We start from the raw sequence: 128118 nt of genomic DNA, 5'->3' as shown, positions 1-128118 counted from the left end.
GTTCAGATCCCACCTTTCCGGGGCTGTGTAAGCAGGCGCGTCTGGTGCCTGCAGAGGTGAAACACACCACATTTCGGAGGGGGGCTGTGCCGTACACCCAGCAGCAACGCCGACTGCCACCCCTACCACGTGGGGGGCTCGCCCCTCATGGAAACCTTTCCTCTGGGCAGATCTCAGCCTCCGTTGAGCCCCGACGTACTTGCACCCCAGCGCCCTCGAGGCAGAGACCGTGCAGTTTGGCTCTTGGTACCGCGCCTGCCGGGAAAGCTGAGCCGCCCGGGCGTTGGTGGGAGTGACTGAGGTCCACCCCGCGCCTCTGCCCCCTGGAGTCCCTACGGCCGTGAGGCATCACCTTCCCCCCTCGAGAAATAGGGATACAGGAAGTCCCCTACATACGAACCTTCAAGTTGCAGGCTTTCAAAGATGCGAACGTGCGTTCCATCAACTTCAGGCGTGAGTGAAATTGCAGCTTGCCCTCCGTCTCCTATTGGTAACGATCCTTCAGCTCTACCGTCTCCCACCTCCTCCCCCCCCACTCCAGTCAGTACCTCTTCTTGCCTGTTCACTCGATGCCAGCCCCTGGACGCCAGCTGTTGTCCTGGACTACTGCACTTTTCCAGGGACTGCACTGTAAGATTAAAAATGTTTTCTTTATTTTTTGTTTATTTTTTAGGTATGTATTATTTGTGTGAAAAGTACTATAAACCTATGACAGTACAGCACTATATAGCCGGCTGTGTTAGTTGGGTACCTAGGCTAACTCTGTTGGACTTATGAATACATTGGACTTACGAACACGCTCTCAGCATGGAACTCGTTCGTATGTAAGGGACTTACTGTACTGATGGTCCCGGCTCACAGGCAGTCCTGAGGATTAAATGAAACCACCAGGCCAAGCCAACAACCAGGTCTGGGCCAGGAATGGACACTCCATACTCACTTTTGATTATAGTTCGGCTTTGATAGAGACCTGTCCAAGGGATGCGTAAGAGAATGAATGAAAGATTAAAGAGAGAGATCCTAAAGGGGGGTGCTCTACCCAGGTGGTCTCCTGGCGGGGAGAAGCGGCGTCTCAGATGTGCTGGGCCACAGGATGCCCCTGCCCGAAGGACACCTGGGCTCTCACACCTGAACGGGAGCCAAGCACCCCCCCCCCCATCGCCTCCTGCCCCCTTGCAGGTCTCCGCAGACGCCAGGGGCCCTCTCCTCCTCTTCAGCCTTCATCTCCAAATATGGACACAAAAGGTCATGCTTCCAAGTAGCTTAGGAAAAGAAGCCCTTCATCTGTTTGCACAGTAGCTGATGAAGAAGAGAAGGCCCAGCCAAGCGTCATACGGGCACCTCTCCTTTAAGGAGACCCAGTCACGGCTGTGCACTGGCGCAGGAATGTACTTCACCCCCGGGCAGAGCCTGCACCCGCACGGGAAGCTGCCAGGGCGTCTCCAACAGAGGTCATGGCCGGGAGGGTCTGGACGGTGGAGAAAAGGGGCGTGGACCGGGCACGGGGTGGGCGGTGCGGGGACACAGGCCCAGCACACGTGACACCGCCTCACTTCCTGCTCACATGTTGGAGCAACGGCTCCAAGTGCCAGTGTGGTACCGGTACCCTCTTTCATCTCTTAATGGAAGAGAATGACACACTCAGAAAGGAGGTTTAGAAATACTATCAAAGATGAGACACACAGGGAAGCCACATGGAGTAAAAGCTTAAACAATGGAGTGCAAAGTGGGAGGTCTCAGCACTCTTCCTAATCACGACAGAAGGTGTTACATCTTCTTTATCCATTCATCTGTTGATGGACATTTAGGTGTCATGTTCTGGCTATTGTAAACAGTGCGACCTAGAGTCTGTCATACAGAGTGAAGTAAGTCAGAAAGAGAAAAACAAATACTGTATGCTAACACATATATATGGAATCTAGAAAAAAAGGTTCTGAAGAACCTAGGGGCAGGACAGGAATAAAGATGCAGACGTAGAGAATGGACTTGAGGACAAGGGGAGGGGGAAGGGTAAGCTGGGACGAAGTGAGAGAGTGGCATGGACATATATACACTACCAAATGTAAAATAGATAGCTAGTGGGAAGCAGCCGCATAGCACAGGGAGATCAGCTCTGTGCTTTGTGACCACCTAGAGGGGTGGGATAAGGAGGGTGGGAGGGAGGCTCAAGAGGGAGGGGATGTGGGGATATACGTATGCATATAGCTGATTCACTTTGTTATACAGCAGAAACTAACACAACATTGTAAAGCAACTATACTCCAATAAAGACCTATCCAAAAAAAAAAAAAGATAGAAGGTGTCTGGGTGTGACAGTGGAGGCTACAGAAATACAGGGGCTATTCGACATTGCTGTTTTCCAGAGGGGGCTGTGGAGTCCCTGGGGCAGGGCTGGGGTCACTTCCTGGGAACCGTGCTGTGATCTTTTGGGGGCTCCCTTTCCTTTGGTACCCTTGGCTTTCTATACCCAAGACTGTTGACGAGCCTCTACCCACCATGGGGACAACACCAGACACAGGCTGGCCAGTGGGCGGCACCTGAGGAGGAGGGATCGAGACCATTCTGGAGACGCACCCCCTGCCCCAGCCCACGACCCACAGGACGGCAGGCACCTGGGCACCTGGGGAGAGGTTCCAGGCCGGCCCTCCCCCCGCCTCCCCTCGTGCTGCCTGGTGAGGAGAGGCCGGCTGGCCCAGCCCAGGGCCGGCTGCAGCCTAGGGCCTTTCTCTGGCCGAACGCCCCCCAGACCACAGCTCACCACCAGGTCAAGTTGGGCTGCATCAAGCCTTCAGCCAAAAACACCCACCTGGTCCAGGGCAAGAAAGGAACACAAGTGAGTGAGAATGATGCAGGAAGGGTGTGCACCTTGACTGTCTGCAGTATTTGAGATCAGAAGAAAGGTTTGATCTCTCCTTTCTGTAAAGCCCCAGACAGGAGAGGACACCCTATAAAGGCATTACGTAAATCAGGGCTAAAGCTGCCGACCCTCATGGTGGATCTGGGCAGCCAGTGTGTGCAGTGGCTAGAACGTGGCCTCGGTGCCAGGTCCGTTGGCTCACCTGGGAAAGCTGTCCAACACCCCCTGCAAGCTGGGGACGGTGACGGGAGGAGGGAGCAGGGAGCCCGGAAGGAGAAGAGCTGGGGCACAGGGAGCTCTCTGTGCTGCACGGACGTGGCCCTGACTGTCTGCCCGTGGTCGCCCATGGTCGCCTCGTGGTGGACGGCACGCCCTTTCCCTCTCCCATCAGCCTGTCGCTGAGTTGCTCTCCTGGACCTCCAGGACCTGCTAAGGGTGGGGGATGCTTTCTCCCTTAACCGCAGGCTGGAGGGGGCATCACTCAGCAGTGATGGCGAGCATGCCTCACCCCCCCTCGCTGCGGATGCCGGGGCGGGGTTCCGGAGGGTGACAGCGGTGCCCGGCCACACACTGTGACCCAGGACCTCCCCGCCCCGGTCGGGCTCTGTGACCTTCTCGCGTCGGCCACAGCTGCAGAGTTACTTCGATTTTGGTGGCCAGGCCTTGTCTAATTTAGTCAATAAACTGGATACCTTTGCCCAGAATGATCCAGACACCAAGATTTTCCTATGTCACTCACCTGAGTTTTGAAATACTCATGTAATGTTCCCGTGACCAAAGTGAGATATTGTTCAAATCTGAGACTTTTGGGGAAGCAGAGTGCGGGGGGAAAAAGACAATGCGTCTGAAATATAGACCCTGAGAAAGAAGGCACCAGATACAATCAGCAATTCATTCAAGTTATATTCTCCTAAGAATTACCTTACCTACTTCCAGAGACAGCTGAGGTCATGTGACTACATCACAAACGGTGGAACCAAACAGGTTAACCTGCGTTCGGTCTAACAGATGTTCTCTGGAGAAGCTTAGAAGCTCCAGGGGTGCTTTGTTTTGGACCGGGTTGGGAGCTCATTGTCTGTCCTTCCTTCCTAGACCCCGTAGCAAAGACCTCCCACCGGGAATGGTATGCCACAGTGGCAGGACCTGTGCAGACAGGGGAGGCCACCTGCCTCCCAGCCTCTGCCAGGGCTGTGCTGGCCGCCCCCTCCCCCCCGAGAACCTCGCACTGGGCCCCTTCCTGGTCACCAGTGATGGCCAGCTTCTCAATGAGCCCGTCCAGTGGGGACCCGCCGGCCCTCAGACCCAGGGAGGTATGGAGTCTGGTGAATGCTAGCGAGTCACGCCACATCCCATCCGAGGGTGAGGTCCGGGTCCCTGCAGGTTCTCCTAATCAGCGCTGCCTGTCACTCTGCCCTCCTCCCGGAAAGGGAAGAGAAACTGCTCTCAACCTGAGAGCTGGTGCGGTCGCCGCAGCCTCCGCTAGAACCCAGCTGAACTGCTGTCCCCTCAGTCATTTCTCAGAAACCAGGTGGCCACCGTCTTGAGTTCAGAGCACTAAGATGGTGTCATTACTCTGTAATCACTTGGTGATGTGAAGTCACCCACTACTGGTCACGGCAGCGCCTCTTGTGTTGAATCAGAATGACGCACAGCCTGGGAGAGGACGGACCGCCAGGCTGGGAGACAGGCGCGACGTGTCTGACGGCAGAGGCGCTTGCAATACAACTAAACACTCATGGGGGGGGACTAGGCATCCATATACGTGTCTCCAGTCAACACTTTTAGCTGAATTCCTCTTCTAAACTGCTCACTGGTTCATGGTGCTACAACAGTCAAGATCGTGTACATGGGATTATACAGGAAATCAAGACTTGAAAAAGGAGCCCGGATTTTTGTCCCTGACCTTTTAAACAAACTCACTTATTAACAAAGAGTCAACATCTAAATAGACTTTTATTTTTTTCTTTTACTTATTTGGACAGAAAAGAAAATTCATCAGCTTTCATTAGAGTCTCCCTAAGTGTTGGAAACGCATTAAACTCAGAAATAGTGGACCTTGTAGAAAAGCATCACAAATTAAAAATAGATTTCTCCATGTGGTAAAAGTGCTTCCAATCTAATTAAAGGACACGGCAAAGGTGTGTTGAGACGCGATTTAAAATTTGGCCTACGATCCGTGGCATTGGATTAAAACCACAGGCGAGGTGACCGTCATGAACCCGGGGACAGAAATGATGTGAGTTGGGAGCATGCCGCCAGCAACACTTTTAATTAACTGAGTGACAACAGGGAAGAACGTCCCAAAGCCTGAGTAGAGTAGGTTTGCATCTGTAAAAATAAGGGGGCGACATAAACTGGGTCGAAGGGGGATCATGTAACTCTAGAAATTACTTGTTTCTTATCTGCGGGGACAGCCAGACCAGCCGACCACCCTGGCCGAGGTCTCCCAGGGAGACCGGTGGACCTTGGTTCAGAAAAGGCCCAAGTGTTCTGGGCAGTAAGCAAAGCCCTTGCTGCCACTGCTCGTCACGTAGGCCTTTCGGGCTGGCGGTGAGCAGGCCCCCGGCCCGCGGGAATCACGCCCAGCCAAGCTGGTACAGGTGGGTTTGCCAATGCCCACCACACCGTTCGGAGGGGTGCTGTGAGGCCGGCAGACACTGCCCGGTGACCACGCGAGGGAGAGAGTTCGCGAGTGGTCATCTGTAGAGACATTCTGTTGTCTCAGCCATGCTATGTATTTTCCAAAACAAGTGGTTCTGCTAATGATGACCGAGCTCAAGGCCCGCAGGCCCCCGTGGTCTGATGGACGCGAGGTGCCCTCTCTGGCCCAGGTCCAGGCCTGTGATCATGCAAAGAGCCACGACAGGGCGGGGTGAGAGGGGGAGAGCAGAAAAGAAGAGGGACATTTCCTTTTACAGAAGATCTGAAGCAACAGTAAGAAAATAACCTGAAGATATATTTAAAAATAAAAACCGGCCTCACACTTCACTGCCATTCTCCCTTTCTCCCCGTCCACCAGCCACGCAGGGATGGGCAGGAAGGCCGCGTGGACGTATCAGAGGGCCCCGCTCCCCGTGCCGTCGCTGCCTTTTCGTGGCGCTGGGTTGTGTTTCTTCTTCTACGAGCCCCGTTCTAAGCTGCCTGCACAGGGCAAACGCTGGGAAACCCTCCGGGCTCCCGCACACACCTGAGCAGTCCCAGCTGCGCAGAGCCCACCCGGCTCGCCTCCCGCCACCCGCAGTCACGGCGAGGCGCGAACCACGTCAAGACGTCTCTCCATCTTCACCAAGCAGGACGCGCTCCGGCTCGTCTCATCCCATCCCTGGCGCCCCTGGTGGCTGCAGCCCTCCCAGGTCCCCTGTGCTGAGCGGGCTCTCCCGCGGCCTCCGGGGCGTCGTGAGGGTGCCCTCCATGCCCCGCGCTGGCTGCACGGAGGGTCTGGCTCGGGGCCACATCTGCAGGATGCCCCGCTCTCCGGAGGGAGGCCGTGCTCTTCTTTGCGTGGAAAGCGGGGTGGCGCCATCCTCTGACCAGGTCCGTCCTGGTCCCTCCAGAGGCCCTGAGCACCCCTCCCGGGCCGCAGCCCCACGCAGGGCGTCTCCGGGTCTCTGGCCGGCGGGTCGGACGTCAGGCTCCCCCGCCCCTCCCTGGACCCGGTCCTTACCTAACCTGGGCCGCGCCCGCGGCATCAGAGGCTCGGAGAGGTGTCCTCCAGGCCCAGCAGCTCTCGCACGAGTGTCTCCCCGAACTGGGCCCGGCTGTACCTCTTCACGTGGTAGGCCTCTGACATCTTGTACAGGATGTAGGCGTTGTTGACGGCGACGCTGACGGCAAACCAGAACACCTGTTGCCACGTCTTGTTTGCTTTATGAGAAACGAAATACCTAGGAGGACAGAACGGCAAGGAGGCTGACTCAGACGGTGTCCGGGGACCCCGTGCAGGAGAGACATCCCCGAAAGGCCTCATCGGGGTCAGCGAGATGCCGCAGGGGGCGCGGCGGCGGGAACCCGGCTGTGGGGAGGGGCGGGAGGGCGGGGCAGCCTCTCTCTGAGGCTCGGCCCCGTGAACCGAACTTGAACGTGCCAACAACCCCTATCAAAGGTCAGGTGGGAGGAGGCGGGTCACCACAGGGGACACCGAGACCAGGGGCCAGGCCTCTGCGGTGCAGCCCGGAGCTCTGGAGGGAACCGGGCCGAGGGGCTCCCCGGGTCGCCGAGGGGCTCCGCGGGTCGCCGAGGGGCTCCCCGGGTCGCCGAGGGCCCTGCTCAAGTGCGGCACATCCCGAGCCATCTGGCGCCTCGTCCGCCCGCAGCTCTGTGCGTGTCTCTTCACCACCCCCGCCTCCCCTCGGAGGGAGGCCTCCTCTGCCCCGAGACGGAGGACGGCGCTCCCCCCAGACGGCCAACTCAGGACCCGTCCCTGCGCCGCGTCCTCCGTCTGCACGTGTGTCTCTGCACCCCGGGGGCCAGTAGCCTCGGCACCACCGAGACGCCCAGCCAGGGCGGCCGCGGATGTCCATTCGCGCAATCGTGCCGATTCCCCTGGAGCCACCGCGCAGGCCCGCGAGGCGCCAGGCACGCCGCAGGCTCCGCGGAGACCGTCCAGTGACTCCCTGCGCAGCGGGGCTCCCTCTCACGCCCGGGCTTTTCCAGGAGACCCAGGACCACGTGCTGCCTCCCCGCCCGCAAGCAGCCTGGGGGGACGTCCGTGCCCCTCAAGGAGGGCTGAGAAAACGCCCACCGCCTTTGGGGTTAGTCCAACCCTGTTCCAGGCTGTGAGGCTCAGGCCCAGTAATTTCATAGGCAGACCGAGGTTCAAGGGCAATCATTTCTTCCCTCCTGTTGTGGACCAGTGCCGGAAAACACGCGGCCCGGCCCGACGGCGCCCGGGGCCCAGAGGGTGTGGGGTGCAGGCCAGCGGCTGAGATGGAGGGGAGGGGACAGAGAGGGCAGCGGTGCAGGAGGTGGGGGGCTGGGGGGGCAGGGCGGGCGGGGGTGCAGGCTCGGGATTTTATCTCTCGGGCTCTCCCGTTGTCAACTCTGAACCTGGGGACACTGACCGCCCAGCGGCCCCTCTGTTCTCGGTGGCGAGGCCTCCCGTGCCGGGGCGCCGGCTCACTTACTTGCTGTACTTGTCATCGTACTTGCAGATGTAGCTGAGGTGGGCAGCGAAGGCCTCCACGGCCAGCGGGCAGGGGATCTCCCCACTCCTCCTCTTGATGATCACGCCTGCGGGGAACAGACGGGACGTCCCCTCTGAGCTGCCCCCCGCAAACCCCCGTTCAAAATGTGCCCCCCTCCCCCCTGCCTGCTTGTCAAACAGACGGCAGGGGAGGAGATCGAGGGAAACCACCACCAACACCACCACTGCAGCTTCAGGGGAGCGCAGGACACCGGGCCACGGCACGGGCCACGGCACAGCCCATGGCAGGGCCACGGCACAGGCCACGGCACAGGCCACGGCTGGGCCCGCGGGTGGTGAGGCACAAAGGCAGCCGTAAGTGGAGCGGGGCTGCTGCACCCGATGGGGCCTTGAGAGCAGAGGGGGAGCTCAGGACCCACTTTCCCCCTCCCTCCCTCCCTCCCCCGGGCTTCAACCCCTCCCGCCAGGGTCTGAGCGGGGGTGGGAGGGAGGTGGCCACCGAGGTCAGGGAGCGGGGGTCCCTTCCACCTGCTCTGCCGCCTCCATCAAGGCAGAGGGTGAGACTAGAGGCCAGAAGGCGCAGCAGCTGCCCCGACCCCAGGCTCTTCCACGCCTCGCCCCGCGGACAGAACCCTGTACACCCAGCTGCTCCCGGGACGCCCTCTCTCACACGCCTTCAAACGCCTTTTCCTCCCAAATACACATGGAACTGCGTCCCAGGGCCACTCGCCGAGGTCACGGCAAGATTCAAACGTCCCACTGACCGGGCATAAGAAGCAAAGAGATCATCAGTCCTCTTCAGCCTGCTGCCCAACAACCTGCTTTCCAAGACCTGCCCCGCCCGCCCGGGTGGACGTCCACTGCGCCCACGGAGGGGACGCGGGGGCGGGAAGGACACTCGTGCGAGCGAGGTCGGGATTACAGAGCGCTTCCTCTGCGCAGCCCGCCCCCATCCCCGCCGCCCGCAGAACGATGTGATTAGGAGAACAGCGCCATTCAAAGGGCTGTGGGTTTTCAGCACTACTTAAATGGGTGTAACTGAAGTAAGAATGGTCACACAGGTCCATCTGCTGAGACTGAGCCCTGAGCCGGGATCTTTTTTGTCTCCCACCCCGCTCCCCAGATACTGATTTTTTGCACTGAAGAAGCACCTGGACATCTTGTGAGAGACTGAGAAGCCAGGCCCCGCCCCTAGAGTTGTGGTCTGGGGAAGCCCGGGGCAGGACCCGGGCAACACACTTCCTAAAGCCTCCAAAGCTCAGAGGACCTCTGTGCCCAGCCAGAGGGTCCAGGGTCCTGGATGCTTAGGGATCCTTTCCCCACTCAGAGAGACGTTCTATGGTCGGGTGATGCAGACGCACGTGCATCCTTCACGGCTGGGCTCCTGCCTCCAAGGAGGGCTGTGTCTCTGCAGCACCCTTCCTGAGGGGACCTGTGCTGGTGTCTTTGCTCACCACCCCGCCCGACCTCAAGTCCAAGTGGGCAAACACCCCAGTTCCACACCCCGGCCCAGGCACATGGCCTTGGGAGGTTTCCCACCTCCAGCTCCATTTTAATTTGCCCGACTTTCGCCTACAGCCTCCTCTGGGACTAAGGAGGCCCCTTTAGGGCTCCCCGGAGTCCACGTGGGTATGAGCAGATCAGACCATCCCATAAAGAAATAAAATCCCCTCCGTTCTTTTCCCAGAAGTGGAGGACAACTCACTCCGAGTCACCAGGGCTCCCAGTGGGTCAGGCCCGCTGTCCGAGGGCCTCGGCCAGCACCATGCCCCTGGGGCTCCCCGCCTGCAGCTCCAGCTGCTGCCTTCCACACAGCCAGGGCACTAGCTCCAGGGCCGCCGCTGTCCCAGCACACCCAGCCGTGCCAGGCCTGCTTTCCTTCTCCGTTTCCTTCCCATCCCTTCGAACGTTTTAACTCAACATGAGGATTGCAGCTGGAAATCTCAGGAGAGTGGTTTCAAAATCCAGGTGTGCGTCAGTCTCTAGCATTTCCCCAAGTTCATAAACAAGTCCACGCTCCTCTCTCCTGAAATTTTGGAATTTAGATACTATTCAAGCTGGAAAGGGTAAGTCTGCTGTCCTATAATATCCTTTTCTGAGGACTGAAAAGCTTTAGACATTGGAAATATTGACAAGAGGTGATGTGCTATTTATTGTGTCCGCTGGCCTCATAACCAGGAATGCCGTGCTCTCCTGGGTGCACCCTGTACATTTACAGCCGTGTGGGGGACCCTCTGCGCACAGCTTTATTCCACGTGTCTACCTCTGTGACACCGTAGGTCCACGTGGGCCTATGAGAGGACCACGTGTCTTCATGTTCCAGGGAGTTCTGTCTTCTGCCTTCCCCGGGCTTTTTCTGGCTGGGCTGACCTTCTTTCCGTCCTTCTGTAAGTCTGAATGAATGAGTCAAGACCTGACTCACAGACCCATGCAGACATTCCACACTCACATTAGCCTCATGGAATCTGAACCCTAAGTGGGCAAAGAGGGAGATGGCAACGAGACGGTAGACTCAAAATGGATTCTAGAAGAAACGCAAAAAGATGCGGTTCTCGCTGGGGATATGTCCCTGGATGAATGGCAGCATGTAACTTAAAAAGCCTGCATATGCTCACAGTCTCTGAAAGAGGGCTCATTTTCCCTTAGAATCTGGAGTAAAGAATAATCAATCAATCCCTAAAATGTCCATAACTAGTTACATGTTTTCTAAAATTTGAAATTCTGCTCATCTTTTACAAGAACAAATATGGTCACAGTAGACGACAGTATAAAGCTGAGAAGCAGTCTTTAGAATATAGGAGACTTTGTCAGCTGGGTGACATTTAAAATAAGTAGGGAAAAAAAGAATTATTTGATAAATGGTTCAGGTACAGAGGTGGGGCTGCTTGGTCAACCAACCTTTGCCACTTAACGAAAAAAAAAATAGTAGCAGCCCAACTGGTGCCACGACCAAAATAAATTCCAAGTGGATGACTGCAAAGTGCACAAAATCACCCTATAAAACAACCAAGTGAACTATACTCACCTGGCCTTGGGACAGAGCAGGGGCTTTAAAGCATGAGAGCAAATAACATGATCGACAGCTGTGTCGATGCGGAAATGAAAAACCCTTTGTATGTTAAAATTACTGGCCATAAATAAAAGCAAAGGGAAAACAAACGAAGAAAAATATCTGCTATAGGCATAAAATCTGCTTTCAATATCGTAAGACAAATACTTCAAATGAAAAATTGACAAGAACATGAAGAAATCATTGAAAATTAGCTAAAAACACAGGAAAAGATGTTCAACCCCACCAACAGTCACGGCGATTCATATATAAAATTTTGTAGCATTTTTCAGCCATCATATTGACAAATTTAGAAAAGAAAAAAAAATAGTGTTGATAAAGCAGGAGGAATCTCGGTCCCCTGGTAACCTACTGCAACGGCAATAATGCAGCCTTTTGGCAACACAGCATCAACAGCCTTAAAAACGTTCAGACCCTTTGGCCCAGCCGTTCAACTTTTAGATTTATCTTGGAAGTGATCAAAGGATCAAAATGATCAAAGGAAGTGATCAAAGATGTACCTGAAGATTTATATATGAAGATCTTCACTACATCATTATTCATATTATGAAAAAAGGATCATTCATAGGGGCCAAGATAAAGAAATTATGATACATCTAAGGATGGAATACGAGGTGGTCTTTAAAAATCATGTCTTTGAAGTACACCGAAAGGAAAACTACCTCCCTTCATTAAGAAACGAGGCCCTAGGATGTGGACCAGGAGAAGGATTCTCAGTGGGGAGCGTGCCGGCCACACGGCCTCCGCTCTGCGAGCCCCCTTGGCCGCACCCAGGGTCTCCTCTCACCTGCCGGGCTCCCAGTGTCCACAGGCCCTGGGGGGGCCCAGGGGCCTGGCGGTGGGGGTCGGTCTGTGGCCAGGCTGTGGACACACTCCATGGGATTTTCAAGGGCGACTAGGGTCGGGGGCTGCGTGATGTATAATAGAGTACGTACTTCAGAAAACTATCACGGAATTGAACACAAATACTAGTTTCGGCGTATTTAAAAATCACCCCTCCCAATTTTCTCATCTTCCCTCAACAGCCTCCTGCCTCCTTCCCTTGGTGCCCGATTTAAGGGTCCCAGTCCTTGATATCGGGGTTTTCAGGTGTGTCATCTTCAATCCTATTGCAGGCTTCTCCCTAACCTCCCCAGATGCGGTCTGTTCTCTGCTACCTCATTTCACCCAGCTCAGACAAGTGAGAAGTCCTTGCTTCGGGACATCGTTTCAGAGGCTATCACTTAACGTAACTTGGTGGGAAGCAGCTCCCATGCCCTACACCCACACCTGTTCCTAGAGACACTCTGGCCCCGAGGCCCCAACCGCAAGAGAGCAGAAGTCCAATTCAAACTGGCCTTCAGCTGACAAGGTCAATTCCAAACCTCTCCTCTAAGTGCCCTTGACATAGCACTCGAGGGGGGGGGGCAGCTTTCTCCACCCCCTACACATAAGTGGGGTAACGACACCCACGTGCTTGAGTCCCTCGATTGCAATCTCCACTGAAATGTAACACAACTTAGGTGTGTGCGTGGGGTGAAGGATGGGAATAAATGAACAAGAGGCACTAAATACACACCCACATACCACGTACATACACACATACCACGCACACACAGACACACACACACATCGCACACCCCTGAGCTCCTTGGCAGTGTTCCTTTAATAGAGAAGAGGAAAGATGTCTTAAAGTAAAGGAACACAAGGGACTTTTCAAATACACTACGGAACGATAAATATTTTTGTAAAGGGTCCCTTTGTCACTGCAATTTCCTTTTCTGTTGTTTAATCGTGTTTGAGCTGTAGTTTCCCTTAAATATAAGGCTCCTTGCTAAATGAATCCCCTTGTTAGCAATGGATTTTAAATCCCAAGGAAAATCAATGATGATACAAACTGAACCCCCCAAAAACCCAACGCAAGCGATTAACTTCTAAGGAAGACATTTTAAAGATAAGAATGGTGGACTTTCTTTTCCCCCCTCCCATCAGAACAGATTTTTCACAGAATCCTAGATGACGATCATGTAAATACCGTTCAAACGGAGCCTATTAATCACACCGCGTACGACCTGGGGGACCTGCAAATGCCAGCCTCACGGCTTCTGTTGACGGCTGGCAGGTCCCAGGCAGCGGACAGCCTGCGGGCCCAGGAAGCGCTTGCCGCCCCGCAAAAGGCAGCAGCCGTCACCCTGCGGCCCAGAGCCGAAGAGGGGCGGGGGTCACCCGACGCCAGAGCTCACCCACACCCCTGCCCCGGGGCCCACCGCGTGCCCACCTTGCTGCACGGGCGAGTAGGCGTTGGTCAGGAAGCGGAAGTGCCCCTTGTTGTACCAGCAGATCAGGGACATGCTCCCCTTCATCCGGATGCTGTGCTGGCCCCGGGCGGGCGGCAAGGCCGGGCTGCTCAGCATGGAGGGCGGCAGGCCGGTGCAGTCACTCTTCCTGGAGCTGAGCAGCCCGCAGCAGTAGATCCCTGCGGGGACACGGACCGCACGGCCTCAGGGCGGCTCCCCCCGACACCCCCGGGCTCGGCCCTCAGGGGGCCCCTCTAGAAGAGATGGTGAAGTCTGGGGGCTTTCATCCCAGATGTGCTGCCGCCCCCAACTTCCGTACGTACTAAGATCACAGGGAAGAGCTAACGCAAGCAGGGCGTCGGCAGTAACAACGGCCGCTCTCGCGGCCAGAGGGCTGGCTACCTGCCAGCACAGGGCTGAGCCCGAGGACCCAACCTCCCACCTGCTTCTAGAAACTTCTGAGCACATGCGATGCACCGGCACTGCAGGCTCCCAGCTGGGCGGGCAGAGACGGGCATCGTTAGCACAGGTCTGTCTGCCGTCTAAGCCTGACCCAGCCAGTCACACCCCCCCTCACCAAGACTCGCCGGGCACCCGGGCAGCCCTGGCCGCGTGCAGCCAAGTGAAAGACAGAGGAGGCAGGGCGTCATCACAGGACACGCGCTACACGGGGTCCTGCCTGTGCTGTACGCGCGGGGCCCCTGGGTGGCGGAGCTTCCTGAGGGGCCTCGACGCCCAGCACGTTCCACGGGGCAGGAGGCCCCGCAGGCAGAGACCAGCAGGAACAAGGAGCCTTCTCTAGATTCCGCCGGGACTCGAGGTCTTTCCCAGCCCTCCCCGTTCGTGGTCCCCGGCTCCCCCCCTCCCCGCCCAGGAAGCCGCGGGGAAGCCCGCCCCTCCCCACACCCGGGGGGGGGGGGGGACACGTGATGGGGCACTTTGACTGAAGACCCGGGAGCAGTCCGCCCCTCCGGGCAGACACTATGGGCACATGTTCCAGGCCCATGCTCTCCTCACCACTGCTTCCCACCCCCATGCTGGAAGGACGGCTGATGACTTCCTGTCCTCCTCGCCGCCCCAGAAGCAGCAGTGGGTGAGGAATAACACCCGCGGGCGGCGGGGGGCAGGCCCGGTCTTGCTGCCAGAAAGAAGAGGGCTCCCTGCGGCTCCCACCTCTACAGATCCAACCACCCAGACTCCGCTGGCCTTGAGATTTAAGAAGAACCTGTCTTCAAAACAGGGCAGAGGATTAGACGAATGAGGATAGTGTTTTAAATCGCCCATCGGGCTCGGTGAACCCAACCACCCAAAGAGCAGCTGCCTTCTCCTAACAGGGGAAGAAGAGAATCCGGCAGCACGCAAGTTTATTTATGAAAACGGCCATTCTTGCGTGAATATCGTTCCTGGCTATTATTTTACAGAGCAGTCTCTGTGCGCCCAGGAGGGACAGCCAGACTCAGCGGGGACTCCTGTCTTCAACCCCGGCTGCCCTGCCCGTTAGACGCCCCTGGGGGCACCAGGCCAGACGAGGCGGTCCGAGTCCCTGCGGGTGGGGGCAGCCATCCGTGAGCGACGTGGAGACAACCTCCCCGCGTGTCGGTCACCACAGGGGAAGCCCAGGAGGTCGTGTGGGAGGGCTCACAGCCTCAGATGTTTCTAACAAACAGCCGAAGAAATCTTTGTCTGCTCTCGGAAAACTTCAAATTCCACGTCTAATTATTTTCTTCCCACTGGAAGATTCTCCTCCACCCTCCGCTAATTCCCCGTGCGGGGGGGGCCCAGGCCAGCAGCCCAGCTCTCAGGGAAGCCTCTGGCGTCCTCACTCAGCACCCCACCAGCCCACGTGCTACAAGCGGGTCCTGACTACGTCATGCGACTCTTGGTCCAGGAGACAGGGACACCCGCGGTGTGGGGCAGGGAGCGGGCCTGCAGGGCACACAGACGCTGTGGGGCGCAGTTCTGGGAACCCCGGGGGCCATGCACGTGACACTCACCCTGGGACCCGCACGAGCGGGCCAGCGGGCACGGCAGCCCTGGCTCTCACCCCACGCTCTGACACGGGCACCCACTGTGCTGGGTTAACGTGCGTCAGGGCCAGTTTTCTCCAACTTGACTCCATGGCCCCTCTTCACATAGTCTGACCTCTCCACACGGAATTCTCTCAACAATTAAACCCTGAGCCCTGCTGGGACCAGACTTACAGATGAGTAAGACGCAGCCGAGGCCAGCAAGAGCACAGGGTCCAGGCTGAGGCCACAGGTTGGAAGCTGTGGGCTCCCCGTTACTTGAGAGGGTTTGCTTTTCTTTTTTTTTTTGGCTGCATCGGGTCTTAGTTGTAGCATGCAGGCTTCTCTCTAGTTGCAGCACGCAGGCTCTCTAGTTGAGGCGTGTGGGCTCAGTACTTGTGCACGGGCTTAGTTGCCCTGCAGCACGTGGGATCTTAGTTCCCTGACCAGGGACTGAACCCACATCCCCTGCAGTGGAAGGCGGATTCTTTACCACTGGACCAGCAGGGAAGTCCAGAGAAGGTTTGGTTTTAAGGCCAGACATCAGATCTGTTGCTAAGCAACAGGTCTGCAATTCCAGTGTCTGGAGTAGCTGAGTGGGGGCTTTCTGTGTTTCTCCCGAGTGGACTGGATATAAATCCCAGATGTAGGACGAAGTGAAGGCAGATACAACCTGCCATGGGGCTTCCTGACTCGGCCCAGGTCTGTCTCTATAGCCCCATTTCTGCCAGAGCCCTGGAAGGCTTGCCCTATCTTTGCAACAAACGAACCAGGCATCTTAGCACTGAGGGGAACTAACACCTTTCTGAGGCCCATTGTACTGCTGCCTGTATTAATGCACACAATTCTCTGGCCAGCTGGAAGGGGCCACATTACAGACCGGGGTGGGGAGTTCAGACTTCCTAAGAGTCTTAGTAGGAGCTGTGCCTTGGTGCTGCGGATTTAACATTTGTGTCCCCCGCACCCCAAATTCCTATGTTGAAAACCTAATGCCTGAAGTGATGCTATTTGGAGGTGGGCCTTTGGGAGGTGCTTAGGTCATGAGGGTGGAGCCCTCATGAATGGGATTAGTGCCCTTATAAAAGAGTCCCTACAGAGCTCCCTAGTCCCTTCCACCATGTGAAGACACAGGGAGAAGTCTGCAACCTGGAGGAGGGCCCTCACCCGACCACACTGGCACCCCGACCTTGGACATCCAGCCTCCAGAGCTGTGAGCAATGAATTCCTATTTATAGGAACTAAAAAGGATTTATAGGGTGGTCTATAAACCACCCACTCTGTGGTACTTTGTTATAGCAGCCTGAATGGACTAAAACACTAGGAAGACTCCTCAGATGGCCATGGCCTTACCACAAAGGACACAAAGAGATGTGCCCAGAAGACCTGAACTGACCTGTCCCCCAGACCACGAGTCTGGTCTCCCTCCAGACCTCCGGTGCCCAGGAGGGTGCAGGCAGCCGGCAGGCTGGCATACCTGTCGCCCTGGGGGAGGGCCTCCCCACCCGGCAACCTGTGCTCTGTGCTGCCCGCCACTCGCCTGCATCCCCAGCCTTGCCCACCACTTCTCGGGGGCGGGGGACCACGCCCAGACCCGCTCCCCACTTGCCAAACCTTGCTTTTCAAACTCCTCAAACAGGGTCAGGCTGGTGATGCTGGGCCCGGTGAAGATGATGTAGTTCTTCCCGGCCGCGGTCCGGCACAGGCTCCTGGCCACCATGCTGTGCAGCTGCGGCTTGTTCTTCAGCGCGTCCAGCCCGTCAGGGCCCCCGCCTTCCTTCAGGTGGACGTAAATCTGCATCAGAAACACACAAGGGTCAGTGAGCTCACAGCAGGGTCGGGCAGGGGCCCAACCATTCTGGAAGCACAGGCTTCCGTCTCCGGGCCGGGTGTGTGGGAAAGCCACCCCTCCTCGGGCTTCCGGTTCCACAGTCCCCACCGATCCCAGCATCTCCGTGGCCCACAGAGGCCACCAGTCACTCCCAAGGCTGCCCATCAGCCTGGTGCCTCAGCCCCAGACTCTGCAGTTTAGAAATGTCAGGGTAAAGAAGGAAAAGGTCAAACTGTTACAAGTAATGAATCTGGCAGCTGAGATCAAAAGCAAACACATCCCCCCCATTCTGAAGCACAGGAGTCATGTTCACAGTAAACAGAAGTAAAGGCTACTTCAACTGTAAGGGATAAACATATCCGTGCACTTTCCGTTTGAATACAGCTTTTTAATTCACAAAGCACATCCACAATTACCACCTTACTCTTTACTGTAATCACCATGTGGGCAGAAGGGGTAATATTGACTTCATACTGCAGAGGAGGGGACAGGATCGGGGATTTAAAACTCACCTGCCGTCCCAGGACCAGCAAGGGTGTGCTGGAATTAGTACTCAATAATTTTAAAATCTGCCCGTGAACATCCTCCAGGATCATCATATCATCTAAGAGGTGGGTGCGGGAAGCGGGAACGGAGTCAAGGAGTGTGTGGTCCTCCCTATGGCTGACTGAGCCACGCAGAATTACCATACGGGTATTAACCACTGTCCTCCTTTAGGGAGAACAGTTCTTCTCATGGAATGTTCCGGGTGCCTTTGCTGGCAGCGGTCCACAGACAGTGCTCAGTGTGCCCGTCACACTGCTCAGGGACCACGCCCGGCAGCTGATGGGCGACAGGGCTCACCCTGACTGTCCTCTGAGGCACAGAACTGCTGAGGGCAGGCCCGTCCGTGCAGACTGAGCACAACCGAGGGCGGGTACAGAGAGGACCGGCAGGTCCACGGTACCGCCCTCAGACAAACGGCTGCGGATGATTACTCGCAAAACACAGTGTCTGAGGTTCCTGAGGCAGACGAACAGCAGGCGGTGTAGGTCTTTCTCTAAAAGCAGCTCATCCTCGAAGGCTAATTCTGTCCCGAATACTCACCTGAGACGTCCCCGGGGAGGACCGACTTGCCCGCAGCCTGGCAGGCAACAGTGGGATCACGCAGCAGGACCCCAACACTTTATTTGGGGGTCTTTATGCCTTCACCACCTCATTCCCAGGAGGAACCTCTCTGATAGAGAGTAAAGCACTGCTATAGAGAAGCCAATCGTCTTGGCCACGTGTCACGTGAGGTTGCGACCGAGCAAGGATGTCTCCTCAGAACCCGCCTGCTCTCCTTCAGCAAAGTCCGGTCCTGCGGCGCCCACCGTGGGTTCTGCACCAGTGCCAGCTCTGACTCACAGCCCCTCCCAGGTATCCTGCCTGAACTGCTGGCACAGCCACACTGGGCACTGTGTCCCCAAACCTACCTGGGGACAGTTAGTTTTGTCCCATGTGTCCCTCGAAAGGCAATCGTCCGGCTACACACACCGAGGATTCTCACCAGGGAATAGAAGGTGTGTTGCTGGAAACTCTCAGGCCAACCCTGATGACACCCCAGGTGGCTTCCAAAGTCCCCTGAGAGACGGGCAGACCGTGGCATACTCTGCCCAAGGCAGGCAACATTTCATAGGATTAAATGCAAAATCCTGCAACCAAGTTCAAAAACCTAACTGCATCTAGTACAGGATGCAAGAAACGTGACTTAACAAGAATACTTCTGGAAAACAAACAAACACTAAACCCTTGGAGATGGCCAACTGCAAGCCTCAGATACCATGACCGGCCTAAGTGATCTTGACCCGCATTAAAAACCAGGGTGGTGAGTATCTCATCCTTCCCTGGTCACATCATGACACTGCATCTCCAGGACACCACACTTTCCAAGGTGTAAAGAGAAGGGTGGTGGTCGGCATATTAGTTGGCTAGGGCTGCCGTGACAAAGAACCACAGAGGAGCACAGAGGACTCCAAGAACTTTTCTTTGGCTAGAGAGCTGTGTCATGGAATGATGATTAAGATCTCTCTAAGGCAGAACCAAGATGAATGCATACAAACAGAAAACAGATCTGCAAGCATCAGAGCCCTTACTAACACTCAGAGCCGTCCAAACACTGAATGCGTGGCCTCAGAGAGGCTCCAGGACAAGCTGGTGGCCCCTTGGGAGGTCTGAGCTTCAACTTCAGGGGGTGTATGCCAGTGTCAGAGGACGGTTCAGAACCACACAGATGCCAAGTTCAGATGCCCCAACAAAGCGGCACATAAGACCACGCCCCGCCCCCTATGAGCGTGTAGCCCTTGACTCATGAGACGATGAGCTGGAGCCAGCAAGACTAAGCGTGGCCATCGCAGGGCGACCGACACCAGAAGCACAGCCTTCCCCTGCTTCAGTCCTAAGAGCAAAGGGTGTCGGAGTCTAAATTCAGAGAGCACCGCTTCTCTCCTGGATCTAATAATAACCTGGAGAGAATCACGTCTTTCTCACCAACCGCTTTCCCAGCTGAGGCATCGCGTGAGCCAGAGTCTTATAAACTCCTTTCCAGCAATAAAGTCAGTGGTTTGGAAGGTGGGTTCTCCAGGCTTCTGGATATGAGATGCCTTCAAAACATCACCCCCCTGATTTCCAGACCAGACTCAGCTGCACAGACTGGTGTCATCCCCCGTCCCGCCCCCACCCTCTTTGGAAGCGTGGATGTCCTCGGGGTCGGCGGGTGGGGAAGGGGTGGCACGCAGGGGCGGTGAGGACCTGCCACAGTCCCTGTTGGGACAATGCTGGGAAGGGAACCGGAGCGCCCGGCCAGGGGGCAGTGGATCCCTCACACGGCTCCGAGGGACTGGTCACTTCTGCTCATCACAAGACATGCACCAAGGTATGTCAGCCAGGAGCTGAAGGCAAGGGAGGGCCGTCCTGTCTCAGACTCACCCGTCAGGGCAGAAGAGGGCCGAGGCGCCAGCTCCCAGTTAGCAGTGATGTACAGCCCTTCCCAGGCCCCAGAGCTGCGAGACATCCCCTGAGGTCGTGTCTCAAAGTACCTCCCCTACCTGCCAGGCCGCGGGCAAGGGGACGCGTGCCCCCTTCAGGGCAAACGTCGTCACTCCGCAAAACGGCGTGGCGTCAGGACTGCCTTGTGACTTTCGTGGGCCCTTTTGCTCCCACGGGCCTCTTCCTCGGTGAAAAAGTATTTGAAATTATATTTTCCAACTGCATCGGCATAAAGAGAAGTATTAACACGTCGAAGCACTTCCTGCAACTTACAAGGTCGTTATTTTGTCCCTTCTGATTTTAAGAGAAACAGAAACAGCGTCGCAGGCCCCTAAAGTGCTGTGGCGCCTCGGCACCGATCCCCTGATGCTGCGGAGCCGTAGGCCCTGGGCGGGTGGGCGAGGGAGGAGCACACGGAGGCCGCGAAGCCATGGCCCAGGCGGGAGGTGGTGCAGGCGGGAGGCGTGGGCCCCGGCGGGAGGTGGGCCCAGGCGGGAGGTGGTGCAGGCGGGACGCGTGGGCCCAGGCGGGGGTGGTGCAGGCGGGACGCGTGGGCCCAGGCGGGAGGTGGTGCAGGCGGGACGCGTGGGCCCAGGCGGGATGCGTGGGCCCAGGCGGGAGGTGGGCCCAGGCGGGAGGTGGTGCAGGCGGGACGCGTGGGCCCAGGCGGGATGCGTGGGCCCAGGCGGGAGGTGGGCCCAGGCGGGAGGTGGTGCAGGCGGGACGCGTGGGCCCAGGCGGGAGGTGGTGCAGGCGGGACGCGTGGGCCCAGGCGGGAGGTGGTGCAGGCGGGACGCGTGGGCCCAGGCGGGAGGTGGTGCAGGCGGGACGCGTGGGCCCAGGCGGGAGGTGGTGCAGGCGGGACGCGTGGGCCCAGGCGGGAGGTGGTGCAGGCGGGACGTGTGGGCCCAGGTGTGATCGCGCTGCGTCTCAGGCGCTGAGGGCCGTCGGGCAGCAGCCACGCACAGAAGAAGGTGGAAAGAGGAGACGGTCAGGCGGGCGGATACAGGGGAAGAGTCGGCGCCTGTGGGTGACAGAGGCTGAGCCAGGCCCCTGGGTCGCCAGCATTCGGGGGCGGGCCGCGGAGGAGGGGCTCACAGGGAGGCGTGGAGGGGAAGGGGGGGAGGGCACCTGGAAGAGGAGGGAGGGCTCAAGAAGGCCCACCAGCCCAGCTGGAAAGCAGTGACCGGGGGGACACCCGAGGACGCTGGTGACTCCTCCAAGGCCACAGCGGGGCTCGAGGCAGAACTGAAACAGAAATTCTGTTTCTAACTACACGTTATTTAAAATCCAGTCTAAAGGACGATTTCTACCTTCACACACACAACTGTCCTCTCCTCATGCAACTTATTCAATATTTCTGGACAGATATCCATACTCAAATGTCGACACATCGTGCACTTGCTGCTTCTGTTTTGCTGGGTCACGAGTCACCACAAGCCTAGTGGCTTATGCAACACCCGCTGGCACTCCGGCTCTGCAGGGCACGGGCAAGGTTCTGCTCAGGTTACCTCGGGGCTGCAATCAATCAGCATCGCTGGCTGTGGGTGCCCCGTCCCCTGCTGGCACGAGCCGGGGGGGCTCTCAGGTCCTAGAGGCCCCTGCCCTCTCCCCCCAGGGGCCCCTCCATCCTCAGAGCCGGCAGTGGAGACTCTCCCTTGGGTTGAAACCCTCCTGTGCTTCCAGCCCCTTTGCCAAGGAGAGCCCTGTTCCTTTTAAAGGCTCACCTCGTTAGGTCAGGTCCACCTGGCATCATTTCCTTTTTAAAATCAGCGGTTTTACGACCATAATTATACCCGCAAAATCAAACTCCCTCCACAGCAACACCTAGATCAGCGTTTGAGTGAAGAGCTGGGGTCATTACACGGGGGCAGGAACCTGTGGGCGTCTTCGATTCCGCCTGCCACCCACGGGGGCACAGCGTTTCAACAGCCGCGTGCCTATGCACCTGACGGACCCAAACACCATGGCTGATGAAGGGAATGCTCCCCCATCTCAGTAATAAAACCAGTAGGGTGGTGATGATGTCATAAAGTTGTTGATGTAAAAGTCAAGTTGATGATGTCAGCTTTATTCCCTGAAAATAGACTGATTCCATGTACAACGTGCGGAGACCAGCAGTGAAACCCACCTACCCAAACACCCCACACTGGTGAGGGTTTGGGAGTGTTCATCACTGCTGGGAACGCTGCCTTGGTACAATCTTTGTGTGCGCGCGCGCGCGTGTGTGTGTGTGTGTAGATATGTTGACTATATCCTTAAATGGCTATTTTTATGTGTTGCAATTATAGATATTTGGAGATTTTTGTTTTGGCTGCTAAACACACAATCCAATTTAATAAAAAACACAAACTAAATATAATTATAGAAGGACCCCCACCCCCCATCAGGGTTACCCAAGCATAGGCCCACGCGGAACTCGTATCTATTCCTGAGACAGCCCCGCATCAGTTAGCGTTTGTTAATATGCACTGCATTAAGCCCACACCTGGAGGTGATGACAGCCTCTTCCCTGGGATAACACATCTCTCCAAAAGCCATGACGTGTGGTGGTGTTACAGGACCATCTCAGATGACCTAGCTTCATACGGCCACATAGGCAAGTCTGCACACTGGCGTTTCCGCAGATTCCAGCCAGTTCCTTCCCAAGGAGTAGACACTTAGCTGCTCCATCAGGAGAAGGGGAGAGGTATGGGGTCAGACGTCTCCCTGTTCCTATCAGGAAATCTGGAAGAAGCCTGAGGCCAAAACGTGGCATCAATAGGCGTCCAAGGAGGGTCTTGAATTATGGCGCTCAGTACTAGAAGGTAAGGTGAGTTTATCTTTAAAGCGAATATAAAATAGGATCTAAATAGGGACTTCCCTGGCGGTCCAGTGGTTAAGACTTCGCCTTCCAATGCAGGGGGTGCGGGTTCGATCCCTGGTCAGGGAGCTAAGATCCCACAAGCCTCGGGGCCAAAAATACCACAACATAAAACAGAAGCAGTATTGTAACAAATTCAATAAAGACTTTAAAAATGGTCCACGTCAAAAAGTCCTTAAAAAAAAAAAAATATGATCTACAAAAATAGTAACCTCAGAAGTCCCAGCTGAGGGGCACGGTTTCCAATGAACTGTTAAACTGGGCAGTCAAAAGGCCACACAAGGACTCAACCTGCCTGACCAGTGCCGCTGGGTCAGCCTGGTCCAGCTCTCACTGGTCTGGGTTTGCTTTGACTGAATAACTTTAGCTGGTCTAAGACGTGAACCTGTACCCCTGAGTTGGATGAATGAATCTATGACTCTATGAAAAAAGTCATAAGCTCCCATGGAACCGTACCCCAACTACACGCCATTGCTCCAACTGCTGAAGACAGGCAGCCGATCGTGCGCGGATTTGAAAGCCCGCCTCAGACAATCCCATCAGCACCCCGACAGAGGCAGCCCCACTGAGCGCCCCCACACACCCATACACTGCGCCGGCGGCCAAGGAAACGCCACTCACTTAAATGTGTAATTGCTGCCTCGCTGGCTTTTCAAACGTTCTCCCTCTCCGTCCACGCACGCAGATAGCACCATCACTCTACAATAGCTCCTCCTCCAGCAGGTAGGGGCAAGGGGGAGCTTCCATCACTGCGTAAAATGGAATTTGCGGTTGAGACCGTTCCCCTCTGAGCTACAAGCTCGTTTGACAAGTGTCGTTAGGGCAGAAAAATGCATCTTTCAATCAAAAGGTTGCCAAGCTTTTCACTCTTCCTACAAAAAAGTTCTTCTTCCTCCTAGGATTTATTAACTTTTTCATATACAGATTTAGAAAGAGAAGGAAGAAAATTGATAGATATATGATATCATATGGTATTACATTTTGCCCCAGGATGTTATTACTAATGTTGTGTATTTTTTATTGACAGCGTAACAGAAAGAATCTTAGGAAACATGGAGTACAGTGGTAATGCCTTGGGAGATGCCTGCACCACGTGACTGTCTATCTTAGCCCTACTTCTGAAATGCCCCAAGACCTCGAGAGGTGGGACCTAGTTCATCACCGCCTCCCCCAAAAGAACACTGGTGACAGCTGCCATCACGGATGGACCCAAGGGTCATGAAGATGCACTAGCCGACGCTTCCACTAAGCTGTCCCTGGGCTTTGCTGGTCTTGACCACTGGCCCTACTTCTCTTGCACAACAGAAGAGAATCGGGCTTTTCCACGGCTGGTGGAGGGCATACCTGGGGACGGGGAAGTCACTCATCAGGGACTACGGCGCACAGAGCAGGTGTAGGCTGTAATCCCAGCAGTGGGGCAACAGCACAAGAGTGCAGGGGCCGCACTCATGGAGACCACGCGGAACAGGCACATGGAGATGGGTGGGGCTGTCACCCGTGCGGGGGGACGGCCATGCGTGAGAGCCATCAAGTTTAAAGGATGTTCACTCACCTCGAGAGGAACGGAGTCTGCCACCAGGAGACGATGAGGGCGGAAGCCCTGGATTCGATGGGCAAGGGCTCTGCCGTTTACCGGCTTGTGTGATTTGGGGCAAGTTACTTAATTGCTCTGAGCCTTGATTTCCTCATTTGTAAGGATAGTACTACTCTCTGTACCTCTCAAGGCCACTGTCTTTACGTGCAAGTCGTGTACACAGAAGTGATTTTTTTTTTTTATGGCAAAGCTCCCTATCTGTGCTGTAGCCTCTAGATACATGGGGCTGTTTTAATTTAAATTAGCTGAAATTAAGTACAATGAAAAATTCAATTCCTCAGTCACACTGGTCAGGTACTCAGCAGTCCCATGTGGCTAGTGGCTGCCGTGATGGAGCCCATGGATACAGGACGTTCCATCCTCACGGAAAGTTCCACTGGACGTGCTGCCTTATGCCATCCTTGGCTCAGCAGCCTGGTTTTCCAGCAAAGTCTCCATGCCATCACCTTGTGGATGGTTTTCACTACCAGTGTTTTCTCAGGTCACCTCTCACCAGGACCACGGCCAGGAAGGGCTTGTGCACTGAGACTGTTTTCTACCCCGTCTTCTCCAGCACCTTACAAGAACCTTGCTTTGTCTTATCCCAAAGCTCAAATAATCGGTGAGTCTGTCTTTCAAAATGACGGATTGCGGAGGAAACTCTAATTCGAAAAGATACATGCACCCCAATGTTCAGAGCAGCTCTATTTACAACAGCCAAGCCATGGAAACAACCTAAATGTCCATCGACAGATGAATGGATAAAGAAGATGTTGTACATATATACAGTGGAATACTACTCAGGGACTTCCCTGGTGGCGCAGTGGTTAAGAATCCGCCTGCCAATGCAGGGGACACGGGTTCGAGCCCTGGTCCAGGAAGATCCCATATGTCGCAGAACAACTAAGCCCATGCACCACAACTACTGAGCCTGTGCTCTAGAGCCCACGAGCCACAACTACTGAGTCTGCGAACCACAACTACTGAAGCCTACGTGCCTAGAGCCCGTGCTCCGCAACAAGAGAAGCCACAGCAATGAGAAGCCCATGCACCGCAACGAAGAGCAGCCCCCATTCGCTGCAACTAGAGAAAGCCTGTGCGCAGCAACGAAGACCCAACGCAGCCAAAAATAAATAAATTAATTAATTAATTTAAAAAAAATAGAATGCTTTCTTAAAGAAGAAAGAAAAGAAATACTACTCAGCCATAAAGAAGAATGAAATAATGCCATTTGCAGCAACATGGATGGACATAGAGATTATCATACTAAGTGAAGTAAGTCAGACAGAGAAAGACAAATATCATATGATGTTGCTTATATATGGAATCTAAAAAAGTGATACAAATGAACTTATTTACAAAATAGAAACAGACTCACAGACATAGAAAACAAACTTATGGTTACCAAAGGGGAAAGAGGGGGAGGGATAAATTAGGAGTTTAGGATTAATATATACACACTACTCTATATAAAATAGATAAACAACAGGGACCAACTGTATAGCACTGTATGTAACTGTTCCCTGTATAGCACAGGGAACTATATTCAATATCTTGTAATAAACCATAATAGAAAAGAATATGAAAAAGAATAGATATATAACGGAATCACTTTGCTGTGCTAACACAACGTTGTAAATCAACTGTACGTCAATAAAACAACAACAACAACAATGGATTGGAGGAGAAGGTGGGCTCTGCACCCCTCACGTGAGTGTAGTTCCTTGGGGAGAGGGCCAGGGTTTAATCTGATCCAGTTAGCGCCTGATGCACCTACATGGCACTTACATTCTTTATTGTCTCTCCTTCCCTGTGCGGTAAGGAGGGCTGGGCAAACTAAACCATTCCACAGAATGAGGAAGGGATTAGTGCTCAGCCGGTTGTTCAAGGACACTCAGGTCTGTGACAGATGTCCTGTGCCCCAGCCAATTCCATCCTGGGACATAGCCACATTCAACCTGGACAGGATTGAAGCTAGCATCCCGGCCACTGCACAATTAAACAGATGGGTATATGCACTGCCCAGTTTTTGATTCCACAAGCAAAATTCACTCTTGTTAATTAATTCCATTCTGAGCCCCATTTTTCAAGCTAATCCAGTTAGTTTTAGGTCAGGAGCAATTCACTAGTACACACAAAAATTAAAAGTCAAATAAGAAAAAAAAAAAAAACTTCAGTGCAAATTCCTCAAGTTCTTTCAACATAAAAAGCATGTCTCAAAATAAGGGAGATGAGTGACAATTTGAGGCTAGAACATCAATCACCAACAATCAAGTTGGGTAAGAAACAGAGACTTGGTTTTGGTCTAAAGGGAGAAAAGTTATCTCCCTGGGGAGAGATCATACCCTAGGGGTCCAGGGGGTGGGCTCTGGGGTCGGGAAGGCTGGGTTTAATCCCAGGTGTGTCCCTTTAGGCTGAGACTTTGAACGAGGCAGCGAATCTCTCTGGGCTTTGGCTTCCTCACCGTGAAACAGGGGCAGGAGCACCCCTACCTCCGAAGATGGTCGTGAACAGAAAATGAGCGATGCACGCAGAGTGCTTAGTTGTGGAGCCTGGCCCGCGGCAAGCGCTCCATGGATGCAAATTGTCCTTTTCTGAACCGCAGAAGCAGCTCGTAATCCACGGATTAGACTGAAGGGAGGAAAAGGCTCCCAGAGCAGCTCGGCCAGCCACACCAAGTGTGCGGCCCCTCACAGATGCTCCCAGGGTCCCCTGGACACACCCGGTGATGTGCACGGGGTCAGGTGGCAGGGTCCCCTGCCCTGGGGGCTCCATTTGACTTCCGGCTTCTGAAGCCCAGTGTCTCTGGTGTAGATGCACTCACTGAGCGAGAGGACCACGCTCGCCATTGAGAACCGCTCTGCCCCTGCTCGGCACCCAGCGCTCAACCCTCTAGAGACTGTCCAGTTGTCCTCTGCAGGCGGAGCACCGGCCCTCCATTAAAGCCCCGCACGGGTCTCCCAGGCCTCTGCTCTGTGCGCCCCTCTGCCCGGTGCCCTCCCAGCCGCCACCTCCCGCTCGGGGACCCTGGGTCTCACACTGCAGAGGCAGGCGGCCTAGTTCAACACATTCAAGCGGGAGAATTCAGCGCTTTAGACCATACCAGCTTTTTTTTTTTTTTTTTAATTAGTAGACTCTTTTCTTTCTTCCCCAAAGAGTCTCAGGGCTTCACATAATCACCGTAGGTCAACACAGCATTAACTAAACTGTGCGCCAGTTTTCCCCACTTTATTCTCAATCTTTCTGACATTGTAGAGACAGAACAACAGTCTCTACAGAGACGGTTTCCTTCTGTGCCCATGGAAGGGTCACAAGGCTTCCAAGATGAGTGACCTCAGTGTCGCAGACTAAGAACCCCCAGCCGCCCGGTGACACGGCTTCCCCTGAAACTGGACAGGCCCTCTTCTGTACAAACCCCTCCTTGCACCCCTCAGGTCACTGGGAGCCACGGACGAGGGCACAGGCGGGGACCTCAGCTCGCAGGCGGCACGGGCCGGAGGACCTGCTGGGGTCGGGGCAGCTCTCGGCAGGCCTGTGACACACCAGGAACATTCTCTCCAGTGCACCACACGCCTCTGATCTGGAAACGGCAGTGGTTTTGCAAAAAGAAGGCATCAGCCGTGGTCTCAAGCACAGAGCTTTGTACCCAAAGGAGGAAGTGCGTCTCGGGATGGTCAGAGCCTCACGTCACCAGTGATTCCCCCACCTGCTTGTTCCACGGCTGTCAAAACCCGGGGTCACAAAGCCTAAAGATCCTCCAGGGGACCCGTGACAAGTACTCCAGGCTGTGGGCGCCTACGTCAGCCCTGAGGATTCTCCACTGTGGACGGAAACGCCGCGGATCACCTGATTCTCCTGAAACGGACACTTCAAAGGCGAGTCACAGGAACACTCTGATGGGTGTCAAAGACGCCCGCCCGTGTTTGGAAGAAGATACTGCATGGGCATGCACTGGCCCCGAGCCGGGTCACTGGGCCTCTCCTCCTCCCTCCCTGAAGGGGTCCTGGGAGCCGAGACCGCGGAGTAGGGGGCCGGCCAGCCCTGCGGCTCACATTCCTGCCTCCACCTATCATGGCCTTGAGATCTGGGGTAAGTGTCTCAATCTCTTCGGTTTTCCCGGGTGTAAAGTAAGGACAGCAGGACACTCGGCAAGGTTGCATCCTGCTCGGTGGCCATGCTCAGGGCTGGCCTGTGGGGAGTGACACTGCCTCCCGCCTGTCAACTTCAATCTCTGCACTCAGGGTCCACCTTCCCCGCTGGGGCACCCGGGAGCCTTTCTTAGCCCCAAAGGCGCCATCCTACAGCCTCACAACATTCCACACACCCCTCACACACAGGTCACACTGTACTTAGGAATATTTTTTTATTGAAGTGTAGTTGATTTACAATGTTGTGTTAATTTCTGCTGGACAGCACAGTGACTCAGTTATACACATATAGACATTCTTTTTCATATTCTTTTCCATTATGGTTTATCACAGGATACTGAATATAGTTCCCTGTGCTCTACACTAGGACCTTGTTGTTTACCCATTCTATATGTAATAGTTTGCACCTGCTAACCCCAAACTCCCACTCCATCCCTCCCCCATCCTCCTCCCCCTTGGCAACCACAAGTCTGTTCCCTATGTCTGTGAGTCTGTTTCTGTTTCGTAGATAAGGTCAGTTGTGTCATACTTTAGATCCCACATAGAAGTGATGTCATAGGGTATTTGTCTTTCTCTGTCTGACTTGCTTTGCTTAGTATGATCATCTCTAGGTCCATCCATGTTGCTGCAAAGGGCATTATTTCACTCTTTTTTATGGCTGAGTAGTATTCCATTGTATCTATTACTCATGAATATTTTTCATACTTCCATCTCTCCTATGAGAGAGGCCATGAGGGCTCCATTCACTTCTGGGTCTTCAGTGCTGCGCACAACGCTAATCCCATAAAGTGTGGTTAGAAAACAACCTGCACTTAGGTTTTCCTTTGTAGACGTCTTGTTTTCCCATCTATTTTGTAAACTCCTTGATAATAGGGATGTCTCTGACTTCAGAAGAAAAAAAAAAAAAAAAGCTGGCAAGCCCCTTAGGCTCTAGAGAGGGAAGGCTGAAGAAGCCCTGGTCCCTGCCCTCTAGGAACCCAGGGAGCCTCAGACACAAACAGGCTGTGTGAGTTAGGTGGTAGCGGAAATCCGTCTGCAGTGGAACCAACAGGCTGGAGACAGAGATACAGAGAGAGTTCTATCCATCTATCCATCGAGCAAGAGATAGAGATATTTATTTCAAGAAATTGATTGCATGATTACAGAGGTTCGTTAAGTCCAAAATCTGCAGGACAGCCTGGCAGGCTGGAGACGCAGGGTAGAGCTGCAGTTCATATCCAAAGGCCGCCTGCTGGCAGAACTGCCTCTCCTTTCAGTGAGGTCAGGCTTTTTCTATTTAGGCCTTCAACTGATTGGATGAGGCCCACCCACACGAGGGAGGGCAATCTGCTTTACTCCGAGTCCACTGATCTAAATGTTAATGTCATCTAAAAATACCTCCACTGGGACATCCAGAATAGTGTTTGACCAAATATCTGGGTACCGTGGCCCAGCCAAATTGACATGAAATTACCCATCGCACCCTCTGAGCCCTGCTAACGTCAGAGGGTAAAGCCAGAAAGGCTGGGTCAGAAAAGAGGTGAAGCAGAGTGGGCACTCATGGGCACCCTGCAACTGCCCCCTTCCCCACTGCCCCCACCAGAGCCATCTGACAACAGACTGCCCGAGAACACTATACGTGACTGCAAGCACCCCTCCTGCACGGAACGCAGATGGCCCGCGCTGGGACCAAGAGCCTAGCACATACACCATCCCGGCCACTCACCTGCCCGTAACTAGGAGTCCCAAAGGCACAGCAGGTAGAGCAGCCTGACCAGGGGGAGTGTGACCGGAGCTGAACATTCAACTGGACCAGGGTGCCAGGTGACCCCGCCTCCAAGCTCCAGAAGCATCCATGGTGTATCCGGAGGATGCGTTTGCTTGAGGGGAATTCACTCTTTCTGTGTGATCGTGTATCACCCCGCAGCTAAGAGAGATGCTCTCAGCTGTTTGGGATGATGAAAAAGTTCTGGAAATGGATAGTGATGATGGTTGCACAACACTGTGATGTATTTAATGCCACTTAAAGGTAAATGTCACGTTACGTATATTTCACCACGCACACAAAAAATATACTGCTCCTTCAGGACAGGCCCACAAGACACAATACAAATTTCATCCCTCACCGCTCCTCGTGTGACAGTTGGCCAGATCACCTCAGACTCGTGGCCCCAGTCCTACAGGCAGCAGTCTCCTTCCCAGGGCAGCGTGGGTGGCCTCATTTGGTTGCTCCCCGGCCCTGAGCACTGCAGGCTGGCATCGTCACATGCTGACTCGGTGTTCAGCGTTCGGTGCAGGGGGAGACCCCAAGGTAGACACCTTGGATCCGAGGGCTTTTGTGGTGAGTAGGCCTGCAGGGCAGCTCTACAAACGCCAAGTGGGGGACCGGCCCCACCACGATCCAGGCCTCTCATACGAGATTCTGGAAGGAGGGCTGGAGGAGAGAGCCGAGGACAGACGAGGCAGTGCCACGTCATCACGTGGGACAGGGTCTCCACGCGGGTGTGACTCTCTCTGCAGTGACGGCACCTCCTCCGATGGCTTCTCCCTCCTGGAAACATTTTACTCCCTCCCTCTTGCACTCCCAGAAGTGAAATACATCAACTCCTTAATTTTCAGGGTGATACAGTTCACCTCTTCTCCCACACACCTACCTCCCTACCGTCCCCTCACGGGTTAGATCACCCAGGACTCTTAATCACTTTCATCTGATTCTGAGATTCCCCTTCAGATGCATTCAAGAGTAGTGAACCTATAAAAGTACTGAAAATACCAGGGTTCCTCTGGACTCCCTCCCCGTTAGCAGCATTGTCTGTCAAACTGGGGGCTTTCCCTCCTCGCTCAGGTGCCCTGAGAGGAAGCACTCACCGCTTCTGAGGCTTAGCGCTCCTGGTCAGCTCTCACAATGACCTTTACTGGGACCACTTGAGAAACCACTACCCGATCTGGAATGTTTTTTTCCTCACTTAAGCCTTGATCTAGAATCTTCCGAGCGGAGCTAATCCCCCATGCGGCCCTGCCTCAGAAGCATGCAGTCCAGTCAGCAAACCTTACAGTCTTGGCCAAATGACACTATAAAGCCGAAGCCAGGCCTTGGGTCTCTCCTGGAATCCCCTGTCCCTTCCGGGTATCAGCCGTGTCCATGACAGGGTAACGGGAAGAAGGTTACCTGGTCAGCTTTGCAGACCCTCACTGGCAGGCCCCGGGGCAATTCTGTTACCGTGTCACACACGAAAGCAAAGCCTCCGTGGCCCGCGATCACTTTTATGAGTTCATGGTTTCAGGACTCAGCGATCCAGCCGGGACATCTGCCCATGGTCAGGGCGGAGAGGCCAGAGGGGAACCGTGCACACGCCCTTTCCGACCCCTTCACGCGCCACGTCTGCCGGCCTCCCATCGGCCAGCCTCAGACCTGCTGCCAGCGGGAGGACAGCAGGGGGCGAAGGGCCACCTGGGCAGCAGGATGGCCACAGCCTCTTTAGGCTCAGCAACCGGGATTCTCCAGTGGAAAGTTATTTAGAAGAAGAATTTATTCAACAAACTAAAATGAAGAAAATGGGCTTGTGTACACCATCCCACAGGTGACGTTAAAAAAGAGAAGAATCACAGAACCTTGCAGTAGAAGGGGCCTCACTGATTAAGGCCCCCCCCCCCCATCCTTTCACTCTACAGGTAAGGACACTAAGATCCAGGACAGTTTGGGAGCCGGCTTCGTTCACACAGGAAGTAGCAGAGCTGGGCTTGTAGCTGGTCCTCAGGACTGAGGAGGGGGTCCCGGAACATTAGCAGCACTGACCCACCTCATCTGGGAAGCGGGTGTGCGTACCACTGCCCCTTGTACCTTGCGGCTGGTGTGAGAGCAGAGGAGATGCAGGTGTGAAACCTCGGGGGTGGGAGGCTCCCCCTGCCCCTCGCCCCACGGCTGCATCTGCCTGGGCCGCTGCCTAACCAGGATTAGGGTCTGGGGGACCAAGACAAGGGCCAGGATGCTAAAGAGACAACCGTCCCCAGGCCGCGTGGGTCCTTCTCAGACGGAGGTGTCCCTCCCTGCTCTGCTGCCACCACAAACACCTCCATCTCGACCAACGAACTGGGGAGGCCACGAAAGTCCTCGCTCCACCTGCCACGGGACAGCCTGCAGCCAAGGGTAGGTACCCCTTCAGCACCTGCGTGCACGGGGCTTCCAGTCGCCCCGGCCTCGACGGAGGCCAGACTGCTTGGGACCGGGAGCTGCCAGCTTCGATCCTGACTTCTCAATTCAAACCCTCAAGCTGCACAAAGCTTCCTAGGAGCAGAGAGTTTTAGAAATAAAAGGAAACTTCAAGGTACCAATCCGAACCTTTTATCTGACAGATGGGGATTTTATAGGTCTCACAGAAACTAGTAGGAACCTGCACAGAGAGACAGAGACAGAGAGAGAGAGAGAAAGAGAGAGGGGCTTTGCAGGTAATGGTCGTGACTCCTCGCTACTCGTCAAGTTTACAGTAAAAAGGAAGGGGTGCCAGATGCACACAGAACCCACATGCGAACATTCCTTCAAAAGCCGCACAGGCAGACCCCTGGGAAGGCAGCGCCATGACTGCATACGCTGGTGCCTGGCCCGATGCACTCAGCAGCAAGTATTTATTAAAAGAATGACTGAATGTCATCTATATACAGTGAAACGGACTCCCCTGTCCCCAGGGCAGTGTCACTGCAAAAGGTACTACAGCGATGGCAGGGGTTGTGTGGGGAGGGAGGGCCCAGGCTGTACGTCCGGAGTGTTTCCCGCTCTGGGGTGGGTCTGTCTAGCAACAGCCTGAAGCCTGTGCGTGAGCCCAGCTGGAGAGCCCGGGCCCAGCCCAAGCTGAAGCCCCCCGGCCCGCGGGGGCAGGGCGGGCTGCTGCTTGGGGCACACGCACCTTCCTTGCCGGGGCTCGAGCACACGCGGCGCAGAGATGCTCAGCTGAACCTTCCTACGAATCCTTCCCTGGCTCGGGGGCGGGAGGAGGTGTGCAAACCCCCTGCGCCTTGGGCCTGGGGCTGCAGCTGGGCAGGGCAGCGGGGGCCGCCGAGTGGCCTGAGCGGCAGGAACCAGCCCAGCTGGGGTCCGCCTTGCCAGCCCCCCCTCTTCCTTCCGCGCACTCCGCACCCTGCCGCTCCGGCAGCTCCGCGTCTGACACTGTTCCCGCAGCACAGCCCGGCCACCTCTTCAGGGCACAGCCAGGGAGCGGGCAGCAAGCCTGGCTCAGAGGGCCGAGCTCCTGATGCCGTTGCAGGCCTCTGAAGAAGGTGTCCTTAGGACAGAGACCTGGCGGGGTCTGGGGGGTCTTTCTGGGGTGTCACGACGCACTCTCGAGAGCCATGGCAGCGACCTCTGTGCCCACCATTCTGGTGAACCCTCTGGCTGACACTGTAAGGGCCTGAGCCCTGATCGGTGTTTACGGCTGTTGTTTAACCCCGGGGGCCGGAGCGGGCAGGAAGAACGTGCAGCGGACAGCGCCAGCTAGCCCCGTGCCCCAGCGAGGAAGAGAGCGGCGCACCCCAGCCTAAGCTGCAGCATCTAGTGAGGCGCAGGGAAAAGGGTAAGTGGGCAAGTTCACCGGTTACCAAATCCTCCCTCGGCCTCCAGGGCCGGCCCAGGGCTCACCTGGATGATGAAGCCGGTGGAAGAGCACTGCCGGACCCAGAGGCTGAATTTCCGCTTTTTCCTCTTCCGCAGCTCCCGCTCCGTGCACGTGGCAATGAACACAGGGTCCTCATCAATCAGGGGTTCATGTAGCACCTGCCGGGAAAGAAAAAGCAGAGGTTCTCTTGGAAGGCAGCGTGAGCTCAGGGGGGGGGGTCTTCAGGTCTGGGCTCAAATCTAGTCTCTGCCTTTGACCAGCTGTGTGACCTTGGCTAAGTTACTTTACCTCTCTGATCCTGAGTCCCCTTCAGTCTCCTTGAGTCTCCTCATTTGTCTATACCAGTGTTTGGGGGAGGATTAAATGAGAAACTGGCACTTAGCAGGTATTTAGTAAATGGAAATCATCATGACAGTTATTATTATTGGCCTAAGGTCCTCAGTCCAAACTGTCACTTGGGAGAGGGACCTCCAGCAGGGGTCCTGACTTCCAGCTGGACATGCCCGGTGGGGACACCCACTTCCTTTCAAGGAAGACCTTTCCACGGATGGACGCTCCAACCGTTCACTGACGCAAAGGTGACCTACATCTAACCTAAACCTACTGACCCAACTTCACACGATCCTTTAGGTTCTTCAGGTTTTCCGGACAGCTCTCGTGCTGGCCCATGACCTTCTTTCTCTCAGGCTAAAAATTCTCTTTTTAACAACTCTTCCTGAAACGACCCAGTTCCCTCGTTGCCACGACCCAGCCTCTGGCTCTCCTCTGCGTCATCACTCCTTCCTGACGTGGGACTCCCCAGGCAGTTTTTAAACTTACTTCACCTATTTCCACTTCTCGATGGCACGGTGACAGGACTTTTTCAATGACAAGACAATAGAGTAAAAAGAAATGGCATGAAAACAGGTTCCAGGGGTGCCCCCAGTTTTGTTCCTTCAAGCTAAAGGTTTTGGGGGGACTCCTGGGTAAATTTTAGGAACCTGCTACACTTCCCTTCCAATCCAATTTCAAGCTTCCTTACGGATTGGTACGTAAGTGTGTGCTTCACTGAAATGAAGACTGCTGGAAATACTATGATCCCAAGAACTCTTCACAAAACTCCAGATCAGGGGCTGGCCCCCCGCCCGCTGTAAATCAAGTTTTCCCAGAACCCGCGGTGCCCCTCACTGATGTGCTGTCAGTGGCTGCTTTTGGGCTACAAGGTCCCAACACAGACCACACGGCCCCCGAAGTCTAATACCTGGCCACTGACAGAAACAGTGTGCCAATGCCCGCTCTCCATCAGGGCCTTTCAACTTGAATGAACAAACTAGTCACCTGGGAATCTTATGAAATGTGGGTTCTGTTTTGGAAAGCTTGGGGCAGGGCCTGAGTTTCTGCATTCCCAGCGAGCTCCCAGGTGATGTCAGAATGTGGCCTGACGAGGGCAGAACAGGGGATAACACTGACCAAGTGTGAGATGGACAGTGGCCTTCCGCTCTCCTATTACTGTTACCTCGAATTCCACTTAAGAAATAACTGCCCTGCAGTGTTGGGTCTTAGGTGTGCATACCAGCCCCTTCAGTGTTCTGTTGTTGGAAGTGGGGGGTATTAAGCCCGGCCTCCCCTGCCTTGAGCTCACGAAGGGGAGGCTGGAGAAGCTGACCTCGCGCCCGGCTCCGTGCGGCTCTTCAAACCTTCAAAGGCCATCTGGAACCACTGCAGCAGGATGGCCACGTCCCACACATGGAGGGGCGGGCAGGTGGAGTGGGGAGTGAAGAAGATGCGGCCCTCTCTCTGCTCTCCAGAAGGCCAACGTCCTCTACTCCACCTGCACCTATCACAGACTCCCGTTCAAGTTTCTACTTAATCACATGCTTCACCAGCGCAAAAGAGCCAGCAGGAACGCCTGGCCTTCCATGGCTTCTCCTCTTTTCCACCCTCATTACAGGCATGTGGAACGGGTCACAGCGGAGCGCAGCATGGGGTAGGGCGCTCTCCAGAGCTCCAAAAACTGCCCCCTCCTCTGCCAGGCTGTCGTCGGCCAGCACTGCTGTCGCCCAGCTGTGTGTTCTGAGCCCCTCCCGGGTGTGACGAGCTCAGGCTGGGGGGGCAGTGGTTATGTAGGGGAGGCACGGCGGCCATGTATTGACTTCCGCAATCCCTCCCCCAATCCTCCTTTAACTAATCTGCCCCCGGGCTTCAGGAGATGCAGCGTCTCCCCATTTAGTAGCTGTGTACAGACACTCGTGCGTGGGCGCACCCCGCTGCTGGGGTTACTGGTGGAGTCTGGAGACTCTGTAAACTCATCCCAAAGGGTCACATTTGCTGCAATAGAAAGGCTCCAGAGACTGCAGGGCAGAGGGTGCCGCGTGCCGTGTGCCGAGGTGCGGCGTGTGCATGGCGGCGGTGCAGAGCCGTTCCCCGGAGCCTGGAGCCGAGTCTGCTGGGGGATGGAACGGGGACTGTTGCCACTGGTCTCAACAAGCGGAGTGAAGACCGGTCAATGGAGCCCTGAGGCCTCGGGGTGGAGGACTGCACCTTGAGAACACACCTTCTCCTTGAATGGAATGTTCCAGAGCCAACAGGGATTTCAGAGAAGGAGAAGCTGGAAAGCCGGGAAACCTTGAGGGTTTCCTTTATTTTACTTAACAAAGATGCATATGACCCTGATGTTTCTACGTGTAAGAACGAGGCAGCCTCTGCGGCGGCGAGGCAGAGAGGCTGAGGGTGTGCGCGTGTGTGCCCAGGGCCGCCCCTCGACGGCCCGTGTTGGCGGGACCGCCAGCCCACAGGAAGGCCCAAGCCTGCTCCAATCCACGCTGCACTTTCTGGTCTCACCTCCTTTGGCTGGCCCGCCTCACGCAGAGCTGGCTCAGTGGGGCCCAGAGTCGGGAGGAAGCGGAAATTCCAGGTGATCACCAGCCCGCTGGAAAGCCAATCCCAGGGACTCTTCCCCTCTGCCTCGTGTTCCTGTCTGGTGGGTGGGCTCTACCGGGTACTGTTTGCCCCCCAGACCCCCTTTCCACCCTCCTGCCCTGCGCTGTGTCCTGGTGGCCAACCTCTTACAAACCGCACGCCCCAGGGCCCTGCCCCCGGCGCCTGGCCACGAGGGAGGGGCGAACAAGAGATGGGAGCCCTGCCTGCCTGCCCGCGCCGTCGGGCTGCAGCCGTCGCTGCCCCCGCTCCGCTCCTCGGCGCAGGCTCACGGCGGCTTCCCGCTGTTGCCAGCCCAGGTGTTCGCCACCCTGGTGATGCCCCTAAACCCTGACTGTCCACAGTCCCAGCTTCCAGTTCTCTGCAACTGCCCTTCCGGAACATAGCATTTGTTTCCCGCTGGGATCCTGACCAACATATAGAGCACGGGATGGAAAATGGTAGCAACGAGAGCACATAAGTTTGCAAATACAAAGGTAAAAATAAAAATTAAATACAAAGTAAAATTTAAAAAAGAAAAAGCAGAGGGGGGGTGGGGAAAACCCCCAGTGTGAGCAGAGAGCCGAGAGCCCTTCCCCAGACTAAATCTCACGTCAGCCCCTCTCTTCTCAGTCTCACTAACTGGACGCAAAGAAAAGATGTGGGTGGCAAGAATAGAGTGACCGTCTCTCCAGGGTCTCCCCTCGTACCCATCTGAGCCGTACGACGCAGGAGGGCAGAGCTGCCACCCCAGACACCTGCCCCCCTCACGGCACCCATGTCTGGGGCTGGGAAGGGGTGAGCCCACACAGCTCAGAATTCGCTAGTGGGTGCTGCAGTGTGCCCACCGGCTAAACGGACCCTGGGGACACACACACAGGCATGGCCATCGCCCGGGACGCAGGTCTCAGGTGTCTGATGCTGCCGTTCCAGAAGGATCAGGCCGCCCGGGGCCGGCACACGGCAGGCACACAACAAACATGGGTGTCATCATGGGTACAGCTCGTCTAGGGGCTGGAAGGACCCTGGGCAGCCTTATCTTCAGGCTGTTAAATATCAATCATCCATGGAGCTGCTTGGTTGGCTCTGGGAAGATGCTTGGTCTTAGTGAGCTCACAGTCCTCTCCAGCAGCTCTTCAAATGTCTGATGCCAAGGATGGCCAGAATATTGTTTTTTCCCCTTGTATCCCAGACAGTGTGTCTCTGGTCTGGCTCATTTTCAACCAAGCAAATATTCAGTGACACACACAAAAAAACCCAGCCCAGCCCTGTACTTGGTCCTGCAGGGCCTGTTATAAGGCAGGGCGTGTGTCCCCAAAGACCCCACCTCCTGGTAAGAAGGAAGGTGAGTGACAAGACAAAACGGCATTCGTTGCCCTGTAAATAGTCGGGGGATTCGGGAAGCCTGGAGTCACACGGGGTCCTGGAGATGGGAAACCTGCAAAGGCAGAGAGGAGGGAACACCTCCCAGGAGTCAGAAGGCATATCACAGACACCTGGAGACCCCCATGAGCCGGCACATTCACAGGACAGCAGAGCAGAGACAGGAGAACCGTGCAGGGACCGCGGACCCGACACAGGACATTACCTTCCCCACGGAAACCCTGTGCTTTCCAGCTGTGCGGAGCAGGTGAGATAAGGAATTAGGAGAGGATCTCAAAGAGAACAGCGAAAAGAACTTGAGGCCCGTGACGAAGGCCTTTAAGGAAAAGCACAAGGAAAAGTAGGTGGGTGGGTGGGTCTTTAAATGTACAAATAAAAGAGAAGTAAGATTTTGTCTCCGTATGGAACAGATCAAAGGGAACTGGGCTCATGTGGGCCGTGAACCTCCTGATGTTTTCCTTAGAGAAATTTCTAGAAGGAGCCACCTCCTCAGTTTCCAGACCAGCAGGGCAACTTTGAGGACGATTCTGAAACTGTCTCACCACAGCCAAATGCGATTGCCCCAGCCAACCAGAAGGCCGGGGCTTGGGAGCTGAGAGCAAACACAGCCTCCATTTAGGAAGCGAGGAAGGTGAGGGGCCGTAATAGTCAGGGCCGGGGCTCTGTCACCTCCAGTCCAAAGGCGGCCGGCTCTCCATGCGGGCCCGGGGACCCCAGCACCTGAGCCACTCCGACGGCCTGAGGATGGCTGCAACCCCAGGCCCGTTCCCTTCACCCTCTAGAAGGCCTCTCGCCTCCTTTCACCACCAGCAGATGAGCACATACTCGGAGGATACGAGAAAATTAACATTACCCTGAGCAAACCATAGTTCAGAAAGAAAGTGTATAATCAAAGGAGAGGGAGGGGCTTCTCTGGTGGCGCAGTGGTTGAGAGTCTGCCTGCCAATGCAGGGGACACGGGTTCGAGCCCTGGTCTGGGAAGATCCCACATGCCACGGAGCAACTGGGCCCGTGAGCCACAACTACTGAGCCTGCGCGTCTGGAGCCTGCGCTCCGCAACAAGAGAGGCCGCGATAGTGAGAGGCCCGCGCACCGCGATGAAGAGTGGCCCCCGCTCGCCGCAACTAGAGAAAGCCCTCGCACAGAAACGAAGACCCAACACAGCCAAAAAAAAATAAAAAAATAAATAAATTTATAAAAAAAAAAAAAAAGGAGAGGGAGGATGAGGGAAAAAGAGGAGGGAAACTGCATCTCGAAGCAAAACGCCGAATGGGGTTTGGAGCTGTTCCTCCATCACCTCCCTCTGGTCGGATGGGGATGGACGGGCTGGTGGCCTGCGGGACGAGCAGGGACACCCCGGAAGTTACCTCGGGGTCAAGGCAGGATGGGAGGATGCCAAGGTCACCACCCACCGTTTCCCCGACCCACTGCCACCCCTGAAGGCCCGGCCCTGGCCGGCGGCCTCACCTGGGTTTGGGAAGGCCTGAAGGCGGAGTCGAAGCCATTCTGCAGGGAGTCCAGGAAGGGCTGGACCTTGTAGAGGCCGTGCGTGGTCTGGCTGGAGCGGAAGGCCACGACGTGGAAGTACTTGAGGATCTTCTCGAAGCGGGCCTGGCTCATGACCAGGGCGAGGCTGCGGTTGCTGTAGAAGCCACCGCTCCAGATGCTGAGCACCGACTCGCAGTGGGAGGTGCTGGTGGAGATCACGTAGCCCAGGAACGCCTTCATCTCCGGCAGCGTCACGTCCACCCAGGCCCCGTCGCTCCCGAACCGCTCCTGGAACTTCTTGGCGTACAGGTTGGTCTGCACCACCATGTTCTTGAGGACGTTGTCAGGGACGAAGAGCTGGAAGAAGTCCACGGCACTGGCGCTGGGCGGCATCTTCCGGGTGGGACCTGGGCAGGCAGGCCAAGCGCCACTGCTACAGCCGCTGGGTCCCCTCGAGGCCTCCGCCCGAGCGCCACCTCCCCTCCCGACTCCCTCCAGGGAGGGGCCCGAACGCGCCCCCCGAAGCCATCCTCCCCCGACAGGACACGCCGCCCCGCGTTCCCCGTGCCCCGCTTCCCCACTGCGCCCTGCACACGGCCCCGCCTCACAGATCTGGCAGACCAGAAACACCATCGGAAGAGAAAGGCACACGGGGGAGGAGGGGGGAGGGCACCCGCCAGAGACACACCGAGTTCTGAACAGAGGAGCTCGGCATGGCGCTCTGGGTCTCGCCTCCTTGTAAGTTAAGGTGACTTTGGGAATAAGAATGCTTTCACCACTAGGGGCCCGAAAGATTCCGTTCAAGTGAGACGGCAATCTATTAGGTACTGTCTAGGTGGTGACTCTACATTTATTAGTAAATAAATCTGAAGGGGCTTGTTTAGATAATTTCACCAATGCAATGAAAACCTCACAGTTTTTTTACAAATGCAAGGACAGCCTTTTGAAACACACACACACACACACACACACACACACACACACACGCATCCTTAAAGAGACATGGCTTTCAACTCCATGTAAGCCAGGCTAACAGTACGTAGAGACCTGAAGGAGACAAGCTTTGCTTCTACTGCATCCTTGTAGTGACTTCTAATAAAAGCTGTGCACATTCTTTGGAACCTTAAACTCACCCACAGCCCACCCCCAACTTTCCTCTACGACTGATGTAGGCAGTCTCTGAAAAACAACTTTTCTACAGCAAAATGAAGACTGACAGTGTACATGAGGCATCCCAGGTCTTAAATGCAGATGGACAGATCTGGGGGGCGCAACCCTAAATTTACTGCTCGCTAACTGCACGGCCTTGGATAGATGTCTTCATCTCTCCCGTTCATAAAATGGGCACAGTAACAGCTGCTTTGCCAGGCTGTCGCGTGCGGCAGGATGAACAGGGGACGCAGGGGATGCAGCAAGCACAGTGCCTGGCCCTACGGAGGTACCTACAACTGGGTAACCTTTACTGAGACATTATCCAGAGAAATCCATTGATGGCGGGCTGAGGGCTTTAGAATGCTCCAACTGCCCTCATTTTACAGAAGAAGAAACCAAGGCCCAGAGAGCAAAGTGGCCACCATATTCTCTTTCACCCATCGTTTCTTGGAAGGTCTCCAGGCGGTCCTGGTGCCATGGGCACCGGCCCTGGCTGACCAGACAATGAGGCCGGCAGGACGGCTCCACGGCCGCCCTGACTGAAATCATTTTATTTCCGCAAACCTTGCAGCCTCTGGTGGGTGAAGCCATAAATTATTCAGGGGTAGCTTTCAAAAAGGAGGAAAACCAGCATTTTAATGGCTACATCATGCTGAGTAAGCAGAATGAAATTTTCTCTTCCAAAAGTTGTTTAAAGTCATTTTGACTCTCAGACCATTTCAAAATGAATTGACACAGCAAACTCGTCGGGCCTGGCCAACCGCTTAATGAAGAAACCGGGAAGTAGCTGATACCCTCTTATCTGTTTAATAATTAGGCCCCGGAGGTGGACAGATCCCCAGCCGAGATAAGACTCCCTCCCTTCTGATGCATGTATCAAGAGCTTTGCAGGGTATTAACCCGTGTGATCCTCACGACCTGTGAAGCAACGTCCCGTCCTGCAGGTGAGGAAACAGGAGCTCAGAAGCGTGAGGACACAGCCCAAGGTCGCCCACCTCTAAGTGCCTTAGAGCGGGGTGACCTTCGTCCCACCGGGCCTAGGTCCAGTCACCCTGCTGCAGCTGTGAACGGCGCCCCTGCCGCCCTCCCGAGTGTCCCATCCGACCACAAGGGACGTGGCTGTCTGCAACGGCGAGCACACAACTCAAGCCAGGTGTGTGGTCCTCACGACCACACAGCAACCCTCCGCCTCTGAGGTGGGCAAAGGAGGGTCACAGAGCACAGCCAGGAGCAGCTCTGGAGGGAGAGGAGACCCCACGCTGCCAAAAACGTAAAGGCAGCATGGAACTGGGGCTGGCGCAGGCCACGGAGAGTGACCCGGTGACGTCAGGCTGAGGAAGGCTGTGCCCACGAGGGGACCCTGAGTCCAGGTCCTGGGGACAGGGTCCGGGAGGCTCCCTGAAGGGGCCAGGCGAGCTGGGCTGTATGGGTGGAAAGTCATCAGCCCCGTGGGGCGGGGGGTGCAGACGTTGCAGAGTATTTCGGGCAGAGAGGACATCTCATGCAAAGGCCCCGGGAGGAAGGTGAGTGGCTCGAGGCGTCGAGGGGCACGGGACCTGGGCTGGCACTGGGGCCGGGCCAGTGAAGCACCGTGAGCACGACGGACCACACTTCAGGGGGTCCTCGCTGCCCGCAGAGTGGCGGAGGTCTGGGCTGCTCCTGAAGTCACTGAGACCCGGCGGGGACCCAACGGAGCGGGAGGGGTGGCCACGGCCCGTCCCTGTGCTTCTCTGGCTCCTCCCCTGGTCCCCCTGCAGGTGTGCTGGGCACGGGCACAGACTACAGGTAAGGGGGCAGCGGGGACGGCCTGAGCCCGGGAGCCTCCATCCGAAAGCGGCCACATTCACTGATCACTTCCACTGGTACCAGGACTGGCACACACGCTGATACCTTAAGCTAACGGTGTCTGGACCGAAACCCAGGTTCCCCACTGCGCCCCCCGCCCTCCGCTCCTCCCCACCAGCCCCCCGGTTACCTGGGCCAGACACCTGGACCACCGTGGGTCCCGCACCTCCTGCAGCCCACGCCCACCCCTGCGGCACGTCCTGCCACCCTCACCGCCACACCGTGCCCACCAACCAGCGCGTGCAGCCCTCCCTCCAACGGCCGCCGCCTCTGGCCTGGACAATTAAAGCAGCCTCCCACAAGGGCATCCCCCCTCCCCAAATAACTGACAGCAACAGGGAAATTATTTTAAAGACACAAGCCGGATCACAGTACCCCCCTGCGTAAGGAAAACGCCCCCATGAGTGCCCACTGCACTTAAAGCAGAGCTACGTTCCTCACCAGGCGCTCAGGGTTCAGGGCCCTGCATGCCCCACCCCCAGGCTCGTCCTGGGCCACGCTCCATGCCGGGCCGGTGCTCGGCTCATAGGTGGAGCTGGTGTCAGGCCTGGGCCCCGGCATCTCTTCCCACCACAGGGCCTGCGTCCACGCAGGCGTGTCTGCGGGGACGAAGCCCTCCCGGCCTCTAGATTCATTGAGCATCCCCACCTGTAGGCTTTTCTGCCCACCCAACTGCAAGCTGACCAGTGCCGGGCTTCTCAGTCTCGGCCCCCACTGGGTCTCCCTCCTTGTGTTCATCAGCCTACAGTGGTTTTCTTAGGGACTTACACTTGCTGCGGTCTGCCTCTGCTGCCCCACCCTCAGAGGTCAAGGCCGTCGTATCACCCTGCATCCTCGGAGCCCAGTACACGGTATGTTCAAAACATTCCCGCTGAGGGTGGATGGACGGTGAGTGGCAAGGAGGAAGGAGCCACGCCCACCGAGGAGGAGGAGCATTGGTGCTGAGCCCCCCAGGCAGGGTCTGGTGTCTGGACAGCAGCCCCCCCCGCCCCGTGCTAATGCCCGGTGGAGAGGTCAGGTCAGCCAGCAGCTTCTGTGTGTAACAGGAGGCCTGAGTGGGCGGGCAGGGCGGGGCAGAGCTGGCACACCCCTGGCTGCACCTCCCTGAGGACACCAAGCTGGGGTGGCCAGGTGAGCCCTGGGTGGGAGACACTTGGTCACGGACAGGATGTGGGAAGGGGTGCGTCACAGACACCGTCCAGGTGCCCAGCTTGGGTAAGCTGGCTCGGGATCTTGTTGGGTTTAATTTCCTCCCTCCCTCCCTTCCTGAATTGAGGGAAACCACTGCAGAACTCCCCCTGGCCCTTCTGCATCTTCTGATGCCTTTTCCCCCTTCCCTGTCCACAGCTACTGGCTGTGTGACCTTAGGCAGGCCACATAACCTCTCTGTGCCTCAGTTTCCTTATCAGTCAAACTGGAGTAATAACCACCCTAGAGTGAGTGGAAGTCAGACAATGGCCAGTCCTGGCCAGTCCGCCCTGAGGCCCACTGGGGCGTGGGTCCTGGTCCCGAAGGAGCTGCTCCAGCTGCCCCTTTCCCTCCACCCACTGCATCACCCAGACCCAAGGCAGCCGGGCACCCCGCATGTGGCACTGACCCCCACCTTTGCCCTGTCTGGAAGAAAAGGCTGGCGTTGTGTGCTTTCGAAAGCGTAACCTTTTAGAGACTGAAGCTTTCATTTTGAGATGAGATTGGCATTTTGCATACACTGGCACTTTGGGGTACAAATAGTCAGCAGTTTTCCGACATATATGAGGAACACAGTATTTTGAATTAACGGTTTAAAAATAACAAAATAACTTATCTCCAGGCCAAATCAAACGGTATAAAAATATAACAGGAGGACTTCCCTGGTGGCGCAGGGGTTAAGAATCTGCCTGCCAATGCAGGGGACATGTGGTTCGATCCACATGCCGCGGAGCAACTAAGCCCACGTGCCACAACTACTGAGCCTGTGCTCTAGAGCCCGCGAGCCACAACTACTGAGCCCACGTGCCACAACTACTGAGCCTGCGCTCTAGAGCCCGCAAGCTACAACTACTGAGCCCACATGCCACAACTACTGAAGCCCGCATGCCTAGAGCCCGTGCTCCGCAACAAAGAGAAGCCAACGCAATGAGAAGCGCGCGCACCGCAATGAAGAGTAGCCCCCGCTCGCCGCAACTGGAGAAAGCCCGCGTGCAGCAACGAAGACCCAATGCAGCCAAAAAAAAAAAAATTAATTAATTAATTAATAAAAAAATATAACGGGAACATCCTGTATCATCACAAAAATATTCCTCTCACTGGAGACACTGAAAAATCTTAAGGCACAACAGTCCATAAATGGGTAACGCAGAAGACAGACGGACCCGTTGTTCTCATTGCCAGCTGCAGCTGGTCTTCACCTTCGGTGGACGTAATCGTCCTGTCTCTCGCATCCTTCTATCCTTCCCCCGGTGGCTGATAGGCAGGACAAGCCAGCTATCTGACAAACACTTGAGGTCTAAGTCTCCACTGCAGAATGCAGCCAGGCGGCCACACGAGAGCTCTAAATCCTCTTCCCTTGCATAACTTTTGCTCACAGCTAAGTGACAGGTAACAAATGCAAGTTGATGCTGTTCATAGTGAACAGATCATAGAACAGCAGCGTGTGGTCCCTACAGAAAGAGGCTAATCTGTGGGCTAATGGAGACACTAAATCCAGAACCTTGACTAGACGTCATGTGGCAAAGCGCTGGTACACAAAGAAGGGGTGACATGCACCTGAGCTCGACATGTCACCTTCAGCAGCACTCACTGCACATACACGCACGTAAGAAAGCCTGTTTAACACGAAACATAAGATTCCTGTGTGACAGCCAACTCGAGTTCCTCCACCTGCAGTCAACCTGCTCCGAAGGGTCCCCTGGGAGCGCTCTGCAGGGCAGAGGTGGCCGTGACCATCTCCACGTGCACTGAGCTAAGAGAGCCCTGGGAGAGAAAGGATGGCAGTGCCCGCTCCCCTGGGCCCAGGGAACCTCCCACCCTGACCGTGTCCTCTCTGTCTGGAGCAGCGGTGTTTCTACAGTCGAGCTCATGTGCACAAACTATTCTTTGGACTCCGTTTGTGAAAAGAGATCAGGTCAGACATGTTTGTACAGACAGAACAAGGAACTCCTACTCCTCCGACCAGATCTGGTTCTCAGCGTGAGTAGCAAGGTGATGACGCCACAGAGCAGACTCAGAGGTCAGACGAACGACAGATGTCACTGTAACTGTGACCCCTTTGCTGGCAGTAGCCCAAAGGCCAGGAGGCAACAAGGCTATTCTGTGACAATCTGTGAGTCTGTGAGTCCTGCCATGCCCAGTGTGCTGTGGCCTTCACCAGCCCATGCTACTGAGAAAGCCTGGACCAGGCTCCCCTCCCCGCCCTGGACCAGGCTCCACCTGCACCCACCCTCCCCCCAGGCTCATTCCCAACGCTCTCCCCCATCCCCCCCCACCCCTGCCCTGGACCAGGCTCCCCCTGCACCCACCCTCCCCCCAGGCTCATTCCCGACGCTCTCCCCCATCCCCCTGCCCTGGACCAGGCTCTCCCTGCACCCACCCTCCCCCCAGGCTCATTCCCGAGGCTCTCCCCCATCCCCCTGCCCTGGACCAGTCTCCCCCTGCACCCACCCTCCCCCCAGGCTCATTCCCGAGGCTCTCCCCCATCCCCCTGCCCTGGACCAGGCTCCCCCTGCACCCACCCTCCCCCCAGGCTCATTCCCGAGCTCTCCCGCATCCCCCTGCCCTGGACCAGACTCTCCCTGCACCCACCCTCCCCCCAGGCTCATTCCCGATGCTCTCCCCCATCCCCCCCCACCCCCGCCCTGGACCAGGCTCCCCCTGCACCCACCCTCCCCCCAGGCTCATTCCCAACGCTCTCCCCCATCCCCCTGCCCTGGACCAGGCTCCCCCTGCGCCCACCCTCCTCCCAGGCTCATTCCCGATGCTCTCCCCCATCCCCCTGCCCTGGACCAGGCTCTCCCTGCACCCACCCTCCCTCCAGGCTCATTCCCAACGCTCTCCCCCATCCCCCTGCCCTGGACCAGGCTCATCCCAGTAAGACACTTGGGCACCAAGACACGGCTTTCCCTCTTCCTTAGTGCTGAGGAGGCAGGCGTGTGTAAGGACGCGGAGGAGCTGCACACAGCTGGGGCTGGGTCGGGAGCTGCCCTGCTCCAGGGTCTCGTCTGCCTGAACCTCCGGGAAGCTGCTGTATCTCTGGGTCTCAGCTTCTCATTGGTCACTTGCATCATCTCCCGTCCAAGACTAACGAAACAACAAGACGATGATGTAAGTTATTTTGAGGAACGTCAATAATCGTATAAAAGTCTCACATCGTCATTCTGAAATGGCTGCTGTCCAGCCAAGTTGAGGCCCTGGATTGGGCCCAGCTCCCCATGACTCACTGCCAGCCGTGGGACCTCGGGCACATTCCTTAACCTCTTTGTCTTGGTCTGTTTGGGCTGCTACAACAGAATACCACAGGCAGGTATGTACTCACCATCCGGCGAGGTGACGGCCGCCTTCTGGTTCACAGGGGGCTGTTTCCTCGCTGTGTTCCCATTGGGGAGGGGACCAGGGAGCTCTCTGGGTCTCTTTTATAATGCACACATCCCATCGCGAGGGCTCCACCCTCATGCCCTGAGCACCTCCCAACGCCGTCACACTGGGCGTTAGGTTTCAGCATATGAATTTGGGGGGCATCACACTGGGCATTAGGTTTCAGCATATGAATTTGGGGGGCACAAACGTTCAGTCTACAGCACGGTGATCTGCAGTCTCCATGCCGGTAAACGGAAGATAACAACAGTCTGAAATTCAGGGTTTGGGTGAGGATGAAGTGGGATGACGTACGTCAGGAGCCTAAGGTGCGTCGCACACGCCCGACACCCAGTAATACTGCCTCACCACCTGCGGACAGCATCTGTGAACCCCGCATCCCCGGCTCCTGTCCCTCTTCCAGGAGCTCGCTTACCAGATGGCTGTGACAGAACAGCAGCCTTGGCGACCACACTTTGTGTTTCATTTAGGCACCGTGTCTATTTTTCACATGAGGCTGTATTTTGAAAGCTCTGCTTGGGTACAGAAAGGACAGAAGTGTTTTTCCCACTTGGGTAGCACCTGATGGGGGAGGGACGTGGTGGTGAGGAACCGTCCAAGGCCTGCCCACCTTCAGCCCCAGTTCGTGCAGAGTGGCCAGGGAGGATGGGCCACCCGGATGCTGAGTTAACGTCCCCCATCCCTTCCCAGATCTTCCCTGATGCCACCACACCCACTGCAGCTCTTCAGCCCCAATCACATCAGGTCCAGGTCCATGCCCGATTTCCATCCACCCGGGACACTGTTTCTTCCTCAAGCTCCTTCCCCAGACCTACCTCCTCCCGTTCATGAGGCCTCAGCTGAGACCACTGAGGTCCCCAACTTGCTGCCAGCCCTGGCCAGTTCCAGGTAGCATGGCAACCTCACCCGCACCCCCCGGACCCCCCTGGTCCCTCCTCCATGAGAGGTGACAGAAGCGGACCATGCCGTCAGGCGCTGGGGGAGAAGCAGTGAAAAGGATGCCACCATCCTAGGCTTCAAGAAGTGTGCCCTTGACAGGACAGAAAAGCCTGACGCGCTGGCGGAGGGTCTTCTTGGCATCGAGCCCCACAGCGAGCGTGTGACTGGCAGGGTCTTCCTCTTGCAACAGCCCACCGAGGAGGCACTGGGACGCCCGCTTCGCAGCTGCGGAGGCTCAGGCTCACGGGGACAACTCGTGCGAGGCCATCGGGCCCGGGGAAAGACGCGCCAGAGAGCCTCGCCCCGGCGGCCCTGCGCACGGGGGCACAGACGCCCCACACGGTGGGTCCCTCTCGCTTTGCGGTTGCTTGCGACCCTCCACGTACGCCATGAAGCTCTGACCACGAGGATGGCTGTGAGGCAGCGGCTGATCAGGAGAAAGGGGGGAAAGCTGGAAGCTGACCATTGACGCACACGTGGGCTTGCGAGGTCTTCTCGTGGCTGAAGTAGATTCTTAGAAAGAACTGTGTGCTGCTGAAGTGAAACGGCCCCTCCCGGAAAGCCGGCGGGGCCGGGAGGAGCACGGGCAGGGTCTGGCTGCTGATGTACCAGCAGGAAGTCGTGGATATTGTTAGGGTGCTGTCGGGGAAGTCAGGGTGATGTTGTCACTTACGGTGACTCCCGGGAGAGAGGGTAACAGAAGCGGTGCGCGTAGCGTCCACGGGCGGGGGTCTTTGTCTGTTCTGTTCCCTGTTGCACCTTCACCGCCTAGAACACTGTCCGGCCCACGGGAGGTGCTCAGCAGATACCTTGTCGGGTGAGTGATGAATGAATGAGCGAACGAGGGAATGAAAAGGGAAATGACTCTTTAGGATGTGAGGGCAGTAAACAGAGAAGGTCAAAAGCATCGAGGGTTAGGGTTATGGAACCCGATGAGGGAGGGAGAAGACAATGGGGCAGGTCCTGGAGCAGGGGACCCTCTCCAGGTACCTGTGTGTGCGTGCATGAGTGTGTGTGTATGTATCCGAAGAGGTGAGGGACCCGGGCCTCACATTCCTCAGGACCCTAGATGTTCACATTCCTCAGGACCCTAGATGTGGATCTTTGTGCTTACCTACACAAGATTAAACACATGGCTAAAGAGACACACACGCTGGGCCGCGCATAGAAAATGCACCGTTTTGGGAATCCTGTCTTGGCACTGAAAAAATACTGGGAGCCTGAAGAAGCAAACAAACCAGAAGCAAGTGGCACAGGCTGGTCCCGAGCCCTGGAACACCTCAGCCACAGGCCAGAGAGGATGAGTCTGGAGAATCCAGAGGCCCTGCGAGGCCCCCAGGGAAACGGTCTGGTCCTTGCCAACCCAAACGAGAAAGTAAAGGTCACGTGGCAACCTGCCCCCAGACAGTGGGCCTCGGAAGGTCAAACCTGGACTTCCTCTCCGGGGCCCAGGCCGGCTTGAGCAGCAACTGGTCAAGGATGTGTGTGGACACGACGGCCGTTAGATCACTGATGGGCGGTGGTGGGTGGGGACAGCTGGTCCATGCTCTGCTGGCCCCTACCATCCAGGCACTGCTGGCTCCCAGGCTCCCCTCCCCAGAGGGCAGCGGGCTCCGCCTGGTCCGTGCACGCAGTGATGGGGAGGTGGGTGGCACTGGACTCCCTCCGCGGAAGGACCTGCAGGACATGGGTGACAGCCCCACACCCTGGTTCTCTTAGGCAACGCCCCGACACACACACACACACACACACACACACACACACACACTCTCACTCTCTCTCTCTCTCCCTCCTGGTTCAGAATCACTGGTGCGATCCATTACCCTCTTTTACAGACTTGCCAGTCACTTGAAGCCACACAGCCCAGGTCTGCAGACCGCACACCGTCCTCCCTCTTTTCCACCATCAGCCCCTCTGGATTTACTCTGAGCGTCTGTGAGTGCTGGGGTCCGGAGGGAGCAGCAAGAGGACAGGGGTGTAGTTTCCACTACCCCAGGGCCCCGCGGCGCCCCACAGCCAGACAGACAGCCGGTGCCGGCCCTGCCTCAGGACAAAGGAAACCACAGGAGCAGCTTGGCCCCCGGATGCTGATGAGATCCCTCTAATTCCCTGCACACCCGCCCACACCCTGGCGGGAGACAGAACTCAGGACGAGAGACGGAAGAGACAGGGAAAGGGGTGCTGGGATGGAAAGCCAGGCTCCAGGGGGTGGGGCGGGGAGGCCTGGGCAAGTGAGGGACAAGCAGCACGGGCCTGGGCTCCCCCCTCTTGGCGTGGAGGCCGGGCGGGGACGGGCAGGACGCTGCAGGTGCGGACGCGGGGGGGCGACCCCGGAGACACTGCGGGCAGAGGCTGAGCCCGTCCCGCTGGTCGCCCCGTGGCCTCCAGGACAGACGGCACATCCGCCTCACTTTCCCACGAGGAAACAAGGACCAGAGAAGGTCACGGTCACAGTGAGTGAGCTGGGGTGACTCCGGCCTCTGGCCTGCTGGTAGCCTTTCCCCTCTCAGGCCACACTCTGGAGCCCAACTCCACAAAGGCTGCCCAGGGAGATATTTATTTATTTATCAGTAAATAGGAATAAATCACGTTTATTTTACTTCACAAAGACCTATATGACCCTGATGTTTCTGTGTGTAAGAACGAGGCGGCCTCTGCGGCAGCGAGGCAGAGAAGCTAAGGGCGTGCGCGTGTGTGCCCAGGGCCGCCCCTCGACGGCCCGTGTTGGCGGGACCGCCAGCTGTGGCCCAGGGGGCGGCCCTCGGCATAAGCTGTGTCACCAGGACCTCCTTTCCCCTTCTGGGTCTGGGTGGGGCTGGGCGCCCGCAGGCCCCGACCTGGGCCCGAGCCCTCTCCTTTCACCGGGAGCTCCACCATCACCTGAGCAAACCCACCTCCGGGCATCAGTGCCCCGCTGCCCACAGCAGCACGAGCTCGGACAAGCGTCTGCTGTTTTAAACTGCAGTTTGTTTTCCAACACAAATGCTATTCTTGTCGCCCATCTCGTGGCAATGTTATTTTTTCCTCAGCTTTAAATCATGCAGCTTCAGGATGAAGTCTGTACGAAAATTATCGGTAGGACAAATTACCCGGATGAGACCTGCTCTAGAAACACAATCGCCTGTGCATCGTGGGCCACTCTGCCTGGAAGGCCCACCTGCTGCCATGGGCTCAGCCCCTGGCCACTGGAAAGACACCCAGCTGATGCCTGAATTCTAAAGGATTCAGGGATGTTTAAGAAATACTTAAGTCTTTGAGGAACAGAAGGCACAAAGGTGACCGCCCCCGAGGCCCGGCTTCAGAGAACTTGAGAACAGAAACCCAGAGCCAGTTGTCTCGTGCCCAACAGGTCTGTTCAAGCTGGACAACAGTCAGATTATTCGTTCAGGAGGGGAGCCTCTGAGTTACATCCTTTAATTCCACAACGTACCGAAGTTTGAGGTGCCCGGTATGGGGAGGGGACACTGACCTTCATTTAGGGCTGGTGACGCGCCCAGAGCTGCGCTCGAGACCCATGTACGTTAGCACCACATTTCTAAGGAAGTTGTACGGATGCGGAAGAAGAGACACAGAGCCCAGGCCAGCTGTTGAAGGTCAGAGCCCAAGCGTGAGCCCTCGTTGCCCCCTGACCCCATGCCGCTGCCCCGTCACGGAAGCATGCCTCCCACCACAGCGCCCCAAGCGCCAGTCTAGCCTGTGCACCAGCTCCCTGGGCACCGAACACGAAGACGCGCACTGGGGGGGGGGGGGCTGGAAGGCAGTAAAAGGTCCCATCGTGGGGCAGCCCTCCCCGGCCGAGGTGAGTGACCTCTATCACCTAAGCGTCTTGGAACAGAGGAGCGGGTCTTCCGGGCAGGAGAAGGGCCCACGGCGCTCAGGCAGCCGCACTTGCCACGCTGCGAGCCCAGGAAGAGCAGGGAGCTCTCAGCTCAGCGGACCCTCCGACACGGCACACCGCCCGGGTGAGACAGCACCCCGGCCACGTTTACCCAGCCGTTTTGGAGCTACTGCGTTCTTTAGATTTCCTTCCTGTTAAGGGTGACCCCACACTAGAAAGGCCAATTGCAAAGCACATACACAACTATTCCTCATTTTCAGGCGTAAAGATAAAAAACTAGAGTGAATAATCAAAAGCGAAAGCAGTTAGGAGACCCGGAACACTATAAACCACACCTAGCAAGTGCCGTGCGTGTCTTCCCCACCACCGTCCCCCTGTTGTCCTCTTATTTGGTAAGGAGCTCGCCCCACGTACGTGCTAAGAGCACAGAATGCACCTTTCCAATGGTAGCCCCTCCAATTGGAGCAGATGCAGAAAGGCTGTCCTCCTCCTACAGAAACTCTGATTACGTCGTATCTTCCTTAGAGAGATGCTCTCTGCAACAGACTCTGCTGGCTAAATGTGGACGGAGATGAAGTTAGTCCTCCACTCACCCCTGCTGATAGCCAGAAGCCGATCAGCATACATGACACACAGGTCCCTTCTAGAGATGCTCATTGTGGTCAACCGAGTGAGTGCCGGGCAAGGATGCTTCAGGGACCTGCAGCTGGTGGCCTGGGGCCTCCTGTCGCCTCCTGCCGGCCCAGCCTTTCTCCATGGTGCGTCTCCCGCCCCCGTCTGTCCCTCACGACTCCAGCTCTGCAGCACTGCCAGAATCTTGATAGAGAACTGAAGTTCCAGTGGAGAACACCTTCAGGTATGACCCTTCCCAAGGGGGTTTTCATTCTAATAAAGGCTTCAGGGACTATCAAAGGCTTCAACTTCCTAAATCACTCCAGTGGCAGAGTGGCTAGTAGGTATGGAGAATGACACAAAGTGGGGCTAAGATTTTGTAGCCTTTGGGTAGATTTGGGTCCTGCTCAGATACCTACAGAAATATCGCCCAGGGTGTGTCCAAAACCCATCTGTGCAGGTGCCACCCGACACCCAGCGCGTACACAGGCACTCACCTCCCCAGGAGTGAACAGAAGAGGCCCTCTCCCTCCGCTTCAGCGTAGGTGTCAACCCCTGTCCAGAGGTGGCCAACAGGCTTTGGCGCTCGTGTCACTTCTAGTTGGCAACTGCCTGTACACATGTTAAGGAGAATTCTGAAGCCCTGTCTGGGGCTGGGGGAAGGTGGTGCTGGCTCACAAGCAATGCTTGCTGTGGGTGCAGGTGGCCAGGGGCAGGGCCACCATTATAAGTGATTTCCATTTTTCATACTTTTCTGAATATGATTTCTGGGACTAATGGATGTAATTAAACATATGGCCTTTAAAATGAGAAAAAGAACACCAAATGATATTTTAGAGAATGGGCACTTGAGGTCCTGACGTCCTTCTACCCTTCCTTTCAAGGCAAAGGGTGGTTTCACTTGTAAAGCTAGAGTGGGACTAGGGGGTTTCTAGAATCCTTTCTACAGTGATATTCTGTGCCTCACGGCCTATCTGCCTCAAGCACCAACTTCTACTCCTTAGACAGGAGGCCACTGGAGCAGGAGTGAAGTCGAGTCCCAGGCCCCCCTTCTCTAGAGCCCGCGGCCCCCAGGCTCCAGCTCATGGCCTACAGCACTCCCACTGGGCGATGAGGGGCAGAGGGCCCTGGGGCGAGAGCTCTCAGAGGCTTCCAAAGACTTCCAGCCCCTTTTTCTTCTTTGGGATTCCACCTCCCCCGACCTAAGGTTCTAAGAAGGAATAAGCGAGCAGACGAGCCAAAACACCCAACTTATGGAGACTGAATGCAGTCCAGACCTCAGGGGGTAAATTTTTTATGAGGCTGGAAAAAATATAAGAATCCCCCAAAGGTTAACATTGGTAACAAACACTTGCTTGTGCCTGCCATTGGTTACAGATACTCCTCTTTGTAACCAAGGGTGTTGTTTGTCAAGACTTGGGGAAGAAAAGGCAGCCTGAGCAGATGTTGGCAAAATGCAAAAGCAAGAGCCCCAGCAGGAGGGGGGTGTACCAATGAGGGGAGAGGCGGGGAAGCTCCCGCACCCCACACTCTTGTCTTCCAATCAGCTGTGAGCTGCTCCCAAACTCAGAAAGCAGGTTTCCAGGTTGACATTTCCACGCTGGACGCCGTAGAGGCACTAAGGAGAAAACTCTCCATCCTCCCAACCCCTTACATGTGAGAGAGATGGCCGGTCAGGCTGGACTTTGAGTTCTCATCTGAGCTTTCCCTTCCTGTTTGTTTTTTTACATATAGACAAAGAACCTCACAATGAAATAGCAAAATATCCAGGAGGATGTGAGCAGACCTAAGCAAGACGGGGCATCTCTCTTCCCTTTTCCAAACATGCACCAGTGTCAGAAGCTGTCGTGGGCGCTTCTACATGAGACTTCTTTTTCATCCTCCTATCCTCCCACGACCATGGGGGATTGAGAGTGCAGATTCTGGCACCAGCAGCCCAGGGGTGAATCTGCCACTTGTTAGCTGTGTGACCTTGAATGCGATGCCTCCTCTGTGGGCCTCAGGCCACCTACCTCACTGAGCTGTTGTGAGGATTAAATGAGTTAGGACTTATCAGGACGCACTCAGGAACCATGGGTCACTCCTCCTCTTGCCGTTGTTATTATTTTCATTGTCGAGCCACAGTCTCTTGATGTGACACGGAATCAATGGAGGGCAGAGCGTGGGCAGAGCGCCGTGGGATGGCCAAGCTGTACAGACTCCTTCCCTTCTAAGGAGGCATCGTTCCAAAGGAACACTTTACAGAGGAGAAGCTCTGTGTAGTTTTATTATTCTTTTATTATTTATTCTTCGCTAAGGCGAGAATCCCAAGCCACCCAGGAGGCAGGCAGCTCCCTACCTCCCACCAAACCTGGAGCCGGCCTGAGTGTCTACGAGAGGCCTTACCTTCCTGGACTCAGCCCGCCCTACCTGCTCCATCCACTGGCCAGGGTTCTTACCCTTTGAGGTCCTGGGTGACTACAGAAAATATAACGATCATCCAAACCAGCAGTTCTATTTACAAGTGGGCAAACTGAGGGCCTGGGCCCTGGTTTCCCCTCTGGCGGCCCCTGCGCTCTGCAGAGCCGCCCCAGGGCCGTCACTGTCATCATTCAATGGTCCGTTCACGTCACCGTTACTGAGAATTCTCATTCTAACCCCAAGGGCCACTTTCGGCACACGCTGCGGGGCCAGGGCCTGGGGCTGGCTGGGGTGGGCATCAGGGGAGAGCTCCGACACGAGGGGGCAGAGCAGGGGCGGGGCAGCACACGGAGACGGATGGGCCCTCGGCCAGCTGCACCGCCCACGAGCAGCCCGATGCCAGGCAAATATTCGTCTGCAGAATAAAGGGGCTGGACTGAGACCATCTAAGGTTCTTTCCAGCTCTTTCAAAACCTAATTGCTGTCCACAGCCAAGAAGTAGGCCCTACGAAATCTACAGAGACAGAACGCTGATTATTGGCTCCTTGGAAGGTGGAGGCGAGGAGTATGCCGGGGTAGCGGAGTGACGGCTGACGGGTCAGGCGTCTCTTCTTGAGGTGACGATGCTCTAAAGCTGACTGACGACGGCCGTGCGTATTTGCGGCTAAAAACCGCTGAACTGTGTACTGGAAACGGGTGAGCTGTATGCCAAGTAAATTATATCCCGATAAAGCTGTCATCCCCCCAGAAGAAAAAGCAGCAGGCTCTGACTTCATTGCGACTGCTCCTGCTGGAAGGAGGGGACACCCCCTCTCCCTCACAGGGCTGTCAGGACGGTATCCGAACAGTTCTGAGCGCGGTGTCTGGTGCAGCCCACGTGCTCTGTGCACAGCAGCCAGCAGGGAAGGGCCTGCTCCTACTGGGAGGGCCCTTCTCCCAGGGAGATCTCAGAAGGGAGGCGAGGAGCTGCCCTGCCTTTTGGCATGAGGTCAGTCCTCCCGGGCCGGGCCAGCCCCTTCCTAATCGCAGGTGCACACAGCCCCCTGCCCCGGGAGGAGAGCCTAAGCGCGCAGGTGCGAGGTGCTGAGTGTGGATCCCTGTGAAGCAAATTCCTTGAGATAAAGGGGGTGAAGCTCATCTCCCACAGCAGAGAGGGACAAAAGTCCCGCAGACAACTCAGTCTGGACGTTAAAGCTGTGTGCCGCTGGGGCTTGTGGAATCGGAGAGGCGAGTGGTGACTGCGCAAGTGGAGAAGCAATGGCAATCGGTGTGAAATGCTGCCGCCGACGGTGCCAGGCATGTGACGAGAAGCAGCTGTGGTGTTGACGACGCCAGCAACACAAGGAGGACGAGCCGGTTCCCAGAGATGGAAGGGCCTCGCCAGGGCGGCTCTGCCTGGGAGTGGATCTCTCGACCGCAGACCCTGGCCGAGCACCGAGCTGACCAGTTGCTGCTCCTGGCCCTGCAAAGTCTCCGAGGATGCTCTGCACACAACAGAGCATGGGGGCTGCAGTCAGGCAGAGCTGACCGTCAAACAGAGCCTTGGGCAGGGTGCAGAACCCTACAGAGCCTCGGTTTCCCCGTCTGCAAAATGGGGATGATTGGAGTTATCTGCCCCCAAGAGTAAACCACGAGGATAAAATTAAACAGTGTGCAGAAAGCACAGCGCAGCAGCTGGTACACACTAAAACTGGAAACGGCACCAGCTACTGCTATTAATGCCGCCTGCCAAACGCTGACACGGGGCATGTGCCTCTCGACACAGACATGAGGATGAGACTCAAGCCTCTTTCCTAAAGACCAGTGAGGCCAAATGAGGACGCACCCCCGGCTTGATCGGAGTCTGAGGAGGAGGGACGCTACAGCCAGAGACTGAAGATAAAAAAATGCAGACTCCTCGTCAAGGTCCCATGCTGGGTGTTCATCCCAAGTCCAAGGCCAGGAGCTCATCAGGAGAGCACATCACAGGATAACGAGCACTTTCGCTTCGGGGCTCAAGAGCAGCGGAAGTTATTTTGGGGACACCTTGTGTTGGCACGCGGGTTTCTGACTATGATTTTAAGGCACCACATGCGAAGCGATATTCCTGCCTTCCACTGCCTCTCGGCAGGGACAGGATCTAATACAGCACTAACGAATCACATCATCTCCTATGCAGGGATTATTAAAAAAAAAGGGTCATCTGGTGGCCCTTTCACTCATGAGACATGCTGTCAAGTTGATGCTGACTGCCATGGGGGGAAAACCGGGTCCCCTCATCGCCACCCCCGGTCCCCCACCCCATGGCCATACCTGCCATTCCCTCTCTCTCGGCATTCAAAACCCTCCCAGTCACCTGGAGTCGTGTGGCTAGTTCAGGTCTGCTCCCCTAGGTCCCCAAAGCACGCTTCAGAGTCGGGGAAGAAACGGCACGGGGGGCCCGCGGGGAGCCGGGGTATCTCCGGAGGCTGCGCCGTTCTCCGCAGGAAGGTGCTGCTTCTCTCGCCCTGCCCCTCGCCTGCGCTACACAACCCGGGGGGCAAACGTCCCCGTCAAGCTCCGCCCTGAGCACGAGGCTTCCCCGCAGCCGCCAGATCTCGGCGCGGCCACCGCCCCCCAAGACCACGATGTCCTTGCGGAACGAGGCCCGCAGGCGGCCCACCTGCTCGCTCATCCCCGCGACGGGGGCCGAGTTTCTCCTCCTTTGTGGATGAAGACAAGAGAGTCAACCCAAGCAGACAGCCGTCGCCCAAGGCCCTGCTGTGATATCCGCACGAGACGGGAAGGTCCGGACCGCCAGGCCGCCCGAGGACCAGTGGGGGCGCGTCCACCGACCGCAGCCCACGCCCCGCGGCCTCCCACGCTCACCCCGGCCGCGCTACCGCCTGGCAGCTCCACGTGCGCCTGCGACCCAACCTGACCGACCCCGGCTCCTCCCCGCCCCGCCCCCTACCTGCCCCGGGACGGCACCTCATCCACGGGGTCGTTCGGGCCACCCGAGCCCTCCGTCCAACCCCTGCCTCTCCCCAGGCAGGCCGTGCAGCTCCACACCCTGAACGACGGCTCCCCCAGGCCCCTGCGCAGCCCCTCAGGCCAAGGCCACGGCTGCTGAGCCTTCTCGCAGCTCCTTCTCCAGCCTGCCATCACGCTTCTGCTGGCGTGACCCCCCCCCACCACCACCACCACCACCACCACCTGGCAGACCTACGTGAAATGCCGCGGGCCCACACTGCCTGCAGAGGACAGGTCACAGACCCTCCATGAAACGTTTCTTACTGTCTTCAAATTCAAAAAAAACAAAAAAACCCCACTGCTTCCTCTGGATTCTCAGCCCTGCCCAGCGCGTCCTGAGCCCCAAGCCTGTCACGGGGAAGCTCCTCAGCCCTGTATGTTTCGATGCAGGGTCACCTCTGGTTGTTCAAGAAGGTGCTGGAAGCCCCCATTCACAGCCCCCGTGTGTCCCTGCACAGGCAGAAATCCAGCACAGGACGCCGTCCTGACCTCAGACACAGCCTGGGCCGCCCCGTGCGCACAGCCCCGCAGGCACCCCAAGGCTGGTGGGGGAGGATCTCCCCAGGTCCACGGGCCCTCCTGGGCCATCCTGTATTCTGCCTATTTTGTCCTTAATTCTAATTCTGAATCTAAACCATACCAGCTCCTTGCTAAGCAACTGAATCAGGGTCAAGAGAGAAAGGTACTCTCAGTAAGGTGAATTTATTATTGGCTCAGAAATAATGAATCCTGGAAATGAGGTTCCAAGTAAGGTCATTTCAAAATATGAATGTCTTTTTTTTTTTTTTTTTTTGTCCATGCCTCTACTCCTTTCCGTTTAGAAATTTAAAAAATTTATACAAAGGACACTCTACGTACATGCACACATATATATACTACCTGTCTGCTAAACTACAAGTTTTATTTAAAAATTAAAAGTTCTTCCAGCTCCACGTTCTAAAAAAAATCCGGCATCAAAAAATAGAAGAAAATGGTAAATGCGTGCTTCCAAAGTTTGGTGAGGTTCTTCGGAGCCCCTAAAGTAGCAGGGACAGGTGACGTTGGCTTAGAGTTAGTTGTTCAGTCATAACCTCAAACTCACTTCTTCTAAGGCCATGGTTTTTAGGTGGGTTTAAGGAGGAAAGTCTCTATACTGATGCTGAACATTCTCCCAACTCAGGCTTCGTCTCCGAAAATCCCCTCCTGCATTTGGAACATAATCCAATAACAGGACAAAACACCATGTTGGAAATTTGTAACATACATTTGTAACATATTTCAGAGAGATAATATCTAAATATATAAAGAGTTCTTACCAAATCAAGAAGAAAAATGATAACCACCTCAAAGGAAAACCCACAAAGGACTGCACAACAGACATAAAACAAAAGGCCAATAAGTAAATGAATTCATGTTTAACAACACAAGTAAGCAGATAAATTAACCACTGGTCATGAGGCACCATTTATTTTTATCAAGCTATCAAAGATTTTTTTTAAAAGGATAACGGCCAGAATCAGCATGGGAAAATGGGCACTCACACTTCCGATGGGAGTGAAATTTGGCATCTTTCATCAAAGACCTTCTCTTCCACTGATGTATCCCAGGTAGGTGATCAGACAGGGAGATGAAGACATTCGGTATAAGGATGCTCACCACAGCACTGATTATAGAAGTGAAAATCTGTACAAACCCTATACGTTCAGATAAGCTCATCTTTAAATTAAACATAGACACACACACACACACACACACATCCAGGTATGTGGAAAGATATTTACCAAAATGTGGGAATGTTGGGTATTTTTCTTTTTGCTTATTTGTATCTTCTAACTTTCCCTATAATAACCCAGCCCCCCTTGCGCACTCTGAAAGGGGTGGGAGCAGAAATCGACTCTGACTCGTCACACGGTGCCCATCCCATCGGAGACGGCCTGGACCATCTCCAGCCTTTCTCATCCTGCCATCACTTCAATGGAAGTCAAGCTTTCTTTTCCAAAATCCCTTTTGCGTCAGGAAGGGAGGTACAAGTTATTTTAAAGATTCGTTTCATTTTTTTCTGCCATGTAAAAGCTGCGGGTCTGGCCCTTTAAAATACTGCTTAAAATTCTCCCTTAAAAAACAAGGCGATTACTTGCCAAGCCCCTGCTGCAGGAAGGAAACCTTGTAACTACCCAGCATCTGTCTCTCAATTCAAAGTCAAGGCTCCACAGCCAGGAGACACTGTGATTTCAGAGAACAAGAGGAGGGCGTGAGCTATGGGGGAATCTACACCCGAATTCTGAGTGCGGGAGACTAAAACTTCAAACCTAAGGCTGGGTGTGAGTACATCACATGAGAAAAAAAGAAAGAAAAGCAGGCCTCTTTCATTTGGTACATTACGCTGCTGGGCAAAATAAAAGGCAGCAATTTTAACTGCCACCTTTGCAAAGAGCAAAGTTGAGTTCAGTGACTAAAAACGTGTTTACTCAACAAGAGTCCTTTAACCAGAGTAGGGAAGAGTGAGTAAGACACGATGCCTAGAAAGTCAGCAGGCTCTGGACCAGCACTGCTATTTTTGGAAACAGCTCTTTAGAGCAATGGTTCAGCACTAAAAGGGGGAAGGAAGATGGGGAAGCACCTCTGGGTACAGAGACTTGCATTAAGGACATGAAACACTATGTCCTATAATCACAAGAATGCCCATTTTACAGATGAGGAAACTGAGGCAAAGTGGCACCATGGTGTAATGGGAGAGTCCAGCAGACCTGAGATCCTGCCCCAAGGTCCTGTGTAGGCTTGCACGAGTCATTTCTAGCTTCTCACTTTCCATTTCTTTATCTGTAAAATGTGGATAATAAAAACTATCTGCCATATTTGTGAAGCTGAATTGAGGGCACATATGGCAATTTTCTAGCAGAGTGCCCAGCACACGGCGGGTGCTCAGCAGATGGAAAGCACTAGGAGGAGGGTTTGTACTTGGCCCAAGGACCCCAGGCCTACATGCCAGAGGGCAGATCTGAACCTGGGTCCTTCTCTCCCCAGAGTCCCTGCACACAATCTCACTGCACTGTTTCCCTCAGAACCCCTCTCCCTCCCCGTCTCCCACTTGTGAAACCTACATCTCACCAAACTCTCCGGTCAAAACATCCAAAGTACTAACACATGTTCCCTCTTTTGACTACTTTAGTTTCTTGTTTTTATTAACATGATATTCAATAATAATCTCAAACTGAATCTTAATGGTTGCATGATCCAGTGTTCCTCCAACTGTCACTTGCGTGTCCCAGATCCTCTTTCCAAAAAGTATCCCCACCAGAAAATCAGGAATCTTCCTGTCCACACAGCAAACCAGTTTCTTTGAAAGTCAAGAAGCTTTTCAACAGCTTGACTGGACACGAAGGTATTTTCGCCTGGAACGGACAAGGATGCCACCGTTTCCCCAAGTTCCATCACCACTGTTGCTTGTTCCTGAGCCTCACCTGCCATCGGCACCTTGCTGTCCTCACGCCTGGGTTTCCGCTCCCATCACTGCTCACCCTGGCAGCCCACGTGGCCTTTTGTCCCCAAGGCACAAGCACGCACGGTGCCTCCGATAGATAGGAAGGTGTTTTCATCGGGGAAGCCAGGAATAGGGGCAAAAGCCAGGTAAAGCCAGCTGATGGCTGCCAGGCTCTGAGCAGTGAGCTCTCAAACACCCCCAGAGCTCGGTCCCTTCAAAGGCCCACCAGTCCCGGATGCTGGCTCTGTGCTGCCCCCAAACTCACGCGTGTGGGTCTCTCAAGAGACGGCGAGATGGTACAGGACCACCGGCCAGAGAGCTCCCCACCAAACGCCAACGGGAGAAAGCTTAAATAGAGGCCAGCATCCTTGCAGTGAAGTGGCCGCAGCATCTGGCATTTAAAGAGCCCTTAACACCTCGCATGTGCTTTCATAACATCTCTTCAGGTGACCAACCGTCCAGTTTGCCCAGGACTGTCCTAGTTTTAGCGCTGAAAGTCCTGGGTCCTAGGAAACCCCTCAGTCTCACGCAAACCTGGACGGCTGGTCACCCTGTGACCCTTAAGGCAGCAAATGAATCAACCAACTCTGTGAGGTCCGGGATGCCTAGTCCCAACAGCTGGAGCTCCACCCGGCCACCACCAGCTCTATCTGTTCAGTCCAGAACAAGTGCTCACAGACGGTAAACTATGGGCCTGGCACTCACGGCTCTTCTCTTTACGTTATTACTTCGAGAAACCTCCCACTTGTGGAAAACCTTGAAATTCCATCACGAGGACTTCACTGCTTTGGGTCAAGACCCTTGTGTCTTGATAAAAATTAAAATACTTCAAAATGCTCAGGAAGAGAAACAAATCATTAGCGTTAACACCTAGACGGAAAGATTCTTTCTTAAATGTCTTTTAACAGGGAGAAAGGAGGAAGGGGAAGAAACGTTTCTAAGAGGCTGAGGTCGTGTGGGACCTGGGCCCCCAACACGAATTCCAGCCATCTCGCCACATTAGTTTCGCTCACCACCAGCCTTAAGTGGAACAGCCTAGAGACGTTCTCCATTTAGCTTATATCTGCTCTCTTATCTCAAAGCGGCACCAAGAGAGATTTACCACAGACAGGCCTATTTCTCCAGATTCCTTCTGCTTCTCAGACACATTCGCTTCACTGAATACTGAAATGTGTGAAGAGCAGCCATCAAACCTGAATGTGCTGGAAACCTCGGGGCACCTGCCACGCTGCCGGGGCGGGGGTCTGGGGGTTGGACCTGGATTTCAACCAGCTCCCGGGTGATGCCCGGCCTGGGAGGCGCCAGGCCGTGGATTAGGGAGCAGGCAGGAAGCAGAGTTCTTCTGCCCCTTGAATCACTTCTAATCTGAAGCCTAAAAATGATGGCCAATGACCAAATATTTCCCCAATTCTATTCAAAAGAGGAGTGACTCAGGTAGGAGTTTAGGTGACTGAGTTGCAGTTACCAAGTTCAGGGAACACAGTTTGCACTGCGTTTTCTGGGGGCGGGGGGTGGGTGGCAGATGTTTCCCCAGGGAATCTGTGAGATGGGAGAAGACGGGCCACAGGCAGAAATGAAAAGACAGACAAGCATGTCCCCACGTCACCAGGCCCCTCAGCACGTGCCTCAGGAGTCAGACACACAGTCGAGAACAGGTCCTCAAAAACAGAGAACGTCAAAGTCATTTGCAACACCCAGACCCGCTGACTTCTCTTTAAACACACAGTCCCAGGGCTGCCTGTGTGCACGGTGGCAGCCCTCCCGACCCAGGGAATGGCAGGGAGGAGCTCTGGCCACCCCGGGCTTTGGTGAGTCAGGTCTCCAAGTGGGAAAGGAGGGGCCCTGGCTGGAGAGAGGAACAGACGGAGTTGGGGGGACCTCAGGCCAGGGTTCCTGTTCTGGCCCCTCCAGCCAGGGAGACCGGGAGGACACCGGCCTGGGGCGTGGGCCCAGCTGCAGGGAGCGCGGCCGAGTGGGCCCGGCCCTCCAGCCAGGCATTCTCCCCGCACATGTCGGTACCGAAAGCTCCACGTTTCCAGGGCTTCAGGCGAGCTTTCTGCCGCAGTGCAAATCCCTTGGAGATTCTGCAAGAGCGATGAAATTTCTCTGTATAAACATATACATGCACACTTACATGTAAAAACTTTCCATAAAACATGAAGGGGTCCAAGGACTCCCCAGACCCCGTCTATGGACCTGCGAACTCAGGTGTCCAGCATCTCTGCAGGCAGGCAGGCAGGCGGGGCCTTTTCCTTCCTTGGGCACTGCAGACACAGCGCCTTCAGAAGGGCTGTGGAAATGCTCAAGCCCTGAAAAAGGTTTTACTGACTCCGTAAAACAGAAAGAGGACTGAAAAATCCAATCAGTAAATGTTTAGTTAAAACATATAAAGTGTGGCCTTGTGTCAATTGGTCAACAGCAACTTGACTCCTATTACTTAGAATTCCCAGGTGACTCGATGTGGAGAATGGGACCTGTCTGCCATCATTTGGGATGGGACCTGAGAACACTACCCTGTCCCAAAGTGAGCCTGCCTAGGGCAGGAGGGCATCACCCCCTCCCTTTTATAAAGATGGACACTGGGGTCCAGGGGAGGGGGGAAGGGCAGAAAATAAAGCACAGCCCTGGAGTTCACAGTGACTGCCAGGCTGGGATACTCCCAACTGGCCATAAACAAGGCTCCGGAACAGACAAGGTGGGACGTGCGCAGGGGGCGTCCACACCATAAAATAACCAAACGTCCCAGGCTCCATCTGCCACGGCGGCCACTGTTGCTTTATGCTCCAAACCCGGCCCACGACCATGCTCCACCTTCTACATAAAGGTGACCGAGATGCTCTATCACTGATGAGCCTGGACATCTCCCAGTGCAGAACTGGCTGCGGCCTGGTGTCCTAAACCTGCCTTAGAATCACCCAGCAGAAGCCCAGACCCCGTGCAGAGCCCTCCTGACGCCTCTGACCTCTCACCTGAGGCCCCGGGATGCTCCCCTCCCATCCCACCCCCGCCCCGCCAAAGCACACTACACCGATCCACATTTATTAGCCAGTGGTATTCCTGGCTGTCTCTGCCGGTGACTCCGACAAGGAGAGGGCAAACCTAGTCTAAGGCTGGGGGTCCCACCCAGACGGGACTCTGCATCAGTCGCTGCCGCACTCCCACGCTGCCCAGCCTCCCCGCGCTCAGAGTCACCCAGGGGCCCACTTGTCGGCGCTGGTCAGCGGGGGCCCCCATTTCACACTGACAGGGCGGGGAATGGGCTCAGTCCTTCAGGAGAGCGCAGGGCACGTGGCCGAGGGTGGAGTTTGCCCGGGCGTGTGTGTGACTGGGGGCGGGGGCTGCTGACGGGAGGCATCTGGAATGAAGCAGAAGGGGGTTCGTGACCACAGCTCAAAGTGAGGGTCTGAGACAGGGTCCTGACTCACTCTCGTATTGAGTCATCAAAACATTCAGGAAGGATTCAGAAACCGCATATGGTACCACAGTTTAGCGCTTTTCCAGTTTTGCCCCCCTCATCTTTTTCCCCAGGAAAAAATACATTTGCTCTCTCCTTCCCCGCAGGGATGTAACAGAGGTCTTACAGACGGACAGCGCCTCAGATGGCAACATTATAAAATGGTACATACTATGGGGTGACCCACCTATGACGTTGGTATCACTGACACGTGTAACACGCTACACAAATGTAACACCCACTACTCCCCGTCAACACCTGACGGGCTAAGTCATAACATGCTTTTCTCCTTGTACCAGAACAGTGTCCCAGACCAAACTGTGTAATGCTGTGAGGACGAAGAACAGTATTTGGTCATCCATAAAAGACAGCTCCTACAGTATCTTTGGTGCAATTAAGAGAATGTGCCATTTCCAAGAGAAACCCACCTCATCCTCACCATCTCTAACAGCCAATAAGTAGAACGGGCTTTACAACTATCAAGCGGCCCCAAATGCCCGGCGCTGATCCTCATTACACCATTAGACAAAAACGAAGCCACCAATGGCAGGCCTTTCTTCCAGGCTCCGCGGCAGCCCAAGCCTGCCCCAGGGGAGGGGCCGCGGGGAGCCAGGCCCAGGTGTCCTGCTGGGCATTCGCTCGTTTAATGATGTGGTTAGAAAGGAGCAGAAGATGAAACGAACTTTTTACTGGAAAAGGCAGGACTGACGCGTCCCAGGAATATGAAGCTTCATTCGCAGATCTCAAGCCCAAATGAAAATCTGACCTGCTTTGAATTTTTTCTTTTCAAGTGCCTGGGTGAGCTCCCATGGTGCTGAGTCCATAGGATCAGCTGGCCCTCCCCAGGCCTCAGGGCAGAACGAGGGCAGGGAGGCAGGTGCTGGCCGACGGGAGCAGGTGAGTGATTTGGTCCCGATTCTGGGACAGCCGAGGACCCTTCTGGTCGTGGGGAGGAAGGGGGCTGCTAAAGGTGTCCCTGCCCACAGGCTTCTCATTTTCACACACATCAGTAACACTCTGAAAAACAGAAGGTACTCATAGGGTCCCAGAGTTTATTTTGCTATAAACTCCCTCCCCCTCAAAAAAAAAACAAAAAAAAAACCCTCAACCATTTTAACATTAAAAAAAAAAAAAAAAAAAAAAAGGAGAAAGGACGAACTCTCAATCAAGGACACATTATGAGACTATGACCCCAGGGTCCTGACTCATTTTCTTTTCACTGTGGACCAACAGTAACTTCCCTGTTGACCAGCAGCGGGTTTGCAGGCTGGCACTTGGGAGTCCTCAGTGTAAGCAACAGATCCTTTTTCCTACCACCTTGAATGGCCTTCGGGACGGTTCGGGCGCACCCACACCCTGCCCTGCAGGGAGCTGTGCAGCCAGACCCAGCTCTGCGCCCAAAGCTGAACCTCCCTGAGCCTCTGCGCTCTTACCTGTGAAATGAGGGATTCCCACTTATCTCTAATACACCGCGTGCTGAACACCCGACTCCGGGCCCAGCACACAAGCAACAGCTTCTCTCCCCTTGCTTGCACCCGAGCCGGGTGCATTTCACACTAGCTCCACACCCGGGAATGCTTGGTGGGGCCCCAGCTGGGGTCAAGCAACAGATGACTGCATCTGCCGGGCAAAGAGGATCCGTAACTGCATTGGCATCAAAGCCGGTTCCGCACCTGCATCCTGCCTCTCCTCACATGCCCTGCATCCTGAAAGCTCGAGCAGAGAGAAGGCAACGGCCACTTACATCCACCAGGGTCTCCCATCAGAGGGCTCGAGGCATCATTAGAAAACTCTGCTCTTGTGGTGTCTGCGGACTGCAGCAAGGCGTAAAGAGGAGAGGACTCAGAAACGAGAGAAGATGAACCTTGGACTTGGTCTTGGGCACCTGCTCCAGGTGGCCTCAGCACCTCCTGGCCCCTATTCCACAGGCGTGGCACTGAGAGGTGTGGGAGGGCCAGGTGTCACCGGGGATCGGCCCTGTAGAGGAAGCCCTGCGGCTATCGGGACGCCTGTGGCCGCCTCTGCCCGCACCCGGGCCTAGGGCTGGGATTACCCCACAGTCTGTCCCACTAGGTGGGAGCAGCCCGGCCGACGGGGTGGAGGGCTCTGAAGACAGACTGCCGTCTGAGCCTGTTTCAACCTAAAGCTTCAAGTGTTGTTTAATTCCAGGCAGCTCTTTCCCCCTCCAAAGTCAGTTAAAAAGCACCCAGAGCTCTGCCACTTTCACTCAAGGAGCCCTGGAGGGCAACGTGACGGAGGAGGAAAAGGCAGCTCTCGGGGTTCTCAGGGGACACAGGAGGGTCTGGTCCTGGGGCACAGACGGGCTGCTCCCAGCGTCCGCCACCGGCTGGGGACAGAGCTCAGCAGAGGGGCTACCCATTAGGGTCCCACACAGCCCGCTCTGCTTAGAAACCCAGGTGGCTTTTAAAGGCTTTGCTGCCCCTGGCCGTGGGGTCCTGCCCTGGCACCCAGCGCCCAGGGCCCCGAGCTCCTAGCCCTCCTTTCTCTCTCACCCCCAGCTGGGCTGTGGACGCTCCGTAATCCCCTTCTCTTATCCCAGCCCTACCTATGGCTCCCAAAAGAACCAGCCCACATCCTTTACCCAGGTTTTCCGAGACACATGCTATTGTCTTCTTATCTCCCTGGAGGCTACCCACCCCTTGGTCAGGATTATTCCCAAAGCACGAAGGTAAGGTGCCCCTCCCACCTGTGAACCGGGCAAGCACGCTTGGTGACCCTGCCCATCGCCCTCACCAGCCCCAGTGTGGTTTCCCTTACAGCTTCCACAGGGCCCAGGCCTGAGCCTGCCCTGCCACTGCAGTCAGGGCAGTGTTTCTGAGCGCCGGGAGGGGAACGTGTTCCCTTCCTCTGTTCCCTCCCCCTCTCCTCCTCTGCCCCCTTGCCCCTCCCCCTACGCCCTCCCCTCCCGCTCACCCCCCTCTTCTCCCCAAGCACCTCTGCCTGAACTCATTCCTCCCGTCCTCTCTCCTCACTTCTCCCCCCTCCCTGACCTGCCACCCCTGTGGGGCTCTCCGTCCTAGGGACCTGCAGACCTGTCTCTGCATGGAGTGCTGCTGTGCCTTCACAGCAGGGGCAGGTTTGGGACGCCCCCAGGAGCACACACTCCCGTGGTCCTCTTGGATTGGTAAGCTCCGCATGTACTCCAGGAAGCCCCCCAGATGCTGAGGTCAGCATACCTGAGGGGCAGCACAGGAAGCCCCTGGGTGCACCCGACCCGCCCATGGACCAGGACAGAGCCTACCCGTGGGGCCGTGTGAGGGCGGGAGGATTAGTGTAACCACTAATGAGGTACTAAGTAAACCGATCACTCAAGTTTTAAAATCAGAGGGGTGCCCTGAAACCTCACGCACCTCGGGGCCACAGGGGTTTGGAGTCACACCTCGGGGTCCTTCCTAAGATGCCAGCTGAGAGGCACACTGGTGCCACAAAGAGGGAGTTCCATTTTGTTCAGGCTGAATCTTCAGCTCTCTGTGGCCCGGTACGCTCACCTGAAACCTTCAACCTGGCCCTTGCGGTTGAAATCCCCCCACCACCATCCCAGCTCAGGAAACTGTAAGGAGGGAGAGGAAGCCCAGCTGCCAAGCTGTGATTGTTTGCCAAGTGCTCTGCTGCCCTCACAGGCTGACTTGTCCAATTTAAGTTTAGGACACTGTTCCCCTGACTGTGGAATCTAAAGCAAAAACTCGCCAATTGCACTTACATACAAAACGTTAAAAATTTTACAACGTGAAGTTCCACAGCATAACAAAACCAGTAATCTAGAATCAAGTGGTGCTCTTACGCCTTCAAATTAATCCAGGCTTCAAAGGATTAGTTTTTGACCTTGGAGGTGATATTTTTACGAAAGAAGATGAATCTTTAAATGGCAAACTAGCCTAAGCAACAGAGGGTATTAAAGAATATTTACCAAATTCATTCCTAAGAACAACGATATAAAAATAATTTAAATTACCCAGAGATGTCACTGCCATAAAAATAGCTCTAGGATACTATTCTTTCGAAACCTCCCCCAGAACACTTGAGTATATGCACATGCAAAACTTGGTTGAGCTGTGACTCTTCCGTTATATGTTACAGACTAAGTGACAACTAAGACACGTAAAGAAGTTCAGGGTCCTCAAGGAAGAGCGACAGCCTCGTAACTTCACAGCTGGATGATATTTTCCTTCCGAGACCTGCCTTCTGCAGAGCTGAGATGCCTCATCTCAACCCTGGGAGGCCAGCCTCCCTGCCTTGCTTTCTCGTCTGCCTTTCACATCTCCTTGCCGATGGTCTAGTCATCTGCTGGACTTAACAAAACAAAGTACCACAGCCTGGGAGCCTTAGACAACAGGAATTTATTGTCTCTCAGTTCTGGAAGCTAGGAGCCCAAGGTCAAGTTGTCTGCAGGGGTGGTTTCTCCTGAGGCCTCTCTCCTTGGCTTGTGGCGTCCGTCTTCCCCCTGTGTCCCCAAGGGGCCTCCCTCTATGCGTGTCTGTGTCCTGATCTCTTCCTATAAGCACCAGTGACATTGGATTAGGGCCCAGCCTAATGACCTCACTTTAATGAAATCACCTTTAAAGGCCCTATCTCTGAACACAGTCGCATTCTGCGGTCCTAGGACTTCAACATACAAATTTGGGGAGGGGACATAATCAGCCCATAACAGAGGGAGGGGGTACCTAGCAGAGTAGGTGCTCAGGACAGGGCTGGAAGCAGAGGTCTCCCCAGCAGAGTAGAGCAGACCGTAAGCTCTCAGAGGGCAGAGCCAGCCGCTGGCGCCCGACTCCACTCCCACGGCTCCTAGTCCTGGGTTTCCCGGGGCTGAAGACCTTGAGCCTTGGTCCTCAGCACTGCCTCATCCAGGAGGACTTAAAACCCAGCAGTGGGCCAGCAGGGAGTCCCCCGGCACAACTCATGTGGGAGAAACAGGAGAGGAAGGGCAGGCTGCACAGGGTTCTGATGAGAGCTCGGGAGGAGGCCTGATTCTCTGCTCAGACGACGGGGAAAGACAGACCCAAGAACACACAGAATCTTCTCCCCACACAATGAAACGGCTCTTCCAAAGTCAAGTCGGTCACTCGGCAACTCTGACAGGTTACGAAGGTGCAGTTCACTCATTAGCAAGGACACGCCAACAGAGGCTAGCCAGGTTTAGCAAATTTAAATATAGGACGCCTACTGAACTTTGAATTTCAGATAAACAACAGTAATGTTTTCATACAAGTATGCCCCATGCCGTATTTGGGGCAAACTTACACACAAAAAAATTATTCACTGTTTATTTGAAATTCAAGTTGACTTGGCATCCTGTGTTCTATCTGGCAACCCTCCTGCAAAAGAATAGCCCTCCCAGCTTTGCCGACGGCCACTTGGCATCTTCTCAGGAGCCAACTACTCAGAGAGCAGGAGGTCCTGCCCGGGGATGCCCAGGGGAGCGGGTCTTCTCAGGAGGGGTCCACAGCAGAGCTAACCTTGGCCCCTCTTCCAGAGCCCCTCCCACTGGTCCGGTGATGCTGGCACACGCTCACCTTATAGGGGAAAGTGGTTAAGCCCACCTCCTTCACAGCTGGGAACTCAGCCGTAACGGCCAACGCACACCAGGCCTTGTGGTCTGCTTCTCAGACAGCTGTTACCAACACCACTACCACCATCACCAGTGATGACGATATTAACAAGGACGCGGGGGAGGCCGAGGGTGACTCAACTAAAGGATGTCAGGAGGTCCTGCCGATGGCAGCTCCACCCGGCGTCAAGCCAAGCTTTTGGGAAAATGATGCATCTTTCTTCCGTCAACACTGCCGATGACTCCTCCAAAGCTCAGTCCCCAAGGTCAGATCGTTCGATCCATCAGGGCACGTGGTTGATTCTAGTTTCAAGACACATCCAGAATCTGACCACATCACGGCCTCCACTCCTCCAGCCCCTCTCTTCAGGTTACTACGTGGCCAAGTCCTACACCTGCCCCAGAGCATCTCTTTAAAAGTTGTGTTGCGGCTTCCCTGGTGGCGCAGTGGTTGAGAGTCTGCCTGCCCATGCAGGGGACACGGGTTCGCGCTCTGGTCTGGGAAGATCCCACATGCCGCGGAGCAACTAGGCCCGTGAGCCACAACTACTGAGCCTGCGCGTCTGGAGCCTGTGCTCCTCAACAAGAGAGGCCGCGATAGTGAGAGGCCCGCGCACCGCGATGAAGAGTGGCCCCCGCTCGCCACAACTAGAGAAAGCCCTCGCGCAGAAACGAAGACCCAACACAGCCAAAAATAAAAATAAATCAAAAAAAAAAAAAAAAGTTGTGTTGGGCCAGGCTACTCTTTGCTAAAAACACCCCAAAGGCTCCCCATCTCACTGCAGTTAAAGCCACGCCCCTACAACGGCCGGCAAGACCCTCCATGGTCCGCCTCCAGCCCATCCCTCTGGGACTGCGTGTCCTCCGCACCCTCACTCACTCTCAGCAACTCGGCCTCCCTCCCCTCCAGGCGCACTTCCACCTGGGGCCTTACCCTGGCCGCTCCCCCGCCTGCACGGGAAGGATATCCACCTCCCTAACCTCTGCTCCAATCTCACCTTCTCCACGGGGCCTATCCCGTCCACCCTACTGAACCGTGCAGCGGACTGCTGTCCCCGCTCCAGCACCCCCGAGCCCCCTCATCCTGTCCACTGCTTCTTTCCTCATGTTTCCATTCTAACACACCATCTGTTCTCCCTGGTTATCACTAACTGTCTGTTTCCCGCTCAAGAATGTATACCTCACGCAGGCAGGAATCTGTCTTGTTCGCTGACGAATTCCAAGAGCCTAGAACGGTGACTGAAACACAGATGTGCTCAATAAACACTTGTCTACTTCACCATCCACCGCATGGACACAGGAGACCAGGAACAGGAAAAGGGCCAACACTTCCTGGGTGCCTCGTTACATGCAGGCACCACGGAAGGGGCTTTACAAACGCTGGACAGGTCAGGCAGGGCGAGGGGCCTCCATTTCCTACATGAGAAACCTGTCTCCGAGGGGGTCACTTGGCTACCAAGGGACAGGGGTGGGAATTCCGACGAGACAGGAAAGCCCAGGCGATTCCAGCATCCCCTGAGAAGCGTGTGATCTCTGCAGTCCCCTGGGAAGCACCGCTGTCCCCGCAGCACTCACTCTGTCCCTCCCACCCGACGCCTGACATTTATCAGCAGGGACAGCCCCGTGCAGACTGTCGGGCAGGAACGGGCCACGTCCACCTTCAGGGAGGCTGTGGGATGTGAGGGAAGGACGCTGGCTTTGGCCCCCGGGTCACAGGCCACCCCCGGCCGTGGGGTGCAGACAACGCCCACGAGACGCGCCCCGCTCCCAGCCCGCGGGGCATGTGAACGTGCAAGTCCTCGGCATGCGGGAGGAGCTCAGTGATTGCCTGCTGGCACTGAGGTGGCTCTTCTCACGGGGAACTCCTGACCTGGCACGGGGAGGACCTCAGTGCCTGCGGCCTGGGGACAGAAGGGCGAGCAGCAGACCCTTCACAGGCCAAGTTCAAGGGCAGAGAGGGGCCGTGGTGCTGGGAGGGGCTCGTCGGAGCCGAGGGCCTGCCACGGTCAGGCCGGGGAGCTGCCCGGGGTGCCAAGATCCAGCGCGAGGTATCTTCCTTCTCAACGTGGGGATTGCAGCCAGACCAGGAAGGAAAAGAAGTGTATAGAGTTTCCGCTCTCCCCTGACTTCCGGAGGGTTAAAGAAACACTGAAAACACGTCGGCATCAATAAGTAACCAGGTTTCATGCCTCCCTCATCTTCTGATCAGGATTTTTGCTGCCCGGGCATCTCCCGAACTAGAGGCCTTGGGCATCTGCACGGCCGGCAGTGCCCAGGCAGCAAACACCTGCCGACCCCAGACGAGGCGGGAGAGGCACCTGGACGGAAGCGTGATGCGGAGGGGCCTGGGGAAGGGGGACCAAGGGCCGGAACTGCCTTACAGTGTAAGGGAGCAGGACCCCAGCCACGGAGCCCCTGCCAGGAGTGATGGCTGACAGAGGCAGGGGCGTCTGCCAAACAGGGCGTCCAGCCAAAACCTGTGAATTCTCAGCCTTGCCCAGTCTTTCCTGAAAAAGGAAATGCTTGTGCCAAACATTACTCAACATATTCTACATCCACACTTCTCACAAGCAACGCTGTCCAGATGAACTGATTCTAAAGGAAACCGACATCCATGTGCACACCTGACTGGTTGCCCAAAGGGAGCGAGCCTGGGGGGCCCACAGAAGCTGCCCACGTGGCCCAGCGTTTCTCCTCTTCCTTAAGAAAGGCCTGGGAAGGGTTCAGGGGACAGACAGACCAGGGGAAAGGGACAAACACTGTCAGAGAACTTGCTAAGGGTCAGACACAGACACTTTACAAACATGTTATGCCTTCCGACGAGGCTGTGAGGATCTACTATGTCCCCATTTTACAGATTAGAAAACTGAGGCTCAGGTTAAATTACTTTGCCAAGTGAATTACCAGAGGCTGGGAAGTCTGAGAACTCAAAAATTTGGCTGGACTCAAAGCAGACTTGGGAATTCTGACTCAAAAAGTTCTTCACACTCTCAAACTTCACCCAACGTGAAGCCAGAAACTGCCGAGGCGTCTGATAAGCTATTTGGCCGATGCTGACACACGGGATGGCTGAAGGTCACGGAACCCGACCGAGACAAGATCAGAAAACTGGGGCCACCTTCTCTTGGCTCTGAGGAACTAGTCTTTTCATCTCCACGTAGAAAGAGTGGAAAATAGGTCAAAATAATTTTATTTTGACCTATTTGGATGCTAAAAGTCCAAAACTAAAAGTCTTTTATGATAGCAAGAACAACATTTAATAGACCTCAATTATGTAATATTTGGCCCAGCTGAACACCCGTCCCTCCAGCCAAAGGCCACTTCAAGCAACTGCTCACATGGTCACGACTTTGGTGTTCCAGAATGAGGGTCTTCAGGGAGACTCCTGCCCTTAATGGCTTCTTGTCTTCATCCAAGCAACTACCAGACCAAGTCCTTGTTAGAAAGTTGAGGAATGGGAGATTAGGACTGACATACATACACTACCATGTGTAAAACAGATAGCTAGTGGGAAGCTGCAGTAGAGCACAGGGAGTTCAGCTCGGTGCTCTGTGATGACCTAGATGGGTGGGATGGCGGGGAGGGAGGGAGGGCCAAGAAGGAGGGGATATATGTATACATACAGCTGATTCACTTCACTGTACAGCAGAAACTAACACAGCGTTGTAAAGCAATTATACTCCCCCCCCAAAAAAAGAAAGAAAGTTTGAGGAATGGAAGCCCTGAACATGAATCTCATTGGAAAGCCACCCACCTCTCCGCTATTTCCTCCAAGGCACCCACAGGTTTGTAACCGTGAGGATGGCAGAGCAGTACAGGACAGTACGAGCCAACATTCAAAGGCATGCTCACTGCGTGCCAGGCCTCTTCTCGCGGAAAGAGACCAGCTGGCCGAGTTAGACCCCTGCTTCCAGCACTACTGTTTATGGTGTACATCCCTTAACCTCGCAAAGCCTGTTTCATTTGTATAATGGGGATAACAATACTCTCCAAGTGTGCAATGAAATATTTTAAATGCTACCCAATAAACCTTTATTCTTTTCCTTGAGATAAAGTCTTTGACGTTTCTCTTTGAAAGAACAAGGTGACTCCAACACAGCCCTTCCCCGTCCCCACCAGACCCCTCCCGTGCGGAGACCCGCAGGCTCCAGGTGGAGGGGAGCCTGCCCCCTCCTTTTCCTGCCTCAAGCTGGAGGGACCGCCCCGGAGCCCCAGTTGCAGGAGGCCTGAGGACACCTGTGGACCCGGGAGGACGGTCAGCCTCACCTGTGTGTGCTCACCTAGATTCCCAGGCTCCAGAGGTAGAGAAACAGCTGGAAAAGAGGCGAGGCTTCCTGCCCCTGAGCCTGAGAGAACAAGCAGGAGGTCCTGCAGGTGTCAGCCGTGGACGTGTCAGCTGCCTTCTCTCTACCACCCAGGCCCACAAGCCCACAAAGACAGACAGTCGCCCTTCCAAGGGTCTCACAGCACAGGCAGTATGATGACTCAGAAGAAAGAGAACACTCACTCCGGGAGAGAGAGCTGCTGGAAGATACACGTGCCAACTTGAATCTTAATTAAAATAGTAACAACAGCACGCAAAGAGATGCAACGGCAACACACACAGGGGGGAAAAAAGATTTCCTGCAACTATAAAACATGATTTCCCCACTAAACAACTCTTCAGGCAAAGAGAACGGGAAGGTGGTCACAGACGATCCTTGAATCACTGACTCAGAAGATCAAGTCCAAGGAATAAAGCAGAAAGGCCAGGTATGAAGAAATGAAAAGCATAAGGGACAGGCTATGAGACTTTCAAGCTACATCCTAAAGACAGAGAGAGAGAAAAGGACAGATGAAGGACAGGCAGTACAGGGCACCCAGCGCTGGACATAAGGGATAAGACAAGAGCCACGTGCCAGTTAAGTTTCTGAAACTAAGGATAAAGAAAAAAAAAAAAAAAAAAAAGACCGTTCTTCAGGCAGAATGAACTCGCACCTGAAAAGGAAACAGAACATGGAGATGGACACGGACGGGCTGTGGACGATGTCAGAGCAGCCCGGGTGGTGAGATAATGTCTGGGAACCACGGGACTTGAAAATGGCTCCCTAGGCATCAAGATAAAAGCTCCTCAGCTATCAAGATAAAAGAAAAGGTCTTTGAAGACAAGAATTCAGAGTATATACTACTAGGCACCAGGCACCACAGCAGAGGAAAAACAAGGAAAGAAAAGCTCTAACAACAAATGGAATAGAACCAAGACTCCATGGAGCAAAGAGGAGAGAAAACTGATGACTAATGAGCCCACGGTCTTGGCCTTGGCAAGGCTGAAGGCTGATGCCTGCGTCAATGTCATTTCTGACACCCCTGAAGTAATGGGTGATCAACATCATTTAGTCATGTAGATTCTCATCACGCCTAAGCAGTAGAGCCATCTCAGGCACAATGCACAGGACATGCAATTCAGATTTGTTATTAATATCTGAGTATTCACTTTGACTACAATTAAGCATTCTAGATATAACTCAGGCTGAAAATATAAACTTATGAGCTTTCTATGGTGGAATTCTATAAGTTAAAGTACAAATGTATATTTACTAGTATGAGTAAAATGTTGCAGTAATTAAAGATTGGAATAGCTGACAATTTTATAAAAAAAAAAAGTAGTAAGACTAAGAGCTTCCAAATACTTAAATCAAGAAACAGAATGATAGTTAATACAACACATACGTTACACGTACGTAGTCCAGATAACTTTAGAAAAAATATCTATCCTTTAGAACTGAGTCATAAAATTTAAGTGATGACAGAAGGCAGAAAAATAGTTTAGATTATATCAAAATTATAATCTTTGTAGAATTATTTCATGCATTAGCTTTCATAAGACTAAAGCAAACAGCCCTTGAGAATTTAATGTAATTTTATAATCATTCAACTTCATTCATTCAATTTCATTCAGGCTATGAGTATTTCAAGAAAAAGTCCTATTTGTGAATTCTTCACCTAGTGAAGATGAATTAAAATCCGAAAGTCAACTCTGCCAGCTTAAAAATTCAGGAACAGAAAAAAATTCCACAATCATTTATGACAACATCCAAAATAAATCACTTTCAATCTATTAAAAATAATAGAGTATGAAGAAAAGAAAGTGTTACAGAATAATTTTGTTTCCATTAGTCAAGTTTTAAAATAACCTTACAAGAGTGCCCTTTAAGGAGACAATGTCTTGTAGTTTTAAGCCTATGGAAACTAATGCTACACTCAAAGTGTCTGTTGAAATGATTACCATGTGGGTAATAACTACCATTTCCAGTAGTTAGAAGATGAAGAACTGTTGAATCACCCAAGCTATGAATCCTAGTTATGGAGTTCCTCCTGGAAAATGTGATGCTGAAGATTTGTTCCCCTGAATTAATGTGCTCCTTCTGCATCTTGCACAGCACACGTGTGAAGGTTGCAAACACATCCAGAGGCCTCTGAATGCCGAAAGCCTACAGTGATGAGGGAGTTACCCCCGGTCCTGCCTTTCTGGCTGGCCTGCAGAATCCTGGGTCACCAGGCTGACGTGTCACAAGAGCGTAAGTGTTCTTTATGTGATACGAATCGCCTCCTCGGGAAGACGCCAAAATCCATGCACATATCCATGCTCGTGTACCAAAATCTGAGGTGCAGACAGAAATTCAGAAATGATTTTGTTATCGTGGAAGAAAAACACACTGTTCCACTGCCACGTTCCTAGTTTTTCCTCAAGGGACTGCAGGACATAGCAATTGCAGTCGGAAATATTAGAAATAAAAATTACAAGTGAGGCAACATCTGAAGCTTACTCCTAAGAAATACTCAAAGAATACCTGTAAGCAGTCAACCAAGGTTTAGTTCGTGGGATTTTGCCACTGACATTGCATCAGCCCACAGACTGACCAAGTCCTCAAGTCTAGGAGATGAAAAGAAGGTAAGTCTCTACCTTCAAGAGCTACTGTGAGGGAGGAAGGTGCACCGTCGCTGGCACAAGTCCCTGTGTTGGCAGACACGACCACCTTGAACACAAGTGTTCACAAGTGCGCAGTGCTGCGACTACAGGTACAGGAAAGCCACCGACAGCATGAGAAATCACTATTCCTGTACTATACTGTCAACCTCTTGAATTTTGACACCTAAAATGTTTAATAAAATATAAATACTTTTGGGCTTCCCTGGTGGCGCAGTGGTTGAGAATCTGCCTATGCAGGGGACACGGGTTCGAGCCCTGCTCTGGGAGGATCCCACATGCCGCGGAGCAACTGGGCCCGTGAGCCACAACTACTGAGCCTGCGCGTCTGGAGCCTGTGCTCCGCAACAAGAGAGGCCGCGATAGTGAGAGGCCCGCGCACCGCGATGAAGAGCGGCCCCCGCTTGCCGCAACTAGAGAGAGCCCTCGCACAGAAACGAAGACCCAACACAGTCAAAAATAAATAAATAAATAATCCTTAAAAAAAAAATATATATATATATAAATGCTTTTTTAAAAGAACAAAACTTCAGACTGTATCTTTATCCTAGAAGTTCATTCTACAGTTGGCTTCAGTCCTGCCTTAGGCAAATGTTTAGCCATTTGGACAAAATGGGCAAAAAACGTGAACAAACATTTCTACAACATACAAATATATGAACGGCCAACAAGCACATGAAAAGATGCTCAACATCACTAATCATTAAGGAAATGCAAATCAAAACCACAATGAGATACCACCTCCCACTCATTAGCATGGCTACTACCAAAAAAACCAAAAAAACGGGACTTCCCTGGAGGTCCAGTGGTTGAGACTTCGCCTTCCAATGCAGGGTGTGTGGGTCTGATCCCTGGTTGGGGAGCTAAGATCCCACATGCCTCACGGCCAAAAAACCAAAACATAAAACAGAAGCAATATTGTAACAAATTCAATAAAGACTTTAAAAATGGTCCACATTAAAAAAAAAAATCTAAAAAAAAACAAAAGTCCTGATGAAGATGTGGAGAAATTGAAACCCACATACACTGCTGGCGGCCCACCCACTCTGTAAAACATTTTATCAGTTCCTCAGAAAGTTAAACAGAGAGTTACCATACAAGCCAGCAATTCCATTCCTAGCTACATACTCAAGAAAAATGAAAACTATGCCCACATTAAAACTTGTACATGCAGGTTTTGGCTTTATTCATAGTAGCAAAAAAGTGAAAACAATCCAAATGTTCATCAACTGATGCGTAAACAAAATGTGGTATATACATCAGTTCAATGGAATATTATTCAGCATTTAAAAGGAATGAAATTTTGACACATGCAACAACATGGATGAACCTTGGAAACATTATGCTAATGGAAAGAAACCAGTCACAAATCACCACATACTGTATGATTTCATTTATATGAAATTTCCAGAACAGGCAAATCTATAGAGACAGAAAGTAAATTAGCCGTTGCCTAAGGCTCGGGGTGATGGCTAAAGGTTTCTTTTGGGGATGATGAAAATGTTCTAAACCTGACTGCTTACACTACACAATTGGGAATACATTAAGAGCCACTAAGTTGTACACATAAAATGGGTAAATTGTATGACATGTGAATTATATCTCAATAAAGCTCTTACCCCCAAAATGGAAAGAACTCCCATATTTATTGCATAAAAAAAGAATAAACAACTTGATCAAAACACCAGAAACAGGGAAAAGAGTAAGAAATAAAAAAGTGAATTAAATAATATGGAAGGAATAAAATCATGCTTGTTTGTTATCATTTTAAGTGTGTACAGGGACTTCCCTGGCGGTCCAGTGGTTAAGATTTTGCCTTCCAATGCAGGGGGTGCAGGTTTGATCCCTGGTCAGGGAGCTAAGATCCCACATGCCTTGTGGCCAAAAAACCGAAACATAAAGAACAGAAGCGATATTGTAAGAAATTCAATAAAGACTTTAAAAATGGTCCACATAAAAAAAAATTTTTTTTTAAACTAAATAAAATGGAAAAAAAATAAGTGTGTACAGACTGATTTCTCCAACTAAAGAGTCTATCATGTTGTGTCAAAAATATATATCCATCTATATGCTGTCCGTGAAACACAAACAGGGGCAAAAAGGGGTTGGAAAGAATGCACCAGGCAAGGAGATACCTGGCAAATGCAAGGGAGGAGAAAGCAGGAAAGGCAAATTAACAGCAAACAAGCTGCATTTAAAGTTAAAGGTACTAAGCAAGATGAAGAGGGACATTATTAAAGGCACAGTTTGGTGGGAAGACATAAAAGGTGTAAGTATGCATGCACCAAACAACACGGCATCTAAAGACTCCTAAAAATGCAAGCATATGGTAAAAACTTAGCTCTTCAAATGGGAATATCTACTAGACAGAAAGAAGAAAAACAGAGAGGATAGAGAAACAGACAGACACCCTTACTTCCCTCAAATAAAAAACACACATTTTTTCTTACCTATGTATGCCACGTTTGTAAAGATTAACTCGATATCTGGCAACAAAGAAAACCTTTACAAACCTTTCATATTAAAGATTTAAAGGACAGCTCTTTCATCACAATCCAATAAAATGAGAATTAAATAATCAGGTAACAAAAAATCTTAACTACTTAGAAATTAAGAAATATACTCTTAGATCAAAGAAGAAATCAAAAGGAGGAATGGAAAAAAATCTTGAAAGCAATGGCAAGGATACCAAAACTTACAGAATACACCAGAAGTTATACTCTAAGGATATTTTAGTGTCAGATGCCTTCAATACTAAAGCTTTTTTAAAATAAAAAAACATGTACTCATCTAAACCAATTAGAAAAGGACAGCTCAATAAATCAAAAGAAAGAAGTTACAACAAAGATAAATTTTTAAGTTAAAAAAAATATAACAGGGACAAATAAACTGAAAGCTAATTTTTTTCGGTGGGGGGAGGGCCGCACCACGCAGCTGGCAGGATCTTAGTTCCCCGACCAGGGCTCGAACCTGGGCCCCCGGCAGTGGAAGCTCGGAGTGCTATCCACTGGACCGCCAGGAAGTCCCTCAAAGTTGATTCTTTGAAAAGACCCATAATACAGAAAAACCTCACGTGCCCAATTGAGGGTAAGAGAGAGAAGGTGGGTGATGGGGGGAGAGGAAAAGTGGAGAAAGTGAAGGAAGGAGGGGAAGGAGAGGAGGGGATAGGGGAGAGAGAGGATGCACAAACACAGAAGACCAGGGCTGAGAACAGACACATAAAAGCAAGTGCAGATTACAAAAGCAAATCAGAAAGAAGCGTTTTGCAAAACTGCATGGCATTTTACATTAACAAATTTGAAAACCTAGAAGAAACAGATGATTTCCTAAGAAAACGTAAATCACCAAAATGATTCAAGACGTGGAAAATTCAGAAGTACCGGGACCAGACAGGTTCACAGCTGAGCTATATCTAACGCATAATTCCACCGCTGAATGGCAACAGGCAATTAAACAATAACAAGCCAATTCATTTTATGAAGCTGAGCATTATTTTAATACTCAGACCTGAGAGAGATGAAGGGGGGGGGGGGAAACAATGAACAAATCTGGCTTAGGATGGATTAGCTACAGAAACACTAAACTAATACCAGCAAACAACGGAATTCAGCCATCTATCAAAGAGACCAACTTGGATATATTCCGGGAAAGTACGGGAATCTCAATACCAGGAAATCAGTGAAATCTACTTCGTCCATAAATTAAATGTGAATAAAAAATAGGACCACAGCAATAAATGCATTTTGATAAAAATAAAGGCATTTGATAAAAGTTTGGCAGCCATTCCTTATAAAAATAAAGTAAGCTAGGAACGGAAGGAAGTTATTGATGAAGTATTCTGGAATGAGAAGAGCATAATACAAAGGTATATAAAGTGAGCCTGTATTTGTTAAACAATGACCCCAAAAACTCCTACACATGATGTATATGCACAAATATGTTTGCGTATGAGCAACAAGTTGTCAACATGGATTACACGGAGGCAGGCAGTGAAGAGAATTCTAACAAAAAAGGGTAAAACAGGATTGCAGTTAAAAACCATGTATGATATTAATGCATGTAAATGAAATTAGATAGTTCATGTGTATAATTTTTAAAAGACTGCACAGTATGAAAACTACCAAGAAAAGAAGTATTCCTTTTCTTTTTAACTCCACAACCATCACTGACTCTTTTTTATTCCCAGTAACAAGTTTAGGGTAAGATACTCTGTTGTCAGTATCACCTTTAGCTGGACTCAGTGGAAACAGGAATCGGCTGCAGGTCAGAACTTAGGCACACCTGTGATCCTTCTATCCAGAGCAATCCCGCTTGCCCAGCTCCTGATCCCATCCCGGGGAGACACTCTGGAGCCGGTGAGGAGCAGGGATCTGAGCAAACCATCCCTGGCTTCCCTTGGGGCCGTGTCCCGGTCACATTTACGGGTCTACAGAAGTGCTGGTCCTGGCGGCTCCCACAGCACCAGGATGCCCTTCTTATGACAGCATCTACCATATGGGTCACAAGTATTTGAGCACTTCCTGTCTTCAGGGCTGGGCACCATGCTTTCCTTATCCATTTCTCAAGCCCCAGCTGCTGACATAGTGCCTGGCCCATCACAGGCCACATGAATGAAGTGTACTCAAAAGAAGGGATGAAGTCTGAACTCAAGAGCTTTTCTTTTGGGGGGCCATTTAACTTTAGTTTTCCAGGCAACTGTACTTACACATCTTCCAGCCCTGCTGCCAATAACCTGCTGGGGTGAAAGAATGTTGGCACACCCCAGGGGGCACATGGCTTTGGCTGGTCCTTTGGCAGCAGGGACACTGGGAATTGCTCTTAGGAGCCCAGCAAGACAGTGGGGAGGGTACTTCACTGAGTGCCTCCTCCGTCAGACCAGACAGGATCTCGTTGGGTGCCTGGAGCCGCCCTGCAGGAGGCGGCGCTTTGGATGCTGAGCTGGGACAGGTCCCCCTCCAGCCCAACAAAGCATCTCACACGCCGCCCTCAGGAGTCTGGGCTGCACCCTGGCAGCCAGCCACTCCAACTTCCCCGATGGAATCTGCCGTCTCCCTGAACTTACCGTCCTCTTTTCAAAATCTTTCTATTTCTTCTCTGCCAAACTTCTTGAAGACAATGAGTCTATAAATGTGTGATACACAGTGTGAATTTACACTTGCTGATATTTACCTAAAATTCACCTCTTTCAATCTTAAAAGCCTTCTCACTGGACTTATCGCCGATTTCCAATTAGGTAATTTTCCAGATTCCACTGGAATTCTGAATGCATGTCCCCTCAGGTGAAATAATTGTGGTCCAGTTTCTCAGCTAGCCAAGGAAGCCTGATTGGGAATTTTGCTGAAATACAATAGTGTTAAGAGCAAGCCAAATGGAACATTTTTATTTACCTCAAACGCTGGGGCCCAAGGAAAGCAAGCATCATTACAAGCAGATGAGGAAGAAGGGGTAGATTTTTTCAAATGTGAATTCTGAAGTGAAGCTCTACTCACTCACGGAACCTCGGAATCTATACTCAGCACAGCCCGCTGACACAGCGGGGGTCCCAGGGAAGCTTATTTAAGATACAAATGATTCTCCGCTTCCCCAAATGTAGAAGGAGCTCACATAAGCAAGCCCTTCATTAACCACTCTCTAAATGATTCCACTTGTTTCTATTTTTTTTTTTCTTCCCAGAAAATTATCCTTTATCCCGATCCCTTATATTCTCTTTGTAACTCTGTTTTCCAAACTTGAGAAAACAGGTCTCCTCCCTCTCTGGTTCTTCTAAAGTAATTAAATTTTTTATCGCCTTTGCCATGGAAGCTATTCGGTGGCTCTGAAACGACAATATTACATTCACCTACTGGTTTCCTCTCCATCATGTGAAAGAGGATGGGGCCCAGCAGAGGCAAGGACACTAACTGCTTCTCACCGATGTCTATCATCTGCCCGTGGAGTCTCTCTCCCCATCCAGCCTGGGTTCCACCAGCTGAAGGCCCTCGACAGATGGGAGAGGGATCCTGAAGCACCTCACAGGGTGCCACACGACTGAGGGCTCCCAGAGGGTGCAGAGGCCAGCTGGGTGGGTTCTGGGGCCTCTCACTCCGGCTTCAAAGAGAGCCCCCTGGTTTTGTCCTGAGGTTCCTGCTTGCTAAAAAGTTTTTAAAACCTTCTAAGTAGCACAATATCCATCATGTCCATTTTGGCCACATAGGAAAAAAGTAGTTAAAGGAATGAGAATCAGCTACCTGGAATGAAGCACCAGCTCTGTGCTTTCCTGCATGTCTTTACTGATTCTCAGTGCTGAGCTCCACTGGGTCCCCTGCCCAAGACCGCAGGGCGAGCACTCAGCAGAGCCCAGGCCCTCTACCCTGGGCATGCTCGCTCCCCACCAGAAACCGACCACTAAGCCCCTTTCAAACCCTCTACCACTTCAAAACATCAATGTGCAATTAATAACTGCGTCTAGAATACCCCGTGCACATTGCTTACCTGCATCATCTCATCTGTTCCAAAGTTACAGTGGGAACTTCACTGAGAGAATGCAAATAATTCATTTTTTTTCTCTAGGCTTTTTTTCTCAGTTTCCCCTCGTGAATCCTTGTACAGATGATCAGCAAGAGCCCTACTGATTTGAATTCGCTTTCCCCCATCCATCTCTCTTCTTCAACATCTGCGCAAATAGGACTCTGCTGGCTGCTGTAAAACCAGCCCTCCACCCCATGCCCCTGCCAAACGTATGAGGGAGCAAACAAGAGGGAAGTTCATTTCTTCATAAATTTAGTCCATGACAGATATGACTGATCCATGGGTGGCTGTGCTCCAAATGGTGATTCAGACACAAGGTCGTCTCATCTGGTGGCCCCAGCATCTCTGACGTGTGGCCCAGAGGAGCCTCCCTCCTGGCCAGGCCTGAGCATGGGGTCCACACTTTGCCTCATCTTCCATTGCCCAGGACCCAGGCAGCGGCCCTTCTCGCTGCACGGGGAGGGGGTGAGGGGGGCCTGGGAAATTAAGTGCAGCCAAAGCCTGGGATGAGAGTCAATGGGTGAGACAGATTCGGAGAATGACACTGGTCTTCAACTCAGAGCCCCCTGCAAGGGACTTATTTTTAATTAGTTGATCTGACCAGCAAATACCATGGTCCACATTCATGCTTAAGTACGATGCTTACTTATACCCTAATCAAAGGGACCAGTCCACTCTATGTCACTTAACCTCTCTGTGACTCAGTTTCCTCATGTTAAAAACAGGAAAAATAATAGTCCTGACCTCACAGGGTTGTTATGAGGATTACATAGGTTAGAAAGTGCTCAGGACGCTATCTGGCACACAGTAAGTGATATACAGGCGTTTGTGAAACAATTAAGGGGTATGGAGCTGGCTTCCCCACAAATTCCTAACATAGTCCTGTCTTGGAGGTCTCTAGCTATTAGAAAGTGGGCAGGTTGTAGAAGCCCAGGGCTGGAGTGTTCCCCAGAGGCCAACGAGTTCAGTCTTCCATCCAGGATGGAAATCCCTGTTAAACACATCCCAGACTTATTTCAGTGCCTTCCTGGGAAGGAACTCATTCCTCATCCACAATTTAGACGTTAAAAACGCACAGGTCCTTGTAAACATTTATTCACCGACACCAATTCCCACCCCCATTTAAAAAATCTACTTCCGCTTCCATCTAGTCTTTTGTTCTTTCATTCATCCAACAGAACTTGAGGAATTACCATGTTCTAACCATGACCAAGACATCCAAGGTCTCAGCCCTGGGAAGGAGTTAGCTTATATGGGTGCTAAAAGGGACCAGAGGGAAGACGGTGATTTTAGGTTCCTGGAGGCAGTGACATTTGAACCAAGACCAGACCAACAAGCAAGGGCTGCTATTCGAGTATCGGGAAGAACATTCCAGGTGAAGGTCTGGCAGGCACAAAGGCTCTGAGATGGACAGAGCATGTGGCGAGAGAGTGCTGTAGGACAGGTACCCAAAGGAACGTGGGACGGGAAGGCTAGCAGGCCCTGCGAAGGACTTGGGAATTCCCTTTGGCTTGAAGTTGAAGCCGCTGAAAGGTTTTAAGCAGAGAAGTGAGTGGATGAGCCCCGGTTTGTAAAGATCACTCTTCTTCCACAGCCAATGGGAAGAGAGATAGAAGCAGGGGGCGGAGCATCAACAAAACTGGAATCTGGGAATCCCAGCAGATGAAGATTCCAGTGCCCTGACCAATGAGTGATGTTGTCCTGCTTAAAGGTGGAAGCAATGGCAATGATATAAGAAGAGAAAGAATTTGTGGTTCTAATTGTTTTAATAAACTGATTTATTCAATACACACCTAATATTTAGTATGCATTTAATAAATCAAAAAAAGTATGGCCAGAGTCTAGTCATACTTCTGTAGTAATTCTTCCTGGAATTCACAAACACGGGGAAGAAAGTTCTTTACACCATGTGCCAATCCAGGCAGAGCGTCCCTTTACATTACAGGATATTTTAGGTATCCTACTGTTCTTGTAGCATGACATTCTCCCCCTCACCCTAAGTTAATATTGATACTATACATTCCTTGGCCAATAAAGGTTTTACCACATTGACTCTGGTTGTCATTCATATCCCCTCTTCCTTCCTTAAAGAAAAAACCCCAGTGCCTCTCCATGGATTCCACCCTCTCTAAGCACTTATTTCTCGCCAAACCTGCCAAACTCCCCTCACTGGGGGATCCAGCATTTGCTAGGTAAATCCGTACCCATGCCTGGACTTCAAGTTCAGATTCCAGCTACAGTTTCTTGCAATGGTAACAATGACAAACATCAAATTTCAAGCCATTTTCACTAAGGCCTCAAAAGTAAGGATGCTGAGCTCAAGGGAGAGTGGGGCTGCCCAGAGGCAAAGATGGCATACCTTCTTTCCACCTTCCACTCCAGCCTTCGGCTAAGTTGCTCCCTTGTTTGAGAGGCCTTTTTGCTTCCTTTTCACCTGATTCATTTTTATTCCTCAAGATGCAGCTTCGGGGCCACCTCCGCCGGAGGATTAGGTGCGACCCAGCTGGATCAGGTGAGGCACCTCTGGAATCCCATCTAAATACAGGTTTACTGTGATCACAGACCCTTACCTCTTTTTCTTCACTCTGTCTCTCCTACTGGACCCCAGGAGACATGCCTTACTTATCGTTTTATCCCAGCAGGGCTCAATACACTTGCTGAATGAATACGTGGCGCATCTCATACACCACTGGTGCATGTATAAACTGGAAAACCATTTGGCAGTATCTACGACAGCAGTGGTTCTCCACTGCAGATGACTCTGCTCCCCAAGGGACACCTGGCAGCACCTGGAGAGGAGTTTGTTTGTCACGACGAGAGGAAGGCGCGCTGCTGGCCTTCAGTGGGCAGAGGCCAGGGGTGCCGCTGAGCACCCTTCAACGCACAGGGCAGCCTCTGCAACAAAGGATCCCCCGGCCCATGGTGTCCACAGCGCCAAGGCTGCAACAACGCATCTATTCTATGACCCAGAGACCCTACTCCTAGGTATACATGCCCCAGGGAAATTACGTATATGTCCATCAAAAACAAGCACAAGAATATTGGTAGCAGCTTTATTCATAAACGCCTGAAAACAGTCCAAAAGTCCACTGATAGGATAATGGATAACAAACTGTAGTATTTATACAATGGAACGCTACACGGCGAAATAAAGACTGTAAAAATAAGACTCAGATATATCCTGATGAACTAAAGAACCAGACCAAAATGACAGGCGAAATTAATTGATGGTGATGGAAATCAGAACAATGGTTACCCCTGGGGGCAGGGAGGTACTGACTGGGAAGGGGCTGGACGGACTCTACCCTGACCTGGGGAGCTGCAGGGTTGTGCTGCGCACGGTGACTCGTGTGCTGTGTGTGTCACACCTCAGTAAGCTTTATGACAGGGAACACTCTCTCAGGGCCACACTACCAGCAGGAATCACACATTGGTTTGCTGCCTTAGAAGCCAGACTTTCTAATGGACTTTCTGGTACACTGCTGGCCGGGGTGTGTAAGTAGCTGCATTTCCAGAAGGCTATTTCACAAGAGAGATCAAAAATGTTAAAATGTACAAAATCCTTATTCAATTCTGTTTTGATCATTTTATGCTAAGGAATATATTAAAGATGAGCACACAAACTTAAAGTTCAAGAATATTTATCACAGCATAATAAATATAAATAAATATACGGAAATAGGGAGAGGGGGCAATGAACCCAATGCCCACCCAAAGGGAACTGATTCATTAAAACGACACTCTAAAATTTAAATGGAAAATGTTTACAATATATTAATTAGAACTAAATAGGTCACCTGATAATATGTAACCTAAGATTTATGAAGGGTACACTCAATGTATTAACTGTGATTATCTCTGAGTAACGGGAGATTATGGGATTTCTTTAAATTTTATCATTTTTCTTTTTGGTTTTTTTCCTAAAATGAACATATATTACTTGTTAATAAGAAAAAAGTATACACTGACAGCTCTTAAAAATAAAGGTGAGTGTTAGACTGTAAAACTGAGTACTACACCACACTAAACTCCCAGGGTGCTGGTGTATTCAAAGCCCTGCCCCCCGCAGAGGAGCTCTGACCTCCCATTACCATGGCTCAGGGGAGCGGGGATTAAATCAGAAGCTAGATAAAATCCTAGGTCTTCTGTTTCAGTCCCCGACTGTGGGACTGAAATCCCACTGAAATACACAAATCCATACCTGCATTAAGCCTCACAGGACTATATATGTTTCCAGAAAAGGGAACAGCAAATCCACCTATAAACATGAAAACCAATATAAATATTTTTGACTGGAAAAAATTCTAGGTGAAAAACAAACAAACAAACAAACAAAAAACCCCAACCCACTACCTTTCCTGAATTATCAGGTCTGAGCAGTTAGACGGTGGTGATCACTTAACCAAGGTAATCTCATTACCCCCAGGCTCTGGCAGAAAAGCCCCATCTGTCTTTCTCTGTAAAGTGGAGAAGAAAATTTCTCCCACACAGAGTACCTGTGACGATTCAGTGCGATAATGCCTGAAAAAGCAAGTTACAGATGCAAACTGTGGGTTATTTTCCTTATCATGAGCTCAAGTTTCCCCATCACAGGAAAAGACTCCTAGGAAAAGAACAAAACACCTCTCCCAGGAAGTTCCCTTCTCTGAATTCTGCGTGGCCCCGCATGCGCTTGAGTACTAGGTAGCACTGCACGCGATTTATCTCATAGCTCACCATGATCTGAGTTCCCCCCGGAGCCACAGAGCTAAAGGTGGGAGCAGCTGCTTACCTGACACCAGAGGGGCCCAGTATCTTAGCTGACAAATCCCATTACAGTAGAAGGTCTCGGTTTAATTCTGGTTTTAAGAGAAAGATGCTTCTCTTCTTCCTTGTTAGTCAAAAAGACTCTAAACCAAATAAACCAACAACAAACTCTAAAGATAAAACATTTCACAGTGTTAATTATCAATGCCATATGTTCCTCCCCAGCTTCTCAAGGTCACACCTCCCCACTGCATGATGACACAGGGTGGCTGACATGGGACGTGGGAAGACAACTCCTGTGAAGTCCAAGCTCTCATGGAAAGAGCAGATAGCTCAGATCCCAGCCTGCCACGACAAAGGACCCACAAAGCCAAACAAAAGAAGCCCCCGAGCATCTGTGAATCTGCCTGTTCCTTTGCCTCCTCAGAAAGAACGAATCACAAGACTGCTCAGAAAGGGCAGGAGCTCCCAAGGCAGCTGAATTTCATGCTGTTTCCAAAGAGTGAGCTTGCATGCTGTGCTGGTTATTTGCACGGTGGGCAGACGAGGCTGACAGCTTGAGGGGGCTATTTTCGGGGGATACTCTGCGAGTCTGGTTAGAAGACAGTCCTGGGCCCTGAGCTCCCCCACTTTCTGTTCCCAGGCCGACCCTCCAACCACCAGGGGTTAAAGTGACCCACACAGGGTCTTTGTATTTAAATCATCCCAAGGGGACCCAGCGGGAGGAGAGAGAAGGGAAGGGGGTGTGAGAGAGAGGACCCCCCCACCCATAAGTGTACTTCTGGAGAGCCTGATCCAAGGAGCTAAATACACTGAAAAAAACAGAAGGAAGAGGCTGAGAAGACAACCTTAACCACAGAAATGCTTCCTCCTCCCTCCCCTCCTCCGGGGCATCAAATGTCTCCCTACCGTGTACTCTCCCTCCCACCGCCGGGCCAAAGGCGGCTCTGAATGCAGATCAAAGGCACAGTGGTGCCCAGTGTCTCTCTCCTACCCAGGGACTCTCTGAAAAGGGTTCCAGGTCATCAAGAGGGCTCCCAGACAGCGGTCATAACCTCTTTCCGATAGAAGAAACCAGGCTCAGCACAAGCGATAACGCATTTTCACCTAAGACAGTCACATGCATACACGCCTATTTCCATACATACGCCTACGTGGTTTTTCACAGCAGGAGGCAGGCAGGAAGCCTGTTCCATGAGTCTAGAATCCTTTGCTTTCCTCATCTGATTCTAGCAGCAACAGCAATTTCCATTAGGGGTTTTCTTTGATGAGGGCTGATTACAGATCAAAATGCCACCCTCTGGCTTGGTCTCCTTCCCACCGTACCAGCCCAGTGAGATCCATCAACAAACTGGGAAACAAAGATGGAGGGAGGTGCAGGCTGCGTTCCGTAAAAGTGGGGAGCACACTCTGGCTGGAGCGTCTGAGCTGCTGGACTTGGTAAACTTTGCAGGCCGACCCTTCTCTGCTCTCAGGGCGGCCAGGATGCAGCTCTCCAGCCTCTTAACACACTTCTTTCTCTCCGCACCAGTAAGGCACAAGGATTTTCTCTCACCGGCAGCGTATTTCTGCACCTATTTTCAGCCCCCGTAAACCCTATTCCATTGTTTCAGGGGACCTGAATTCTTACTTAATAAACCATCAGTCTCATCCCTCCACCACTACCCCAAATTCCCTCAGGGAGAAGGTGCTGCAAGGAAGAAGAAAGTGCTTAATTAAGGCTGTGCTCCTACACAAAATAGGAAAGCAAAACTAGGTATAAATATACCATCAAATAACCACTAAGGTCTTTGGTTATAGCGCTTGACTGCGAGTCTCAGGTCCAGGTGTGAAGTCAGTGGACACGTGAAGGAAGCAGAATTTGAACCTAACGCCAACTGACACATGATATTGCTCTTCGTGACCGTTTAAGTGCTGCAGTGGCTAAACTGCTCGGCTGCAGAACTTCTCCCATTTATAGGTTACTAAGAAACATAATATTGCTTTGAAATTTCAGTGTGTTCAGCCTTCTCAAACCGGCATACTCATGAATCTTACTCATAACCAGGCTGAACCCAACACAATTTCCCTGTTCTCCCCTGAGACAGGGGAAACGCCGCATCCTCCGAAGCAGACACGCATCACAAGTGTTCCAAGATCAAAAACTGGATCACAGACACTCACTGCATAAAGCCTGCCGAACCAGGGCTCTGGGTAGGTACAGATTCTTAAGAGCCGATATGAAAAACAGCTGTCTGGGGCTGGAAAACTTTATGACGTTTTGGAAAATATGGGGGGGGGGTGGTAAAAGGATTATACAGAGGGATGTGACTGAAAACTCCCACACTCTTAATCAAAGCCCAAATACGAACCTGCTTTTAAATGTACCCACCTCCAACACTGCACAGCTAACCTGGACTCTGGAAGCCCAGCTGTAGCTTAGCGTATCCACACTGCAGCCTGACTGCTGGAGGCGTGCAGACCACTCCCTGCTGAGAGCCCAGCCAGCCCTGCCAGCGGGCTGCAGCCTGATGTCCTGACCCGAGTCCAGGCACCAGCCAGGGGTCCCTTGGTCCTGTCCTCCTATGGGCTGTGTTCCCGACCGGTCGAACAATAATCGGGGAGAGCCACAGGGAAGGCCGCATCTCGCCCAGCATCATGCCCACTGCGGCCACTCCCTGGTCGTCAGCATCACCGGCTGCGCGCCATTCCACCCATGAAAACAGAGTGCAGAAACCAGGGGCTGCCACGGAAGGCGGCGCAGAGCAAGGAACAAAAGCATCAGAGAACAAGGGCAAATGGCTGGCCTCCACCTCCGGGAGAGGGCAGAGGCTGCTGAGCTTCCGCGGGGAAAGTGGAGATATTTTACAACCACCTCCCAAGAAAGGAGGCAGCAGAGAGGACCTCAAGCAGCCAGAGCTGCCAGCCCTTCTCCAGGTATCAGGGGCTGGTCTACGACCGTAACAGTAAGCAGGACACACGTGAAAGTGCCTTCCGGTGCAAAAGCATACGCCTTAATGCTGCCCAACTAACTGGTCCTTTCACTCTTCCCTGTTTTTCCCAAGAGATCCTCAACGGCACGGACACGGAAAGTTTCTCAGATTAACTGGAGAAAACTAAAGCCCAGTGAAGACGCCATGGGTGGCCTCTCTCAGCCCTCCCAGGGCCTCGCTCCAACCGCTACCTGCCCCACCCCTGGCGCCCGGGTCAGGCTTGCTCTGGGGCCAGCAACGCAAAATGACTCCCCCGCCCCAAGACACGCCAGGTTTTCAGGATCCCCTCAACTAGGAGAGCCGAACTCTGACCACCCCCCCCCCAGGTGCGAGTGTCTTCTGGTGCGGGACGCGGGGACACTCCCAGCACGTGAGGGTACACTCCCCCGTGCTGCCGCGGCCTCGCCTCATCCTGTCCCCACGAGCAACTCGGCGGAGCCCCGGCACGCTGCCGCAGCCTCGTGTGTTTCCCGAAACGCACAGCTGCCACCCGCAAGCCGACCCGCCGAGCGTCGGTAATTCTCGCGCCCCCGCCCCCGGGCCGCGCCTTACCGCCGGTGCCCTCGAAGTGCGGGGCCGGGCGGTCCCGCAGCGTGGCGCTCCAGCCCGCGCCAGCCTCGTCCTCCTCCGACTCCTGCGCGGCGGCGGCGGCGGCGGGGGCGCCGGGGCCCCGCGCGGGGCCGGGGCGCTCGGCTTCGTCGTCCGAGGAGCCGGCCGAGGAGGAGCGCGAGGCGGCCGACGTGCTGTAGAAGGGGTTCCCGCTGCTGTCCGGGCCCGACTCGCCGAACACGTCGTCCGAGATGTGCAGGCTCTCGTAGCGCGCGCGGGCCGCCTCGAGCAGCGCCGGCGCCCTCCTCCGCGCGCCCCCGCCGCCCTCGGCCATGGCCCCGGCCGCCGCCCGCGCGCCGGCCCCCCACAGCGCCTCCCAGCCGCACGCGCCGGGCCCCGGGCCCGCGCCGCGGCCCGCCGTCCCCCACCAGCGCAGCCCGCAGCACAGCGCCCGCCGCCCCGCGCCCGGCCGGCCCGCCGTCTTGGCCGCCTCGGGCCCAGCGCCCGGGGAAGCGCCTCGGAGCTCGGGCGCCGCGGGCTGCGGGCCGCGGCGGGAGGCAGGGGTTGCGGCCCGGGCCAGGCGTCGCCGATGCGTCTCCTCGGCGCCCGCCGCGTCGCCGTGCGCCCTCCCCGCGGCGGCTACCCGCGCTCCCCGGCCGACCTTCCCGGGCGCGAGCCGCCAGAGGCGGGCCCCGCCTCCTCGCGCCTCCAGCCTGCCGGCCAATGGGGAGCCAGACCCGGGCCGGGAGGGAGGGGCTGGGCGGGGCCTGCGCCGGGAACGCCCCCGTCCGCCCCCACCGGGGCGGGGCGACGCGAGGCGAGCGGGCGACGCGAGGGGCCTGGGGGGCGGGCAGGGGGCGGTGGCGGCTCCGGCCGGTCCTCTCGCCTGTCCGGACGCGGCGCCGGGACGGCCACCGCAGGCCCCTTGCTGACCCTCGGGGGAAAGGGAGGAACCAAGTGGGTGTGAGGGGGACGCAGTGTGCTCTTCCGCCGCCCGAGCCCGCTGACGGTGCGCGGACCCTCCGCGCTCACGTTCCCTTCCGCAATCGGCGCCCTGCGCCCGGCGCCGGGGAGCTGTCCGCCCCGGTGGTTCTGAATCAGGCGCTGCGGAAACGCTCCAGGTAGGCGGAGGGTCACAATTCCCCGGCTGCTTCTGCGCTGCCGCTGCCCGTGGGTCACGGCGGCCTGCGCCGCTTGCTCCTATAAATACAAGGGCTGTCCGGCTTCCGGGAACCTTGCTGCGATTAGGAGCCGGCCTCACCGGTCCATTTCTGGGGTCAGTCTCCCTTCCTTACCCCTGTAATTTGAGGGTGGCGGCATCTGCAGTTAGGTAGTCATTCGTCATCGTCTTTGACGTTTGACATCTTTTACATTCAACATATTCAGTACCACCAAAATATTGATTACTTTAACACCGCTCTTTCAGTATCTCCTTCCCTCAGACATTTGACACACTCGTCTGTTAAAATACAGCACGATCACCCGGGCTTCAGGGCTCTGATAAATAGAACAGAAAGGTTCCAACTGCCCCTCTTCCATGGACAGGAGTGTGTGGCGGTCATCCTGTTGATGGTGGTAGATAGGATCCGTCTGTCTTGTCTTCTTGCGCCCCCTCTCCCTCCCACAAGTAGTGCAATAAGTCACATTGATGTTGATTGGGTCATAAAGTCACTATCACTCTGAAATAAAATAAATCTACAGCAATGTGAGGGCTTACAAATCCTACTGGGTATTAGCTAAATAATTACACAAAATGGAAAGGCATGTTGCTATTTCTAAGCAGGCATAAAGGATAAAGATGTGGGGACCATTCTGCCATCAACTGAGGTCAATTCTGTCAGGCAGGCAATTTCTGTTCCTGACCTCTCTTCCCAGCCCCCATGTTTCCTCCTCCCAAACCAGAGCCACTGTACAGGCAGAACTTCATGAAAATCACCGAAGGACAACGTATAAGAAGGAAGAGATTCGCATAACATGGCTTGCTATATGGATTGACTGATAAATGAGAAGTGTTTGTAACGCATTTCAACTCCCTTGGAAGAATTATGCCACAGAAAAGAACTGATTTCCAACATATCTATATACTGTGCCAACCAGCCAAAGAGTTTGAAGAGGGTATGTACAGGTCCTCAGGCTTACCACAAAGGGTCATGTGAAGCATAGACCGAAGATGCAAGGAGCAAAATAAGACTCCATACCTCGAGTACAAATCCTGCAATTAGAAATTGTGTAAGACTCCTGTAAGATTTCATGCTATCTATTAAAAATAATTGAATAGGATCCAGAGGGGTGGATTCTGTAGGAAAGAATTCCTCCTTCTCTTCTTCAGGTAGCCAATGAAAGAGTCAGCAGCTAAGGCAAGTGTGTGTTTTTAAAACAATGGATTGCTTTGCTACCCCTAGGAAGCACAAAACAGAGCAGTGAGAGTCACAAGGATGGACACAGCCTTCCACTGTCCTTAATTTGCATTTGTATGGTACTAATCCCAAGGAAATGCGGGGCCTTTGTGCATTCCTGAGCTCAAAGTGCTTGTAGCTCACACAGCATGTAACGATGGGAAGAGGATTATTTGGTCACAAAAGACTGGAAAATCAAATTGTTACCCCAAAGCTTGTCAAATAAAAATTAGATGACTATTCCTGTTTAGAATCAATGTTTAGCATGTTACCTTGTTTAACCCAGTAAAGTAAAAACCTAGAAAAGTAAAAATATTCCAACCTTTAAAGACAGTGGCTGCTTCTCATTGTGGAGGGAAGAGAGGGAAGGAAGAAAACAATTGGAAAACAAAAGGCAAAAAAACTTTCCCATCTGCCTGGCAACTTCCTACTTGATGCTACCATGATGATTCTACATCATTAACTTTTATAAGTAACATATTTGTGAGGATAATTACAGAACCAGTGTTACACTAAGATCTTTTAATTTTGAGTCATTTGAAAACATCTTTCAAATAATATAACTTTGTAATATAATGAAGTAATTTTAGGTTAATATTGAGCTTTGGTTTATAGTCTTCTCAAAGAGCTCCAGGTAGCAAAAGCAATTCATCTGTGTAGGAGATTCCTTAGGTTTTGTTAAACCAGGGGTCCGTACTTTTATGTACCTGTGGCTAGTAGCCGTATTTCATTGAGTCTAGGTCTCCTTTCATGGTATAGTACACTTTTGTTTCATGTATCACCATGAAAGAAAAAATGCTACCATTTAAACTATGATACAGTGTTTTCTTTTCCCTAATAATTTCAATTTAAACATATCAAAAACACCTCTTTGATAATTATTTATATTATCGAATCTAAATACAGATACAGATTTTTATCATGTAGCACTCTAATGAGCACATAAAAATACGTTAAAATAATTGGTCAGCCTTTTCCTAAAACTTCATCTCACTAGTCTTATTTACTTTCTCACTGAGAGTTTTCAACGCCCAGGTTTTCCTCACGGTATGTTCCTCTGAGCCACCCAGAGCCTCTGTCACACCACACTTCTTATAGAAGTGCCCTGAGGTCATCCAAGTTGCTGCCCTCTGTTTTGCATGGCTTAATGCTGGTATTTGTTTGTTTGTCTTATCCAAGGTTTTCATATAATAACCAGCTTTATTTTCCTTCTTTAATTGGTCAAAAGGTCCTCAGCCTAAAGTACCGAGGGGAATAGACAGCCAGGTGTGCCCTGGAATCGTAACCTTGCTGACACAGACTCAGGCTACGTAGGAATTCCCACTTGCCCACCACCAACTACAAGACGATTCCTGATGTTTGAGATGTGAAATGTGAAAGACAGAGAGAAAAAAAAAAGTGGGTATCTTAGAATAATAAAATATGGTGTATATTTCTTCCTGTCGGTACTTTTACAATTTTTATTTTGCAAATGGCCAAGCTGCTGCAGGGAATGGAAATGCACCAGAGACTGGCCTGGCCAGCCCCAGACTGCACAGGCCAAGTCAGGCTTGGGAAGTCTATGTGTTGCTGGGTCACCGTGGGCAGAGAAGGCAGAGATGGAGTCGGGGCAGCTGCTGCCTCTCCCCACATGGCCTTCATCACCCAAAAGGAGGGGGCTAGAGCTGAAAAGGAGCTCCTGGAACCGAGAGGAAGGAAGAGCCACAGCTGCTGAACCATGGCCAGTATGTAGGGGGAGGAGGTTGAAGGCAAGTGTACGTGGCAAGGTGTGACTTTTGGGGTCATATCTGACGTAGGGACCTAAGGATTAACCTTGCTCAAGATGATTTTATATGAGGAATTTATCTAGGAGTCAACCCAAAGAGGCAGAGAAAGAATGATACAGTGCAACACTATAGGAAACTATGGGGAAAAAATCCCCTTCTGGGATTGAGATGCCCTGACATTTCCATTGCTTGCTTGCTTGATTGACTGATTGATTGACTGATTCATTCACTAATTCATCAAAAAGGTACTGAGTACCTACGATGGGCCAAGCTCTCTTATAAGCACTGAGAATAAATCAGAAAAAAAAATCTGTTTTTATAGCACTTACATTCAAGTAGAGGGGGAGAAGAGAAACAAATAAACAAATAAATATGTAATACGTCAGTTGTTGATAAGGAGTAAAAAGTAGAGGGGCAGAGATCATGGTGATTGTGGTGGTGGTGATAATGGGGTGTGTGTGTGTGTGTGTGTGTGTGTGGTGGCAGACACTGCTCTGGTAGAAGACACTGGGGCAGATCCTTGAGAGAGCAAGTCCAGTGCATTCAGGAAGAGGACACAAGTGCAAAGTCCCCGAGGTGTGTGCACACTAGCTGTACTCAGTGAGCACTAAGGAGTCTGGTGCAGCTGAGGCAGAGAGCGCTGAGGGAAGTGTAGGAGATGAAACTGCAGAGGAAGTTGGCTGTTAAATCTCGTAAGACTGGATTTTGAGTGAAATGGGGAGCCACTGGCGAGCTGGAAGCAGAGAAGTAACAAGATCTGACTTGCATTTTAAATGGATCGCTCTAGCTGCTGAGTGGAAAATAAACAGGAGCAGAGCAAAGATGGAATCCGGAAGACCAGTTAGGATACCACTGCAGTAGTCCAAGACGTAGAAAAAGGGTGTTATGGAACAGAGTGGTAGTGATGGAGGTGATGAGAACTGCTCAGATTGAGAATATATTTTGGAGGTAGAACCCACAGCTTTTACAGAAGAGTTAAAAGCAGACAGTGAAAGAGACGAGTCGAGAATGATTCCGTAGTTTTTTACTTGAGCTACTGCAAGAGCAGCAGGATTGGAGGGAAAGAATAAGAACTTGGTTTTGAACGTGTTGGATTTAACACATCTAAGTGGATCTGGAAAGCAGGCAGTTGAAGAGAGGAATCTGGAATTCAAGGCTCAGGCTTGGACTGGAGCTAGAAATGTGGGCGTCATCAGTAGGTCGATGGTAGCTAGTGGACAAGATCACCCAAGGATTAGGAGGTCTGAGGAGCACACTCATATTTATTTATTTAAGTTTTGCATTTTTTGTATTTTATTATTTTTTTACATTAATTTTTATTGGAGTATAGCTGCTTTACAATGTTGTGTTAGTTTCTACTGCACAGCAAAATGAATCAGCCATACACATGCATTTATCCCCTCCCTTTTGGACTTCCTTCCCATTCAGGTCACCACAAGTGCATCAAGTAGAGTTCCCTGTGGTACACAGTATGTTCTCATTAGTTATCTATTTTATACATAGTATCAATAGTGTATATGTGTCAATCCCAATCTCCCACACACTCATATTTAGACGTGAGGGAAATGAGAAGAAACCACCAAAGGAGACTGAGAATTCAGAAACCTGAGACAAAGCAAAGTTTTAGAGGCTAAGCGTGTATTCTGAAGAAGGTGTAACTGTCAAATGCTGCTGAGGGATCTAGTAAGATGAGGGCTGAGAATTAACCACTGGGTTTGACAACGAGGGGATGAAACTGTGATGGGAGTGGATTTCAGAAAATGAGAGAAGAAATTTGGGGATTGAGTAAAGACAAAGTTTGAGGAATTTTGCTGCCAAGAGAGGAGAGAAAAGGGAGGTGGCAAAAGTGGGTTTGGGATTGGAGAAGCGATTTCTTAAAAATCAAGAGAAGTTTGAACAGTTGTGGACATGATTCAGTAGAAAGGATACAAGGGAGATGCTGGAGAGAGAGGGAGCAGTGGCTAAACGAAGCCCTTGGTTGCTCGAATGGTGATGGGCTGGAATGCAGAAGCGGAGGGGTTGGTCTTCTCTCAGAAGGGAGTGAAGGCCCCATGCAGGTAGATTTGGTGAGAGTCTGTGGGTGTTTTTCCCTTACTGATTGGATTTTCTCAGGGCAGCCATCAGAAGGGTGATCAGCTGTGTCTGAGGAAGGGGTTGGTCCTCAATCTTGGCTGTACACGAGAGTCACTTGGAGAATCTTAAAAGCACATTCATAGCAAGGCCCCCTGTTCTATCTACACAATTAAATCAGATTTTCTGGAGGTGGGGCCTGGGCACTGGTGCTTTTTACAGGCTTCCAGGTGATTCAAAGGTGCGGCCAGAGTTGAGGATCCCACGGTTAGGGGTTTGAGGAAAGAAGGTGTGAAATAGTTCTCTAGGGGCGCGGGGACTCAGTCGACTAGAGATATACTGTTGGATTTGTGGTCGAGAATTTACTGTGAAACCTGCCAGCATGGTTGTATTTTTCTCCGACTACGTTCAGCTGCCAGGAAGAGACACGGGGTTGACAGACTGTTGGGTTTTACCCAGGTGGGACTTTGCCAGGTGTGTGTGATGGAGGGTGACAGCACAAGAGCGTGATTTTAATGACAGACCTGGAATCCATCAAGTGAGAATTTGGGGAAAGATTAAGTGACATTAAAAAGGGGTTGGGTAAATGGCTTTTTAATCACAGGAATTTTTTTCTCTTCTGAGTGGTTTAGATCATTAATATTTCCACAAAATAATCTAAGGCAGCTAGACCCCTGCAAAGCATCACAAACAACTCTGATCAGTGTTTCCACCTACCTTTTATTCCCAGGGTTTGAAATAAATTTTTTTCCACAAGTGAACATATGAGACATTTAGAGAAAAGAAAAATAAAATACAAATTGGAAGTTAGCTTTTCACATTCTTAGAAAACGGTATAGTTTATGGAGTCAGGGCTGAGTCCAAAGCCCTTCCCACAATTTTGTATTTTTGTCTAGTTCCTTTCCCTTCTCCTCTGGAGACATTTTCCCCTCTTTTAGCACACCCAACCCCCCCCCCCAACTTGTTCTCCGACCAAAGAAAGAGATATGATATGAACACCATCCCTAAAACTCATTTGCTTTTAAAGAAGAAACTGCAGTGAGAGGTTGTTGTTTAAGATAGTGAAGTACTTAGTCGTAGAAACTCAGATATGCTAAGAAACAGGGAGAAATGCTCCCTGGAAGAGAGGGGACCTTCTCCACGTTCCTAAATTCACAAACCTATAGCGGACGCTGACACAACTCAAAGTGTAAACTGGCTTTTCAGGGTCAGGTGCTGTCTGGATTACTGAACTGGTAATGTCTCAGGTTTGGTTCTGGGGATGTGCTGTGCAGCCTGGTGACTATAATTAATAACACTATATTGTATATTTGAAAGTTGCCAAGAGGGTAGATCTTAAAATTTCTTGTGAAAATATTGTAACTATGGATGACAAAACTGATGCTTAGAGAGGTGATTTTCCACGGCCATACGAGTAATCTATGAGGGAGTCAGAATGAGAACTCAGACCGTCGAATTCCAGGCTGAATTCTGTTTGACTGTGACCTGCTCCAACCCCACTTCCGTCTGGGGACAAAAGCAGCAGTACCTAAACCACAGTGGCTGTGCATGAGGGGTGACTGCTGGCGTCAATTATTTGTATGCAGGGTGGCAGGGCTGCCTCGTATGTTCTGCTCAGCTCCTTCCTCTGCCTAGGAAAGTATCCATCCTTCAAACCATCAGTATTAATTGTCGTTCAGAGATGAATTACGCTTCAGGGGTCACACACAGTGTACTATGTCGTCCATATTTCTTTCAGAAGACCTAAATAGCATTCACTTGGCGACAAGGAGGAATGACGGGCGGGGCGGGGCAGGGGAGAATGTACAGAAGGACTCCCAGAGGTATTTCTGGACCAGTAACGATCACTAACCCTTATGTTACTCTTGGCGTCATTTTGCTGATTCTTGAAATATATCAGTTTGCCCTAAGATCACGTGGCCCCTCATAATAATCAAAAGCTGCCAGGGTGGGTCAACATGTTACCCCATATGCTGTGATTCTACAGTTTGAATGTATTTCTCAGGCCCTTTCCTGAACATGCTGTTTTAAGGGGAATAGTGACAGGTGGGCAGACATGGGACAAGTGACAGTATCAGGTGGGAGGGCGCCTAGGACACTGGCAGGAAGGAGAAGCCAGTGCTCCCTGCTGACCTGAGCATTTCCCAGGAATGCCCGCACGCTCTGCAGCTGAGACCTCCGCTCTCAGGCTCCTGCCCAGCCAGGGCCAACAGGGCTCTTGCTAAGGGCCCTTTGTTTGGCCCAAGAAGAAACACCAATCAAGACTTCTCCTCCCTTCATCTTCTGGCTTTGTCTCCCTGGCCAGAGACTTGGCCGAAGCACCCATTTGGGCTTCTAGGCTGAGGCAAGAGGACACGTACAGAACGAATAATGTTAGGCAAGTGTTGGAATTCACTGAACCTTGATTGTAACACCTGAAGGGTGGGGCATGTGTGAGGACTAATTAAGACAATGTTGAATTGTTATCATGGAATTGAGGAAAATCTCTTGAATGCAGTGCATTCCATCTTACCAAAATAGTGGGCAAATCATATTTCAAATAATATTTGAATTTTATATATGTAAATATAGAAATGTGTATATATGTAAATTAACACAGAAATACATTTAATATGTATATTTATATTTAGCTTGAGATGCAGCACTACCCTCCTGAGCAATGGAACAAGGGCAGGTTTTTGCGGTGATTCACCAAATGGTCCGACCCAATAGAAAGGCCAGCCTTGCACCACGTTATAGGGGAAAGCCTGGGGATTGGGAGGGGACCGAAAATACTGAGTAAAAAGAGTCAATTAGTATTGAAAAAACACCAACCCACCACAGCAGTAAAGCATTGGACATATTTCTTTAGTTTCGACTCTAGTGTCCAAAGCCTGAAGGTCCTTGGGGAGGGGCAATGGAGAGAGAGGCAGGGTGGACTTCACGGTGGTCAACACTTGCAGTTGCACAGGGCCCCGCCTCCAAAAGGCCCCGCTCCCAGAACACCCCACCCCCAGAAGGGCCCTCCTCCAAAAGGCTCCACCCCCAGAAGGGCCCGCCTCCAAAAGGCTCCACCCCCAGAAGGGCCCGCCTCCAAAAGGCTCCACCCCCAGAAGGGCACCACGCTAGATTTAATGCTCTGCTGTCCCTTGAAGTTCTTAGTAATTTTATTTTTGAACTTGTGTTTTGTGAGGGAAGTGGATGGGACAACGGAGCACGTACGTGAGCAGAGGAAACGGCCCACGTGCATGTCCATGGTTTCTTACCTTCTCGTTTGCATAGAGTGGTCCACCTGCCTGTGAGCACAGCATTGAAGTGGACATGCTATGCTCGTTGACACTCAAAGTGAGTACAAGGTAAGCACTCACGTCGATGACCACGCACCCTTTCCCCGCAAACCAGAGCTTGCTTTAATCACAGAGGGCAATGGCCTTTTGCGAACAACCAAGCACCTTTCTCACTCACGTTATTTCTCTGTTAACCGACCACTAAAGCTGAAAACAGTGACATAAAAGGAAAGGGAAAGAAAAGCAGCCTCCTGTTCCTGAACTGTGTTCAGCTGTTCCTTATTCAACAGTAAGATGATGGGTAGGAGGGTTGGTAGCAGATGTGTGTCAAGTGGAATGAGCTAGGCTTGTGCAGGATTTCCACTGTTCTGGTGAGAACAAGATACTTGTGCACCTACCAGCTGTGAAATAGGAACTGTGAGTCCCCATACAAATTATTTAAAACTGGCATTGTCCAATATAAAGATGAGTGGTAAAATTCGTGTGAATAATTAAATTATTTACTTATATTGACACTGAATAGCAAATAAAAACTACCATCCACAACAAGGAGAGACCATGGAGGACAGGAGCTTTCTGTTTTAGTACCTTTAACAATGCTTTGTTCAAGCTTTTGAGCAAAGACCCCAACATTTTCATGTTGCACTGGGCCTACAAATTATGTAGCCAGCCCTGGGAACACCTGTGCAGTATCTCAAAGGCCCATTGGGGTAAATGTCATGAACCTCCTGCCCTGACACAGTAGCATAACACAAGCTCCCCCATATTGAAGCAAAACTTTAGGGTAAAAAGGGGGACTCCTCAAATTGAAAGAGACCATTTCTGAAACAGCTGTATTCGTTTGCTCTGGCTGCTGTAACAAAGTACCACAGACTGGATGGCTTAGACATTTACTTTTTCACAGCTCTGGAGGCTGGAAGTCCAAGATCAAGGTGTCAGTAGGATTGGTTTCTTCTGAGGTGCTCTCCTCGGCTGGCCCATGGCCATCCTCTCCCTGTGTCATCAAATGGCTGTCCTTTGGACTGTATCATCTGTGTCCGAATCGCCTTATCATATTGGATCAGGGCCCACCCTAATGACTCCATTTTACATTAATCACCTTTTTAAAGGCCCTCTCTCCAAATACGGTCACATTTTTTTTTTTTTTAAAGAATTTCACTTATTTATTTATTTATTTATTTATTTATTTTTGTCTGTGTTGGGTCTTCGCTTCTGCGCGAGGGCTTTCTCCAGTTGCGGCGAGCGGGGGCCACTCTTCATCGCGGTGCGCGGGCCTCTCACTATCGCGGCCTCTCTTGTTGCGGAGCACAGGCTCCAGACGCTCAGGCTCAGTAGTTGTGGCACACGGGCTTAGTTGCTCCACGGCATGTGGGATCTTCCCAGACCAAGGCTCGAACCTGTGTCCCCTGCATTGGCAGGCAGATTCTCAACCACTGCGCCACCAGGGAAGCCCCATACGGTCACATTTTGAGGTCCTGGGGGTTAAGGCTTCAACATATGAAATTGTGGGGACACAATTGAGCCCATGACAACTGGCAAAACTGGATTCAAAAAAGAAATTTACACATTTAAAAAGAAGTAAAATCATATTTTTTGTGCCCCTTAGTTGATAGACTGAGATGTATTTGCAGCCTTGCAGTGAAACATTCTTTGGAACGAACAATAGAGCTTCCCTGTAATTCCACACATCTGCAGTCAAAACAGACCCTGACCGAGGCTTCCTAATTTGGGATTTGGCCACTCTCTGTTCAGTGGCAACAGAGACCTGGGGCTTTTCTTTTGTTCTAGCAGAAAATCAGCAGGAAGAGGAATTAAGCACTTAGACATCTCGGTGGTGTCTGTTTTTAATCATACTCTATTCAGCCATCCAAACCTAATTAAGCTCTTGGCTTCATAGAGGAGGGATGATGTTAGTTATATGTCATTGGTCACAATGTGCCTTTTTAAAATTATTGTTACTATTTGTGTTATTTTTAGGTATAAGAGACAAGCTTTATCTTAGCTCAGGTTGCTATAACAAAAATTACTGTAGATTGAGTAGGTTAAACAACAAACATCTATTTCTCACAATTCTGGAGGCTGGGAAGTGCAAGATCAAGGCACCAGCCAATTTCATGTCTGTCTGAGGGCCTGCTTCCTGGTTCATAGTGCGCATCTTCTCACTGTACCCTCACGTGGTGGAAGGGGTGAGGGATCTCCCTGGGGTCTCTTTTATGAAGGCACTAATCCTTTTCAGGCAGGCTCCACCCTTGTGACATAAGCACCTCCCAAAGGCCCCGCCTCCCAACACCATCACCTTGGGCATTAGGTTTCAACATAGGAATTCTGGCGGGGACACAAGCATTCAATCTATAGCAGGATTCACTGAGTATCTTCTATGTCTAAGGCACTAGTAACTGGCAAAATTAACCATTGCCCCACAGCCTTTGAAGAGAGAGCCATTCTCCACTTTGTCTTCCTTGAGAGCTTTTTTCCAGGGGGAATCCTGAAAAATTCAGAAAGGATCCAGAAGAAACCCACTGACAGCTGGCTGAATCATTCTTCCTAGTAGAGCAGAATTTATCCTAAAACAGGTTCATCTTGGATATCCAGGCAAAGAGACTTTGCTTTAAAGTCATCCCAAATTATGTTTTGTTATTATGAATAATAGTAACTGTAATAGCAATACGACGCACCAGGTGCTGCTGTGCACCTGAGCTACTCTCTCAGCATCCTCACCGCAGCCCGCTGGCAGTGACGCTATTCTCATCTCCAGATTAAGGATGAGTACCAAGTCCTGGGAGAAGTCCCACGACTCTCCCCAAATCACGTCACTACCAGGGAGACGGCTGGATCTGCACCCACTTTGATTCCAGAGCCTGTGTTGGCACACATGCACTACACTAGCTGTTCAGTACACGGGGCTGCTGATCGGGGCAGAGGGGAGACAGCAAGCTCCTGGGGCCACCCTTTTCCCCACACCCTGGGCGTGACTGCCTGAGTTGGGGGTGAGGTCTGGATGCAGAAAGGGGTAGATTTCAGGGAGCAGATGTGGCGGCAAAGGGGCTCACAGAATGGACACAGGGAGCCAGGACTGGGGAAGACGTCTATAGGCTGGGTCTATAGAGCAAAGGTCTCCAAACGTTCGTGACTGCACGCCTTTCGTTCTCAAAAAAAGGTGGTTTTTTTTTTTGAGAACATACCAGCAATGTAAGCATATTTATTTGTGTATGCATACTTATTTACAAGTTATAAACTTATACTGCTGCACTAAATTACTATGTGCATTATAAATGGTATACGAAAGATAAACATTTCAAAGGATGACATGAAAATTAAATACAAATAAAACTTCTAATATTTTCTTCCTGCTCCATACTAGACTATCTTTCAAACCTCACGTGGGAGAACACTTTTCAAAAGAGAGGTAGGGCACTTCGATTTTTACCATTAAATCCCAGGATTAATATGGAAAGTGGGAAAAGAGCTTGATTTTTAAAGAAACACACTGACGGTGAATAAAGAGGGAAGCCAGTCAGTTCCGGGCCTGCCTGTCCGTGATGCGGCATTCATCCGAGTCTCGAAGCTGCAGCTCTAGGACCAGCCCTCTCCTCCCTGACTCGCCAACTCAAAGCTTGGAAAACATCTTTCACTTAAAATCAACATCATCACAAAATTCTTTTAGCCGTTAGTGCTCCCAATATCAAAGTGCATGTTTGCGGCCTCCTTCCAACAAAAAGAAACTGACAAACCAACCCTTAGGGAGAACGCATTACTTTCTTGGGAGGAGGAAGCAGAAACATAGCACATGACAACGAGGTTAGCGGAGAGCTGATCACCCCCAGAGGGCTGACGGTACAGAGGAAAACAGAGATGTAGCATCAGAACTGACCAGGTTGTAGAATCTGACCCAGCAACTTCCCGTGGAGAGGAGAGCCCTGTGAGGGCCCTGGAGCCCCCGGGACTGGGCAGCTGTTCCCCCCTCCCCCGGGGGAGAAGAAGACAAAAGGGATTTACTCTCCAGTAACCATGGCAATGAGTGGATGCGGTAGGTTAGGTAGATGTCTGGATACCTGAAAAAGTCAAGGAGGTCCTTGTCCCGCCATCTTGTCAGCATTATGTGCAAAGCTCCCTTTTAATGCGATGCCAAGTGAGTTGATGGACAAATCTGACCGCTGGCTGCGTGTAAAATGGTTCAGGTTGTGCGTGCCAGCGGCTCCCACCACCGAGGGGATGCCCTTAACATTAGAGATATCTTCAGTATTTTGAAAATTTAAAAATATTATTAAGTTTTGACTCTAAAGATGGGCAATTCATTGCTTATTATGACAATTTTTTGGTAGAGGGCATAAAACCGTCTTCATTTCTTATTAAAATCAGTATGTTACAACAATTTTCTGAAAGATGGAAACACAGTGCCCCCTTCCAGCTGGGTCCGTACCCAGGCATATCATACGTATTGGCCTTGCAATAGAGCCTAGCGTTTGCAAAACAAGGGCACTTCTCAATACAAAGACTTTTGCTGATGTTCATATAGAAAACATTCCCAAACCTGGTCCAGGTTGCAGATGAAACCTTCACTATCATTGACAAGGCACAGAAAAAAGGTTTCCTACAGGCAGTCCACGGTTATGGAAGAAATTAACCCTGCAATCTGTGACTGATTTCAAAGGCTCTAAAGATGTGGTGGGTGCCCAGGCAGAGCTGTCACTCTTCCAGAGGCAGCAGGCATGGGAGAGATAGTGAAAGAGATGTCAGGAAGCTCCTAAAAATCTCCTGCTGCGGGATTACTGACCACTGAGCTTGAGGAAGACCATGGCAAAGACCTGGAGGAGCATGAGACCAAGCCCCTGGACGCTGCTGGTTTAAAATTCCATGAGTGGTGCTATCCCTGTTCTTAACATGAGGCCAGAGGACGGAAAGCCTTGCTTTAAAAATGGCCTCATGCCTCTTTAACACCCTACAAAGAAATTTATACACATAAGTGCTGACAGTATAAGCAGAGCTCCGCTGGCAATTTTTTCTCTATATAGTGTCACCCACCTCCTCTGAAGATTTATCAGCATCCAGGAGCATGTACAGCAGCAGCTTCTCGAGTTTTGTCAGCTCCAAGTGTCTACCTCACTTGGTGAGCTGCATTGCAGGAAATTGCCCTAATATATCGTAAGCATTTTCTCTAGTAGATCCATTTATCGCTGTTTGTAATTTGCTGTGCTATATTGCAAATGTAAAATTGCATGCAAACCTACGGGAATACAGAGCAAGTGTTGGTTAACACCATGTTCATTGTGGGGTGATAAGGAAGCAGTGTTCAAAGCATTTATATCCCTTTGTGTGTTTGTTACTTACATGAAAGCATTTCACTGTTTTAGTTGTCTTAGGAAGTTGGTTATGGATTTTCTGTTGACGTATAATGTATAGTAAATTTTCCCGTTGAAAATAATGGGGAACAGATTACTTTTTGTTGTTCAGAACATTTGAGTGTCAAGAATGGATTAACTAATGTCAAGTGGGAGATGGTTCTGCTTTCATTATGAAATAAAAACAAGTTGGTAGAGGAAAGATCTTTTTGCCCAAACAATTTCTCAAATAAACTGCTCTAGGCAAAGAGCTGCTTTTCTGATTCATTTACTGACTGTGGCTATCTTCAAGTGAAAAATAATACACCATTAATATTAGATACTGGCTAAATTTAATCTTTGAATTTGATTCATTGTTCATATCTTCTGGAATTGTTTGCTAAAAACAGAATGGTATTTTGAGTTCCCAGTTTAAATCTGTAAGTATTTTTATTGTGACACAAATCATTTTTAATAGCTAATATTCGTTTGTCATTAATAAGCCACAAAGTATTACATAGAAATAAGTTAGAAGTTACTACAAAATGGTCCACTAGTTGTACTATAGCAGTTACTTTCAATGATATGGAAATTTTGTTGGTATATAAATTGCCTACTTGTTACATATGTTATTACTTTAAATTACATTTACTTATTACTTTAAAATGTTATTACATATTACTTTAAAATTTTATAAATTCTAAGTTAAAATACTACCAGACACAAAGACTGAATCTAGTGAAAAATAATTTGGGCCAGGCCTACAACTTTGCTTCAAATGTGCATGGAAAACACAGTGGATTAAAGGAAGATACTTAAAACATATTCTGGGACATTCCCTTCTTCTGTACGTTATTAATTTTTATTTCGAAATGATACAAAAACTCAGACAATGAGGAACATTTTCCCTAAACCATTTGAGAGTTCGTTGATAATCTTGGTGTATCATCACTCCTGAATACTTTAGTGTGTATTTCCTACAAATGAGAACGTTCTCCTCCACAGCTACCATACAAGCACCAAAATGAGGAGATTCGCCTGGGTACAGCACTACCATTTCATGCAAAGAGCCCACGTGCATTCTGTCACCTGTCCTGATAACCATGACGGCATGCAGGGAGCTGTCAGTCTCCATCTCCTTCAGGCCGCAGCAGCCCTCGGTCATTCCTTCACTTTCAGGACCTTGACACTTCTGAAGATGACAGGCCAGTTATGTTCTAGAATGTTCCTCGGTTTGGGTTTGTCTGATGTTTCCTCAAGGTTGGATCCAGGTTATGTGTCTTTGGCAGGAATAACACAGTAGTGATGCTGTGCTTGTCTCCCTGCGTCCTAGGAGGTGGCATAGGATTTTGATTTGCCCCATTACTGGCTATATTACCTGTGATCATCTGATTAAGGTAGAGTGTGCCAGTCTTCACTGCAAAGTTACATTTTTCCCTTTTGGAATTCAGAATTATTTTGTAGAGTGGCATTTTAACATGATATAAGTATCCCATTCCTCTTTAAGCATTTAATTTATTATTTATTTTTTGTATTTGTATGGATGCACGTTTTCCAATTTGTTGAATGGAGTACAATCTGTTACCACCATTATTTATCTTGATGTTCATGTTGTCCCCAATCTGACCAGTAGGGGGGGCCCTTCAAGCGGACTTTGGGGTTCTTGTGACATGTCCCATCATTCTTTGAGCACTTCAGCGCAGCAAGGTGTTCCAGGTTTGTACTTTCCCTGCCCAGCCCTAGAATCAGTTAACTTCTCCTGGCGCCTTTAAGTGGAGAAAGCAATTTAGAAGCCAAGATCTGCACCCTAGGTGTGCTCATTGCTATTGAGATGTCATTGTTTCCAAGCAATTTATTGAACAGTGCTACATATATGTGTGCATGTAAATATGTCTGTGTACACATGTATGCATACATGTGTGTTTTGGAGCAAACATAAACACATTTCCATTTGTATTTACTTCTATATATCTATATATTTTGGACTTGAGTTCCTACGGTTCTTTCAATCCCAATTCAATACACAGGTTTAATTCTAGTTCTTTTCCCCTTTCCATATTTGTAACCACCTTCTCCAAATGTAAGAAACCTGGGTCCCATTATCCTTAATATACTAACATGGTTTGATCAGTTCCCCTGTTCATAACTAGTCTTGCATCTTCCCTGCCCGATGTCCTCCTCACCTCACGCTGGCTCAGGTTCTTGGGGCTGCACTGCCCCCCCACTCATGTGGACACCCTCCTCGGCCTGCTCAGACTCTGATGGCCAGCCTGGCTTCCCTCCATGGGGACTCCTTCTTTTCCCTGTGCACTAGGCTGCTACCCCAAACCACCCCATGTGGGTCAGAGACCCCACGCCAGGCTGCCCCACAGAGGGAAGCTCTTTTCACTCTGTTTGGGCTGCGACACCTCACCTGCACATTCTTTAAACTTAGCAGGAAATGCACATTTACCAAACATAAATTTGAAATATTGTTGGACACATGGTGGGAAAGTTGAGCTGATGCCTGCATGCCATGAAAAGTCAACTAGAAGCTGTACATAATTTTGTGTTAGAAATTCTCAATGTTCAATAAAGACATAAATTCTGGGTTTCAGCCAAAGGTGTACTTTTAAAAAATCTACTTTTAAATGTATTTGTTCAGGACTAATTTGGTATGGTGTTTGAAGAAAAATTAGTATAATTAGCAAAGAGTTATAGGAACTAAAATTCCATGTACATAATAATCCCAAAAGCATTGCAAGGATTCAGAAATACTTTGAAGAAAAACAAAGAGGCAGTATTTATATTTTATTTTTTTTTATTGAAGTATAGTTGATTTACAGTGTTGTGTTAGTTTCTGGTGTACAGCAAAGTGATTCATGTATATATACACACACACACACACACACATACACATATATATATTTTCCATTACATATGTATGGATATATATATCATTTCCATTCCATATTCTTTTCCATTATGCTTTATTACAAGATACTGTATATAGTCCCCTGTGCTATATGGTATAGTGGTGTGTATCTGATAATCCCAAAACTCCTAATTTATCCCTCCACCCCCTTTCCCCTTTGGTAACCATAGTTTGTTTTTTATGTCTGTGAGTCTGTTTCTATTTCATAAATAAATTCATTTGTGTCATATTTTAGATTCCACATATAAGTGATATCATATGGTATTTGTCTTTGACTTACCTTACTCAATGTGATAAGCTCTAGGTCCATCCATGTTGCTATAAATGGCATTATGTCATTCTTTTTGATGGCTGAGTAATATTCCATTGTGTTGATGTACCACATCTTCTTTATCCATTCATCTGTCCATGGACATCTAGGTTGCCTCTATGTCTTGGCTATCGTAAATAGTGCTGCTATGAACATGTACCTTTTTGAATTATAGTTTTATAGTTTTGTCTGGATACATGCCTAGGAGTGGGATTGCTGGATCATATGGCAATAGTTAGTTAGTTAGTTAGTTTTTTGAGGAATAGTTAGTTTTTTGAGGAAACTCCATACTGTTTTCCATAGCGGCTGCACAAATTTACATTCCCACCAACAGTGTAGGAGGGTTCCCTTTTCTCCACACCCTCTCCGGCATTTATTGTTTGTAGACTTTTTGATGATGGCCATTCTGACTAGTGTGAGGTGGTACCTCATTGTAGTTTTGATTTGCATTTCTCTAATAATTAGCAATGTTGAACATTTATTTCATGTGCCTGTTGACCACCTGTGTATCTTCTTTGGAGAAATGTCTGTTTAGGTTTTCCATCCATTTTTTGATTTTTTTGTTGTTGTTGTTATTGAGATGTATGAGCTGTTTGTATATTTTGGAAATTAAGCCCTTGTCAGTTGCATCATTTGCAAATATTTTCTCCCAGTCCGTAAGTTGTCATTTAGTTTTGTTTATGGTTTCCTTTGCTGTGCAAAAGCTTATAAGTTTGATTAGGTACCATTTGTTTCTTTTGGCTTTAAGTCTTTAAGCCATTTTGTGTCTGTTTTTGTGCATAGTGTGAGGGTATATTCTACCTTCATTGATTTACATGCGGCTGTCCAACTTTCCCAGCACCACGTGCTGAAAAGACTATCTTTTCTCCATTGTATATTCTTGCCTCCTTTGTCGAAGATTAATTGTCCATAGGTGTGTGGGTTTATTTCTGAGCTCTCTATTCTGTTCCATTGATCCATATGTCTGTTTTTGTGCCAATACCACACTGTTTTGATTACTGTAGCTTTGTAGTATTGTCTGAAGTCTGGGAGGGTTATGCCTCAGCTTTGTGCTTTTCCCTCATGATTGCTTTGGCATTTCTGGGTCTTTTATGGTTCCATATAAATTTTATGATTATTTGTTCTAGTTCTGTGAAAAATGTCATGGGTAATTTGAAAGGGATAGCATTAAATCTGTAGAATTGCTTTGGATAGTATGCTTATTTTAACAATATTAATTCTTCCAGTCCAAGAGCATGAGATGATTCTTTGAATCATCTTCAATTTCCTTTATCAATGTTTTATGGTTCTCAGCATAAGGAGGTTTTCACCTCCCTGATCAGGTTTATTCCTAAGTATTTTTTTTGGATGTGATTTTAAGAGAGATTGTGTTTTTACTTTCCCTTTCTGATATTTCATTGTCAGTGTAAAGAAATGCAACCAATTTCTGAATGTTAATCTTGTATCCTGCTACCTTGCTGAATTCATTTATCAGTTCTAGTAGTTTTTATATGGAGTCTTTAGGGTTTTCTATATATAGTATTATGTCATCTGCATATAATACAATTTTACCTCAAAGAGATAGCATTTATAAAATATATATTATTGATACTAAACAACTTACAGATCTCCTACACTGATGCAAGAAATACTAGAAAAGGTATAGTGAAAACCCATTTAATCTCCAAATCCCATGATCATCCCAACTTTAATCCAAAATTAATTTGAAAGTAAAATTCTTTTTTCTATATTTGTTATAACAGTACCATCTTTCAAAGATAGGTTTATGATACTGAGTATCATGACCTTCTCAGCAATTTAGATGCCATATATTTGAGAATGATAATGACCATGGAGTACTCTACTATGCAATTTATGAAAGAAATAGATTGGATATATATAAACAATGTGATATTGATGAATATCAACAAAAGAAGAGCTAAAACGTCAGGTTACTTTCTAAAATCTAGTATAGCATCTGATAGTATATTTTAATATTTTTGCAGCAACAGCTTATCAGATGCCTTTCTGCATACTTATGTAGCTTTCAGGGTATATTTAACTCTGCCAATATGATTTCTCAGAATTAAAGCTTATTTTAAAAGACTCAAAGCCTAAAATGTCACAAGATAGGCAGGCAAATCTTGCAACTATTTCTCCAGGAAACAAGGTATTGGGACAAGTAAATGTCACCATGAAAGCAAGATATTGAGTGTAATCATTTTATGGTCTGGTGACTTGAGTTTCTAATCAATTGTGATTCAGTTTTCCATTTTCAATAATTTTATATGCAATAATTGAATTTACAAAATCTATATAGGTTGACATTATTTTGATAATTATTATTACTGAGAAACAACTAACTTAGGAATTATAGGTCTTTACCTATGAAAGAAGCTCTCTCCTAATTTACTGAGAGGTGTCACGGGAACCCACACCAGCCTTGTGTCCTGGGTGACCCCCCAGCTCTGGTTATGGTGATCTCTGCAGGAGAGAGGGAGCCTCCACTTCACCTCTTACTACTTTTAGGTCAGGAGGGGGCTGTATTTTTGACCCCCTAGTTTCAGTGTTCCTCAGTTTAGGGAGGTTTCCCTCACCCACCTTAGCCTAGAAAATCACTGCTTAACCTGTGGGTCATGGATTTTATGTGCTTCACTTAGGGTCCTCCAAGACTTGTCGGCCAGTTTGCGGGCCCGGTCTCTGCTCCCAGACCACCCTATTCTTAGTTAGCAACTACAGGAGAACGTTCTCTAAATGTGCTACAGGTCAGGGCTTCGGCCTCTTTGGCTTTGGCATTTCCACAGAGGGTTACCCAGTTATATGTGGATTTCAGAAATGGGATGTACTTATACTAACACATTACTCATTGTTGATGTGAAATTCCAATTTAGCTAGGCTTCCTCTTGTTTTGTTGCTAGTGTGTTTGTTGTTGGTGTTTGCTAAATCTGGTGACTGTATTCTCCACGGCCGAGAATAGTGTATGGATGGCAGGGAGGTTCTGGAGATTCTTGGTAAACTTGCTAGATTCTGAGAGAGACTGCCTGAAAGATGGACAAAAAATATACGGAAATAATAAGGCGGTTGTTCCCCAACTCCTTGTAACAGTTGACCTCCTTTAGACGAAACCCCTTTTAAATTAGTTTGGAAAGATCCCTCTCATTTTCTTCAGGCCTGAGCTTCCTCATATGTAAAATCAGGGGGTTTGGACACTGAATCCTTGAGGATTTATGAAAGCTATGGACCTCTCTCCAAAAACATGCACATAACAAAGGTACAGTTTCAGAGGGCCACGCCCCCTGCTTGAAGGCCTTCCTTGGCCCCCGGTCAGGGCTCCAGAGACCATCTGGACCATCTGACCTCTATGGACCTTCCAGCCATGAGATCGTCATTCTGTGGCTCTCATCGTACTTAAGGAATAAGAAACCAATGTGCAAAAGCAGAAAACCATGAAGCTCCTTGCAGATACCATCTTAGAATATTTTTGTCAGACGATGTCAGAGGTTTTACTAATGTTGACCTATTAGTTCCTGCATCTCTGCCCACCTGATAGGTCAAAAGTGGTTCTGTGTGTGCTGTTTATATGAGGAAACAGAGTCAGCGGAGGGAAGGAGGATTTTCAGGACTTCAGAAGAATTCTCTAAGCATCATATCCTATTGGACCCCTGTTTCCATCTCTTTTGAATGGAGATGAGACCTAAGAAAAGGCGAGATTCCCTGATATAGTGGACTCAGAAGTGTCTGGGCAAAACTTCCTGGGAGACAACCATCCAACATGATAGTGAAGCTGGGAGAAAATACTGCCTGGGGACTCTCAGTGGGAGGGAGCAAGGTTGTATGAAGTTAGCTGCTGCTTGTTGAGCACTTGCTCTAAAGGCAGTGTGCCAGGAGCTAGCTTCATTTCTTCATTCAACCCTCAGGACAACCTATCATCACCCCCATTTGATGGAAGAGGAAACTAAGGCTTAGAAAGAAAAACTTTTTCAAGGCCATGGAGGCTTCATGATATTCACCTTAATCCATACAATACCCCATGTGGCACTGATGGGGTGGAGAGAAAGTAGGGTCCCACATCTCTGTTCTTTAATTCCAGTTAGATCCCGTGATGTCAGACCACCAGGAAAACCTGAAAGCAGAAGGCAGATCTGGGGACCCAGACTAGTGGTTCCTGCAGGAGAGGGGGCTCGATCTCACGGCCTGAGGTAGAGCTGCCATCCTGCTAACCTGGCTCTGTCACCATGCCCCTCGGGGAAATGATTAAGGGAGCCACATCAAAGACGTGACAATCACACAGGATCCCTGGAGCAAACTCAGCTCCCACTTCAGAGTGACAGAAATCATTACACAGGTCAATAATGCAAAATCAACCAAAAATTGCTTTCATTTTCTACGGTAGTAAAATGATAGCACCAACCAAATTCAAATCTTTAGCAGACATTTACCTTGAGAATAAAAATGACAGTTTTTAAAGGCTTTTGTCAATGAGCAGCTTCTATCATTCACTGCTTTAAAAAAAAGAAGAAGATCTGAAGTTTAGGGAACAGACTTCAGAAATGACTTTTAACCTTGCCATTATCTAAATCGATTCCGTTTGACCCAGTTTTCCTTTGTGTCAAGGTCAAAAGCACTTGTGGTCTTATGGACTGAATTTTTCCATCTCTAAAGAACAGAGAGATGTTCAGAAAATTGCCAGTGGGAATAAAAAAAGGTAGCCAAAACCTTGCATTAGTTGGACCAAAGCAATCAAGATGAAGAATTGTCTTTTATTTTTCACAGCAAGACAGAGAATTAACATTTCTGGAACACTTATTTTGTGCCAGACACTAAGATGCTGAGCATATTATGTACCTTATCTTATTTAATCCCGACAGAAATTTTGTCAGGCAAGCATTATACTCTTTGTATTACATATGAGTAAACAGAGGCTAAGAGGTTTTCCAGCCAGTAGATGGGATTCAATTTCACTAGGTCCAACTGCTTCCTGAGAGAAAAGAACAATTCTTCAGCTCTTTTTAGCTAATATTTTAAAAATAAGTTAAAAAAAATTGAGGTGTATTCTATATACCGTAAGATGCACATATGCATCTAAGTGATCCATTTGATAAGTTTTCACAGTTGCTTCCATTCCTGTGACCGCTACCCAAAGCCAGGTTGAGAATAAATACCTCCATAAGCCAAGGAAGCTCCCTCTGGCTCCAGCCCATCAGTGCCGGTGCACCCCAGGTGAGCACTGCTCTGATATTTGTCACCAGAGACTAGCTTTGCCTGTTCTTTAAAGTCATATAAAGTGAAATAATATATTCCATTATTTTCTTGTGTCTGGCTTCTTTCACACAACATAAGATTTTGAGATTCATACATACTGCTTTTTGCATTAGTAGTTTGTTCATTTTCGTTGCTGAGTACTATTCCGTTTAAGGGAAATACCATAATTACTTATCTGTTCTCCTGTCGATGGACATTTGGGTTGTTTCCAGTTTTTAAATGTTAGGAATAAGGTAGTTATGAACACTTGTACAGGACATTTTTTTGGGCGGGGGAGGCATATATTTTCATTTCTTTGAAGTAAATTCCTAGGAGTGGAATTGCTGAGTCATAGGGTAGAGGCTTATTTAACTTTTTTAAAAACTACCAACACATCTCCAGAGTTTTATATTCTTGGATAGATATTAAGGCTTATTCAACAAATATTTATCAAGGGCTAATAAATAGAACCAAAATCTCTGCTGTGAAGGACAGCTAGTTGGGGAAGACACAATAAACCAATAAACAAGTTAAATACAAAATGTCAAAGGGTGATAAGAGCTGTAGAGAAAAATGAATTTCCAAGGAAGGTGAAGAAGCATCTGGCTTGTGCACAAGTAATATTAACTATTGCCATTTTTAAAAAGAGAAACTAGGTTCTGCTTCTTTTGTGACTCGGAAGTCAGCTCTGTGGATTTTGCAACAGGGAGATGGTTTAGTGACCTCAACAAGAAGAGTTTCAGTGAATCATAGGACCTTTTAGTTAGCTATGAGTCATTCTTGCCAGTGGACACAGAAAAAGAGTTATCAACCATCCTAGCAGGCAGTCTGGGCTCAAATCCTGGCTTTTCCCTTACTGAGTGCCCTTGGGCAAGTTATTACTTTCTTTAAGTCTCAATTTTCTTATTTGCAAGTAAAGATAAAAGTGCTATCCTCATAGGATTATAAGGTCAAAGGAGATAATGCTTGTCAATTGCTTGACACAAAGACTGAGATACGATAAACACTCAATTAACGTTGGTTGTCATCATTTTTAAAAAGGAGCCTTTTTTGTTTCTTATGTGACCTAGTTGAGCATTTGATCGTCATATCCTATATTTTCTCCAAAATGTCCGCATGTTCCCTGAAATTTATATTCCCGTGGTCACGGCTAGCTTTGAATCACTGCCTCTGCAAGGACCCTTTGAGATCACTTCCATTTTACCTCCTATGGTGTCTTTCTCGTCTCTGTGCTGAGCCAGATGTGGAATTCAGCCTCCATTTCTGGATTTCCCCTCCCAGATCTTGATTTCACACAAAACAGTTAGGTATAGCAGACATAACTGATGGGATGGGAAGATGAAAAAGGGGGTCAATTCATGTGCTAGCACCCAAAAGCCTTGAAATGGCCCAAACCCCGTGGAACCGGATATTCCGTTCCAGAGCCTGGTCCCTCTGATGCCATGACACCTGCTCGGTCTTCCGCGGTTGTTTTCTCTCTGTTTCTCTCCTCCCCTCTGCCCTTAGCATCCCTCCACCCCAAATCTCTGTTCATCTCTCCCCAGAGGAGTTTGTCTCATTTGTTTTCTTGTCCTCTGAAACCCAATCTCTACCACTGAGCGGCTTTTCAACACAAACTTTTCCCTCCAAGAGAAAGTTTTTATGGCATTTGTACTTGATAAACAACATCTGGCTAATGTTATCTCTTTTTTTTAAAATAAATTAATTTATTTTATTTATTTATTTTTGGCTGTGTTGGGTCTTCGCTGCTGCGTGCGGGCTCTCTCTAGGTGCAGCGAGCGGGGGCTACTCTTCATTGCGGTGCGCGGGCTTCTCATTGTGGAGCACGGGCTCTAGGTGCGCGGGCGTCAGTAGTTGCGGCACGCGGGCTCAGTATTTGTGGCTCACGGGCTCAGTATTTGTGGCTCACGGGCTCTAGAGCGCAGGCTCAGTAGTTGTGACACATGGGCTTGGTTGCTCTGCGGCATGTGGGATCTTCCCGGACCAGGGATCGAACCCGTGTCCCCTGCATTGGCAGGCGGATTCTCAACCACTGCGCCACCAGGGAAGCCCCTAATGTTATCTCTTTCGTCCTAGTTACCCTTATGTGTGAGATGAGATGTCTAATTTTGGACGGGGATTGACACTTCCCCATTGTCTGTCTGAGAGCCTGTGCTTTCTCAGAAGAGGTGATGTCGAAGATCCTTGATTTGGCTTTCTGACCAGTGGAAGAGAGATTTGGGGTTTGTTGGGCCCAGCTTGTGCCTTTTCTTCCCTCCATCTCCTGCTTGCCTGGCCTGGGGCCATCCTTAGCGTATGGTGTAGGGCAAGTGGTAAGGGCCCTGCTAGCTGTGTGCTCTGCTCTGTAGAAAGCTCTCCAGCCCTGAACTGTGCTCCTGGGCTTCCCTTGTAAAATATCACCTCGTTTCCTGCATGTTTGTTTCGAAGGAAAACTTTGTTTTTTTGTTTTTTATGCCTTTTAGCAAACTGTATTCTGTTCTTTTGGTATTTTGTAATTGCAGTTATGCCTTGGATTGCAGCTTAATTGTTTTTCTTTTACTTTACTTCTCTGTAATTGCCAAGCTTTCTAATTTTATTTTCTTTTAAAAATACTTTTAAATAATTCTCTTTCCTTAACACCAAAAAAAAAAAAAAAAAAACTTACGCACAAATCTAACAAAATATGTACAAGATCTATATGAGGGAAACTACAAAGCTCTGATAAAATAAATCAAAGAATAACCAAATAAATGGAGAGATACTACAGGTACATGATAGGAAGACTCAATAGTATAAAGGTATCAGTTCTTCCCAAGTTGATCTGTAGACTCAGTGCAACCCCAGTCAAAATCCCAGCAAGTTATTTTGTGGAAATCAACAAACAAATTCTAAAGTTTAAAGTTTATATGGAAAGGCAAAGACCCAGAATAGCCAACACAATATTGAAGGGGAAGAACAAAGTTGGAGGATTGACACTATGTGAGTTCAAAACCTACTGTGAGCTACAGTAGTCAAGACAGTGTAGTATTGGCAAAAGAATAGACAAACAGATCAATGGAACAGAGTAAAGAACACAGAAATAGATCCACACAAGGACAGTCAATTGATCTTTGACAGAAGAACAAAGACAATTCAATGGGGAAAGGATCATCTTTTCAACTAATGGTGCTGGAACAACGGGACATGTACATGCAAATAAATGAATTTAGACACAGGTCTTAAACCTTTCATAAAAATTAACTCAAAGTGGATCATAGGCTGAAATTTAAAATGCAAAACTATGAAACTCACAGGAGATAACATAGGAGAATATGTAGTTGACCTTCCTTGGGCTTGGCAATGGCTTTTTAGATAAAAAAGCACAGTAGGGACTTCCCTGGTGGTCCAGTGGTTAAGAATCCGCCTTCCAATGCAGGAGGCGTAGGTTCAATCCCTGGTGCGGGAACTAAGATCCCACATGCCACGGGGCAACTAAGCCCACGCGCCACAACTACAGAGCCCACGTGCTCTGGAGCCCACGCACCACAGCTAGAGAGAAGCCCAGACGCCACAACAAAAGATCCTGCATGCCTCAACTAAGACCTGATGCAGCCAAATAAATAAATAAATATTAAAAATAAATAAATAAATAAATAAAGCTCGAGTCCTGGTAAAGGGCACGGAGTCCACCGTGCCAGCCTTTAAAAAAAAAAAAGCACAGTAAAAGAAAAAGTTGTACTTCATTACAATTATAATAAAAACTCCTGCTCTGTGAAAGACACTGTTAAGCAAATGACAGGCAAGCTACCGACTGGGAGAAAATATTTGCAAAACACATATCTGAAAAGGCATGGTGTCCAAAATACACAAACTCAACAGTAAGAAAACAAACAACTCAACTTAAAAATAAGCAAAAGATCTGAACAGACATCTCACCAAAGAAGACAGACTGACGGCAAATATGCATATGAAAAGATGCCCCACGTCTTTTGTCATATCTCAACAACAACGAGGTACCGCTGCATACCCACTATACCAAATACTGGCAAAGATGTGGATCACACGTTATCTTTCATTCACTGCTGGTAGGAATTCAAAGCGGTACAGCCACTTTCAAAGATAGTTGGGCACTTTCTTACAAAACTAAACATACCCTTACCATATGATCCAGCAATCGTGCTCCTTGGTATTTACTCAATTAAATTGAAAACTTATGTCCACACAAAAAGTATAGAATGTACTACACAAGGCGTATACCCAAACATAATCTGTGGACTTTAGTTCATAATAATGCGTCAATGTAGGCTCCTCAGTTGTAACCAATGTACCACACACTCATACAAGATGTTGATAACGGGGGAGACTGTGTGTGTGGTGAGGCATGTGTATGAGGGAATACACGGGAACCCTCTGCTTTCTGATCAATTTTTCTGTAAACCTAAAATTTCTCTGTATTAGTTTGCTAGGGCTGTTGTCACCAAGTATCACACACTGGGTGGTTTAAGAACTGTAGAAATGGATTGTCTCATGGTTCTGGAGGCTAGAAGTCTGAAATGGAGCTGTTGGCAGGGTCACGCTCCCTCTGACTCTGGATGGGACCCTTCCTGGCCTCTTCCAGCTTCTGTGATGGCTGGCGGTCCTCGGTGCTCTTGGCTTACAGCTGCATCACTCCAGTCTCTGCATCCATCGTCACGTGGCCATTTTCCCATCATCTTCCCTCTCTGAATATCTGTATCCGGGTCCAAATTTCCCCCTTTTATAATGACACTAGTCATATTGGACTAGGGCCCATCCTAATGCCCTCATCTTAACTTGATTATCAACAACGACTCTATTTCCAAATAAAGTCACATCCACAGGTAGTGGGACTTCCACATATCTTTTTAGGGGATACAGTTCAAACCATAACATGCTCTGAAAATAAAGTGTGTTAATTAAAAATAAATCCTCTTTCCTCCTATGGATAGAAGGAAGATAGGGAAGGTGGAATCTTAAAAATAATACAAATGAACTTATATACAAAACAGAAACAGACTGACAGACATAGAGAACAAACTTATGGTTGCCAAAAGGGAAAGGGGGGGGGATAAATGAGGAGTTTGGGATTAACATATACACACTATTATACGTAAAATAGATAAACAACAAGGACTTACTGTGTAGCACAGGGTACTATATTTAATATCGTGTAATAACCTATAATGGGAAAAGAATCTGAAAAAAATATATGTATAACTGAATCACTCTGCTATACACCTAAAACTAACACAACATTGTAAATTAAAAAAAAGAAGGAAGATAGGGAGACGTGTGAAGAAATAACTTTCCCAACTTTGGCTTAATTCCCTGGCATAGATATTTGACAAGTAAGAGCTATAAATTCTAAGGCTTGATGGCATTAATAATATGATTTTACAGCATCCTCAGTATTCTGTCAAAGTGAAGGGAAAATATTGAAGTCAAAAGAAAAATGATCCCCTGCTTTTTTTTTTTTTTTTTTTTTTTTTTTTTGGCCGTGTTGGGTCTTCGTTTCTGCGCGAGGGCTCTCTCTAGTTGCGGCGAATGGGGGCCACTCTTCATCACGGTGCGCGGGCCTCTCACTGTCGCGGCCTCTCCTGCTGCGGAGCACAAGCTCCAGACACTCAAGCTCAGTAGTTGTGGCTCACGGGCTTAGTTGCTCCGCGGCATGTGGGATCCCCCCAGACCAGGGCCCGAACCCGTGTCCCCTGCATTGGCAGGCAGACTCTCAACCACTGCGCCACCAGGGAAGCCCCCCCCACCTGCTTTTTTTATATAACATACATAAAACATTTAAAAATGCCTCCAAATAAAGGCTATAATGGATATCAATGTCTAAAAAGCAGCAAATTAAACTTGAATGGTTTTAGAGATGATGTCTTATATTCAGTGGCATTGGGGCACCGAAGTCAGGATTGAGGGAAGAGAGAAATACAGTTTGTGACTGTGTATATGATTACATAGTAAACTGGCTGGTTAGCCATCTTGGTTGGAATACGGTGCTAATGAGGACACGCCCTCAGATTTCCTTACGAGCCAGCACTGTCCTTTGTTCCAAGCCGTGGGCTGTGATCTGGACCCCAGCCAACTCTCTGTCTCATCAGATCAAGCAGTGTCTCTGGGACAATGCGTACAAATCCACCTGTGCCAGAGACAAGTGACTGCCTGCTGTTCAGTATCCACTCCCCCCTCCTCCTAACACACGTAACCCTGATTTTGTCCAAGATAACGTGCCCAGCTAAGACCAGCCATCTCCCTAGGTTCCAGGAGACCTAATTCTGCTTGAATCACTGTTGGACATCCCAAAGAAGGGCTCTCAAGAATTTGGCCCTTTCCTCCTCTTCCTTCCTGGATGTGGATACAGTATCTGGAGGTTTTGCAGTCAACTCTTGACCATGACGAGGCAGGCCTCACTCTCAGGAAGGGGAACAGATAGAAGAAATCTGGGACACTGAGCGAACCCATGGGGCTGCTGCTCTCTCACTCTCTCTTTTTCTCCTCCCCCACCATTTCTTGCAGTTTTATTTGTTAAAGAAACTAGGTCATTTGGCCTTCATGGTTTGCCACAGTTTGGATGTTGCTAATTGCATCTGCGCACTAGCAGTATGTGCTTTGCACCCTGTTTCCTGTAAACTGATAGCTCTCGAGTCCTGCTCTGATTCAAGCTGGAGTCTTTGGGAGGATGGGAGGAAATAACCTCACAGGTACTTCCATCATGAGACACACAATGTAGTTATCTGTCCTTCTGTGACGTTAGCAATCACTGATGATCATTAGGGGTTCCAAATATATGATAATCTATAATTTTCGTATTCTTTCATTTATAGGCAGTTGATAAAGGGAGACTTTTTCTCACCAACTGTTTGGCTGCTTTGAGGAACAGTTCATACAGAAAAGATAATATAAACTCTTGATTCTTTTCCTTTATTCACCACTTTCCAAAATAATAGGTTAGTTTCCTAGTGGCCTCAAAGACCACTAATGAAGAGGTTTGTTTTTTTTTTTAATTTTAATTAATTTATTTATTTATATTTATTTTTGGCTGTGTTGGGTCTTCGTTTCTGTGCGAGGGCTTTCTCCAGTTGTGGCAAGCGGGGGCCACTCTTCATCGCGGTGCGCGGGCCTCTCACTGTCGCGGCCTCTCTTGCTGCGGAGCACAGGCTCCAGACGCGCAGGCTCAGTAATTGTGGCTCACGGGCCTAGTTGCTCGGCGGCATGTGGGATCTTCCCAGACCAGGGCTCGAACCCGTGTCCTCTGCATTGGCAGGCAGATTCTCAACCACTGCGCCACCAGGGAAACCCATGAAGAGGTTTTTAATATGCTCGTTTGTGTGTTTGTTTGATCATGAATTACTCCTGGACTAAAATATATGTGAGTGTTTAAACCCGTAGCTGTTATTATTTTTGGTAATGCTCAAAGTGTCGTACCTTTGGCCCCAGTGAATCTCTTCAGGTGGCTTCTGGGTCCATGTTATGCAACCCCAGCAGTTTTGACAGCTTCCTTGATGCCTGGTCTCACAAGATGCTACAGTCCCATCTTGTGTATCTCCTGGAATCAGACATTTCTCCAAGGAGCCCTGGTTCCTGTTAGTAGGAAGAGGTACTGAAGAACCTCAATCTGGTACTTGTGGTACTTATTACTAGTGGGCTGGTCATGGTTCAAGACGTTTTCAGTGGACAGAGCTAAGACACGTGCATTTTAAAAAGATTGAATATTATGTATTTTATGAGTTTGTGAACTTCCTTGATTTTATATTTGACACTGAAATCTTACTTCCTAACCACGTTGACATAATTATTTACTTGCTTTTGTTCTCATCCACCTATCTTGGTTTCAGAATACCAATAGCAGTATTATTACTAACAATGTGATTACACATTTTAGAGTTCTTAGGGTATATTTCTTTAGAAATGCAAAATCAAATTACTCTGTTTTAAAGTCAATTAGAATAATTTTCTCTATGTGGTTATGCCAAACAACTTAATATACAGTTAGATTTGTTTCACTTTGCTTTAGATTTTTAGGGATTAATATGTAATTTTGTTTCATAAAACATTTACATAGTTTCAAAATTAACTCTATAGAACAAGTTGTATTCAGAGAGGTCCAGCTTTTATCTCTTTCTTTTCCATCCTGTTTCTTTCTATCCCTTAGAAATAACCATTCTATTTTGTCTTTTAATTCATCCTTTCATGTTTTATTTTAATATAAAGGGACATATTTATATACTCATATCCACCCAATGGTAGCATAATATACACACTTTTTCACCTTACATTTAGCAGGGTATGGGGACATATTTCACAGCAGGGTATAAAGGCATACCTCATTCCTTTTTTTAACTCAACTTTGTGGATACATAATACACAACCACTGTATTCAACCAGTTTCCTGCTTTTGGACAACTGGGTTATTTCCATTCTTTTGGTATCACAAATAGTGCTGCAATGGATACTCCTGTGTGTACTTCTATTCATTTTACTGTCTTTGAGATATATTAATAGAAACAGGATTGCTTTATCAAAGAGAAAGTGTGTATGTAATTTTGCTTCCCTGCATTGGGGAATTTTGTACATTGATTTTTACCTAGCAGGCTTGTTAAATTCTCTCATTAATTAAAATAACTTATTGATGGCTTATTTTAAATTTTCTATTTATACAGTAATATCATCAGCAAATAATGACAGTTTTATTTCTCCTTTTACATATTTATATCTTTTTCTTACCTCATTGCTCATTCTAGCACATCCAGTAAAATGTTGAATGGAAGTGTTGAAAGCCAATTACTTTTGTTCTTAATCTTAAAAGAAATGCTTTCAACATTTTACCATTAGTTATGATGTTTGTTACAAAATTTTTAAATGCTCATCATTAGGTTATGGAACTTCCCTTCTCATTATGGTTTGCTAAGAGATTTTATCATGATTAGAAATGAAATTTTACCAACTGTTTTTCTGTATTATTGAGATAATCATATGGTTTTGTATTCCTTATTATTGTGGTGAATTTAATAAATCACTTTCCTATATTAAACTAACCTCTCACACCCAGAATTAGACCTTCTTGGCCATTCGTCTTCTTATATATTGTTGAATTGCATTTGTTCTGCTGAGGTTTTTTGCATTTACACTCACAAGTGAGATTGACCTACAGTTTTACTATCTCGTATTGTTCTTATCAGGTTTTTGGTCCTAAAGTCATAGCTCACGAATGAATTGAGGATTTTTTCCTCTTTATACTATCTGGCAGTTAAGTAATCATTTCTTCCTGAGTGTTTGGTAAAACTGGTGGTGAAGCCATCTGGGACTGGTGTTTTCTTTGAGAAAATATTTTAAAACTACTGATCCGATCATCTTAATCATTTTAAGACTGTTCATCTTTTCTATTTCTTCTTGATAAACTGCATTTCAAAGGAATTTGTCCAATCCATTGATTTTTAAAATGTATTGGCATAAAGGTGTTAATCATATTTTCTTATCTATTTTATTTCAGCAGCATGTGTCTCCTTTTCTTTTCCAGTATAAATCCCTCAGGACTTTGTTCTCTCTCTCTCTCTCTCTCTCTCTTTTTCTCTCAGTTTTCTTTTTTTTGTTTTTTTTGGCCACGCCGTGCAGCATGCAGGATCTTAGTTCCCCTACTAGGGATCGAATCCGTGCACCCTGAAGTTGAATCACAGAGTCTTAACCACTGGACTGCCAGGGAAGTCCCTCTCTTTTTCTTAATAAATCTCAACAAATGTTTTCTATGCATTTAATCTTTTCAAAGAACTAACCTTTGTTTTGGTTGATCCTTTCTAAGGCAAGTTTGTTTACTTTATCATTACCATATACTTTATCCTTCCTTCCTTCTACTTTCTCTGGATTAATTCTCCTATGTTCTTGAAGTTAAGTTGGATGCTTACCTTATAGAGTACTATTTTGGCTGTCCCACAGATTTGGCATGGAGTATTCTCATTATTTTTTATGTCTAAATATTTTCTCATTTCCATTACAATTCGTCTTGGACCAATGGGTCATTAGAAGTCTATTTTTAATGTCTAAGTGTATGATTTTCTATAGGTTTTTGTTGTTGCTATTGTTGTTAATGTTCTCTAGCATAATGTCTGATGCCAATCCTTCTAAATTTGATGGCGGTAGCTTTATAACCTAGAAAAATGGTCAGTTTTTGCAGGTGCTTGAAAAGGGTGTATATTCTATAATATTTAGGTATAATGTTATATATTATCTACATACTCATTACTATTTGGTTTGCTTGATTTATCAATTATAGTTTGTCAACTACAATTATCTGCAGAGAGAAATATTAAAATCTCTCATCATTAAGATGAATTTTTATATTTGTTCTTTCAGGTAAGTCAATTTTCGATTTAGGTATTTTGAAGTTAAATATGAATTTCCTACAAATTCATTCTTATGCATTGAAACTTTTATCATCTTTAACACTAGTAAATCTGTAGCAAAACTTATTGTTTTAAAAAAATAAGTTTATTTGTCAGCTTTTGGGGGGTTAATATTTACCTGGTACATGTTTTTCCAGTCACTGACTTTCAATCATTTAAGATTCTTGTGTTTTAGGTATACCTCTCGTAATCAGCATATGCATAGAATTCTTTTAACTCAGTCTCATACGCTCTGCTTCTCACTGCAGAGTTTAGTCATTTTACATTTATTATAGTTACTGATATACTATATTTGGAGTCATTACTATAATCTTTTATATGCTTTTATTAGTCTGCTTTTTCCTATTTATATTTTCCTCCTTTTTTGCCTTCTTTTGGAATGATGGAGGGTTTTTTACCCCCTCATTCCATTTTTTTCAGTCAACGTATTTGGAAATTATATTTTTTTTATACAACTCCACTGCATGGATGTATCATAGTTTATTCAACCACTCACCTACTGATGAACATGTGGGTTGTTTTCAGTCTTTTGCTTTTATACATAGTACTGCAATAAATAGTCTTTTACCATTTCTATTTTTTTAGAGTGGTTTCTAGTCTTATGATAGCTACCCTAGATCTTCAAATACATGTGCATAGCTTATAAAGACTAAAATTGAATAACATCTTTAACCTCCTCTTGGATAATACAAGGACTTTCAAAAACTTTAATAATGACCAACACTCTTCCAACTTACATTTCATGTTGTTCAGAATTTTAATACTCCACTGTTTTTTTTACTATAAATCAAATCTTATTAAATTATTTTATATTGTAAATGTACATTAGATTTACCTACATATTCATCATTATCTTTGTTTACCATTTTTCCTTGTATAACACGTCTTCCATCTGCTTCCATTCTGTTTTAGAATTCACGAGGTTCCTTGGATCTGAAAATTGGCGTCCTTCCACAATCCTGGAAAAATTTTCATCCACAGTCTCTTAAAATATGGCTGAATTCTCTGTCTCTCATGCTGATTCTCTGTTAAGACATGTCACACCCTATCATTTTAGCCTCTCTGTTTCCCATCTCCTCTTTCACATTTTGTTTCCTTTGCCTCTCTAGGCTGCGTTCTGGAAAGTGTCTTTGACTTGTCTTCAAGTTCACTAAATTTCTCTTTAGCCATATCTAATCTGCTGGTTAATCCATCCATTGAGTTTTCATTTCATTTATTGCTTTTTAATTTTGATTGTTCTTCTTTTCAAAAAAATCTTCATAGTCATTTTGTGTGATCTGTTGTTCCTAGCTCATATTTTCAAGTTCTCTTTGAGGATTTGTTTCTTCTTCTTCTTTATTCTGCTGGTTCTCACACATACTACCTTATTTCTTGTAGATTTTTGTGATTTGTGCTATGAGCACCTTACTTCCTTGGACCACTATCTCTGGAAATTCTTTGAGTTCTGGGTTGATGTTAAGCTCATCAAAGAGGATTTACATTTAGTTTTCACAGTAGCCTGAAGGTGCTACCAACCTGGGACCACCTTAAATAAAATTATCTACTTGTGATTTTTGGCAGCTACAGAGCTTAGTTGAATTTAGTCTGAAAATTTGTACAATATCTTATTTAGAGTTATATATTGCAGGGGAGTGTCTCTCTTTTCCCAGCTCTGAGTCTGGACAAGTAAGTTTCCTTGCTTTACCTTCTGCACATTAGGGTTTATTTCTGGTTCATCCTAAAGCTTACAATCACAGGCCTTTGGGGGCCCAGTCTTATGTAAGTCTTTTGCGTCAGATTCCTTACTAGGGGTGG

General features: G+C 50.4%; 1 protein-coding gene across 1 annotated transcript; it reads right to left on the bottom strand.

Annotated features, from left to right (window-relative positions):
* Positions 1-6545: 6545 nt before the first annotated feature.
* On the bottom strand, positions 6546-93022 carry PGBD5 (piggyBac transposable element derived 5). Its single transcript, XM_068548852.1, has 7 exons — positions 92692-93022; positions 40101-40528; positions 34379-34513; positions 16964-17144; positions 13328-13525; positions 7981-8086; positions 6546-6741 (listed from the first exon to the last, which is right to left on the bottom strand). The coding sequence occupies exons 1-7, from the start codon at positions 93020-93022 to the stop codon at positions 6546-6548; spliced, it is 1575 nt and encodes a 524-aa protein (XP_068404953.1).
* Between the last annotated feature and the right edge of the window lie 35096 nt (positions 93023-128118).

The sequence above is a fragment of the Eschrichtius robustus genome, chromosome 7, assembly GCF_028021215.1.
Source record: "Eschrichtius robustus isolate mEscRob2 chromosome 7, mEscRob2.pri, whole genome shotgun sequence".
Lineage (NCBI taxonomy): Eukaryota > Metazoa > Chordata > Mammalia > Artiodactyla > Eschrichtiidae > Eschrichtius > Eschrichtius robustus.
The sequence above is the reverse complement of the archived record's forward strand: the minus strand, read 5'-3'. Positions and strand labels throughout refer to the sequence as shown.

Bases quoted from the DNA above. Each gene is read 5' to 3' on its own strand.
- PGBD5 (XM_068548852.1), bottom strand. From the start codon at position 93,022: ATGGCCGAGGGCGGCGGGGGCGCGCGGAGGAGGGCGCCGGCGCTGCTC. The intron at 40,529-92,691 runs GTAAGGCGCGGC...CTGCCTGCCCAG, and splicing joins GCACTTCGAGGGCACCGGCG to GTCCCACCCGGAAGATGCCG. The intron at 6,742-7,980 runs GTAAGTGAGCCG...CTGTCCTCCTAG, and splicing joins TACGATGACAAGTACAGCAA to GTATTTCGTTTCTCATAAAG.